This window comes from Microtus pennsylvanicus, chromosome 21 (genome assembly GCF_037038515.1).
Source record: "Microtus pennsylvanicus isolate mMicPen1 chromosome 21, mMicPen1.hap1, whole genome shotgun sequence".
Classification (NCBI taxonomy): domain Eukaryota; kingdom Metazoa; phylum Chordata; class Mammalia; order Rodentia; family Cricetidae; genus Microtus; species Microtus pennsylvanicus.
In genome coordinates this window covers 35,576,062-35,720,240 of record NC_134599.1, presented here as the reverse complement: position 1 = coordinate 35,720,240, position 144,179 = coordinate 35,576,062, and the positions used below count along the sequence as shown (strand labels likewise).

The window sequence follows — 144,179 nt, the reverse complement described above, 5'->3', positions numbered from 1 at the left end:
CCTGAGTGTGGGAAGGGTGTCACCCTACAAATTTAGCAAGGTGAACTGGGACCGTAGGAGCACAAGAGCATATTAAATCACACAGGGAAACCAGCCTGAGAACTTCTAGGACACACTGGGCTCAGGAAAGAGAGAGCAACTCCTTCACCTGGTGTTGGGTCCTGGAATCGTGCAATGAATGGAAGCTGACCACCAAAGTCCTACTAACCAGAAGCAACTTTGTTTGAAATCACCGTGGGTGGACAGACGGACTTCTAACTAGTTATGGCCACAGAAAATTATTTGGTTCTGTGACCCCATGAGGGGCTACAAGAATCTTTTTATACCAAAGGTGACGTGCAGGGCAGAGAGTACACATCAGGTTTGCAGCCTCTTGGGAATGCATGCCTAGGGTTTGGGGCTACATCTCCTAGGGAGTGCACCTTGGTGTCAGGACTTACAGCCTCTCATTACAGGGTGCTTTTTGTAGGAGGTGAGTTTCTGACCTGCCCCTTTCTGCAGCTGCTTCCCAAATTACCACACAGGAGGCCTATTTTAATTATAAATGTTTGGTGGGTAGCTCAGGTGTATTACTAACTAGCTCTTAAGCTTAAATTAACCCATAGTTCTTGTCTATGTTTAGCCATGTGACGTGGTACCTTTTCTCATCCTTCCTCCGCGACTGGCTGGGACTCCTGACTCACTCTTCCTCTTCCCAGAATTCCCCTAGTCTGCTTGCCTCAATCAGCTTCTCTGTTAATCAAAGGTAACAAAGCATATCCACAGTATGCGGAAGGGCATCAAGAGGACGTTAGCCTTAGAAGCGTCTGCCACGCCACAGCCTGTCACGTGACCACCCTCTGCGTGTATCGAGGGACTCCCTGCCGCTCCAGGGGCTTCAGTTCAGCTCAGGCCCCTCTGTTCATCTCTTCTGCAGCCACACTCAACTCTGCAGCTCCAGGCAGACCCGCGAGCAGCTGCAGCCTGGCTCTGGCAGCCGCATCTCCTGTGGAGCTCTAGCCTGGGCCACCGACACGCCGTGCATCTCCATCACTTTCTGTTTCCTAGTTTTGGCCTTGAAGGCCTCTTTGCTCTTAAACTTTTTACAGTTCTTCTCTGAACATATGTGGGCCGGGAGGTGGTGGCGCATGCCTGTAATCCCAGCATTTGGGAGGCAGAGGCAGGCTGATCTCGGAGTTCAAGACCAGTTTGGTCTACAAAGCGAGTTCCCTGTCTCGTAAAAACTAAATGAAACAACAAACCCATATGTAAGGCTGTTCCTGGACGTACACCTCCACTTCCACCCACCGCCACTGTGTGTGATTTGAGGGTTAATGTTAGTGACAAAGAGAGGAATAAAAGGATGTGTGTTTGCTTCAGTCTGACCATCAAGGCAAGTGTGACTACCTGGCGGATCGCTGCCAACGAAGCTACCAGACCTTTTGGATTTACAGTCAGCCAGAAAATTCTGACATTGTGGAAAGACACCAAGGATTTCTTGTTTCTGACACAGTGCAGTCACAACAAATGTTGGGTAAACGGGAGCTAGACAGTGCGCTCTCTCCGTGGCTCTCAACTGTCTTGCAATACTATTTGTCCTCACCATGGCCTGGTGTGGCCACACTGTGCGCACTCCCCTCCTCTCTCCTCTCAGTAGCACTGCACTTACCAGATCAACTGTCATTGTTTGGCGCTTGTGTTCCAGCAAAGGGATGATGTATAACTTAAAACTCATGATTTATTTATTCCTGGAACTTTCCGTTTAATATTTTCAGACTGTGATTGACACTGGATAGACGAAACCATGTGTGAGAAGGTACATCGTGACTGGAATGAAATCAAACCTGACAGGTCTATGCCTCTCTGTCGTACTGGTCATGAATGTACCTGGGAGTGAGAGCCATATGGGTCCAGGGCCACATTATTATTGACTTGTCTTTATCCATTTAGGCTGTCATAACAGAAGATTATGAACTAGATGGTGTGTAAACAATGGGGATTTCTCTCTCCTGATTCTGGATGGTGGGTGTCAGGTCCAAAGGGAACTCCATTTCTCCAAATTTCAAAAGGCAGAAGGGCCAAATGGCTGTCTGTGATGTCCATTAGCACACCAAAGCCTGTGCTGGCCTCCAGGCTCCTTGGTATCACAAGTACAAGTACTCTGGGCATCTGCACATACCGGAGGTAACAGACTTTAGCAAGAAGTGACGTAAACTGGGGGCTACCGGCATAGGACACGGTGCTAAGGAGGCTCAGGGCCATATCACGGGGAGTTCTGTGAGTCGCATTTGGTATTTGGATTTTATTCCTTTTTAAATTATTATTGTTTATGGTATAAATGGCAGGGGCAGGCTGAATGCCAGAGGACATTGTAAAGTTGTCTTTCAGCTTTTACCTTCAGATAAGTTTTAGGAAGGAACTCGGTAGGACTTGGCTGTGAGCACCTTCACCTGCTGGGCCATCTTGCTGGCCTCTGAAAAGACTCCTCTATTTTAGCTGTTCAAAAATAAATGTCCCATATTATTTATATTGTCATATATATATATATCATTATAGTAAGCAATTCATATAAATAGAACAATATATGTAGGTCATCATTAAAATTTTATAGGCATTTAATACTAGCTAATTTCAATTTAGAGAATTTCCTCTCTGAAAGCCAGTGCGTTTTAAACTCTGGTTTCAAATATTTTCTGCAGGCCCCTTAAAAAGTCAGCAGGCCCAAGGCATAGTGTCTGTAAAGAGCACACTGCCAACTGCGGCAGCTTTCCCAGAGCCATCTGGGGCAGCGAGGGAGGTGTCAGAGTTGGCGTGAGGCATCTCCAGAATGCCGTACAAGCCCTTGGTGGTCATCCTGTCACACTGCGGTGAGGAGACTGTGGTGCTGGGCTCAGCAGCTGATGTCCACCTGCCACCTGGTACTAAATATAGCACACAGAGGCCTCTCTGTGTGTAGCCTCAGAGTCGGCTTCATCGGCTAGAATTGCCACAGAGGAAAACTGTTAAGATGAATTGAAATTGGCTTCTCCCCACAAGTCCGGGGTGACCAGGTGCACAATTTAAACAATGTTGTTTTTTCCTGTCAGCAACAAAACAACACTGGTCTCAGTAACTGATAAACCCTTCATTGCTTTGCGTGCTGATGCAGGCTAGGCACACAGTACAACACTGGTCTCAGTAACTCCCGTACCAGCTCCTCAGAGAGTAAGGCCTCCCCTGGGAAGTCAACTAACTCTGTCCCATCAACTCATTGAGGCAGGACCAACCCCCCTCTCCCCGCGCCTAGGCTGAACAAGGTATCTCTCCATAGAGAACAGGCTCCACAAAGTCAGTTCATGCATTAGCGTTAGATGCTGGTCCCACTGCCAGTGACCCATATACTGCCCAAGTCACACCGTTGTCATCTGCATTCGGGGGGCCTAGGTCGGTTCTATACCAGTTCCCCAGTTGTCAGTCGAGCCAGTGACCTCCCCCTAGCTCGGGTCAACTGATTCTGTGGGGTTCCCCATCATGGTCTTGACCCCTTTGTTCATATTCTCACTCCTCCCTCACTCTGTGCTCTGGGAGTTCAGCCCAGTGGTTAGCTGTGGATCTCTGCATCTGCTTCCATCTGTTTATGGAAGAGGGTTGGAGCTTCTCTGGGGCTGTGGACTGTAGGCTGGTTGTCCATGACCAGGTATGTGTGTCTGGTATCCACTCATGAGTGAGTACATACTATATTTGTCTTTCTGGATCTGGGTTCCTCACTTCGTATAGCTTTTTCTAGTTTCACTCTTTTGCCTGCAAATTTCAAGATGTCACTGGTTTTTTTTTTTTTTTTTTTTTTTTTTTACCACTGAGTAGTACTCCATTGTGTAAATGTACCACTTTTTTTTTTCATTTTTTAATTGAGGGGTATTGAGGTTGTTTCCAGGTTCTGGCTATTATGAATAATGTTGCTATGAACATAGTTGAGCACATGTCCGTGCGGTGTGATTGTGCCTCCTTTGGGTATGTGCCCAAAACTGGTATTGTTGGGTCTTGAGGAAGATTGATTCTTAATTTTTTGGAAATTGCCATGCTGTTTTCCACAGTGACTGTACAATTTTGCATTCCCACCAGCAATGGAGAAGTGTTCCCCTTATTCCACATCTTCTCCAGCATAAACTGTCATCAGTGATTTGATTTTAGTCATTCTGATTAGTGTAAGATGGCATCTCAGAGCTGTTTTGATTTGCATTTCTCTGATGACTAAGGATGCTGAGCATTTCCTTGAGTATCTTTCAGCCATTTGAGATTCTTATGTTGAGAATTTTTTGTTTAGATCTGTATCTTGTTTTTTAATTGGATTATTTGGTAATTTGATGTCTAGTTTCTTGAGTTCTTTGTATATTTTAGAGATCAGTCCTCTGTCAGATTGGGGGAGGGGGTTGGTGAAGATCTTTTCCCATTCTGTAGGCTGACATTTTTTTAAATTTATTTATTTATTAAGGATTTCTGCCTCCTCCCCGCAACCGCCTCCCATTTCCCTCCCCCTCCAGTAGGCTGCCATTTTGACTTGTTGACTGTGTCCTTTACTTTACAGAAGCTTCTTATTTTCAGGAGGTCCCATTTATTGTTTCTCTCAGTGTCTGTGCTACTGGGGTTATATTTAGGAAGTGGTCTCCTGGGCCAATGCATTCAAGGATGCTTCCCACTTTCTTTTCTGTGAGGTTCAGTGTGGATAGATGGATAGATTTATCTTGAGGTCTTTGATCCATTTGGACTTGAGCTTTGTGCATGGCGATAGATAAGGATTTATTTTCATTCTTCTACATGTCGACATTCAGTTATGCCAGCACCATTTGTTGAATATACTTTCTTTTTTCCATTTTAAATTTTTAGCTTCTTTGTCAAAAATCAGGTGTTCATAGGTTTGTGGGATAGTATCAGGGTCTTCAATTCGATTCCATTGGTCCACCTGTCTTTTTTTTGTGTGTGTGTGAATACCGAGCTGTTTTCATTGCTGTAGCTATATAATAGAGCTTAAAGTCGGGGATGATAAAGTCTCCTGAAGTTCCTTTAATGTACAGCGTTGGCTATCCTGTGTTTTTGGTTTCTCCATATGAAATTGAGTATTGTTCTTTCAAGTCCGTGAAGAATTTTGTGGGATTTTGATGGGGACTGCACTGACCCTGTAGACTGCTTTTGGTTAGATTGACATTTTTACTATGTTAATCCAACAAATTGAGCATGGGAGATCTTTCCATTTTCTGATATCTTCTTCAGTTTTGTTCTTCAAAGACTTAAAATTCTTGTCATACAGGCCTTTCACTTGAGTGGTTAGAGTTAACCAGATAATTTATGTTTTTTTGGTTTTTTTTTTGTGAAAAGTGATGTTTCTCTGATTACCTTTTCAGCCCATTTATCATCTGTATATAGGAGAGCTACTGATTTTTTAAAGTTAATCTTGTACCCTGCCATATTACTGAAGGTGTTTATCAGCTATAGAAGTTCCCTGGTAGAAATTTTGGGGTCACTTATGTATACTATCATTTCATTAGCAAATTGCAAAAGTTTGATTTCTTCTTTTCCAATTTGTATCCCCTTGATCTCCTTTTGTTGCCCTATTGCTCTAGCTAGAATTTTGAGTACTATATTGTATAGATATGGAGAGAGTGGACAGCCTTGTCTTGTTCCTGATTTCAGTGGAATCACTTTAAGTTTCTCTCCATTTAGTTTGATGTTGTCTGTTGGTTTACTGTATATTGCCTTTATTATGCTTGAGAATGTCCATGCCCTCTCCAAGACCTTTATCATAAAGGGGTGTTGGATTTTGCTGAAGGCCTTTTCAGTATCTAATGTGGTGATCATGTGGCTTTTTTTCTTTCAGTCTGTTTATATGAGGGATTATATTGATGGATTTTCTGATGTTGACCCATCCCTGCATCTTTGGGATGAAGTCGACTTGATCATGGTGGATGATGGCTCTGATGCATTCTTGGATTTGGTTTGCCAGTATTTTATTGAGTATTTTTGCATCAATGTTCATGAGGGAGATTGGTTTGTAATTCTCTTTTTTAGTTGTGTCTTTGTGTGGTTTGGGTATCAGAGTAACTGTAGCCTTGTAAAAAGAGTTTGGCAGTTTTCCTTCTGCTTCGATTGTGTGGAACAATTTGAGAAGTATTGGTATTAGCTCTTTTTTGAAATTCTGGTAGAATTCTGCACTGAAACCATCGGCCCTGGGCTTTTTGTTATTTTTAGGAGGCTTTTGATGACTGTTTCTATTTCCTTATGGGTTATAGGTCTATTTAAATGGTTTATCTGGTCTTGGTTTAATTTTGGTATGTGATACTTATCCAGAAAATTGTTCATTTCCTTTAAATTTTCCAATTTTGTAAAGTACAGGTTTTTGAAGTATAACCTGATGATTCTTTGGATTTCCTCAGTGTCTCTTGTTATGTTCCCCCTTTTTATTTCTGATTTTGTTAATTTGGATATTGTCTCTCTGCCGTTTGGTTAGTTTGGATAAAGGTTTGTCAATTTTGATGATTTTTCTCAAAGAAACAACTCTTTGCCCCATTGACTCTTTATATTGTTTTCTTTGTTTCTATTTTATTGATTTCAGCCCTCAATTTGATTATTTACCACCACCTACTCCTTCTGGGTGAGTTTGCTTCTTTTTGTTCTAGAGCTTTCAGATGATGTGGGATTTCCCTCTATATGCTGTGATTACCATTAATGAATAAAGAAAACTGACTTGACCTGATAGGGTAGAACAGAGGTAGGTGGGGAAAATTAAACTAAATGCTGGGAGAAAGGGGGCAGAGTAAAGGGAAGCCATGGAGCTGTCGCCAGAGAGGAGACAGACACGCTGAAACTTTGCTGGTAAGCCACGACCTCATGGTGATGCACAGATTAATGGAGAAGGGTTAAATTAAGATGTAAGAGTTAGCTAATAAGAAGCTAGAGCTAATGGGCCAAGCAGTGATTTAAATAATATAGTTTCTGTGTGATTATTCTGGAGCTGAGCATCCAGGAACCAACAAGAGGCCTCTTACAACAAATTGGCACCAGGTGTTCTGTTAACTCACTAGTGTGGGGGTTTTCCAGCTTCTTTATGTGGGCATTCAGTGCTATGAACTTTCTTTTAACAATGCTTTCATTGTGTCCCATAAATTTTGGTATGTTGTGCCATCATTTTCATTGAATTTTAGGAAGTCTTTAATTTCTTTATTTCTTTCTTGACCCATTGGTGATTCAGGTGAACATTGTTCAGTTCCCATGTGTTTGTGGGCTTTCTGAAATTAATGTTGTTACTGAATTCTAACTTTAAGCTGTAGTGATCTGATAAAATACAGGGGGTTATTCCATTTTGTTTTTGGTGGTTTTTTTTTCCCAATCTGTTGAGGTTTGCTTTGTTACCAAGTGTGTGGTCAATTTTTGAGAAGGTTCCATGAGGTGCTGAAAAGAAGGTATATTCTTTTATGTTTGGATGAAATGTTCTACAGATGTCTGTTAAGTCCATTTGAGTCATAACATCTGTTAGTTCCCTTATTTCTCTGTTAATTTTTTGTCTGACAGACCTGTCCAGCGGTGAGAGTGGGGTGTTGAAGTCTCCCATTATTAGTGTGTGGGGTTTAATGTGTGATTTAAGCTTTAAAAGTGTTTCTTTTACATATGAAGGTGCCCTTGTATTTGGGGCATAGATGTTCAGAATTGAGATTTTTCTCTTATAGGACTTTTCCTGTGACGAATATGAAATGTTCTTCTTTGTCTCTTTTGATTGATTTTAATTTGAAGTCTGTTTTGTTAGACATTAGGATAGCTATACCAGCTTGTTTCTCAGGTCCATTTGATTGGAAAATTTTTTCCCAACATTTTACTCTGAGGTAATGTCTGTCTTTGAGGTTGAGTTGTGTTTCTTGTATACAGCAGAAGGATGAATTCCATTTTTTTTTGTTTTTTTTTTTTTGGTTTTTTAAGACAGGGTTTCTCTCTAGCTTTGGAGCTTGTCCTGGAACTAGCTCTTGTAGACCAAGTTGGCCTCAAATTCACAGAGATCCACCTGCCTCTGCCTCACAAATGCTGGGATTAAAGGCATGCACTACCACTGCCCAGCTCTATATTCGGTTTTTGTATCCAATATGTTACCCTGTGTCTTTTTATAGGTGAATTAAATCCATTTATATTAAGGGATATTAATGACCAGTGATTGCTAGTTCCTGTTATTTTTGTTTTTGTTCTTGTTGGTGAAATTGTGTGTGCATTTCCCTTCTTTGGAATTTATTGCTGTGAGATCATCTATTTTTTCCATTTTAGCTAACTTCCTTGGGTTGGAGTTTTCCTTCTAGTACTTTCTGTAGGACTGGATTAATGGATAGATGTTGTTTAAATCTGATTCTGTTTTCCCCGTCTGTGGTAATTGAAAGTTTTTCTGGATATAGCAGTTTGGGCTGGCATCCGTGGTCTCTTAATGTCTGCTTAACGCCTGTCCGGGACCTCTGGCTTTCATTATTTTCATTGAAAAGTTGGGAGTTGCTGTGGGACAATGGTCTTACCCTGTAAACATTTGTTTCTTGTACTTGTTTAATATAATGCTGATTGGCTGGTAGCCAGGCAGGAAGTATAGGCAGGGTGACCTTGCAGGAAGCAGAGACAGGGCAATGAGAACAGGAGAATTCTGGGAAAAAGATTCTGCAGTCTGCAGTCGTGGCCCAACTGCAGAGGAAGCAAGATGTGACTGCCTCACCGAAAAAGATACCAAGCCACATGGCTAAATCAGACAAGAATTATGGGCTAATATAAATTATAATAATTAGTAAATAAGAAGCCTGAGCTAATAGGCCAATCGGTTTATAACTAATGTAGACCTCTGTGTGATTTCTTTGGGATTTAACGACTGTGGGAACAGGGCAGGACAGAAACCTCAGACAATAGGGAATAATTCTAATAGGTCTGTATTTATATGTTACTTGGTCTTTTTCCTTTGTAGCTCTTAATATTCTTTCTTTATTCTGCATGTTTAGTGTTTTGATTATTATGTGGCAAGGGGACTTTTTTTTTTTTGGTCCAGTCTATTTGATGTTCTGTAAGCTTCTTGTACTTTCATAGGCCTGTCCTTCTTTAGGTTGGGAAAGTTTTATCCTCTGATTTTGTTGGCTATATTTTCTCTGACTTGAACTTCTCCTTCTTCTATCCCTATTATTCTTAGGTTTGCTCTTTTCATGGTGTCCCATACTTCCTGGATATTTTTGTGTTAAGCATTTGTTGGATTTCACATGTTCTTTAACTGTTGAATCTATTTGCCTCAGGAAGCTCAGAATCATGAGAAAGACACAGCGGCCGTGGTCTGAAGCCACCATCTTTTGAACTGACTTGCTCTGTAGCAGCAGATAGTGGAAAGGGATGCTTGTTTGGAAAGCCAGCGTCTAATACGGTTGAGGGCAAGAGTGAGGGATTGGGGGAAGAGAGAGGTATCAGCAAAGAGTTTGATGTACACGAGGACCTGAAAAATGCCCATGTGGCTCAAGTGCACAGCAATGGGGAGGGCGGTACAGGTGGAGAGGGTAGAATTGTAGGTTTTGAGGGACTCTAATGGAATGATAACAGACCACCCTGAAGGGTTTTAAGCAGAGGGAAGAGGTGAGCATCTCTGTCTGTCTGTCTGTTTCTCTCTCTCTCTCTCTCTCTCTCTCTCTCTCTCTCTCTCTCTCTCTGTGTTTGTGTGTGAGTGTTATACGTCTTTGGTGTCTTAGTCTTTGCTATGAAGAGACACCGTGACCATGGCAACTCTTATAAAGGAAAATATTTAATTGGGGCTGGCTTACAGTTTCAGAGGTTGAATCCATTATCATCATGGCAGCATGCAGGCAGACATGGTGCTGGAGAAGAAGTTGAGAGTTCTACATCCAAGGATCAGTAGGCAGCAAAAGGAGACTGTGTGCCACACTGGATGTAACTTGAGCATCTGAGACCTCAAAGCCTGCCCCCTAGTGACACACCTCCTTCAACAAAGCCACATCCATTCCAACAAGGCCACACCTCCTAATAGTCACTATGGACAAGCATCCAAACATGAGGTTTTGGGGTCTGTTCCTGTTCAAACCACCATGCCTGGCTCTTATGTGTAAGGAGAGATTCAGGCAGACTACAGGAAGGCAGAAAGAACAATTTAAGGTCACCCTGGAGGGGTGATGGTGGCTTGGCGGAAGACGGTTGATTGAGAAGGTGGTGAACAGCAGAGACATGTGGCGTCTGCACATTGGGAGGTAGGATACACAGAACTGGTGATGCGAGGAGTGAGAAATCAGTGCCAAAAATGACTCCCGGATCCCTGGCTTGACAACCGGGCGGAGGACGGTGCCATTTACTGCGATGGGGACGGCGTGGGAGGACGAGGTTTGGGTGAAGGGAGGCAGATCAAGAGTTCACTTCTACACACGTGGGGCTGGTGCTGTCAGTGAAGTCAAGCAGCGACGCGAGTAGGAGCTGAACATACAAGTTCACATTATAGCGACATGATCTGGGCTGGGAATATTCATTTGGAACTCATCTGCCTTAAGATGATATTTAAAGCCAAAGAAGAGATGAGGCTGCCTAGGGAGAGAGAGGAATGTGGAAAAACAAACCACTTTCAAAAATCCTGATATAAATAACAGTCTAGGAGCGGACACTGACAAACAGCTCGGCCCACAATCCAGTATTTTCCCACTGGAGCCCAGGGAAACGAGTTCAAGACACTTCTCTCTAACTCTTTGCATATTTAAGATAAAAATTAGTATCCTCCCAAGTTTCCTCCTCTGAGTACATCTTCCTGGTCCTCTCTTCCTTTCCCTGTAATGTAGCACAGAGTCCTGGTCTCCACATAAGCCAATCTCCTCTCAAAGGTCCTTTCTTTGAGTGTGACAATCCAGGAGATACTGGCCAACCCTTATTAGGAATGGGCAAACAGACACTAAACAAACACCAGGTCGGTATATCCGAGGATAGCTGAGCTCCGCGAGGGTGTTGCTAAGAGATTTCTAATTCAGTTTCCAGTCTGTGGGAAAGGGCTGCGGGCCTGAAAGGGCCCACAAACAATTACAGGAGCCCAGGAGCTCTGTTGCTCTCTGCTTGACAACCGCGGTGGTGGCTGAGATTGTTTTCCCGAGCAGAAATGAATAGCCTAAGACTTCAGCAAGTCACGGGTATCAGAGGGCAGCTCGCTTGCTTTCCTCCGAGGGCTGGAGATGGATTGTTTGGGAAAAGCTGAAACTTATAAGGCAGAGCCCAAAGTTCTCCATCTTTTGCTCATTTACACTGCAAACTTTTGCACCACAAGATGCCACAGCCAAATAAATCTGCAAGCATGGCTGCCGCTGCTCTCCTCAGAGTTCTGGCTGGAATAGGAGGCCTGAGTTTTCCCCCAGTGACGCTCAGCTTCACCAAATTAAGTGGTGATACAGCGTGTTCAGAAAATTAAGGCGCAGTAAACACATGCACACACACATACTAAATCCCCTGGAGATCCAGTATGAAAACACATGTCCAGGGCAGAGGATACGGCTTAGTGGTAGAGTGAGTGGATGTAGCATGACCAAGGTCCTGGTTCCATCCTCAGGACCACAAGACAAAAGGAAACAGAAACGAGAAAACTCCAATTAACAATCAACAGCTATAAACCCCTCCAAACTCAAGTATTCAATATCGCTTTTGCAAGACGAATCCCATCCTTAGCCCTCACAGCCAGGCTGAGGGCTTTATGAAGTCTTGCCCAGTCAGAGCCTTGATCCACATAGCCACACATAGGCTCATAATGTGTCCTCAGCATTATGGAGACCAAAGTCGGTTTGTGGGGTAGATGTCTCTCTTCAAAGAGGGGAGAGGATGGAAGGTCCCGTGCTCATCGGGGAGCATACCTGTCTCCACGAGGACCTGGACCTTGTCTCTTCTAACAAGGGAGTGTGCAAGCGACACGACCATAGAACAGTGATGCTACAAGTGTGCTTCTCCCAATCAGAAGCATCAGCACCGCCCCAGAACCTGTCACAGGTGCGCACTGTCAAGCCCACGATGGGAGTCCTGAGTCAGAAACTTGAGGTGGGACCCAGAGTGCTGTGTGGCCAAGCCCTTCTGAAGCCAAGCCTGAAGGGAATTTCACAAACTTAGCAGCTCCATTAGCGCTCTTTTTATCCTGTAATAAACTCTAACTTTTCGTTTTTATTTCTAAATTTTATGTGTGTGGGCAATTTGCCTGCATGTATGTCTGTGTACCACATATATGCCTGGTGATTACAGAGGCCAGAAGAGGGTGTTGGATCCCCCTAGACTTGGAGTTACAAATGTCTGTGAGTTGCTATGTGGATGCTGAGAATTGAACGCAGATCCTCTGAAAGAGCAGCTGGTAATCTTAACCACTGAGCCATCTCTCCAGCCCCCTCTAGTAAACTCTTCTCACACCCTTTCTCAGCTGCTTTTGTGTGGGATTGAGGGGAAACAATATTGTAAGGACAAAGCCAAGGGGAACCGTGCCAAGGGCTGTGAGTTCAGATCATACTGACCCAAGATATGGTCCCTGTCTTAGGGTTTCCATTGCTGCAAATAAACACCATGGCCAAAAATAAGCTGGGGAGGAAAGGGTTTATTTGGCTTACACTTCCATGTCACTGTTCATCACTGAAGGAAGTCAGGACAGGAACTCACACACCGTACGTCCCTGGAGACAGGAGTTGATGCAGAGGCCGGCCATGAAGCGGAGCTGCTTACTGTCTTCTTTTGCAGGACTTGCTCAGCCTATTTTCTTATAGAACCCAGGACCACCAGCCCAGGGATAGCACCACCCACCATGGGCTGGGCCCTCCCCCACTGATCACTAACTGAGAAAATGCCTTACAGCTGGGTCTTTTGAAGGCATTTCCTCAACTGAGGCTCCTTCCTCTCTGAGGACTCTAGCTTGTGTCGAGCTGACACACACAACCGTCAGTCCAGTCCCTTAACATTTGAGGAAAGAGCAGAAGCAGGAAGCTATCTCTGGAACACCTCAGGCCCCTCCCCAAAGCAAGCATTTGGAGGAATCTCTAGTCTTTTCTGGGAGAAGCTCACTTTGTGCCTGGGAGACAGGAGCATCTTGATCTCCACAGACACGGGACCAGAAAAGCTGGGAAGAGCAGATCTTCCTAAGCCGCCCCAGTTTGCCATCATCCCACCCTCTATCCTGCCAGACTTGTGCACTTTTGCCCACTCATCAAGCCTCAGGCTAAGAGCACACAGGAGTGTCTGCTGTGTTTGCTGGGTCGGCACTGCTGAAGGCTCCTGCGTGTCTAACCAAGACAGAAAATGAACTCCTATGTTTTCCCTGGATGATTATCTTACTAAATACGCCCCAGCCCCATTCTTAGGGATGGGTGAGGGAAAGAAGTCTTTCCCCTTATAAGGGCCTTTTAGAAAGAAGCCAGGGGCTCATCTACTCTGCAAGTCAGGCTTAGAGTAAACTTTCCTTCAGCTAACTTCTGGTAGTCACCCAGCCAGAAGTGTGAATATGTATGTGTGTATACACACCTGTGTGTGTGTTGTGCATTGGCAGGGAGAGGGGGAGCCTGGATGAGAAACATCTTGTTACGTCTCCACCAGCAGTGACCATCATCCCTCTCTGAAATCGTTGGCCATGATATCCAGGGTCTTAAACCAGGGTCTGCAATATCCTAGGATTGCAGAATGCAGGGTAACCCCTGCACTGCTGCCAGTATGCAGTGTTGCCTTGTCTGTACAACACCCCCATACTCTCACTCCGCCGCCCCAGATCCCAATTCCACGGCTGCTGCATTTAAATGGCCCTCTCCCACCAAGCCGTTCTGTACTGTACTGAGGAGACCCACGTACAGTTCCTGCCCTCTCTCTGGGGCAAGGCTTTGGGGGAAGGAAGACACAACTCTGTGGAGCTGAGAAAGGGAAAATTCTGGGCCAGGTTTTCTCTTGATGTACTGCTCCATCAACATGGTTTTCTTTCTGTAATACATTCTGCTTGTAAACTTTTGCAGGTATCTTTTTTTAAAAGTTTTTAATTTTATTTTAAGTTATAGAGGGAAGAAGGTGAAGAAGGACACTTAAAAGAAATCCCACACTAGCTCAGAATTGAGAAATAGATGGTTATTTATTTAGGGGTAGAATCCTCTGCTTGAATGGAGATCAGAAGGTGAAATTCTCAACAGGAACAGAGAGTCTGGAAAAGAGGCCAGACACGTGCTCTATATCAGCATATATAGTATAAGAGGCCACGCCCCAGTGGGTGGGTAAGTACTAGCTATAAGACTTCCTACAGCAGGGGGGAGCTTTAATTTGCAGCCAGAGCACTTGCGAGGACAGGCGGGACACCAGCACAGGGGGTCTTGGAGCGCTGCAGGGTCCCTGCGTGTTCCCCCCTTTCATCATCAACCTACTCAGGAACCGTGAAGCAGGACACCCATGGTTGAGCAGAGTCACCACTGGATGCCGGGGGCCTTTGTTTGGCCAGTAAGCATCCAGCTGTTGGCTGCTCTTGGCAATGCCTAGGCAGCCTGCTCACCAGATTCTTCCTATCTGTTCTTTGCAGAAAGAAGGCCATATCAGCCATTTGTGTGGCCTGAAGAGCCTGCAGCACCCCCAGGGCAAGAGAAGTCTCTAGAGATTCCGGAAAAGCAAGAGAGGAGGTGAGCAGCGTCAATGTTTTAGACGGGTCAGGGAGAGGAGGGATCAGTAAAGTCAGCAACAGAGCCACTGTGTGGCTCGTCAGCATATGTGCCATTTACTTTATGTAGTGGAAGGCTTGTGTTTTACACTTCATTAAATTTAGGTTCAAACTCTCTGGCACAGCTAGCCCTGCTGTGCCAGATGCCAGCCCTGTCGAGAGTCTCAAATGGACGAAAGTACCACTTAGTCCCCATGAAGGGACTAACATAGAAATATTTTGTCTTGTCCTGACCTATTCTTTTCTAAATTGCTCTTTCTTTAGATTATCTTAAATTTCAAGATGACATAAAAGGGCAAACAACCCACAAAGAAAATGAAGACTGGCTGCCAGGCAGGATCAATTTCCCACAAGACCTTGGCACCAGTCAGGGAAGCAAGCAAGCAGCTTGGACTGAACCGGGATCACTAGCTATGCATACCATCACTTCCTACCTCTCTGTTCCCTCCGACCTCAAGGCTGCCCACGACACCAGAGGAATGCCCTTGCATTTGACCACAGTGAAAACAAATTTCTTTCCTGCTTTATCAACAACACTTTTTTTGTTGTTGTTGTTTTTTGGTTTGGGTTTTTTTTTGGGGAGGCAAGCGGCCCAGCCTGGCCTGTTCCAGGAGTCGTACCTCTGTGGGAGGACTCCTGTGGCAGAATGACTGTGACAACCATGTCTTATGCTGGATGGAGCTGGACAGCTGCTTGCTTCTACCCCAGGGGAAGTGAGGGGCTTTGTTAACCTGAGGCACAGGTGAAGTTCCTGCTCCCTATGCTGGTTCCTGCATGGCAGGATGGCAGCTTCTGCCCCACGGTGAGACTGAGCTTTGGCTTATCTCACCACAGCACAGCTGTGCCACGGCTGTCAGCTTTGCCTGGCTCAAGGTCAAGGGCCTGGTCGTGGCTGGAATACAAGCTCAGATCTGAAGTTCTAGGGGAACGTGGTAGAAGCACATGGAGGCAAGGAGCCTTGGGTCTCTTGGGTATAGAGAAACCTCTAACCATCCCCAGTGTTGCTCTGCCTGCTTGCCACTGGATAGACAGAAAAGGATAACTAAGTGTGCAATAGAACAAAGCTACATGGGAAGTGGACGGATTCTTGAGGGGGCGAAGGGTTTCACTATGCAACTTTGAACTTAGCATATTTCTACTCCAGCCTCCTGAGCATGCTACGGCAGCATGTTAAAAAGTCAAGATATTACAAGCATTCTGTTCTGGAAGAAACAAATGATCCCCAAAATAGCTAACCAAGGGCAAGGCAAATTCCTCACAGGGAAAGCAAGCAGCCTTCAGCCTCTACAGACAGAGCTCACAGTTCTATGGCACAGCCTACAAAGGACCTCCAAAGCCAGCTTCCTCCACTGCAGCAAAAACAGGGGCCCAGAGCAGTCTCAGGTGAGAGAAAGGATGGAGTTGCACAGGACAGGCATGAGAAATCCCAGAGCTATAGGAGCCATACCAAATAGATCTAAAAGAGCAAGAAAAGACCAAACAAACTCCTGAATTTTTGATATCCCTTGAGATTGGTTCCAGATTTGGGGAGAGAAAGAGGATTATTGATGGAGGGGCCAGGATAGGGTAGTTGTGGGGGAAAATGTGATGGTTTCAAAGAAAATGGCTCCCAATGTTTTCCTTTGTAAGAGTTGCCATGGTCATAGTGTCTCTTCATAGCAATAGAAACCCTGACTAAGACAGACATTGGTACAAGGGACTGGGGTATCATTGTGATAGGCTAGACCATGTTTTTGTTTGGAGTAATACGGACTTTGGTACTTTGGGTTAAGAAAGCAGGGGAATGCTTTAAGCATTATGTAATGGGCCATACTAGTAGGAGCATAGAAAACATCATTGCTGAGTGTGATTTGATGAACTATGGAGATCAAGAGATTTCAGAGGAGAAGCATATTAATACATGGCCTAGAGATTGGTCTTGTGATATTTTGGTGAAGAATGTGGCTGCTTTTGGTCCTTGTCCAAAGAGTCTGCCTAAGGCCAAACTGAAGAGTTTGGGATTGATTCTGTTAGCAGAGAAAATATCAAAATAGCCAAGTATAGACTCTGTTGTGTGGTTATTAGTATTAACTCTAATGAATATTTATAATGAAAAGTAGCAAACTCAGAAATAAAAATACAAAATGTAAGAGAAAAGGGGCACCAGAAAGTGGACTAGAGCTAAATCCTGTGTCCAACAAGATAAATAGATTAAGAACTAGAATAAAGGGAGTGGTGACCTCAGGGCAAAATCCCACCAAGCTAAGTTTCTAACTTCAAAAAGGAGTGAAAGAAAAGCTTAGATCCAGATATGGTTATGTACACCTTTAATCCTAGCTCTTGGACTGGGTGGTGGTGGTGCACACCTTTAATCCCAGCACTCGGGAAGCAGAGGCAGGCAAATTTCTGTGAGTTTGAGGTCAGCCTGGTCTTCAAGAGCTAGTACCAGAACATGCTCCAAAGCTACAGAAAAACCCTGTGTCAAAAAACCAAAACAAAACAAAACAAAAATCCTAGCACTTGGAAGGCAGAGACTGGTGAATATCTGAGTTTGAGGCCAACTTGGTCTACAGAGCAAGTTTCAGAACAGCCAACCTTAGTCAATGAGGGAAACCAAGGGAAACAGAAAGCTGGTGAATATGTTATTGAAGGTTCCAGCCCCAGCATGCAGCAGAACTTGGCAGATTAGGCCACATGATTCTGGCTTTAAGGATATAAGAAAGGGGCAAAGGATTATTCTTCCTCGACTAAGGAAAGCTACTGAGGCCAGGTCATGTGTCAGGGGTGTCCCTGAACAAAGACTTAGAGAGAAAACTGTGTGAAGTTGTGAAGGAGAAGCCTAGATTGCCTTGCAGACCCCAAGATGTGTTGGAAATACCAAAGTCATAGGACCCTGTCAAGGAGAGAAACCTTGCTAGCAAGGAGTGGAACCAGCCCAAGAGAAAGAAGTGTGTTGCAGTGAGCAAAGCTGAAAGGCATTGGATATCTGAAGAGCGTTTTGATATCAGGCATGCAGATGCAGAGTTTGGAGTTCCCCCAGCTGGCTTTTGGTCTTGCTGTGGTCCAGTATTTCCTCACTATGTTTCAATCCCTATGTTTTGGAATAGTGATGTATATCCTGTGCCATTATGTGTTGGAAATATGTAATTTGATTTTTGATTTTAATTTTACAGGGGATTACAGTTAAAGGATTGTATTATTTCAGAAGACTTTTAACTTTTTCTAGGTGGAGACTGCTTGTTCCTTTCCCAGCTGCTCATACCCTAATAATCACACAAAAACTATATTAATTACAACACTGCTTGGCCAATAGCTTAGGTGTCTTTTTATCTAGCTCTTATATCTTAAATTACCCATTTTTATTATTTTGTATATCACCACAAGGCTGTGGCTTACTCAGTAAAGTTTTGGTGTCTGTCTCCTTTGGCAGCTACATGGCATCTTTTTTTTAACTCCATCTTCTTTTCTCCTCTATCTCTGCTTAATAAAATATATTCATAGCATACAAAGGGGAATCCCACATCACCTCCCCCTTTCTGTCTAAATAAAAAGGAAGGATTTAACTTTAACATAGCAAGATTACATACAACAAAACAGTTATCAAGCAAGAATTACAGTTATCATTTTTAGTCCATTTATATTTGGCAAATTAAGGAAAATATTTTATTATATATCTTATCTTTGTGAGTCTAAAGTTTTATATCTAATCTATCTTTTATAATTATAAGTATATTTTTTAACCCCATCAAAGACTTCAGAAGGATATAATATTATTGAAGTAAACAAAAGTGCATTGTAAGCAACTTCCAAAACTCTAGAGTTGACAGAGACATCTTGCTGCCTGGACAGTCACCCAAAGTTTTTTTAGTAACATTGGGGCATCCAGCTTCAGCCAACAACTCCATGGTGTCTGACAGACTTTTTCATGGAGCATGAAATTTCAAAGACAGTTCTGCCTATATTGGCAGTTTGTCAGTCACTTTTCTCTGTGTCCTATAGTATCTCTTACAGACTGTTTCATGAAGCAGGAACCCTGAAGGATTGTCTCACCTACTTTAGGCAACTTTAGCAGTCATTTTTCTGCAGGTCCTGCATGTTCAGTTCATACAGCATACCATTAAGCAGTCCATGCTAGAGCAGTTTCCTGCCCAAATGTCAAGCCTTGTCACACAAAGGCTAATTTTATAATGAGTTTCTTCAATGTGTGTCAACCTCTCTGAAGTAATTGGTGCTGTCAGAAGCAGACATGTTTCACTGTGAAGAAAAGTTCTAAGTTTTTAAAATACTTTAAATGACATATTTTATATGACTTTTAAATAAGTTTGAGACTTATAGGCCATGGAGACTTTTGAAGTTGGACTGAATGTATTTTTTCATTATGACAGGGCCATAAGCCTTGGGGACCAGGGAATACAATGTGGTGGTTTGAAAGAAAATTGCTCCCAAAGCACTATTAGAAGGTTGGAGTAGATATGGCCTTTGTTGCAGAAAGTATGTCACTGTGAAGGCAAGCTTTGAGGTCTTATATATGCTCAAGCCATGCTTAGTGTCTCAGACTACTTCCTGTTGCCTGAATGTCAAGATGTAGAACTTGAAGCTCCTTCTTCAGCACTATGTCTGCCTGCACACCACCATATTCTACCATAATGATAACAGATTGAACCTCTGAACTATAAGCTGGTTCCAATTAAGTGTTTTCCTTTATAAGAGATGCTGGGGTCATGGTGTCTCTCCATAGCAAAAGAAACCTTAATTAAGACAGCAAATATGAGCAAAATATAATATATATATATATGTACAAATGTCATAATGAAAACTATTTTGTATGCTAGATAGAAAATAATTCATTTTTATTACTTATTTATTCTTTGAGAATTTTACACAATATATTTTATCATATTCTTTCCCATCTTCCTCCCAGGTCCTCCAACACAAAATTTTATGTTCTTCTTCACTCTTAAAAAAAGAAAAGAAAAGAAGCCACTAAAAACATGGAATCTGATCTGTGTTGGCCAATTACTCTTGAGCATAGAGCCTGCTCTAGAGTGTGATTGATATACCCAGTATCACTCCATTAAAAAAAATTGATTTTTCCCTCTCCTGGAATTCATAATTTGCAAATAGCTTCTTGGCTAGGGGTGGGACTTTGTATTCAGTTCCCTTTCTTGGTGCTAGGATTTTGCCTGGCTTCAGCTCATGAAAGCCTTGTGCATGCTGTTGCCGTTCCTGTGAATTCAAACATGCATGTGTCACATTGTTTCTGGAAAATTCTGCTTATTTAAAACTCACCTCCAGCCGGGCCGTGGTGGTGCATGCCTTTAATCCCAGCACTAAGGAGGCAGAGGCAGGCGGATCTCTGTGAGTTCAAGGCCAGCCTGGTCTACAAGAGCTAGTGCCAGGACAGGCTTCAAAGCTACAGAGAAACCCTGTCTCAAAAAAATAAATAAATAAAAATAAATAAAAAAATAAATAAAAAAATAAATAAATAAAACTCACCTCCCACTCCTGACTCTTATAATCTTTCTACCTCCTCTTCTGCATGGATTCCTGAGCTGGGGGAAAGGGTATGATAAAGACACTCCTTTTAGGGTCAAGCACTCAGAAATCTCCCACTCTCTGTACATTGTCTACTTGTGGGTCTCTGTGTTAACTGCTGTCTACTGCAAGAAGAAGCTTCTCTGTTGAGGGTTGAGGGAAGCGCTGAGCTATGGGTAAAGCACTGTGTGTAATGGATTAATTAAAAAATACTGCAGGTTCCCAAGGAGCTGCAGTGAGCCATGAGACCATGCCACAGGTCCCCAAGCCAGGGCAGGCAGCGGGCCCCAGAGCAGCCAGTCCCAGGCAGGGACAGCATAGTTCCCACACCACAGGTCTCTGAAGGTGGCTGGTCCCAGAGGGTAGGTGAGAGACAGGCAGATAAGCACACCATGCAGAGTGAGGTTGGATATTCATTTAGTGGGTCATGGAGGGGAAAGGGGAGAAGGAGAAGAGCATAGAAGGGCACAGAGAGAAAGAGAGAGAGAGAGAGAGAGAGAGAGAGAGAGAGAGAGAGAGAGAAACAAGGGGGAAGGGGAGAAGTGGGTAGAATGGAGCAAGGCAGAAGCTGCCTCTTCAGGGGAGAGACAGAAAAGGAAGAAACTCAGGCTGCAAGCAAGAAGGAAGATCTGCCTGCCTTAGTGGAAGGGGAAGGGGGTGGGCATGGCTTGTCTCTTAAAGAGACAGGACAGACAATTACATTCCCATCTTTTTTTTTTCAATAATAAAAAGGTGGGAGGCTAGGCATCACAGGTTAAGGGAATTGGAGTGGTAGATTCTCAAGACTTCTTCCTGCTTATTTGTGGGCATTGTCTTTGGGGGGGAACCCACCCTAGAAGGCTGGGTGCTGGTCACATCTTGGCATAACTGGTTTGTTTGTTCCTCTCCAGTGTTTGTGGTATGGAAATGTCTTGGGTCTCTTATGCCTGTTTAAGGTATTGGCAGAACAGGACAAAGTTAAGGAAAACAAACCAGGGAATTGAGGGGGGTATATCTGACCTGTTTAAGGTGGATCCTTCAATTTGGCTTCCTGGAACTCATAAGAATTCTTTGGGTTTGTGAAAACATAAGTTTTAAACATCAGCAGAATGACTGTGACAGATATTCTTTACTAAATGAAAAGTATTTTTAAAACTATGGAAGGCAGTGTAAGAGAAATATTTGATAACTTGTATTTGTCCTCACACCTTTATAACTTGTAGGTCTTGTATTTGTAATTTATTGAAATTTGTTTGAGATTGTCCTTTTAAACTGACAAAACCTCTCAGCTATCAAGCTGCATCAGAGATCTTTCAGAAGGATAAAATTTACTTGAGTTATTGATTAAAAATGACAGAGAACTTACTTGGCACCTAGAGCTACTCCTCAGGGTCCTCCATGGTCACTGAATGTCATATTTGTCTTTTGCTGTTTAGTGCAGGGCCTGCCAGGCTCCAGAAGATCCTGTGGGCTAAGAAATCTGTAGGAAGACAAGCCTACCTTGATCTGGGCAGCTAGGCTGTCAATTCCAGCAATTCTGTCCACTATCTGGAGATCTTCAGTTTAGATAAAAGGCAGTTTTTTTCCCCCCAGTGGTCAGCGCTTGGCAGTTGAAGTGAATTGCAGATGAATATTGTTCTGGGCCCATTTGTCTTCTGTCTTCTTTGGAGGAAGTAGAGTGCTGCTGCTAGGAGCCAACCTGTCTCTTTTTGTTATGAAAAGTTTTCTAATAATTAAATGCTTAAATGGCATATTCCCCAGACCTCTGAGCAGTAGAGGGCTGTTTATTGGGTGTAACTACAGTATAGAATCTGCCTGGAGAGCTGGGTCTGAGCTTGACTGTACTGGTTCTTAACAGGTAAAATTTACACTTGTAAAAAGAAAGAAAGAAGAAAAAACTGCTTGTAATAGGTTAACAGCAGAACTGACAGTAGTAGAGAACAGCTTAAAATATTTTAAATGAGGGTTGGATTAAATATAAAGTATTTTTGTAAGAGACTTAAAAGTACATGACAGTATAAAACATGAGACTTACTGTTTTGTAGTCTGAAATGAGATGCAATGAACAGACAATTATAACACTTAACAGTAAACATAAGTGCATTTAAATTACATGTATGAACATATACACACACAGTGAACAGGAATTGGGTGAAGTGGATGCTCTTGGTGGGGCCTACCAAAGGCATGCCACTGCACAAAACACACATGCAACAGAGTCAGCAAGAGGAATTTAGAGATAAAAACATAAGTAAATTGGGGGACTAGGCAGGGTATACCTCAGTAAAGATGGCAAGACTTGGTCACGTGACCTGGCTCTCAGTTAGTATGGCAGCGAAGCCAACTGACCTCAGTCAAAATGGCAGCAGTCACATGTTGTATAAAAAAGCCACTCTGTTAAGATGGCAGTGAAGCCACCTGACCTCAAATAAGATGGTCGTAAGGTCACCTGACCTCAGTCAAAATCGTAGTGGTCACATGTTGTATGGAAGAGCCACCATTTTTTAGCTGCAGGGATTTTAAGTTTAACAATAAGAGTAACATAGAGGCGTGATCCACCCTGTGGCTGAGCCATCATGCCACAAGCCATGGCAGGGAGCAAAAGGCTGGAATTGAAAACAGCCACCTCGTGGATCCGACCAATCTTGTTGGCAGCAGTAGCGGTGGCAGGGACAGTTTGAGGAAACTCTTTCCATTTGCCTGTGTGCTGACAGTAGTTAGACAGCTCCCATAAAATTGGAGCCAGCAGGATACTGGCAGAGTGAGGGTAGGAGCTGAAGAAGTAGGGCATTTAGGCTGGGGTTTTAGGGCCTCTAAAAGGCATCCAGCCCAGGGGGTATGGACATCGGTGGCTTGCTACTCATAGCTGAAACTATGAAAACAGTGATACCACAGGGCCTAAAATGGGGTGTCTCCCCCTATAGGCGGGGTGTAAATTGGCATGAACACTGCAGGACCCAGAGGGAGAGGGCATCTCCTGACCCCAGGTTGGGTGCTATTTCCTGACTGAATCCAGTCAGGTCAACTCAAAAGCCAGAGAGACCAGAGACTACTCCAAGTGGCATTTACCAAACAAAAACAAAAACAAAAATAATCAACACAGCTGGGGGAGGGGGGGAAAGAAAAGAAAAAGAAAAAAGAAAAAGAAAAACTGAGGGACCCTGGGCCCCTAGTCAAATGCACCACATAGTGTGTTAAGTGTTAGCATAGGAGGACTGACCCCGTGCCATCCAAACACAATTTTAGTTAAGGGAATCAATCCAGAGATAAATGTCAGTGAAGGGTGCAACCGTCCATGGTTGGGGGCTGTCCCCCTGTTTCTAGGAATACCAGAAAATTGCCAGGAGTCAATTCCTTGGGTTTGGAGAAATCGTTAAGCTGACCAGAATGGGAAAAACTTACCAATTGAAGAGGGTGTGTGTGTTGAAATCACACTCAGGCATATGGAACATGTGGTTGTTGTGGAAAAAATACCCAGTTCCAGATCTCGACCCTGGGGGAGGGGTTCGGGGTCGAAGAGCCACCAGATTCTCATGGCACCAATGTAATGGATTAATTTAAAATGCTGTAGGTTCCTGAGTGTCTGCAGTGGGCCATGAGACCTTACGGCAGGTCCCCGAGCCAGGGCAGGCAGTGGGCCCCAGAGCAGCCAGTCCCAGGCAGGGACAGCACAGTTTCCACACTGCAGGTCTCTGAAGGTAGCTCATCCCAGGCAGCGGGTAAGGGACAGACAGATAGGCACGCCATGCAGAGTGAGGTTGGATATTATTTAGTGGGTTATGGAGGGGAAAGAGGAGAAGGAGAAGAACAGAGAGGGGCACAGAGAGAAAGAAAGAGAGAGAGGAGAGAAAAAGAGAGAGAAGTGGGAGAGAGAAACAGAAGGGGGAAGGGGAGAAGTGGAGAGAATGGAGCGAGACAGAAGTTGCCTTTTCAAGGGAGATATGGAAAAGGAAGAGACTCAGGCTGCAAGCAGGAAGGAAGATCTGCCTGCCTCAGTGGACGGGGGAGTGGGCATGGCTTGTCTCTTAAAGAGACAGGACAGACAATTCCACTATGTCATTATGATTTTAGTGCTATATTCATTTAGCAGAATAAGAGTAATGGGTTTTCTTCTAGGACCTGTATAGTGTCAGATTCTTGACCTCACTACCAATACAGTGTGGGTTCCAGCTCATGGAGTGGGCCTTAAATGCAATCAAAAAGTGCTTAATTGCCAGGCAGTGGTGGTGCACTCCTTTAATTCTAGCACTTAGGAGGCAGAGGCAAGCAGATCTCTGTGATTTTTGAGGCCAGCCTGGTCTCCAGAACAAGTTCCAGGCCAGTCAAAGACAGCTAAGGCTAGAGAAACCCTGTCTTAAAAAACCAAAAACCAACCAACCAAACAAAAAATGTTTGGTCACTCCCCCGCATCCACGACACAGTTGCAGCAGTGGCCATAGCTTTCAGGCAGGCCATTACAGCAGCTTACCACAGGGCTTGTAGCTGGGTGAGATAGATGCATTCTCTTGTCCTCTAGTAGCATGTGTGGCACCTTCTAGCACTACGGATGCTACCTAGGAGGGGTGAGTACCAGCTAGATTTCTCCATGTTCCATATGGATGCCATTAGGATGTGGTATCTTCAGCAACAGGGTTTCCTGTCCAGTTATGGGGGTAACCAACAGCATTGGCAACAATCTGTAGTGTTTGCGGGGGATGTGTAATACAAACGGCTTTTCAGAGGTCTTTAGTGTTGATTATCCTCTCTTTATGAAAAAGAGAGGAGACCCTAGGACCAGAAGCTACTGCAGTGTGTTCCTGCTGCCACAGAGTTTGGAAGGCTATAGGTGGGTGACTTTCAGACCAACATAAAAACAAAAAAAGAAAGAGAGAAAGAAAGAAAGAAAGAGAGGAAGAAAGAAAGAAAGAATCCAATGACAACAGAAAGGAAAAAAGAAAAGAAGGAAAGAGGGAAGGAGCGGAGGGAGAGGAGAGGATAGGAGGAAGAGAGAAACAAACAATGACAGAACAGAGATGTGAGTCTCAGCGGAAAGTGCTGCTGTCTACACTGGGCTAACACCGTCCCTCTGGGGACCCGGTGAACCTGGCACTGCCCCCACCAGTCACATCAAGAGCTCCATAAGTCATACACAAGCCGGGTCTAGATCCTATCACAACACTAGAGAAGTAGCCTCCCGTGTGGGCTAGGGGTCACCTTGAAAATGAACCGAGAACAAAGTGAGGCTTGGACCGAGCTGGCCACTGTGAATCTAGAAACAGAAGCCGTTCTGTCTCCTACGGTCACGCCAGCCTCAGGCTCACACAGAGGTAGTCTGTGGAAGCTCCAGAGGGGAGGGCTCTCTACCTGCTATCGGAACCAGGTGGCACCGATCTGGTCTGCAGTGGAACACCTGATGGCTTAATGACAAGGGATGACAAAATGCTCACACCCACTGATACAGCAAGAGGAAAAAGTCTCGCATTCAGAGCGCCTAGCGCCAGTCTCCTAGGGAGGTCGTGCCACTAGGTCAGAGTCTCTGGGGCTGACTCATGTCTCAGCCTCCCTGCCTCGGGCCTTGGCAGTCACAGCCCCTCCTGCTCGAGACAGGACTGCTTAATCCTTTATGTATTTATTCCCTGTTCCTCTCCTCACCCCAGCCTATGACTAATGGGTTCCTATCACCCCAGGGCATGCTGGGTAGGCACCACTAACACTGCAATTATCTGGATCATTCACGATCAAGTCAGTGTCTCCACCACCACCCCCGGCATCAGCTTGGTTCTGAAATCCACCCCCTTCTGCATTAACCCGATATTCTAGACACTTAATCTATGCAGTGAGTACCAGTTTTGGAGTGAATCCTTGGTACCCAGTTCCCTGTGGCTGTGAGGCCAGCTCTGGGCTAGTCATGATTCCAGGGAAGTGGCTCTGCTGCCATCTTCTCAGCATCAGAGCATAGTCATTTCATAGCTAACAGGATGGAAGAGGTGAATTCCTCTGGGGAGACCAGAAACACTGATGTTTTTTACAGCACAAAAATTTCTGGGCCACAGAGATGGCCTGCTGTAGGACCACTCCAGAGGAGAGCAATGCTAAAGAGCACCCTACTCTTCCGACTGCGACCCTCTGCTCCAGCCCACCCCTCCCTCTATCCCTAGTTCAGGCTGAGCAGTGGTAGGGCCAGACAGAAGTGCCCCCACATCCAGTTCCTGTGGTTCCCTTCATCTCCCTGTGCTTCCAGACCCAACTGCCACCCAGGCGCTAGAGTCACCCAGCCTTTTTTGTCATAGCGTTCAGATCCCTCATCAGCTACGTGTGTCCCTTCTTCCGACTCAGTTCCCAGGATGCTGCAGCTCTGGGGCCCTCCTCCACAGCCTTCCTGCCAGTGTGCAGCTCCCCTGGACTCTAGGACACTCTAGGGATTTAGCAGGCTGTGGATTTGTCCTTTTGTTTGGGGAAAACCTCCAAAAGAAGCTTCCTTATCCTCTGAGGTCCTGTCTTCATGGAGGGTGTTGGGTAACCACAGGATGCTAGGTGACCAACAGTCACATCCCACACTGGAGACTCACTCAGGCTGTGCTCACAGATGTTTGCTTCTGGAACCTCACAATCCGGGCTCTACAGAGCACGCAAGCACACTTCTAATGTGTGTGAGTGCTCACATCAGACAGGCCATCTGGGACATTCCCTGCACACTAGGCTGACCCACACTGTGTTAGGACCACCAGGCAGTGAACCAGGCCTAACGGTGTCACCCAGAAGGGTGGAAACACTGAAATAGATGTTTCTTTTGAGACAGAGTCTCACTCTGTAGATCAGGTTGGCTTTGAATTTGCAGTCTTCCGGCTTCCGCCTGCAGCATGCTGAGGTTATGAGAACCAGCCAATGTAGTTGGCCAAAACTGTGACTTTTGACAGAAACCCTTAGAGCTAATTAGAAGCCTGGTTCTGTTTTTCTTCCATCGGCAAGAAAACAGGCAGCTGTGGACAAGTGACACTGCCAGGGGTGGACACCTGAGAGGACAGGGACCAGCCTGTGGGCTCCTGCCATCTCGCACTTGAAAAGGCCTGGTCATCCTGCTGCCTGCCACCACCTGCCCTGAAAGCACGGGCATCTCCCTACAGGTGGTGAAGAAGCAGTGTTGCCAAGGACTCTGTCCCCAGAAGTGCTTATTGGGGTGGGGGGGCAGCAGAGGAGGGGACTATGGCCTGTAGCAGCTACTGGCAATCCAGGGTAACTGGGTCAACACTCCACAGAACTTACAAGTCAAGTAACGCATCCTAGCCTGGGATTTTTGCTAAGTGCAGGCATCAGAGGTGGAGAAGCAGGTGTGCTCATGCCTCCACTCTCTCCCTCATTGCCAACTGTCACCAAGACTTAGCTTCAAACCTGCCCCCGATGGGTCTCTTCCTCCATCTTTCCAGCCTCTCTCTGACCCTCCTCCACCTGCACCCAATCCTCATTCCTGCATTAAATTTCTTCTCCAGAGGCCCAGAGATGCCTAGTCATCAAAAGCACCGGCTGCTCTTCCAGAAGACCCAGGTTCAATTCCCGAGCACCCTATGGTGTCTCACAACCGTCTATAATTGCAGTCCCAGGGGACCCAATGTCCTCTGTGGGCCTCAGATATACGTTGGGGAAATACCCACAGCCAAGTAAAGATAAAAGGAAACCATTGAAAAACAACAACAACAAAGACTAACATAACCCTTGACTATTTAAAATAGAGTATGTGAATGAGACAGACAAGTGACTAATTACCAAATGGTGGAATGGGGAACGTATATGGTAGAAGGCAAGCGTACAGACAGAGGAACTGGCTTGGTCTAATGGAGTTGCGAAGACCACTCAGAGGAGCTTGCCATGCATCCGGGAAGTTTACTGTGGAGAAAATGAGAGCAAAGGGGCTAACTCTACTGTGCAACACAGAGGTTGGCCAACGTCTGCTGGGTTGGGGTTGTGGTAGAGTGCTTGCTTAGCATTTGCAAGACATGGGATTCCTTGCCCAGGACAATGAGCAAATAGGTAGGTAGATGATAGATAGATAGACAGATAGACAGATAATAGAGATAGATAGATAGAGTGATAGAGAGATAGAACTAATATGAAATTGTCAAATGAACAGAAATTCTCTCTCACCTTTCATCATCTGTCTTTTTCTTTTCAGTGCTGAGGATCAAGTCCAGGGCTGTAAAAAAGTACTCTACCCCTGAACCAGATCCTCAGCCCTTAGGTTTTTGGGGTAGGGTCTCACTATGTAGACCAGGTTGGCTTGAGATTCACAACCCCTCTCCTCAGCTTCCTAAATGCTGGGGTTACAGTGCAGTTCACTTTACCCACCCAGGTCAAGTCTTGATAATTTTCTTTGCTCCTTGTTTTCCTAGCGCTAAGCAAGCACTTTATCACCGAGCCACATCCCCAGCTGTTTTCCTTCTGTTTCTCTGTTGCTCTAGCTCAGTGGTGGCCTCTTATCTGCAAACTCAATCTCTGGAGATTTTAGCCTTTCAATTGCTCTCCAGACACCGTGTCTAGATAGCCGACTGTCAAGAAATGTACCCACAGAGACAGAAAACAAACGTGGGAAAAATACTGTGTGTCCATTCATACGAGAAGATTTGGGTATTGTTCATACCATGCTTGAAGTCTCCCTGTGCATGAAAACGTATTAAAAATAGAAAACCAGATTTAACAAAGACAGAATCCAATATAGGCTGCGTTGAACTCACTTGTCTGACACCTCAAAAGTCCAACGTTCATTGAAACTCAGAGCCAGAAGTTTCTGTCTTAGCTCCACACTCCACTGTGTTTGTGTTTAAATTTAAACTTTCTTAATTTGGGGGAAAGGTATGATCACAGGTCAGAGGACAACCTCTGGTCACCTTCCACCTTGTTTATCCCCTTCTGCCCTTGCTGCCTGGTAAGGTCCCAAGGATTCTCCTAGACAGCTGGGACTATGCACACTTTCACCACGTCCAGCTCTGGGGACGTGGAGTCTGGGGATTTGAACTCAGGTCCTCAAGCTTGTACAGTGAGTGTTCTACCCACTGAGCTACTGCCCCAGCTCCATGGCTATATTCGACAACATGAGGTGGGTGATGCTACACAGAGATTTATAATATAAATATCTTTTCATAATTAGGGGTATATCAGCATTTTAATACCCATGCTCCTTTACCGGCAGTGGGCGTCCCATAACTTAAGGAATCCCATGACTAGAGGTACCATGTCAAATCCAAACACTTTGCTTCTGGAACCTTCTACACTTTTAACTCAAGAGGGGAGGGTCCTTCTGGGGAGGTGGGAGGTGGTTTGTGGGCTTTTAAAAAGGAAAGAAATGAGACGTGACAGGTTTGAGCTAACAGAGAAGAGTCCCTCACCTCACACACTATCGGAATTTCAATGGAGCCTGCATTGCATGCAGCAATGAATGCCCACTGAGGCTGACAGAGTTTCCAGAACCTGCCTGAGCCACTGAAAATCGAGAGGAGATAAAAATAGAACCAAAACTGAGCCCTGAGACTTTTCTCAATTTACAGACACAAAGACGGCCCCAGGAGGACCTGACTCCTCCTCCGCGCTCCCATCCACACTGTGTCCTGCTGTCTAAAAGTCTCCGGGGCTTGCGTTTTCTGAAAGGTTCCCATCTGAAAGGAAGCAGAGTGGAGAGCTCTGGGGCTTGAGTCAAGGACAATGGCTGCTGTGTGACCTTGGGTCAAGTCCTTAACGGCTCTGAGTGGATCCAGCCTCATCACAGACTTCCGGGATGGAATGGTGCCTGGAGCAGAGGAGAGGGAGTGAACAAACGGGCTATCGCTGTTGTTGAATCTGTTTCTCTGATGAGCCAGCAATGGAAGATGGGGTTTTGTTGTTTGCTTGCTTTTAGGGGAGAACACAGACTTACTGTGCAGTGAGGAAGGAGCGGGCTGAGCAGCAAGTACCAGGATATCCACTGCTTGTAACTGTGGCTTAGCTTTTGAGAGGCTTGCTATGTAGCGCACACTGGGTGTGAACTCTCAGCAATCCTCCTGCCTCAGCTATACCTGGCTGGAAGCTGGTGGGTTTGTTGTTGTTGTTAATTTTTACTTTTAGAGCTTTTAAAAAAATGCGTGCGTGTATGAGCGCATGAACAAGATGTGTGCACAGTCGTGTGTGTTGTGCACAGTCGTGTGTGTTGTGCACAGTCGTGTGTGTTGTGCACCATGTGTGCACAGTCGTGTGTGTTGTGCACAGTCGTGTGTGTTGTGCACAGTCGTGTGTGTTGTGCATGCATGTGTGTTGTGCACAGTCGTGTGTGTTGTGCACAGTCGTGTGTGTTGTGCACAGTTGTGTGTGTTGTGCACCATGTGTGCACAGTCGTGTGTGTTGTGCAGTCGTGTGTGTTGTGCACAGTCGTGTGTGTTGTGCACAGTCGTGTGTGTTGTGCACCATGTGTGCAGTCGGGTGTGTTGTGCACAGTCGTGTGTGTTGTGCACCATGTGTGCACAGTCGTGTGTGTTGTGCACAGTCGTGTGTGTTGTGCACAGTCGTGTGTGTTGTGCACAGTCGTGTGTGTTGTGCACAGTCGTGTGTGTTGTGCACGCATGTGTGTTGTGCACAGTCGTGTGTGTTGTGCACAGTTGTGTGTGTTGTGCACCATGTGTGCACAGTCGTGTGTGTTGTGCACAGTCGTGTGTGTTGTGCACAGTCGTGTGTGTTGTGCACCATGTGTGCACAGTCGTGTGTGTTGTGCACAGTCGTGTGTGTTGTGCACCATGTGTGCACAGTCGTGTGTGTTGTGCACAGTCGTGTGTGTTGTGCACCATGTGTGCACAGTCGTGTGTGTTGTGCACGCATGTGTGTTGTGCACAGTCGTGTGTGTTGTGCACAGTCGTGTGTGTTGTGCACAGTCGTGTGTGTTGTGCACAGTCGTGTGTGTTGTGCACAGTCATGTGTGTTGTGCACAGTCGTGTGTGTTGTGCATGCATGTGTGTTGTGCACAGTCGTGTGTGTTGTGCACAGTCGTGTGTGTTGTGCACAGTCGTGTGTGTTGTGCACCATGTGTGCACAGTCGTGTGTGTTGTGCAGTCGTGTGTGTTGTGCACAGTCGTGTGTGTTGTGCACAGTCGTGTGTGTTGTGCACCATGTGTGCACAGTCGGGTGTGTTGTGCACAGTCGTGTGTGTTGTGCACCATGTGTGCACAGTCGTGTGTGTTGTGCACAGTCGTGTGTGTTGTGCACGCATGTGTGTTGTGCACAGTCGTGTGTGTTGTGCACAGTCGTGTGTGTTGTGCACGCATGTGTGTTGTGCACAGTCGTGTGTGTTGTGCACAGTTGTGTGTGTTGTGCACCATGTGTGCACAGTCGTGTGTGTTGTGCACAGTCGTGTGTGTTGTGCACAGTCGTGTGTGTTGTGCACCATGTGTGCACAGTCGTGTGTGTTGTGCACAGTCGTGTGTGTTGTGCACCATGTGTGCACAGTCGTGTGTGTTGTGCACAGTCGTGTGTGTTGTGCACCATGTGTGCACAGTCGTGTGTGTTGTGCACGCATGTGTGTTGTGCACAGTCGTGTGTGTTGTGCACAGTCGTGTGTGTTGTGCACAGTCGTGTGTGTTGTGCACAGTCGTGTGTGTTGTGCACAGTCGTGTGTGTTGTGCACCATGTGTGCACAGTCGTGTGTGTTGTGCACAGTCGTGTGTGTTGTGCACCATGTGTGCACAGTCGTGTGTGTTGTGCACGCATGTGTGTTGTGCACAGTCGTGTTTGTTGTGCACAGTCGTGTGTGTTGTGCACCATGTGTGCACAGTCGTGTGTGTTGTGCACAGTCGTGTGTGTTGTGCACAGTCGTGTGTGTTGTGCACAGTCATGTGTGTTGTGCACCATGTGTGCACAGTCGTGTGTGTTGTGCACAGTCGTGTGTGTTGTGCACAGTCGTGTGTGTTGTGCACGCATGTGTGTTGTGCACAGTCGTGTGTGTTGTGCACAGTCGTGTGTGTTGTGCACAGTCGTGTGTGTTGTGCACAGTCGTGTGTGTTGTGCACAGTCGTGTGTGTTGTGCACAGTCGTGTGTGTTGTGCACAGTCATGTGTGTTGTGCACCATGTGTGCACAGTCGTGTGTGTTGTGCACAGTCATGTGTGTTGTGCACCATGTGTGCACAGTCGTGTGTGTTGTGCACAGTCATGTGTGTTGTGCACCATGTGTGCACAGTCGTGTGTGTTGTGCACAGTCATGTGTGTTGTGCACCATGTGTGCACAGTCGTGTGTGTTGTGCACAGTCATGTGTGTTGTGCACCATGTGTGCACAGTCGTGTGTGTTGTGCACAGTCGTGTGTGTTGTGCACAGTAGTGTGTGTTGTGCACAGTCGTGTGTGTTGTGCACGCATGTGTACAAGGAGGACATCGGTCACCCTGCTACATCCCTTTCCGCATTATTCACATGACACAGGGTCTCTCGCTGAACCTAGAGCTAGGCTTGTGGCAGCTAGTCCTGGTGATCCTCCTGTCTCTGTGCTCCCTTCACAAGCCCTGGTCCACCGGTCACAGGCTACCTCAGTCACACCAGTCTTTCCTTGGGTGCTGGAATCTGGATCCATTTCCTCCTGCTAGCACAGCCACCTACCGAGCCAACTCCCCAGCCGGATGTGGAGAAGTTGGTGGTATAGGTGCACACAGCTGTGAGCAGAGTCCACAAGCATGGCACCTTTAGCACAGGCTGCGGATGTGCTGGAATGGTATGCAGGTGCCTTACACCCCTAGCCCACAGTCTTCACAGCGACACCTTCCCAAGGCCTGGCAGGGGCACAGATGATGAAAGACCCCCATGCCCATGTACTATGTTAAACTTTGCTGAAATTTAGCTGGGCCCCTCAGCTCAGGTGATGCTAAAACTGGATATCTATGGGTTGCAGACTAGGCTAAGGAGAGAGACAGAGTGCTATATCTAGCTTTGTGGTTTTTCAGGACTAAAGAGAAGGGATACTCCACCCCCCCCAAGATATCCTATCTAAACTGTCAACTGGCTGCAGGGTGTTTTATCTGTCTTTATGGTTTTTCGGGGAAATTCGTGAGTAGACATGGGGCCATTCCCAGGATGAGCTAAGCCCACCAATTTGAGAGCCAATGAAATGCTTGTGCTATACTGCCCTCTTATGTAATCATTTTTCCCTATAAATATGGCTGTTTGAATTTGCCCGGGGTGTGTGCAGTTGGCATAAGGTACTGTTACACCCTCAGGCGCCTGTGTAATCAATAAAGACACCTCTTGCTGATTGCCTGTTGGCCTGAATTATTGAGTCTGGGGGATTTCTCCTACCGCCCTTGAAAACGAGGGGTTTTCAATCCTGCAGTTAAGTGAAGTTTGACTGAACTTCATTGGCATACTGGGCCTTACAGGGGACCCAGGAAAGACCTACTTTCCACCCATCCCTGACCCCATTATCTGGCATCTTCCCAAGATCCCAGGCATGTGGTCATACATGGAGGCAGAACTTGCCTCAGTGCACTGAAACCTTTCCAAGGGCACAGTCACCTATACATCTCCAGAACTGATTTACTTTCTTGCTGTAATCAAACACCATTTATCAAGACAACTTAGAAAAGAAGGTGTTTAATCGGGCTTACAGTTCTAGAGTGTTAGCTTCCGTGACAGCGCCTGAAGGCACGGCAGCAGGAACAGCTAAGAGCTCTCATCTGGAACCTCTCTGAGAGGCAGAGCACACTGGAACGGCACGAGTCTGAAGTCTCAAAGCCCCCCTCTAGCAAAGGCCATACTTCCTAATTCTCTCCAAACAGCCGCCAGCTGGAAACCAAGTATCAGATCCCTGAGAGTTGTGAGAGCATCTCATTCAAGCTACCACACTGGCCACAGACTAGGGGAGCTCAAACCCTGTGAGTGCTCTCTCAGTAGATGCTGGGAGCAAAGCTGCTGACCTCAGTTACCAGGTGCCAACACAAAGCACCACAGGCTGAGAGGCAGGAGGCCATAAGGGTACCATCTGGCGACCCTAGAAGCTGGAGGTCTGACACAGAGTACCAGAGAAGCGGCACATCACTTAAAAGCCCCAGGCAAGTCCTTTTCTCTCTCCAGTGCTGAAGACCGAGCATCCCTGAACCTCGGCCTTCTTCATCCATTAGATGCATCAATCCTATTTTGAGCCTCTATTTGTCACATGGCCTGGGTGACTCCATCCTCTTTGGGTAAGGACACTGTCATAGTGAGCAAATGACCTTCCTACTCCAGAATAACCTCATTTGAGTTGGTTGCATCTATAACTATTCTATTTCCAAATAAGGTCATGTCAGAGGTCCTAAAGGCTAGGGATTTCAGCAGCTGCACCCTTAGCAGCCTGCAGGTCCTTCTGAGACAGCTGTTCTCTAAAGTGCCAGGGGACCAGAGCAGCACCAATCATCTTCACAGCAGGGACATGATCCAGAGGAAGCCTAACCCAGCCCATGTCTGCAACCCCTGCCAGGCCCCTCAGAAGTGGAGGATGAAAAAACAACAGACCAGACACACATAAACTAGAAAGTGATGTTAAAGCCCCCTGTCCCCCCCCCCCCATTTTTTTTCCTTTTTTGAGATAGGGTTTCTTTGTGTAACAGCTTCAACTGTCCTGTAACTCACTCTGTAGACAAGGCTGGGCTTGAACCCACAGAGATCCACCTGCCTCTGTCTGTTGTGGTGCTAGCGGTAGGCTGCGTTCCTGCCGCCCCAGCTCCCAGCTGCCTGGCTAGCTTATACCCCGAAATAAATACACGGAAACTGTATTCTTTTAAACACTGCTTAGCCCATTAGCTCTAGCCTCTTACTGGCTAATTCTCACATCTTGATTTCCCATTTCTAATAATCTGTGTAGCACCACAAAGTGGTAGCTTACCAGAAAAGATCTTAACCTGCATCTGTGTCGGGTAGGAGAATCATGGCGACTGCCTGACTCGGCTTCTTTCTCCCAGCATTCTGTTCTGTCTACTCCGCCTACCTAATTTTCTGTCCTAATAAAGGGCCAAGGCAGTCTCTTTATTTAACCAATGAAATTAACACAAAACAGAAGACTCTCCCTCATCATTTCCCCTTTTCTGTTTAAACAAAAAAGAAGTCTTTCATTTTAACATAGTAAAATTACATATAACAAAACAGTTATCAAGCAAGAATTACAGTTACAATATTTATATCTATTTTATCTTTTATCATAACTGAGGAAAACTATAACTATCTATCCATTCTTCAACTCCATCAAAGACTCCAGAAGGATATAATATTACCTAAGCAAACAAGAAATGCAAAACTCTAGAAATGACAGAGACATCTTGCTGCCTGGACAGTCACCCAAAGTTCCTCTGTACCGTCGGGGCATCCATCTTCAGCCTTCAGGCCCATAGTATCCAGCAGACTCTTCCATGAAGCAGGCAATTTCAAAGACAGTTCAGTCACTTTCTGCTGTGTCCTGCAGAATGTCTCACAGACTCTTTCATGAGTCAGGAACCCCAAAGGTTCATCTCACCTTTAGGCAAGTTCAGCAGTCCTCTCTCTGCGGGTTCTCTGTGTCCAGTTTATGCAACAGTCCAGGCAAGAGCAGTTTCTTGCCCAAATGGCTATCCAACTCCATAAGGATCCTCTTTGATGCCCATCTTCCTCTTGAAGTAGATTGGTGCTGCCAGGAGCAGACGTGTCTCATTGTCATGAAAAGCCCTAAGCTATTAAAACATTCAAAATGCCATATTCTGCAGTCTTTGAAAGATATGAAGAATGCCTATCTAATTGAAATATATCTCTATGTATCTAGAAAATCTAACTAACATGACTACAAGCTTGACTATTATCGATGATTATCTATTAACCTGTATTTCTTAATTATATATTACATTTTTAAATGAACTACACAATCATAATACCTCAATCAAGATCAGAAATATACATATAACAAGATTGACCTTAAATTAGTATCAGTAAACCAAGATTCTTATCAATCCAAATTATATCTGTCTCCCAAGTGCTGGGATTAAAGGTATGTGCCACCACTGTCTGTCCCCCATTGCCCGTTTTTAACACATTGCAAAGTTTTAACTGAGCAAACCTCAGGGCCTGAATGAACTGGCTACGGGATGTGAGGCGCGTGGCAGCTGGACAGTGACCGTGCGGTGCGGGAGGGAGGACAGCTCAGTGACAAGGAGAACAGTTAGTTTAACTCACCCAGAGGCTCCACTTTCTCCTTTCCTCTTTTTATAAAAGACAACTTTTTGAATAGAAATGATTAACAGGTACTGATTGTACGAGTTCATGCGGTACCGTTTGGAATTACAATACACACACAGAGCTGGAGTCACACAGAGAAGTCAGGTAAGTAGCATTTCCATCTCATCTCCTTAGGGTGACTTCATGTTTGCTAGGGAAAGTGGAGATGGATGGGAAGACAGAGGAGGGTGGGTACCAAACACAGAAGGAAGTCGCCATGAAGGCCACAGCACCTGTAGAGGGTCCGTGACTTCCAAGCTGTGTTCCTCTACGGAGCCTGGTGCTCCCAGGCACGCAGGAAAGTGTCTCCTCCCAGAGTTCCTCGCCTTCTTAGCTCAAACCCTCCTTGTTGTTTACTTGAGCTGGGCAGTTTGCCAGCTGTGAGGCAGTTCAGGTCCTGGCCTTGCTATCACCCCAGTGCACACCCACCACAGAGGCCAAAGGGAAGACCCTGGTGTGGCCTGGTGAAGAACGCCCGACGAGGTCTTTGCAAAGTCTTCCGTCTACGGCTCTCCTGCAAGGACTTTGGAGGTGTTTGGTAGGACCCCGCTGCTGGATATGACCTCACTTGGCTCCTTGCTCATGGACATCCCATCTCAACAATGTCTTTCTGCCCTGAACACCCCATCATGAATGCCAGGCAGTGGCTGGAATGAGGTTATGAGAGAGGCAGGCGTGATTCTGGAATGAAGGGCTTAAAGATAGGATTTAGAGACTAAGAAGAGGGTAGTATAAAGGGGAAGGGAGCATTCCTGCATGGTGTCAGTGAGAGCAGGTGGCACTGGTGATGTGTTGGGGGAGGCGCTTGCTCGTTTCCCAGCCACCCAGACTCCCGAAATAATCACACAGAAACTATATTGTTTAAATCACTGCTTGGCCAATCACTTAAGTGTATTGCAAGCTAGTACTTACATCTAGAATTAACCATTTCCACTATTTTACCACAAGGGCTTGTGACCTACCAGCCAGGTTCCAGCTGGCAGCTCACGTCTTTCCCCTCTGGTGGCTACATGGCATCTCACTGACTCTGTCTCCTCTGTCCTCCTCTCTCTGCTTGGAACCCCCACCTTGCCCTATTCTGCTGAGCCACTGGCCAAAATAAATTTATTCATTAACCAAATAAAAGCAACACAGACAGAAGGATTTCCCACACCATTTCCCTTTTTCTGTTTAAATAAAAAGGAAGATTTTTTAACTTTAGCATAGTAAAATTACATATAACAAGACAGGTATCAAGCAAAAATTACAGTTACAACATTTATATCTACTTTGTCTTTTCTCATAACTAAGAAAAACTATAACAATCTATTCTTCAACTCCATCAAAGACCACAGAAGGATATAGTATTACCTCAGTTAACAGGAAGTGCATTGTAAGCAACTTTCAAAACTCTAGACTTAGCCGGGCGGTGGTGGCCTTTAATCCCAGCACTTGGGAGGCAGAGGCAAGTGGATCTCTGGGAGTTTGAGGCCAGCCTGGTCTACAAGAGCTAGTTCTGGGACAGGAACCAAAAGCTACAGAGAAACCCTGTCTCGAAAAACCAAAAAAAAAAAATCTGCCAAAACTCTAGACTTGACAGTCAAGTCTTGCTCCCCGGACAGTCACCCAAAGTTCTTCTTTAATGTTGGAACATCCATGTTCAGCCTATAGAGCCATAGTATCTAGCAGACTTTTCCATGAATCATGAAATTTAAAGATTTCTTATGCCTTTTAATGGCAAAATCCATCAGTTGCTTTCTTCTGTGTCCTGCAGAATGTCTGGCAGACTCTTTCATGAAGCAGGAACTCCAAAGGATTGTCTCACCTTTGTTAGGTAACTTCAGCAGTCATTTTTCCGTGGCCTGCATGTTCATACAGCATAACATCAAGCAGTCCAGGAAAGAGCAGATTTTTTGCTCATATGGCTAACTCCATAAGGAGTCTCTTTGATGTCCATCTTTCTCTTGAAGAATTGGTGCTGCCAGGAGCAGATGTGTCTCACTGTCATGAAAAGTCCTAAGTTCTTAAAACATTTTAAATGCCATATTCTGTAGGCTTTGAAAGGTTTGAAGATGACCTATCTAATTAAAACATATCTCTGTATATCTAGAAAACCTAACTAACATGACCACAAGCTTGACTATTATAGACGACTATTAACCTATAGTGATGGATCCCCTTTAGTAGCTTCCATCCTCCCATCAAGGATGAGGCCTTTTGCAGAGCAAGGTGCAGAAAGCATGTGGACTAGAGGAAGGAGAGGCAGCATCCTGAGGAGAGGCAGGTGGGCACTGTCTCAGATGTGTAGAACAGGATTGAGGGAACGCTAGAGATGATAACTGAAAGAAAAAGCAAATTCATGTGGTCCACCTGCTAGGTCTCCAGCATCGGCCATGTGGTCCACCTGCTAGATCTCCAGTACTGGCCATGTGGTCCACCTGCTAGATCTCCAGTACTGGCCATGTGGTCCACCTGCTAGATCTCCAGTACTGGCCATGTGGTCCACCTGCTAGGTCTCCAGTACCGGCCATGTGGTCCACCTGCTAGATCTCCAGTACTGGCCATGTGGTCCACCTGCTAGGTCTCCAGCATCGGCCATGTGGTCCACCTGCTAGATCTCCAGTACTGGTCATGTGGTCCACCTGCTAGATCTCCAGTACTGGCCATGTGGTCCACCTGCTAGGTCTCCAGTACTGGCCATGTGGTCCACCTGCTAGATCTCCAGTACTGGCCATGTGATCCACCTGCTAGGTCTCCAGCATTGGCCATAGGAGTACAGAAGACAGGGTCAGTGAGAGGTAAGGTAGTTCAGAGCATTTGCACCCAAGTTAGGACAAAAATGGGCCATAGACTCTAAGCTGGACTGAGGGGACAGTCAACGTACTGTGAACTGTGCCTTCAGCCACACATCCAGAGACTGCCAAGGACAGGTAACCGGATCCAAGTACAAATAAGGTGACCTTACCCTCAGCTGGGCACTGGCAAGTGCACTCTAGGGTGGGGAGGTTGCAGTTTGAAGCTGGGCACGATGTGTCATGACATTTCATAGATTTATTTTACAAGTAATTTGGAGCTAATAAAAAATAACTGAAGTTTGGGGATTATTTTCTCTTTACAGGGCATGCTGAAGGCTATCTCTGTTACTTTATCTTACTTCCATCTGGTTAAGCTTCCTCATGTGAGAAGGTGATGGTTGGCATTTGGCCTAGTGTGCAAAATCAGTCTTGTAGCTTGTATGTCGAACCCAGCATGAAGAAGACCTCAAGGAAAACCTTAGGGGTTTTCACTACATGAATGACATTTCAAGGGGCTGTTCTCACAGCAGAAGCCTGTTGGGACCACCCAGGTCCATATTCACAACTGTCTCTTTCTTTCCCAAGTGCTATGACTATGCAGCTGACGGAGGTTTTCTGGCCTCTCTGTGTTGGATGGCCACTCCCAGACCATGTCCTAAGATTCCCTGCCCCTGCATTGCATATGTTTCCCTGGGCCGCAGCCTGAGCACTGAGGGGCCTGTCTCTTGCTGTCTTGGTCAGTGTTCTATTGCTGTAAAAAGACACCATGATCAAGGCAACTCTTACAAAAGAAAGTATTTAATGGGGACTTGCTTACAGTTTCCAGGGTTACCATCATGGCAGGGAGCATGGTAGGAAGCAGGCAGACATGGTGCTGAAGAAGTAGCTGAGAGTTTTACATCTGATCCTAAGGCAGTAGCGAGAGGGGGGGGGGGAATACCAGGTCTAGTATTAGTTTTTGAAACCTCAAAGTCCATCACCAGTGACACACTTCCTCCAACAAGGCCACCCTTCCTGACACTTCCAAACAGTTCATCAAATATATGAGCTTATAAGAACTATTCTCAATCAAACCACCATATTTGCCTTCAACCCAGGGCCTAGCCATAGTGATGGTAAACACACAAGCTAGAGGGTGAACTGGGGCCTTTAATGATAAAGGGCACAACTACTGACCAAGCAGAAACACTTCCTTTGTGCCTTAGGTCACTCAGCTGGCTGGGAACAGATTCTGTGCCCTGGTGCTTACTTGGGTACAGCAGGAAAGGAAAAAGAAACTCTACTTCAGTGACACTGAATGGGAGCTATCTGCTGGTTCATGGGCACTCTGGAACAAGGGTGATCTTTTGTGGACATCCTGTACTGAGTCAAGGGATGGAACCTTTGTGTTCCCAGTCTCTGGTCCTTCACAGAAGCAGGCTGCTGCTGCAAGGGAAACAACATGGGGGAGACAGCTACCTTTACCTATTGGATAGTCAAGCAATAGTCTCATTCAATGTTTCTTCATACTACTGCATGGAGGAAACTGAGGCAGGATAGCAGGTCCTATAACAGTCTGCACTGTCCCTTTAAGAGACAAGCCATGCCCACTCCCCCATCTGCCAAGGCAGGCTAATCTTCAGCTTCAAGCCTGAGTCCCTTCCTTACCATCTCTCTAGAAGATGCATCTTCTGTCTCTCACTTCTCCCCACTTTTCCCCTTTCTCCCTCTCTGTCTCTGTCTCTGTCTTTCTCTGTCTCTCTCTCTGCTCTTCTCCACTTCTCCCCTTTCCCCTCTTGGTCTCTCTCTCTCTGTCTCTTCTTCTCCCTTTCTCCCCTTTTCCTTCCATAACCCGCTAAATAAATATCCAACCTCACTCTACATGGTGTGCCTATCCAACTGTCTCTTACCTGCCACATAGCTCCCTGCCCAGGACCAGCCGCCTTTGGAGACCTGTGGCATGGTCTCATGGTGTGCCTATCCGACTGCCCCGTCAAGGTCTCTCACCCACCACACAGCTCCCTGTCTGAGACTTGCTGTCCCTTGTGGCCCACTGCAGCCACTTGGGGAACTGAGCCATCTCTGCCTGGGACTGGTTGCTCTCAGGACCTGCATCCCACTGCCTGCCACCACTTAGGGGACCTGCAGCATTTTACTTTTACCATCACATTGGAGCTATAACTTAGATAGGCTCTCCACATTTCCTATGACCCACAGGTGGGCTGACTGAGGATATGTGGAGCCCTGGGCTTGGGAACCAGGTTTCCTTACAACAGTTCTCCATTCTGTCTGCCTGAGCGTGACTTCTGTGCACACCACCAGCTTCAGTTGGAAATTTCCCCATTCTGGTCAGCTTAACCATTTCTCCAAACCTGAGGGATTGACCACAGAGCACCTGGAAATCTTCTGGTGTTCCTGGAAATAGGAGGGGGGAGAGAATGCCTCCAACCACAGCCTTAATGGCTACGGTTGAGCCCTTCACTGACATTCAACTCTGGATTGCTTCCTTAGCTGAAATTGTGTTTGGATGACCTGGGGTCAGTCCTCCTGCACTGGCACTGTATATGCTGTGCAGCACATTCAACTGAGGGTACAGGGCCCCTCTAATTTTTCTTCCTCTTTTTCTTTTCTCTTCTTTTCTTTTTCTTCCAGCCAAGAAAGGCCACTTGGAGCAGCCTCTGGCCTCTCTGGCTTCTGAGTTGCCCTGATTGGATCCAGCCAGGCTTTAGCACCCCACCTGTAGGCAGAGGATGATCTCCTACAAGTCCTGCAGTGTTCTTCACTGATTCACACCCTTCCTATAGAGGGGAGATGTCTTCCTACAGGCCTTGTGGTATCGCCATTTCACTGGTTTTTACGGTTTCAGCTATGGGTAGCATGCCATCCATATCTGTTAATCCAGCATCCCCCCGGGACGGATGCCTTTTAGAGGCCCTAAAACCCCAGCCTAAATGCCCTACTTCTTCAGCTCCTACCCTCACTCTGCCGGTGTCCCTCTGGTTCCACTTTTACAGGAGCTTTCTAACTACTGTCGGTGCACAGGCAAATGGAAAGAGTTTCCTCAAACTGTCCCTGCCACTGCTACTGCTGCCAACAAGATTGGTCGGATCCACAAGGTGGCTGTTTTCAATTCCAGCCTTTTGCCCCCTGTGGCGCCTTGTGGCATGGTGGCTCAGCCGCAGGTTGGATCACACCTCTAGGTCTCTCCTATTAGTAAACTTAAAATCCCTGCAGCTCAAAAATTGTGGCTTCTCCATGCAACATGTACCACTGCCATTTTGACTGAGGTCAGGTGACCTTACCACCATCTTAATTAAGGTCAGGTGACTTCACCACCATCTTAACTAAGAGCCAGGTCAGGTGACCAAGTTCTGCCATCTTTACTGAGTTTGCCCTGTCTGGTTCCTGAGTGCTGACTCTGTTGCATGTGTGTTTTGTGAAGTGGCATGCCTTTGGTAGAGCCCACCAAGAGCATCCACTTCAGCCAATTCCTGCTCACTCTATGTGTGTGTACATACATGTAACTTAAATGCACCTATGTTTACTGTTAAATGTTATAATTACCTGTTCATTGTATCTCATTCCAGACTACAAAGCAATAAGTTTCATGTTTTGTCTCTTATAACAATATGATATATTTAATCCAACCTGATTTAAAATATATTAAGATGTTCGCTACTATTGTCAGTTCTGCTGTTAATCTTCTATTGCAAACAGTTTTTTTTCTTTCTGTCTTTTTACAAGTGTAAATCTTACCTGTTAAGAGCCAGTACAGTCAAGCTCAGACCCAGCTCTCCAGGCAGATTCTATACTGTAGTTACACCTGATAAACAACCCTAAACTGCTCAGAGGTCTGGGGAATATGGCATTTAAATATTATTATTAGTTGGCTCCTAGCAGCAGCACTCTATTTCCTCCAAAGAAGACAGAAGACAAATGGGCCCAAAACAATGTCCATCCGCAATTTGCTTCAACTGCCAAGTGCTGACCCCCAGGAAAAACTGCCTTTCATCTAAACTGAAGATCTTCAGACAGTGGACAGAATTGCTGGAATTGACAGCCTACCTACTCAAGTTAAGGTAGGCTTGTCTTCCTACAGATTTCTTAGCCCACAGAATCTTTTGGAGTCTGGCAGGGCCTGTGCTAAACAGTAAAAGGCAAATACAACCTTCAGCAACCATAGAGGACCCCAAGGAGGGGCTCTAGGTGCCAACCAAGTAAGTTCTCTGTCATTTTTTAATCAATAACTCAAGTAAAATTTTATCCTTCTGAAAGATCTCTGATGCAGCTTGACAGCTGAGAGGTTTTGTCAGTTTAAAAGGACAACCTCACCAAACAAATTTTAGTAAAATACAAATACAAACAAGACTTGCAAGTTATAAAGGTGTGAGGACAAATACAAGTTATCAAATTTCTCTCTCACACTGCCTTCCATAGTCTTAAAAATACTTTTCATTGTGCAAAAATATCTGTCACAGTCATTCTGACATAAATGTGCTACTGCTTATACAATGTGTATATCTAAAACTTCTGTTTTCACAAACCCAAAGAATTCTTGTGAGCTCCAGGGAGCTGAATTGAAGAATTTACCTTAAACAGTTCCCTGGTCCTAAATTTTTTTAAACTTAACTTTGTCTTCTGTTCTGCCAAAACCTTAAACAGATGTAAGAGACACCAGATATTTCCATACCACAAACACTGGACAGGAGGAAAGAGACCAGCTACACCAAGATGTGACCAGCACCCAGCTTTCTCAGGTTCTCCCCCAAGACGATACCAACAGATAAGCAGGAAATAGTCTTGAGAATCCGCCGCCCCAATTCCTTGAACCTGTTGTGCCTAAACTCCCACCTTTTTATTATAAAAAAAAAAAAGAGATGGGAATGTAATGGTCTCCTCTGTCCCTTTAAGGACAATCCATGCCCACTCCCTCCCCTGTCTGCCAAGGAAGCTGTTCTTCAGCTTCTAGCCTGAGTCCCTTCCTTTCCATCTCTCTTGATGAGGCAGCTCCTGTCTCTCCCTTCTCCCCACTTCTCCCCTTCCCCCTCTCAGTTTCTCTCTCTCTCTCTGCCTCTCTCTCTCTCTGCTCTTCTCCACTTCCCCCCTTTCCCCTCCATAATCCACTAAATAAATATCCAACCTTGTTCTGCATGGTGTAACTTTCCATCTGTCTCTCACCTGCCATGCGGCTCTCGGCCGCCTTTGGTCTCGTGATGTGCCCATCCATCTGTCTCTCCTCATGGGACTTGCTGCCCCATCTAGGTCTCTCAACCACCACATGGTTCCCTGCCTGGGACTTGCTGCCCCTCATGGCGCACTGCAGCCATTTGGGGAACTGTATCATCCCTGCCTGGGACTGGCTGCTCTCGGGACCTGTAGCCTACTGCCTATAGCCACTTTGGGGATCTGGAGCATGGTCTCATGACCTGCTCCCTGCCACCACTTTGGGGGCTGGCAGGGTTGCTGCCACTGTGCCCCTGGGGAAACCGGCAGCATTTTACTTTTACCATTACAGACTGCCTCCCATGAGAAAGGGAGGGAGTCAAGCAAGAAGTTCTAAACAATCTACACTCCCTGAAATTGGGAAGTAATCAACTTGGTTCTGTAGAGGGTCTGGTGATACCCACTCAAGATTTGTCATGGCTCTCCCTCACACAGAGAAATGTTGATGCTCTATAACCCTTTACTTCCTGCCAGGCCTGTCTGTCACAGCAGTCCAGCCCACCCCCATCTGATAATGCTCTCCACTGGTTTCTAGGGTATCTTAGTTAGGGTTTCTATTGCTGTGATAAACACCATAAACATAAGTAATTCAGGGAGGGAAGGGTTGATTTCAGCTTCTAATTCTCAGGTCATACTCCATTGCTGAAGAGAGTCAGGGCAGGAACTCAAACAGGGCAGGAACCTGGTGGCAGGAACTGGTGTACAGGTCATGGAGGGGTTCTGCTAATGGCTTGCTCCTCATGGCTTGCTCAGTCTTCTTCCTTATAACTTGCTCAGGGATAGCAATCAACTGGATACATCAATCAATGACTAGCTGTGTCAATATGACAGAAGAAAAACTGTCAAGGACCGGCCTTACCAAAATACTTCTTATCAGGATAGAAGAGTGGAAATTAAATAAATATAAGTAAAGACTGTGAAGACACATAAAAAACAAGACAGAAAACATAGAAAGTATTGGGAGTGCATTCCAGTGACTGAAATCCTGAAAATCCTCCCCAACCCCTGCATTTATTTTTCCACAGCTTTTATACTAAATATAACTGGGGTTGAAGGTAACAGAAGACTTTATTAATGTGATACAAAGGAGAGCTCACACAGTCAATGATTTTATCACTCTGAGACATCCAATCATTAGCATCCTGTTGTCTAGGTAGAAGGTGCTCTAGGTCACTTTAGGCTGAAGACCGCCCTTCCCCCAAGTGACCTCATAGTTACAAAAGAAGGAGCAGAAGTACATTTGCATATCCTGACCACCTGTCAGGATGATGTGGCCTATCTTAATTTCAAAAGTACCAAGAATTCACCTCTAGAGTTGGGACTTGCAACTATGCTTGCCAATCCCCAAAGTCTTTGACTGTCAGACAAGGTGGAAATGGACCTGAATTTTTTTCTAGCCTCCACAAAAAACTACTCAGACATGGGGTGTCTTAATTAGGGTTCCTATTGTTGTAAAGAGATACCATGACCATGATAACTCATATAAAAGAAAACATTTAGTTGGGGTTGCCTTATAGTTTTAGAAGTTTAGTCCATATTATCATGGTGGGACATGGTGGCATGCAGGCAGACATGGTGCTGGGGCTGAGAGTCCTATATCTTGATTGGCAGACAACAGACAGTGAACTGAGACACTTGCACATGGCTTGAGCATATACGAGACCTCAAAGCCTGACCCCAAAGTGACACGCTTCCTCCAACAAGGCCATACCTACTTCCAACAAAGCCATATCTCTTAATAGTGCTGAAAGACCTCCGGAGTTGGGAGACTCCCACTCAAGACTCGGGATAACACGATTCCCCAGAAACTCACGAGAGACCGTCCTTGCTGCAATCACATGAGATTTATTGACAGGACAGGAACCAGTGACTGGGGCCAAAACTTATTTCCCATGTAGGGGTAGAGAGTTTGACCCTGAGTAGCTGGGAGAAGGGGTATTTATGGGAAGAAACCACAACCCAGTAATCCAAAGTGGGTAGGGAGGGCGTCATTGGAAAATTCCAAAAATGCCAGTGATCATTGAAAAATTCTGAAAATACCAGTGATAATCACAAGGGGGTAACTCTCAAGATTATTCTCAAGGTTATAATCTAACTTTATCTTCAGCTAGTTCCTGAGAGTCACTGAACCGGCTAACCTAGATTATTGGCTCTTCTCTTCCTGCTAGATTTTTGGCTCTATTTTTCCTGCTAGAGGGGTCTGGATTTATCCGGGTCTTTCAGTGCCACTCCCTATGAGCTTATGGGAACAAGTTACATTCAAATTGTTGGGAACTAGTCTTAGCTAAGACCAAGCATTCATAATTAATAATAAGTCTTCGTATCATTATTTGGAGACTGGTGATTCAAAGATAGTTCAACAAGAAAGCTTGCTACAGTTCCCAGTCCAAGAGTATCACCATCACCCGGGAAACTATTTTTATTGCAAATGTCATCCCTCCTCCAAGACCTACTGAGTCAGAATTTAAGGGGTGGTTCTGAGTATGGTTTAGTTTTTAGCAAGCCTTCTGATGACAGTCAAGATGCAGATGCACTGCACTGGGCTCCCTTCCCTCTCCACTCAGAACATCTGTTATGCAAAGTGCTCAGGAGCCCCATACACAGGTGGAGAATGGCTATTTTGCAAGAGAGTCTGAGGGTGCCTGCAGGAGCTATTGTGGAAAGCCATTGTCAGGTCCAAAGAAAACTCCACTCCCCCAAATTCTGGTGCCCTTTGCCCTCTACCAAAGGAGCCATCTTCTTATCACTGACAGAAAGGGCAAATGGCTCTCGGTGATGTCTCTTAGGACACCAAAGTGTATGCTGGCCTCTCGGTTCCCTCAGTAGCTCTTCCCACCTGCCCCCTTATTCTAAACCTCTGTCCTCAGCTTCTCATTCTTATAACTGTAATTTCAGACATGCTCCTGTCAATTCCACAGACATAAGGATTTGCCTGTAGGAATGAGACATCCAGCCTCATCCTCCCAAGCTGAGTCTTTTGAGCTGGGAAGATACATAGACCTTTAGTCCAGATCTTTTGAGGTGGGAAAATCCACCTTTAATGTGGGCCACACCTTCTGCTGTATAAAGGTCATGGAAGAAGGAAGTTGCCGCTCTTTGCCTGCTGGCTCTCACTCACTGGCAAATCCATCCCTACTGATATCAGAGCCTGCTTCTTCAGGATTCTTGTCTACACTGAAGACCAGCTGAGACATCCAGCCTCATGAACTGAACAACTCCTGGATTTTTGGACCATTGGCAGAAACACATCTTTACAGTGTAAGAAACAATCCATAACACATAGGCTCATATGTTTGAATGCTTGGTCATTAGGGAGTGGCACCAATTGACAGAAGTTAGGAAATGTGGCTTTGTTGGAGTAGGTGTGGCTGTGGAGAAAGTGTGTCACTGTTAGTAGGTTTTAGAATCTCAAAAGTCCAAGCCAAACCCAGTGTCTCTCTCTTCCTGCTGCCTGCAGACCCAGATGTAGAACTCTCAGCTCCTTCTCCAGCACCAGGTCTACTTGCATGCTGCCATGATGATAATGGACTAAACCTCTGAAACTGTAAGACAGCCCCAATTAAATGCTTTTCTTTATAAGAGCTGATGTGGTCACGACATCTCTCCACAGCAATAGAACACTGACTAAGACAGGAACAGAAAGGCGATGGAATGTGGTGGTGATGGAGATGAGGAAGAGATAGTGTGTGAGTGATGGAAATGTTCTGTAACTGTGGGTCAGTTTGCTAAAAAAAACCACCAAACTGAGGTCGGTCATAATGTACATGCCTATAATCCAGTGCTCAGAATAGGCAGGAGACCTCTATAAGTACAAGATCTACCTGGGCTGTATATGTAGTTCCAGGCCAGTCGATGCTTTAGAACTTAAACCCAAAAGCAAACATAATAAAAACATTTAATCATATGCATGTATGTGTGTGTGTGTGTGCATATGTAGTCTTGGTATTGAACTTCAGTCCTTATATATGCTAGGTGTCTTAGGGTTTCTGTTGCTGCAATGAAACACCATGACCAAAAAGCAAGTTGGGGAGAAAAGGGTTTCTTTGGCTTATACTTTAGCATTGCTGTTCATCACTGAAGGAAGTCAGAGTAGTGGTGCGGGAAGTCCTTTTGCATATATGTTGCTTTTATTGGTTAATGAATCAAGAAACTGATTTGGCCTGTGATAGGGCAGAGTGGAGCTAGGCGGGAAAACTAAACAGAATCCTGGGAGAAAGTGGGCAGAGTCAGAGAGAAGCTGTGTAGCCACCAGAGGAGAAAGACATGAGCCACAAGCCAGAATCTTGCCAGCAGGCCATGAGCTTCGTGGCAACATATAAAATAATAGAAATGGGTTAATTTAAGATGTAAGAGATAGCTAGATATACACTTAAGCTATTGGCCAAACATTATTGCAAATAATACAGTTTCTGCGTAATTATTTTGGGCTTGAGTGGCTAAAAACAAAACAACAGCCTCCAGCAACAGAGCAGGAACTCAAACAAGGAAGGAACCTGGAGGCAGGAGCTGATGCAGAGATCATGGAGGGATGCTGCTTACTGGCTTGCTCCCCATAATTTGCTCAGTCTGCTTTCTTATAGAACCCAGGACCACCAGCCTAGGGATGGCACCACCCACAATAGGCTGGGCCCTCCCCCACCAGTCAGTAACTCAAAAAGTGCCCTACACCCTGATCTGATGGAGGCATTCTCTCAATCGAGGTTCCCTCCCTTCAGATGACTGTAGCTTGTATCAGGTTGGCATAAACTAGCTAGCACACTAGGTAAGTGTCCTTTCACAGAGCAATATCCCCAATCCTGTCATTGTGCTTTATTCTGAGACAGGGTCTCCTTAAACTGCCTAGCCTTGAACTTCCTGATGGTGCCTCCATCTTCTTAGTGGCTGGGATTACCCTTAGATGGGTCAATTGGATGGCGTGTAAGGTAGATTTCCATAAAGCTCCGCAAAAGTGCTTAATCAGAGAAAGACAGGGCAGAGGGCGGTGAGCGGCATTCCCAGTCACCCTACCTCTTCTGTGTGGGAAGCACCCAATCAAGGGTGCCCTGGAAGTAGCTCGGGATGACTGAGCCAAAGAGAGCTAAATGAAGACAGCTCTATTTTCCCAGCAAGGAAGACGCTAAGAGTCCAGAGAGGATGCGGGTTTGTTCAGGTCTCCCTCACATGAGTGCTAAGCAGGCTTCTGGATGCCCTGCAGCCCACGGCTGGAGCTCTGGCGGCTGCTTGAGCTGTTACAAGCAACATGAGGTCCCCCAATCGCCTGGCAGTGATAATACCTTCTATTTATACCAAACACCTCTCCTCCCAGGAGAGTGCTGTGTTTCCCCAACATTGAGTCAGTAAGCCATACAGACTGAATTGAATTAAAATCCAGAGCAACCACACACAGTACGCCAACCCTTCCCCTGCCTGCCCGGTCTCTTTGCAGCACGGGGAAGACAGCAACACGGAGGACTTCCACATGCCTGCCCCATACCTGCTCCAGAGGTCAAGGCGGACTGCGCTACCTTCTGAGCTGAGAGAAATACAGCATAAACAAAGTGACCTTCAAGTGTGCCATCATCCCTTTGCCATATACTTATCCAATCGAGATTATTAAACCTCAAAGGTAAGGCCTGCTAAAGATAATTGTCAGGTACAATAGAGAATCACATTGAGGGCAACTTTGGAGTGTGTGTGTGTGTGTGTGTGTGTGTGTGTGTGTGTGAGAGAGAGAGAGAGAGAGAGAGAGAGAGAGAGAGAGAGAGAGAGAGAGAATGTGTGTGTGTGTGTGTGTGTGTGTGTGAGAGAGAGAGAGAGAATGTGTGTGTGTGTGTGTGTGTGTGTGTGTGTGTGAGAGAGAGAGAGAGAGAGAGAGAGAGAGAGAGAGAGAGAGAGTCTGTGTGAGAGAGAGAGTGCTCACACACGCTGCTGAGAATTGAACCAAGTGTCTCATGTATGCTAGGCAAGGTCTGCTATGGAGCTCCGGCTACAACTCCTGTCTTTTCTAATTTTATGTACCACAGAGACAGCTGGCTATTCTATCCATGCAGAAGGGAACACATGGGCATTACCAGGGGACTCATCATGGGAGGATTCCCTCTGGCTCACTGGAAGAATGAGAAGGAAGGAGCAACTGGGCTCTGCCAGCCCTATATTTTTAGTAGAGAATAGATTAACCTTGGCCTATCCGTAGCCATGTCCTGAGGAACAGATTGTAGTCCTGGTCGCACTGGGTTGAATAATAGATATACCCAAATGCACACCTGACCCCCTCACACAGGGTGTGTATTTGGGTATATCTATTAATGTACCCAGGGCAGGATGCTTGGGGGTCAAGACAGTGCCAAGCACAAGATGCCTTGAATTCATCAATAAAGACTGCATCCCTTTTATGGATGTGGTCATGGTGTATCCCCCTTTTACTATCTTCCAGGGTGCTGTATCCTCTGCCCTGACTGGAGAAATGCAGACGGTTTCAGTAAAGACAGCCCAAAGGTGCCCCCGTGACAGGACATAAAAACCTCAGAGGCTGCAACCCTTACAAGCTTTCTTTGGAAGTCCTAAACTCAGGGTTGAAAACACTTAGGGCCCGTTCAGTTACCCGCCCACCTTGGCCATCACCACATCCCGACTAAAATCATCGTCTGTACACAACAGGAACACAGCTGACCCAGCCTTCCCCACTCAAAGCCTTGTCCACTGTTCTTCATTACCAAGTCCCACTTGCTGGCACCCATAGTAAAAGCGATGCCTGGGTCGGTAGCCATGTAACCATGGCTCCTGAAGGGGACATCAGAGGCTGGGACACGGAATACCAGGAATTATGAGCTCTAAGGCAACTAAACTGGCTCTTTAAAAATTATGACATGAATGCTCTCAAATGACAGGCTGTCCCTGCTTCCACAGAAAGTACATTTTAGCCTCTATCACGTCATACTTATAATCCAGGTTAGGACTGGGAATATAGCTTCGTGGTAGAGGGCTAGCATGCACAAAACTCTGGGTTCAATCCTTACTGCCGGCAAAGTAAATGAATTATATAGATGTATACATGCATATAATACATATATGGACTGAATATGTGGCTCAGCTGTAGAGTGCCTGCGCCATGTGGCAGCAAGCGAAATTCAACTCGAGAGATTAGATTAAAACCCATCCTAAAAACCACTGTTCCAAAGTTGTCATTTGCACGTCTTGGATTTATAAATGTTGAGCAATAATAAAAGCAATTATTACAAAAAAACCTTACTCTGTTATAGCTGTTTTGCATATTAAATATCTGTTGCAAAATTGAGTGAACATTTGATTGGAAGACTAGAGAGGGAGCTGCATTTCTCCAGAGGACGTGGAGCCACAGAGCGCAGGCTCTATGACAGCGCTGGGGAGAAAGGGAGGAAGGGAGGAAGGGCACCTGGGTGCTGCTGCCAGCCCTGTAAGGCCCCTGAGCGGGTGTGCATGGGGGGCGGGGTCTCAATGCTTCCTGGCTGAGCCCTGAGACAGGAAGCTCCAGCGTTGCTAAGGGTCTCAGCCTCACTCACTCAGAAGCAGCTGTTTCATCTCCTGCTGTAGCCACTGCTTGCCCTCTACACACAGGTTTGACTGAGGGAGAAGTTCTAGGGGCCTCCCCGCGCCCACCCCGGTGGTCAGCTGATGGAAACACCATGCTGGGAGAGCAGCTGGGAAAGGGGCCAGCACGGTGGTCTGCCTTCTGTGTGTCTCCATCCAGCGGACTAGCCTGTGCCTTCAGGAAGATTGGGCGAGAGGCAGGGCTTGAGAGCGAGGCAGAATGAAGATCCAGGTCACAAGCCTGTGGAGACCCAGGGACAGAAGGGACTTGCTTGGGGTCACACGCTGGTGACGTGGAGTTCAAAGGTCCAAGGTCCCCAGGCAGTTAGTGTCTTGGTTCCCTCAGCTACAGTAGCACACTATCTTAAAGAGGGTGGTTAGCGAACCACAGACGTTTCTCCTCCCTGTTCTGCAGATTAGAAGGTCTCGGATCAATGAGCTGGCAAACTCCATGTCTGGTGAGGGCTCTCTGTCTAGTAGAGGATGCGTCCTTCACAGGTCCTCACACGGTGGGAGAGCCAGGAGGCTCTCTTAAGACCTCTTTTCTAAGGACATGCAGAGGGGATGGACACTCATGATCTAATGATGTCCCAAAGCAACGCCCCTCACCCCCATATTATCATCTTGGGGGTGATATAGGAAGAATGGCAGCCCTCGATTTTTGTGCGTCAGACTCCAGCACCTTTATCAACAGCCCCACACGTGATGACGCCGAATGGCTGGTACCTTGTTCATCTCAGACCCAAGAGCCTGGGTCTACGGGGCGACTGCCCCATAGCCTCAATCCGACCTTGACTTCACCTCAATCATCCAATGACGTCTTAGGGAGGCTGTGGAGAAGGCCACTGAAAGACAGACACTGCGTACTGCCTCTCCCGGGAACTGAAGAGGGAGACTGTCCTGGGACCTGGCTCTCCAGCAGTGGCCCTGTCTCAGTCAGGGCTTCAATTACTGTGGTGAAACACTGTGACCAAAAGCAAGTTCGGAGAGGAAAGGGTTAACTCAGCCAGCTTACACTTCCCTATCACTGAAGGAAGGGAGGACAGGCACACAGGGCAGGCAGGAACCTGGAGGCAGAAACTGATGCAGAGGCCATGGAGGGGTGCTGCTTACTGGCTTGCTCAGCCTGCTTTCTTACAGAACCTAGGACCAACCGCCAGCCCAGGGATGGCCCTGCCCACAATGAGGTAGGCCGTCCCCTATCAATCACTAAATAAGAAAAAATGCTCCACAGGTTTGCCTGTAGGCATTTTCTCAGCTAAGGCTTCCTCCTCTCGGATAACTCTAACTTGTGGCAGGCTCCTATGAAAGTTAGCTGGCACACTGATGCTGAACTGCACCATGGTGGGCACTAGCCTAGGGAAATTTCAAATTAATGAGGGATGTTTTACTGGAGGCCCTGGGGACAAAAAAAAAAGAAAAAGAAAAAAAAGACACAACTGTGGCATGAAGCAGATACCAAATGGGGCAATAAAAAAGGGATTTGTGCTCAGCCACTGTGGAAAAGAGCCTGGCAGTTCTTCAAAAACACTAAATATAGGATTACTGTGTGATCCACTAATGCTGCTCCTGGGCAGATACTAGAAAGAACTGAAAGCAGGTATCCGAGCAAATACACATGAATGTTTGTAGCAGTGTTGTAAACAATACCCCAGAGAAACTGGGATCTATAGCTCAAGAAACTGGGATCTATAGCCTCCCATGCACAAGGTCCTGAGGTTGGTGCCCAGCACACAAACACAAATAAACACACAGATAAGTAGAAACTGGACATCTTTCAACAACAAAGTACTTGCCTAGCACGCACAAGGCTTGGGTTTACTGCCAAGCATCGTAGACAGATACATAATGAGGAACTGGGATAGCTCCATGGTAGAGCCTTTACCCAGCACACGCAATGATCCTCGGGCTCAATGACCACCACCACCAAAATAAAACCCAAAAGGAAGCCAGGTGTGGTGGCTCATATCTGCATCCCAGGCCCTTAGGGAGCACAAGGCCTGTCTGGTCCATAGAGTGAGCTCTAGGCCAACCAGGGCTACATAATGAGGGAAAAAGAAAAATCCACAAGGCATAAACACCCCGATTGTCAGTGGTGAATAGGTATTGTGGTATGTCCACACAATGGAATATTATTCGACTGTGTAAAGGGATGAAGTACTAAGCTATGCCGTTACAACCTGATGAACATACTAAAGTATCATGGTAAGCAGCAGAGGCCAATGATAAAGCATCACCCTTCAGACGGGCAAGCGAGACAAGGGCCTTCTGTTTCTTTGTTTATATTTTTGAGACAGGGTTTGATGTACCCAGGCCAGCCTTGAACTCCTAGTCCTTCTGCATCCGTGCCCCCAGTCTATGGTCACAAGCATTCTCCCATCGTGTTTGTTTTAAAGAAGTTTTTCAGTTCATTTTCCTGGCTAATAAAATGCCCAAGGCTGGAGGGGAGCAAGACATTTGCATTTATTTTAGAAGTTCTTCCTTCACGGAGGAGCTGGGGAAGAAACCACAGAGAATGAGAAAAACCTTGATTCTGGATTTTGAGGTAGCTTCTAAGACTTTCCAATTCCCCCCACCAGCCCCCCCCCCACTCCCACCCCACCCTAGCCCTCACCCACACTCCCAGCCCACGCCAGGCCCCAACCCCACCCCAGCTCCCAGTGTGTTTCTGCCTGTACATGAAGTCAACCTTGAGTGTGACTCCCAGGAGCCCTCGGCCCTGTGGTCACTTTGAGACGGGACTGATGAGGCTGTGCAGACGGGCCAGTGAGTTGAACGGATACACCTGTCTCCACCCCAGTCACTGGGATGAGAACGCTTCTGCTAGTAGAGCTGGGAACTGAACTCAGGTCATCAAGTTCATGCAGTGGGCACTTTGCGACTGATTGGGCTGTCTTCCAGTCCCCCAGTCCTCTCTCAAACTGCCCAGAGTGCAGGAACATCATACCCGGGGACACCCAATGCACCTTTTGTTCTGGCTTTAGCTGGATTTTCCCTGACTGTCAAAGTGCCTCAAAGTGGTTTTTCTCACCTTTCTGGAGATGGCGCTTCAGTTCATGCATTGCTAATGAAATTTGAGGTAAGGCAGGACCATAATCTCCCCCACTTGGGTGATGGAGGCAAGAGGACCGTCAGTTCAACGCTGGCTGGGACACTTGAGACCCTGTCTCAAGAAAAGAAAACAACTGATTTGTTGTTTTGGATCAACAATCAATGGGGTTATTTTTCCTTCCTTCCTTCCTTCCTTCCTTCCTTCCTTCCTTCCTTCCTTCCTTCCTTCCTTCCTTCCCTCCCTCCCTCCCTCCCTCCCTCCCTCCCTCCCTCCCTCCCTCCCTCTTCCTCCCTTCCTTCCTTCCTTCCTTCCTTCCTTCCTTCCTTCCTTTCTTTCTTTCTTTCTTTCTTCCTTCCTTTCTTTCTCTTTCTGCTGTTGCCGTTTTCCTGCTCAGGTAGAAACTCTGAAGGTAGAAGCTCTCTAGATGGCGGTGTGTCATCTAAGCCATTCACTCCACAGTGCTAGAGACAGAACAAGGCCTGAGGGCTGAAGAACAGAGAGCAGGTAGGAGAGAGGTCAGTGTTAGGATGGCGCTTCAACTAGGACAAAACAGCTCTTCAGAGCCCTTCACACGTAGGCTGCCCTTTCAGCTTCTTCATCTCCCCGAAAAATATTTTTCTTCCACTCTAATTGCCTGTATTCCCACCCCCTTTCCCCTGTGGAGAAGGTGAGGACTGGTAGCTCATTGACTGAAGCACTGGAGACAGAACCTAAAGCCTCAAGCAGGATAGTCCAGCATCCAAGCACCAAGCTCACCCTGATTGTCTTTATCTTCTTCGCACAGAGACTCACTAAGCCTTACCTTGAACTCACGCTGAAGCCTAGGTAGATCTTGAACTTTCCATTCTCCTACCTCAGTCTTCCAAGTAGTTGGGGTCTTGGACCTGTGCCACCAGGCACAGGTGAAAAGGACTATTAAGTCTCAACCTACTTGGCATTCTTTGTATTCCTTATTTTATGTGGCTCATGTGTGTGTGTACACGCGTGTTTGTGTATGAGTGTGCATGTGTGTCTTGTGAGTGTGTCTGCGAATGCAAGTCTCAAAAAAAAAAACTTGTGTGGGGAATAAACAGCTCACAAGTCTCAGAAGTCCCTGAAATTTACAAGATACTTAAGACTTCCCCCCATCAACGTTACACAAGCAGTTAAGGGCTGATGAAGAGACTCTCCAATCTGCAAAGGTACCTTTCTCCCTTGTTAATCCTCCCAGTGTTCCTTCATTTTAGAACTTGGTTCAATGGTAAGAAAGTTCTTCTCATTCCCACATAAGCATCAGGCTACTCCACACTTCTTTCCCTACAAGGAAGAAAGCATAGGATCTTCCTTCTCATGCTTGTTAGAATCAGTGATTTTCTTTCATTCCTTTTTCCTATTTAAAGATTTACTTTTATTATTGTTTAATTATGTGTGTATGAAGTGAGGACTTGTACATGTAAGAGCAGGTGCCTGCTGAGTTGGGAGAAGGGAGTCAAAATCCTCAGAGCTGGACTTACAGGCAATTTGTGAACCACCTGTCTTATGTGCTGGGAACACAGCCCAGGTCCTCTGCAAGACCAGTGTGTACTCTGAGCCATCTCCCCAGAATCTCCTCCCATTTCTACTTATTTGCCTGTTCATTTATTTACCCTTCTATGTAGCCCAGAATGTCTTTGAACTTGTGATCTTCTTGTCACCTCCTAAGCTCTGTGGTCGGTCATGAGCATTTGCCACCATGCTCAGCTCAGTGTAATTCTGTTACAATGATAAAAACACTTCTACTAGCACCATGCCAGATCCGACCATGCTGAAACTGGGGAAGATTTGGCACCCTGGCTCCTGGAAGTCTGCTGCTTTCTTATTGTGTAGTGATGTCCTCTGAGTTGAAACATTCCATCCTGAAGGAAGTTTCCTTAAGACTTGAGTGGGACTTAGAGGTGGTAGTGCATGCCTTTAATCCCGGCACCAGAAGGCAGAGAGAGGCAGGCAGATCTCTCGGAGGCCAGTCTGGTTCACAAACCTAGTTCCAGGACAGCTAAGGCTACACAAAGAAACACTATCTTAAAAAAAAAAAAAAAACTTGCATGGGAAGTAAACAACTCACAAGTCTCAGAAGTCCCTGAAATTTACAAGATGGGCTGATAGGAGACTCTCCAATCTACAAAGGTACCTACAAGTTTTGTGGAGAGCACCATGGTTCCAGCTTCTGTGAGTCATTAGCCATGCTAGAGTGGGTATATAGCTTCCGTGAGCCATGCTAGAGTGGGTATATAGCTTCCGTGAGCCACCCTATGGTGGGTATATAGCTACTGTGAGCCACCCTATGGTGGGTATACGGCTTCTGTGAGCCACGCTATGGCGGGTATACGGCTTCTGTGAGCCACGCTATGGCGGGTATACAGCTTCTGTGAGCCACGCTATGGTGGGTATATGGCTTCTGTGAGCCACCCTATGGTGGGTATACGGCTTCTGTGAGCCACGCTATGGCGGGTATACGGCTTCTGTGAGCCACACTACAGTGGATATACTGCTTCCATGAGCCACGTTAGAGTGGGTAAACAGTGAGGAAGCAGCCTTGGAGTCATGCATGCTCCTATAAACAACCCTAATAAATTTGCTGGTTTACTAGGTTTGACTTAGATGGTGTCATTCCTTTGATCTGTTGTTGGCTCCCTGTCTAGTATGAGTAAACATGTCCCATCCTCCCAGGACTGTTGTCATAAAACACTTTTCCATAAAAATCTCCAACGACTGCATGATCGCAGTCTCTGAATCCAGTCTTAGGTATGTTGATGCATGACTTCTCCCTCCTCTTTAGCTAGCAAGTAAAATCCCCTGCCTGATCAGAGAACTCTTTGGTTATTTGCTGAATTAACAAATACCAAAACACATTGGGAGGAAAAGAATGTGCAACTCTGGGAACACACTTTCTAAATCTATTTTCAGTCTCCCTGGATTATGGAAATCATAAATAAATGGGAGCCTGTCATGTGACCCTTCTTCTCATTGTTGAAATACCCACACAGGCTGGTTACTAGTTGAGTGTTGGTTCACAGCAGGTCAAATCCATTCTGGGAGAAAGACCGCCAGCAGCAAAATCATCCAGCCTGGGAGTCAAAGGTATTTCTTTTGCTGTGTTCCGACACAGTCTTCCAGGGGAAACGAGGGAGGAAGGGGCAGTGGAGATGCTCTGCGTATTGGGTGAACTGAGACTGTTTCTAGGGCATGGCAGCAAGTGCAGGGGGTAAGGGGTGTGAGGAAAGAAGCAGACAAAGCTAAGGTAGGTTAGGTCTAAAAGAACAGACCCTAGGGGCTCCTAGGAGGAGGCAGAATTACCCTTCTGGACTTGAGGGAGCCAAGCAAGGGGCACAGGTCAAACAAAAGTTAGAAGGGAAAGAAGCCTGTGCTCTGTGCCGGGCACTGTGCTTTCCAGGGTTCTAACTCATTACAGATGGTGTTAATTATAATTATTGGACAGGAAGGGGCATGGGAAGGACACAATGTAGGTGGAATTCCAGGCAAGGATGCTTAGGCACACAGAGAAGTCAGAGGCACCGACCTCCAGCATGTTTTCAAACTCCTCCAGCAATGGTTTCCGGGGACAGAACTGTACCGCTGGGTGGTCCTGCCTCCTGCATCTGAGCCCAGGAGACTCCCATTGAATACAGTCTCCAGCTTGGCACACTCTGCTTTTCAGCCTCTTTAGAATGGAAAGATAAGAGAGCGGAGTGGCTGGCTCTGGCTCTGGAGAGACTGACTGGATTTAACTCTTAGGTATGAAGCCCCTCCCCTAAAGTCTCTCCCACTTGCAAGAATATAGAGAAGTCAGGGGTGGGGTGGAGCCCAAGCAAGCCCACCTTGAGGATAACATTGGAAAAGAAAAGGGAAGGCTGGGTAAGGAGACAGAGAGCCAGAAACATGTGGAGGAGTTACCTGAGGATCCAAAACTCCACCTCAGACTCATTTAACCCAGAGCTTTGAATATCCAGATGTACAGTTGGTAAAAGTGGTTATGCGGCTATGGGCCAAATAAAGACCCTGTTCTCCACTGTAAAAGAAGCATACGGGTTTTCATAATTCTGTTCCTCCATTCTGCCCACATTCTGGGAAGCATGACTGAGAAAGAAGAAATGGTGAGAAAAGCACATTTCTGGAATTTCCCTTGATATTTTGTGTAAAGCTATTTTACTTGTATTTTCACAAATAAAGCTTGCATAAGATCAGAGTGCAGAGCTAAGCCACTAGAGGCAGTGTTGGCACACACCTTTAATCCCAATATTCAGGAGTCACACACCCAGCACTAGGGAGGTAGAGACTAGAAGGAATCTGACTGAGCAGAGAGAGGAATATAAGGCAGAAGACGGGAGCTCAGTGCAGACTGAGACCCTTTGGGTCTGAGGATTTGGTAGAGGTAAAAGTTCTCTCTAGTGGCTGGCTCCTTCTCTGATCTTTCAGCATTTACCCTCCAACACCCCTATATCTGACTCCAGGTTTTTATTAGTCAGACCAATTAGATCCGCACAACAATTTTTTTCTCAGATTTAAGAGTACACTCTCCTCTAGGGGCTGAGGATGTAGCCCAGGGTCAGAGCACACGCTTACCGTACACAAGACCTTGCATCCAGTCTGTAACAATAAGGAAAATGAAAGTCACAGGTCTCATTAAGTAACCCTGGATGGCCTGGAAATCTCTATTTAATCCAGGTTGACCTCAGACTCACAGAGATCCACCTGCCTCTGCTTCTGAATGCTGAAATTAATGCATGGACCACTATGCCCAAAAAAAGAAAGTGTGTGTGTGTGTGTGTGTCAATGTGGTTGTGTGCAGGCAGAGGTCAGAGGTCATCTCTTGGGAGTCACATCTCTGCACTGTGGGTTTGTGTAGCAGGTGCTTTTTATGTGTTGAGCTGTTTCACTGGCCCCAAATAGGGCATTTTAATCGGGCCCATTAACACTCAAATAAAATGATCATTCTTTTGCTGAAAAATATGAATCTGAATGACAATTAGCAGTCTGATTAAGAAGGGCAGGGTAGGTGGCTCACCCATTAGAATCACTTGCTTGCCACATGAGCCTGACTACCTGAGTCCATCCTATGGTGGAGAAACTAATTCCCAACAGAGGTCCTTTGGCTGCATTAAATACACAGACAACAGTAATAATAATAATAGCATTTCATACACATACAACAGTAATAATAATAAATAGAATTGCATACACAACAATAACAATAATAGCATTGCACGCACATACAACAACAATAATATTAATAATAACATTGCACGCATACAGCAGTAATAATAGTAATGGCATTGCACACACATACAGCAGTAATTATACTAGCATTGCATACACATCAATAGTAATAATAATTTTCAAATGCCAAACCCAAATATTTGCAGCTATTTTAGTAGAAAGGAAAGAGGTAAAAGGACAGAGAGAAAGGAAGAGCTGAGAATCTCACAAGATCTCTGCAGCCAGGCTTTCTTTGGATCACCAGCTCCCAAATAATGACACAGAGACTTCTAAGTAATCACGAAAGCTTGGCCTTAACTTAGGCTTGTTCCCAACTAGCTCTTAAAACTCAAATTAATCCATTTATATTAATCTACGTTCTGCCACATGGCTCGTTGCTGCTCCTCGGTGCTGTACGTCCGACTTCCTCCGTGTCTGGCCGCTGAATCCCCTGCCTCTCAGATTCTTCCCAGACTTCCTATCTCTGCCCAGAAGTCCCACCTAGCCTCTTCTGCCTAACTATTGGCCATTCAACTTTTTATTAAACCAATCAGAAGTTGTCTTAGGCAGCTGAGGTAAAAAGCAAGACATTGCCACACAGTGTGATCAAATACCCCACAACAAATCTGCCAGTGAGACGCAGCTAGAGCTCATATGGGAGGAACTGTACAAAGGAGTAAGTTCTGATAAACATGGAGAAGGTGGGGAAGTAAGGAAGCTAGGGAAGCTCCGTGCTCCCTGGCCACTCCAGAGGCCTTAAACCGTGCCCAGTGTTCAGTGGATAAGCAGCAAATCATTTGGATAGAGCTTTCCCAAGTACATTTGAAGAGCCTAGGTTAAACAAAAAGGTAAGTCTAACGTAGTGCAGAAAATATCTTCTAGGTTTAATTCAATGACGTTCATGTGTGTGTGGACAGATTTGGTTGAGGGCCATATTAGTTACCTTTCTTGTTTGATTAGAAACATGAGCAAATTACTTAAAAGAGGAAAGGGTTATTTTTAACCTATAGTTTCAGAGGCTTTGGCCTCACATACTTAGACAATGAGGCGGTGGGGACACATGACAATGGAGGCTTGTTGGGGAGCTGAACAAGTTGAACACAGTTGGGAAGAGAGAGAGGATCAAAGTTCCCTAAAGCCCACCTGTTGACCCATTGGCTCACTTCCTCCAGCTTGCCCCTCCCCTGCAAAGGGTGCCAGCAGCTTGTAGCCAAGATGGGGGACATCTCATGTTCAAGAAAAGCCGTGCTGAGAGCTGATAGAAAGTTGCACAGGGAGGGAGCCAGAAGAGACAACAGAATAATGGAGATGACTGAGAGCAGACACAGAATTTGGAGTAATTTGTATTTCTTATTTTTGCTTTCCTGAACTTCTAATCATTCAAAGTTAGCGCTTCGTTAAAGGAATTGTTATAGTCTTTTTTTTTTTTAATATAGGGTTTTACTCTGTGGTCCCCGCTGGCCTGGATCTCACGATGTGGCCTAAATCACCCTCAAGCTCTTCCTGCTTCACCCTCCCACATACCGTGATTAGGGGTTTGAGTGTAACAGTAGCAACCTGACTGCCTTTAGCTACTTCTATTTTTTTTTCAACCCTGGGGATTAAACCTAGGGCCTTGCACATGCTAGGCAGCTGTCAAACAACTGAGCAGCGTTCTCAGGCCGTGTGGTCTTAAAAAGTAATGTCAAAATCTACTTGAGACAAAATAAAATCAATACATGTTTCATGTCCTTACTTATGGATAGGATTTTAAATAAAATAAGTAGCTGGACACAGTGGTGCACACCTTTGATCCCAGCACTCAGGAAGCAGAGGCAGGCAGATCTCTGTGAGTTGGAGCCCAGCCTGGTCTATGAAGTGAGTTCCAGGACAGCTAGGGCTATTACACAGAGAAACCCTGTCTTGAAAAACCGAAAAAGAAGAAGAAAAAGGGGGGGGAGGGGTTAAAGCAAGCATTTAAAAGCCATTTCTCAATGGAAATACTGACTCCTATGGACTTGTTTGGACAGGGAATCCCTAGCTGTCTGGATGGAAGACTGAGATAAACTGGCCCTCAGTGCCTTTAAGGCTCTTCTCTACCCTGAGATTCTTGTCTGCAGGGACATTGGCAGGTCCACTTATACACAGATACCATGGCGACATAAAAATAAGATGGCACATTCTTCCCACAGACAGACGTGGAAACCAAAGCTCTCGGCAGGGTTTTAGGAGCAGAGCCCCTGACTCCACACAGGGTACTCCTCATTCATCTGGCTTCCTGCCTGCAGGTGTAGCTGACCTCGCTATGTGGGAATGCATGTGGAGACTCTGAAAATCTGACCTCAATTGGTTTCATCCAGCACAAGTCCACCAATATGAGCTACCTGATTCTCATTCCTGGAGGGGGTTTTACAGAGTGAGTTGCTGCACTCACTGAAGTCCTAAAGTTGCCGTGAGAGCCCGGCCAATGGGGCCACAAAGCAGCGAGCCGGTCCCTCCAGCACAGTCATCTGCTCATCACAGATTCCTGAACTCCGTGTGCTTTTTCCTGCTTCCACAGTTGCACCTAGGACAATCCTTTCGGTTGGGGTGTTCCTTTCCCTCCAGTCACAATCTTATCCACCCTGAGGCCCGCCCCACAGCCCCCCTGCCATCTCTAACTGCCTCTACTGCAGCCCTCACCACAGGCTCTCTGCTCCATCCTCCATGACCAGCAGCACAGAGACAGCTCTGAGCCATATGTGCTGAGACACAGTTCTCAATCTTCATACATGTGTGCTGTCCCCAGCCAGGCTCTGAGAAGAGCAGAGCTTGTTAGGAACATGCAAACAGCCAGGGTTCCATGCTCTGTGTACACTACCTAGTATGCTGCTTTGTATCATCTGGTGCATTCTCAATAAATATCTACTTATTAGTTATTTTAAAAACACCAGGAAGAGGCTAGGGGTTATCTGAGTGGTAGAGTTCCTGCATAGCATGTGCAAGTCCCTGGGTTTCATCACACAGACACACACACACACACACACACACACACAAATAAATAAATAAATAAAATAAAGAAGCTTATCAAGGAATCACTGGACAATGAAGAAATTCCTTAAGTTATTTTTGTTCTTAAAACTCTGAGTCTATCCAACTATATGCAATTAATAAGAGAGTCATTTAATACCCAAAGATACAAATTGGAAGTAAAAGAATAGAAAATCTATTCCTTGAGGGCTGAGGTACAGTACAGGAGCAGAGCACTTGCCAAGCATGTGTGGAGTCTGGGTTCAATCCCAATACGGGGAGGGGATGTGGTCCATGCAACTCAGTGTAGAGCATGTACTTAGCATGTGCGCAGCTAGTGCAATTCCTCGTACTGGAGGAATAAAAAGCAATTCTTTCTTAAAGATGTGTGTGTGTGTGTGTGTGTGTGTGTGTGTGTGTGCATGCATGTGTGTGCGTGCATGTGTGTGCTCGTGTGGCAGGCTGGTGAGCTGCCTGGTGTGGGTGCTGGAACTGAACTCTGTTCCTCTGAAAGAGCAGTAAGCACTTTTAACCACTGAGCTATCTTTCCACGCCCCCACAAGACATCCTTTAAAAACCAGTGACTAAAAGAGAGCTGGGTAGCTATGCTATTCTTAGACAAACTAGACTTTGAGAGAGAGAGAGAGGAAGAGAGAGAGAGAGAGAGAGAGAGAGAGAGAGAGAGAGAGAGAGGAAAAGAGAGAGAGAAAGGAAGATTGCATATTAATAAAAGTGTAAATTCATCAAGAAACCCTAACTCTCCTAAAACATAAACACCAAATAATAGTGCCCCATAATGCATGACAATAAACACTGACAAATTTAGAGGGAAAATTGCAGTTTTAAAACAACAGTTGGGGACTTGGATGCCCCACATCCAGCAGTCAAAAGCACACAGCTAGACTGGCAGGTAGACTGGTAATCAACAGTGGCACCTTCCACATGAGGTTTACTCAGCCTAAGAACCCTCCCTTTTAAGTGACAATTGTAAGTCAGTGCAGGAGCAAGACAGCGTAAGGGCTATGTGGTTGCCTGTGACCTTGCGTCCTTTGTGACACTGTGTATCTATTGCTGATCAGATACTGCTTCCCATGAAGATCCACACTGGGTATCAAGGATGTACTCTTCTCTGGTCATAAACTGAGGCTTCACCTTGTCTTCAGATGACAAGTGACTCCAGGAGGTCAGAGCTACGGTACACCCATCATCAACTATATCCCATGACATCCACTCACTTAGCCCTTGTGTGAGCCCCAGGCTTCGGCCAGCTTTCTCTTTCCTCAGAACAAATTCTTCTCTGTTAAATAGTTCCTAGCCCATAGTCGTCCGTCCCTTCCATGCCCTTCTGCCCACAGTCTGTCCCTTCCATGCCCTTCTCTTTAACAAGTCTCCCTGGCCACACATTGGATCAGCTAATTGTCTCTGCCACCCCACCCATTGGCTTACCCCTCCACCATTCTGTGGGACTGGCAAGAAGGAACATTGGCCAAATCTCTGAGGAAAATACAGTCCTAATTTCAAGGCAATGTAGGAAAGACCTTTGAACAGCCAAGAAGGAAACATAAGCAACCTTTCACAGACTAGAGACAACCAACTTCCTCCAGTTTTTAAAAATAAATTTTATTATAAAAAAACCTTTCCAAATAAAGCATGACACACCCAAATTAGCCATAGCCAAAGTCTACGGAGCTTAATGAACTCAGACACAGTTAAAATTGGCATCGAAACAGAAGCTGTGAAGCTTCACATGAAATTTTACACTTTCAGTACTGAATATATTTTATGCATGTATCCACAACCAAATCAAAAAATTCATGACAGAATTAGAACTAGAAAAACAATTAGCTCCATATTCTTTCATCACTTGTGCCCATTACCCAAATGCACTCCTTCCTTTTCCACTTCCATTTCACACCAATTCTTCTAAGCTTCTTCCTCAAAACAGAAAGTGAAGAAATTCATTCTATGATGTCAGTATCATCTTTATACCAAAACTAAGTAAAGACAAATAAAAACAACAACAATTTCTTTGATGACCATAGATGCAAATTTTTTAACAAAATACTTCAAACCAAACACAGGAACAGATTAAGGAAAGCTTACATTGTGACCAATTGGGCTTTGTCCCAGAAAGTCAAGGTTGGTTCAATAAGTATAAATCAATGTATGTACTACACCACATAAACAAACTCAAGGACAGAAACAATGTAATTATTTTAATTGACACTGAAAAAGCATTTGACAAAGTTCAACATGCTTTTGTGATAAAAAAAAAAAAAAGCTCCAAAGATTTTAGGAGTGGATGAAACACACTTCAAAATGGTAAAGGTTCTGTCCAGCAAACCTTTACCAACATTGTATTAAATGGAGACAAACTGAGAGCATTTCCTCTACAATCAGGAATAAGGTAAGGTATCCACCCTACTCTCTTTATTCAGTATAATGTTCAAAATCTTAGCTACAGCAGTCAGACGAGAAAGACATAGAAGGGGTAATAGGAAGAGAAAACATCAAACTAGCCCTGCTTCCAGAAGGCATGATTCTCTCCTCTTTATTGAGTCTACTATAAAACCCTTGGGCCTAATAAGCATAGTGAAGTTGTGGGAGAGAGAAAAATCAATATATATAAAACATTAGCCTTCATTTATACTAACAATCTACTCTCTGGTAAGTAAATTGGAAATAATATTTCATCCAAGTTAATTCCCTCAAAATCAAATATTTAGGAATATTTCTAACCAAAGAGGTGACGGTCTCTGCAATGAAAGATATTGAAAAAGAAAATCACAGAAGGTACTAAAAGATGGGAAAATATTCCATGTTCCTGAATATTTCTGAATATTAATTCACAGAATTAATACTGTGAAAATGTTTATGCTGCCAAGTTAATATACAGAATTAATGCAATAGCTATCAAATTATCATGTCATATTTTACAGGTCTAGGGAAAAAAAAGTATTTATATAGAACCAGAAAAGACCACAAGTAGTTGAAGCAATCCTAAGGACTAAGAACCATACTGGAGTTACAACACCAGACCTCAAACTATACTATGACGCTGAAGTGATGAAGGCGTGAACTCCAGTGTCAACAGATGGTAATGAAGACAGAAAGTGTCCGTGAAGCAAGGCAATGGCCCCAGAACGGGAGGAAGTTTACCAGCTGCACTTCAGAGAGGGGCAGACATCCAGAACTGGTAAAGAACTGCAGATAATAATGTTTGAGCAGTTCTGAGGAGAGCAAAAAGGTCTGGAGGCACCCAGCACATTTTAAATCTGCTGCTTGGAATGCAGTATTCTAACAAGATTTTGCCAACACAGATTAATTTTTAAAAGAAAGCATTTTCTGGAACAAATTTCTTTGTTCAAACTAAATTTTATAATCATTTTTCTCTTTACCACAGCTAATCTGGCTCGAATTCTCCACGTTTTTGTTGGTTTTGAGAGAGAATCGTGTATAGCCCAAGCTGGCTGCAAACTCATCATGTATTTTGAACATCTGATCCTTGCCTCTGTTGGGGTTATAGACATGTGCCATCACAGGGTGTTATGGGGTGTCTCGACTGAACCCAGGAGGCAAGCTCTCAATCAACTGAGCTACACCAGCCCCCTCTACACTGCTTAGTTTATTTTTTAATAATCATCTTTCATTGGGTATGGATGTGTACATCTTTAATCCCAGCACCCAGGAGATAGAGGCAGGTGAATCTCTGTGAGTTGCCGACCAGCCTGGTCTACGGAGTGAAGGAGTGAAGGAAGGAAGGAAGGAAGGAAGGAAGGAAGGAAGGAAGGAAGGAAGGGAGGGAGGGAGGGAGGGAGGGAGGGAGGGCAGGAGGGAAGGAGGGAAGGAGGGAAGGAGGGAAGGAGGGAGGGAGGGATTATTTTCCTGTGGGGGGTGTTTTTGTTTGTAACATATTCTCACTATGCAGCTAACCGTTCTGAAATTCATAACCACACCGCTTCACCCTCCGCATGCTGTGATTACAAAAATGGGTCACCGTGCCTGGTTCTACTATTTTTTTAAATAACAACTTGTCAAATCAATTACACTTCTGCTTCTTACACAGCTTTATTGAGCTTTAGTTCACATAACTTGTAATTCCAAGATTTCCAATACACAACTGGATGCTTTTGAGTCTCTTGATAAAATCATACATCATCACCACAATCGACTTTAGAATATTTCCACTGCCTTCATACAGAAACTTAACCATCCATTCCTTCTCATCCACCCTTGTTGTAGGGTTTCTATCGCTGTGAAGAGGCACCATGACCACAGCAACTCTTATAAAGGAAAACATTTAACTGGGGCTGGCTTATAGTTTCGGGGGTTTAGTTCATTATCTTTATGGTGAGAAGCATGGAGGTGTGTAAGCAAATATGGTAGATGCTGGAGAAGGAGCTGAGAGTTCTATATACAGAGCAGCAGGCAGCAGAAAGACAATTCCACACTGGGCCTGGTTTGAGCATCTGAGACCTCAGGTCAGCCCCTAGCTCCTCCAACAACATTACACCTACTTCAACAAGGCCACACCTCCTAATAGTGCCGCTCCCTATGAGCCTATGGGGCAATTTTCTTCAAACCACCACAATCCTTAACTCCAAAGTGACCACCAAGCTGCTTCTGTCTTTGTGGATTTACTCATGTATGGACATTTTTATAAAACTAGAATTCATAATATATGGTCTTTTGTGATACTTTTTTTTCCTTGTAAATACAATTCTTTCAAGACTGTTATATGTTATTGCCCATGTCAGTGTTCCACCCCACTAACTGCTGGGCGTTCTGTTGCATAGACATACTATGCTTTATTTTTTCACATATTAGCTGGCCTAACAGTTCCCACTGCTACTGCTATGACTGTCAGCGTTTCTGTATGTGGTAGATACAAAATTCTGTGTCTCTTAGCTGTATGAAGACACCAGTTGAGTTTGAATCCGGCTTCACCCAGTTTTCCTGGTTAACACTCCAGCATTGTGTTTCCCCTTATAAAAGACAGAAAGGAAGGAAGAAAATAGGAAGTAGAAGAAGGAAGAGAAGTTGTGTCCATCCGTTTGTCCTGTCTGAAGTTCCTGAGTACATGACAGATACAAGAAGGTTGGGGTTGAAATGACAGCATCAAAGTAATTGGGTCAGAATCTCCTATGAAGGGAAAGCTTTATGAGAAGAAGGAAATCTGGGTTGGCAAGGCAGCTCATGGGCCATGCTGGAGGGGAGCTTGGTCCTAAACCTGATGACCTGAATTCACTCTTCAGAGCCAACGTGGTAGAAGGAGAGCACCAACTCCCATACATGATGTGTGTGCGCACACAGTCACATCAAATCAGAAAAGAAAATCTAAGCTGACTCGACATTTGACAAGCTGAAGAAGAGGGGCCCACAGCGTAAGCATGGTCTGGTGAACGGATTGGAAACAGCTGGCTCAAAGAGTAAGAGGCAGTAGGCAAAACGAGGATGAGACACTCCCACCCCTAATTCTGGGGATCACATAATTAAAGGCACAGAACCACAAACTCAAAGACTTAAACACCAATTTTGTATAATGTTAGGAAGTCATTGAGAGTGAGGTTTAGAGGCATCAGTCCCATGACTAGACTGAATGGGCAGGATGACTGCAGTAGGATGGACCTATATGGGGAAATTTTGCCACAGCAAGCCCTATCTCTAGGGCTGTTGGGACAGTTCTGGGCTGAGTAAAATCACTGAAGATAGCCAGCTGGGCAAAAGCCACATCCATCACGGGGCTGGTTCCCTAAAGGACCCACATCTATGAGCAGGGAACACATTATTTTTCTATTACATCAGATTTGTCACTCAGTGTTGAAACTGATGCCAAGAGTTCTCTGCTAATCAAGCTAGAATCACAGGTTGGAGGACAGGGTGGGCCCTCTGCCAGCTAGGCAAGGAGTTGGACCTAGAGGCACAGGACATTGAAGTCAAACATGCCATCCCTGCTCTGGGAATCCAGGCAAAGCCGGGAGAGGCCTGGCAGTGCCTTTCAGCTGTGTCTGGAGCTTCCATAGACATCTCCTGAAATCACACCTGTCAAGGCTCTTTCCAGCTGACCAGGCAAGTGGAGTTCAGTCCCAGAGGTTGCTGTCTGCAGCGGCTGGCTGGGGCAACAGTCAGCTGGGGTGACTCCTGCAGGAATCTGAGGGGAGACAAAAGCTTGGGAAGAGAACAGTTGGCAATAACAGCAGTTCGCGGTGGTGATGGTTGGCGATTGGGTAAAGCTCCCACTGTGCTCCACAGTGAATCAGAGTGCTCAGGGCTCTCAGTGGATAAGCAGTTTCCTTCTTAAACCGCAAGTAGCTATCCAAGCCTGGAGGCGGCGGTGGAGTGGATTTCTCCCCATCTGTCCACATCAACGAGCTTGGGGTCCTCTACCCATACACTGGAGCAGTGTCTCTAAGATACAAGCCTCCATTACCCCTGGCTAGTCATAACCCACATCCCAAGACAGGTGCCACTCAGCATTCCACACCTCTCCAGCCCCCAGTGCCAGCTTGTGCCTCTACACTGGGTGGGGAATCCCAGCTTCACGGCTGCTCAGTGAGGGGTCCACCTTAAGTACTTAAGCTTCAAGGACCACTTTGAGGAGATCTTAGCTTGGCGTTTTCCTATGGTGAAAGCTAGCGAGCCTGGCCCTGGGCTGGGAGCAAGACAGAGGCAGCTCAGTGTTTTGCCAGAGTTCTCGCAGACACCTGGAGTGTCTAAGAAGTCACCATCAGTATTTTTCTTCACTGTTATCTATATCGTATCGTTATCAGGATCCCATTGGCGGCCAAAGAAAGAGGGAAGGGGATTAAAAAAAAAGAGACTGGCTACCCAGAGAGGGCAGTATTATCTGTCTATATCAAGAGCGTTCTTTGCTGCACAACTTTATGACCTCAACCAGACTGGGTTCTGCCGGGCAGGGAAGGACTGGCGACTGTGTGCACCACTCACTATCTTTCCCCTCCGATGTAGGGCGGAGGAGGCTTCCCTAGGGCGTTCCAAAGCACACCGTTTCTCCTAGCGAGTTTCTTCTACCCTCCTCTCCTTCCACCGTACCCGCGGTATATCCAGACTCTCGTCCCTCGGGAGGGTGAGCTAGGGTAGCAGAGAAGCTCCAGCAGTGTCAGGCCTATGATCCTCCGGCTCTGGTGGCCCCAAGTCCCCCACCTGCGCGTGACTCCTCCTCCCGTCTCAATTCCGCAGCGTCTGCACCCTGGCGACACGCTGTTTCGGCCACCGCACCTGCGTCAGGGTGGAGTAGGGGACAATCTGGAGGTAGAAGGGGAAACAGGGAGGGTCTGGAGAGCACCACGGTATCGGATGAGCAACCTCTCCCGGGGTGGCGGAGCCCCCGCAGCCTAGAGCCTCCCACCCGAGTCTGCGGCACTGATGCGCTGTCCGCGGTGCTGACGCCGGCCGGCTGCTCGGTCGGGAGGAGGAGCAGACGCCCTGGTTCCCTTGGTGCCCGGAGTCTGTCCTCGGTTCCCAAACCGTGTCTTTTACCCGAGAGGACTTCTCCGGAGTCCGGGCGCTGCGGTTGGATTCAGGAACAAAAGAGCGAGCAAAGGGAACTTAAACTTCGGGCTGGAGCCCGAGAATCGGAAGTCGGGTTTGACTCTCGATAGCCCCCGCAGCCCCTGAGACCTCAAAGCGCCAAGTTGAGCAAAGTTTCCCAGTGGCTTGAGGAAGGAAGAGATTCCGGAGCTCAAGCTCAGGGAAGGAAGGACGCGGTTGTCTAGCGCGCTGACAGCCAGCACCGCAGTGGGACACCTGCTCTGGTGGGACGCGCTGGTGCCGCCAGAACGACCCGGAGGCGTCGCAGCAGCCCAACTCTCCACCCCTTCCTCCCTTCCCTACTCACCCCTCCCCAACACCCCGCCCCGTGCTCCGGTGACTCCGCCTTTCCGTGCCGGATAGCTCTTCGGTGGTAGCAAGGAAGGGAAAGGACCGCTTTCCCGGAGGACTCGGCTCGGCTCTGAGGCTCCCAACCCGACACCGCCAGCTCAGTCCCAGCGGTGGAACAGGATCGCCTGCCAGGCTGCGCCTAGGCGCCACCGAGCCCCAGCAACCTCATGGGACGCTCCAGAGGACTCTCTCTGTGCCCTGCCACCGTGTTCCAATCCTAGGCGTCCAGACTCCACAGCTCAACCTGTCCGCAACCCCAAGGCCTGTCCGGAGAGGAGTATGCGGCCCGGGGCCCCGTGGACTCCGGCCACCGGGCGGCACTGGCCTAGCTTCGGAGTCCGGAGCCCGAGGGCAGCAAGTGACGATCCGCGGGTGGCTGTAAGGCGTCGGGGAGCGGAGAGAAGCGCTCCAACCCGGGTGCCCGCTGGGCCACACGACCGACGGTGTGTGGCCTGAACGCCCGGCAGGAGGCGGAGGCTCCCTGCCGTCCCGGTTCCAGGGAGGCTGCAGAGGGGCTCCGCGGCGGCCCCAGACCTCTGGCCACCATCCTCACGCTCCTGCTCCTACGGCGGGGATGTCACGGCCCCGGCTCCGAGCGCCGCCCCAGCCCCGGGGTTGAGCTGCGGACCATGTCCTCCCGCAGCCCCCGGCCCCCGCCCCGCCGCTGCCGCCGCCGCCTGCCGCGCCCCTCCTGCTGCTGCTGCTGCTGCCGCCGCTCGCACCTCAACGAGGACACCGGGCGCTTCGTGCTGCTGGCCGCGCTCATCGGCCTCTACCTGGTGGCGGGCGCCACCGTCTTCTCGGCGCTCGAGAGCCCGGGCGAGGCGGAGGCGCGGGCGCGCTGGGGCGCCACGCTGCGCAACTTCAGCGCGGCGCACGGCGTGGCAGAGCCGGAACTGCGCGCCTTCCTCCGGCACTACGAGGCCGCACTGGCCGCCGGGGTCCGTGCCGACGCCCTGCGCCCGCGCTGGGACTTCCCCGGAGCCTTCTACTTCGTGGGCACCGTGGTGTCGACCATAGGTGAGCGGCGCGTCCCGCGCGTCTTTCCTCTGCGCGCTTGTCACTCGCTGTCCTCTCCATCGATCTGAGGATGGGCCCTCTCTGATACCCTTTGCTTACTTTTGTCTCGCTCTGCATCCCCTGGGTCTCCTACTTTTCTCCCTGCATTAGGAGCGAAAGGTGGCCCAAACGACCCATCTCTAGCTGTCATCAGTGTGTCGGCTAGGTGCCAAGCACTCTGAGCCCTCCTTGTCCAGGCTCTGTCCCTTGGTTTTGTGCTCTGTAAGAGGGTTTGTGAGAGAGAGCGTGTGTCAAGGGTTGCTATTGCCTACCCCATCCAGGCCTCACTATCCTCAGCAGGTGATTATAAAAGCCATTTCTTCGTCCATTCCTAGCGTTTTTATTTCCTCCTCACATTCTCTTCTCCTGACCACACTGCCCCACCCCCTCACAGTAAAGTCCGTTATTCCCAAGCTAGTCCTTCCCCTGAGCTGTTTTACACCATTCACCTTGGTTGTCCCCTCCCCACACCCCTAACTTCTCCGAGTTCTTGACCTCTTGTCTTTGTTCCCCTCTTCGCAAACAAGAGTGGTGTCGAAGGACAGCCATGGGATAGTCGCCTTTACGTTATGCTTTGGGTAGAAACAGCTCACGTTTGCTTAACCTTGGGGGAAATGTGCAGATTCTTGAGACCCCAGCCCTCCTTTTCAGCTAGATTGAAGTCGCCTGGCGCTCCTTCTGGAGAGACAATTTCCAGCCACCTCTGTGTCTACCCCCTCCCACCTACTCCTCTTCTCAGGCGTTTGGAAGCATAGGAAACAGCCACCTTCCCCCATTTATTTAGCTAAACAGAGAGCAGAAGAAACATTCTTTGACAAGACTTGGTTGTGTCTCACTCCCTCGTTTTTGTGTCTCGGGTAAGAGAAGCACTTGCTGGTCACACCAGTCATCCGAAGACATTCTCTTCTGCTGTTGCAATTGGGGAGGAAGGGGCTGCACTTTCAGGGAAAAGATGTGAGGAACTTTATAAACACCCTTTCCTCGTGCCAGTTCAGAGTGTGGGGCATGGACTCCTGCCTACTGCTGCCTTGGAGGCCGGGAGAGAGGTAGCAGGTTTGTTCAGGATGTGCACAGAGGCAAAGGTCTCTCTGCATCTCTCTCCCTGTGTGTATGTACATCCATGAAAGCACTCCCTTGCCTCCAATCGTTTTTCCCCCATGTCATGCTTGATTTGATTATTTTAAATAGAAAAGGCAAATATGGACTGAGTCCAAAGTCTACACAGATTAGATAAAAATACCCTTTAAAAATATATCATGTTGTTATGGTGATTGAAGATATAAAATGACCCCCCTCAAAATCCCCTTTTAAGAGCTGCATCGAGTTGCTATAGCAACTTGAGGGTTTTTTTTTAAGTGCTTTAAAAGTACTAAAGATGCTTAATCTTGGAGGATGACATCATGTATTTATAGTTCATTGTTGACATGAACTCTTCTCGTAAACACTCCCCGTTGTTTCTTCTACATATAGGTACACCTATACCACAGTATCGTTCTCCCAGTGACATGTTCTAGCTTCCTGATGGAACTGCAAGATAAGCGGAAGGTGTTGCCAGCTTCTCTTCCCCTACAGTCTGTGAATCTATCCAAAGAGATTATTTCTGTGACCTGTGCTCACTCTGGGTCTCTCATGTGCATCATTGTCCTTCAGGCTTCGGGGGCTTCCCCTCTTGTTTGGAAATTGTTTCATGCCTCAGTCTTTAATCCACCATCAGGATTGGGTAGGCAGGCAATGTGGACAGGCTACACCAAAGCTTGTGGCTGTGTTAGCAAGAACCTAGCAAGCTGCTTCCCAAATCTGCAGGCCAACACTAGTACCAGACTGTGGATGGCTCAGGATTGAACTGGCCCTCTGCGGGGACATCAAAACTGCCATATGTGTAGTGTCTACCAGCTGCCTGCCTGCTGCGACTCTTGGGGATAGTGGTTTAAATTGGTCCTCTTAATGTCAGCCAGTAAGTTCTGCTGAGTCCCCAGCCAGCGTGATTATTCTTTCAGCCTTCTCTGTGAAAGATGTACTTGATTGAGATTTCAGGGCAGACCTACATATGGCAGCTAAGTTTCTGCTTATATATGTCCTTCCCTTTAAATGTCCAGTTGTTATTATTACTGATGTAGTTGTGGATGCAACCACACAGGGAACCAAAGCTCAGTCATAGATGGATAGTTGGGGTCCTCTAGTCTGCCCCTCATCTGGGAAGAGGAAGACTATCGTGTTCTGGGTTTTACTCGATCAACGAATACCACAGGGTGTGTGATTCATGCAACAGTGTGGGATTCAGGGATCCAACTCTATACCCCGCCTAATGAAATGAGGACTTTCGGTATTTATCTGGCTCAGATAAATGATCTGTCTAGCTTTAGTATAGACCACCCTTCACTCATGTCATAACTATGAAGTGTTGTGTGTGTCAGGCCCAGTGCTATGGTTTGAAAGGTTAACCTTTGTTCTGCATGTTCTATAAGCATGCTTCACTGTGAGCAGCTGAGATACATCATATGTTAGCCACCCTCACTACAGATGACCAGAAAGAAGAGACCTTTGGTCAAGCCTGTATAGTATTAGGAGATTTATACAAGGTCACATGGTTAATGAAGGATTCACCTCAATCCAGAGCTGAATTTGTGTGGTGTGTTTTACAGTAATTTCATACACAGAGCAGTGGGAATATCCTTATTGGAAACTGAAATACTAATAATGTGTATCTTCTTGTATGTGTGTCTGTCTGTCTGTCTGTATACATGCATAAATCTGACACTGAGATAGGAACTAATTTGCTAGTCAGGCCAGCAACTGATTAAGTATAGAAAAAGCTCAAAGGGGTCACACAGATATTCCAGGCAGATGAGTTAGAAGTTGCTGTAGGCCATAGATAGGCAAAAGCCAATACAAACTACAGAAAATCAGAGATGGGCCCTAGCAAGCAGGAGACAGTCTGGAGAAGTGTGGTCCAAGGTCTCTCGCTCCTAAGAGCACATATCAGGGGAAGCAGCAAAAAGGACAGGGATTGGCCGTCAGTAGTAAGCAGTGTAGAGGAAGGTTCAGGTTGGCCACTCGCATTCAAGGTCAGAAGGAACATCACAGAGAGGGAATATTTCTCCTAACATTTGGCTTGAACAGGGCTCCATATCCTGAGCTGGGCATCTTGCAACTGTGTAAGCACACACGTGTTCACACAGCACAGACCCCGTGGGGAAATGCGCCTGTGATTATTCAGCTGTAGTTGAAAGTCTGAGGAGCTCAAGCAAGATGTTTAACAAGTCCACTTTCTACTCTAGATTATTCACAGATTGCTCACACAGATCTGAAAACCTGGGTAATTACTGCTTCTCCCATTCACTCTCGGTGACATATTTCCTGCAGGGTGGGGGATTAAGTTTAGTTTAATATGAACATGTTGGTGTCTACAGTCCTCCACTTAATGAACACCCAAAGCAACAGCATTCAAGGCGGATGCCAGCGTGGCCTTTGATACACGGCTACCTGCATCATCTGGGATCTGCAGTTCTCACTCGTCTAGGTCCTGGCTGTGTTCTTAACAGCAGCACTCTGGCTTGGAGAAGCTCAGAACAGTCTAAGGAGTATTAATCCTTCCTCTCGCATCTTAAAGGCTGCTTTATTGGTTTGCTTTGAAAAGATTAAAAGGAAGCTTTCCCTTGGGGCTTTCATTATGCGTCTGCCGTCAGATTTACACATCCAGGAGAACATATTTAAAAGTCTCTCTCAAATGGCAGCTTGGTCGAAACAGAAATATTTTTGCTTCCTTTTATTAGGTTTCCTGGCAGAGATTTTTAGCTGTAAAGCTAAAATCATGCCGGTAGAGACGATATGGGGTAGGTACGAGAGCTGTCGCTTTCGGCTCTGCATGATTTAGCTCAGTGCTTTCAGAACTAGGCACACTTGATTATTTGGTCACAAGGCTAATAACAAGTCCTAACTCCACTTGCAACCCCCCCCCTTTAAAAAACAAAATCAGGGGTTTTTTAAATGTTTTTTTTTTCTGCAGAGTAAACTAAGGCATTATAAGACCAAATGTCACTACCACGATTCATATGGGTTTCTTCTAGCGTGTATGTAGTAGAACCAGAGGTGGGGTTGACACCTGGAGTGAAGGGGGGGGCTGTTGCCACTCATTTCCTTCTCTCGTTAACTGCCTGTGTTGGGAAGTGATGCTGTGACCGTTTTAAAGGATACTTGGGAGACATACATTGCGTGTGACATCCATCTGGAGATGAATAGGAAATGCATTCCTATTCTCTGTGCCCCCGCCCCACGCACCCACACCTCATAGCTGACCCAGACCACAGTAAACAGTGATCGTTCAGGTGATTCAGACAGAAGTCTCCCATACGATAACCCTGCTCCAACACAGCTCTTCTCACGTCTGCGGGTCCCTGCAGGAAAGAAAACAGAGGATCTAACTGATATGGAGCACTCTTTCCCTTGGTTGTGTCATCAAGGTCAAGCCCATGTTTCCACATGGCCTGCACATGTGGCTTTTAATAGGCGCATAATATTCTTTGTAGTTGATGCTTCCTTGCTGCAGGCTAGCTGGGTGGCTCCCTGCCTGGGCTATTTCGAGTACTGCCACAGTGAGCATCTTGATGCATATGGCCTGTTCCTTCTGTTGAGCATCTCCTCGGGGTGAGTCTCCAGCAGGAAAAGTGCTGAGTCAGTGGGCACCGCTAGTGAAGCTGCTGAGTCAGTGGGTGTTGCTGTCTTCACAGCTTCTGGCCAGCCCTCTTAGAGGGAGGAATTGTTGGCTCTTCCCTAAGGTGAGTCTCTGCTTCTACAAAGCCTCACAGAGGTCGCACAGCCATCCACTAACTGTTCCATGGTTGCAGGCCACGTAGATACTTGGTTTTCTCTAGGATAGCGCTGCATTAGGCTGATAGCATCTTCAGCCTCCACTGCCGCCTCCTACGGGAGCACTGGTTGCGAGAAGGACGAGGAGAAACAGATGGGGACAGCTGCAGGTCATCAAAGACTAAGAGAAGAGGAACATCTGGGTCTCAGGCAGCTGATGGGGAGCATTCTTCCACTCAGCGTTGACACTGCCCAAGGGCCCCAGTCGAATGGAGCAAAAATGCCCTTCAAGTTTTATAGCTGCAAGTACCATGAAGATCTTCTAGAGCTTTCTCCAAGCATTTAGAAGAACATTTTGTCAACAAAAGCCATTCAGAGCCATGATAGACAGACTGTAGCAGAACTGTGCTGACTAGAGCTCAAGGCAAGATCCCCAGCTGTTGCATTACCCTCAGATGCCAGCTACTATTTGACCTCACTCTCACTCAATCACTCACTCACTCCCTCTCTCTCCTCTCTCCTTAAGACAGTCCTGCTATGTAGCCCAGGCTGCCTGCAACTTACTATATGGCCAAGGCTGGCTTAGAACTCATTTCTCAAGTTCTAGATTCTGGTAAGCCACAGCCTCGTGGTGATACACAGACAATAGAAATTGGATCATTTAAGATGCAAGAGCTAGCTAAAAATATGCCTGAGCTATCAGCTAAGCAGTGTTGTAATTAATATAGTTTGTAATTAATATAGTTTTCGTGTGGTTATTCGGGTCTGTGCGACTGGGAAATGAATGTGCAGACTCTGACTACAAATGGCACCCCATGTGGGCAACTTCATCCACATAGAACTGAGAAAGCTTGGGAAGGAATTCTAGACACAAAAGAACAGAGTTAAGCATGGCTTCTTGGTAGCAGCTTTTTCTGGAGTGGGCTCTGTTTGCTAAAGGAAAGCACAGTTTCCAATTATAAACTTCCTCTAAAGGACAGTGGCTGTGGCAAGGAGGTTTTGAACCCTGACTTTAAGTGCCACTTTCCTGGGCTTAGACAGAACTAAACTGACTCATCAGTGGGTCATTGATGACATGAATACCTGGGCCCTAGAATGACTGGCTCCATTTGCTTCCCCTGGGTCTCAGAGGGCTCACACTGGGGTGACTGTGGTAGGAAACCCAGTGCCTTACAGTGTAAAGTTTTACAATCCCTTGTCTTCAGGACAGATGTTGTAGACTAGAAAGACAGGGTCCTCCATGCAGTCTCTCTTGTTGTACAGGACAGAGGAATCACCCAGTGTTTCCTAGCTCTGCAGTTTCTGCTAGGAGATCTAGGGTAGAACCTTGGGGGGTCCACATACCTCACAACCTCCTCACTGTGCCTAGACTTTCTGGGCCTCAGACAACACTGGAGGCAGGGATCAGAGAAGCAGTGCAATCAGGGTCAGCGGCTGTGTGGCTTTGGGCTGGGCATATCACAAAACAAGGGAGTACCAGGAATCACTTGAGTCCCTTCCTCTGATGCTGTCACACCTGTGAGGACTGTTCCCTTAGCCTCAGTATGGGCTGGGGCCACGCTAGCTGTACCAGCTGCAGCCGCCTGCCTAGGGCCCAGTTCGGTTCTGTCACTTCCAAACTGTGGAGTACTGGATCAGGAACCGCTACTACAACTCCTTGGCTCAGTTAGGTCTCTGGAAAGTGAAGATAACAATGCCTCCTAAGCTGGGCATGTTGTCCACACCTGCAGTTCTAGCGTTCAGAAGGTGGAAGCAAGAGTATTGCCATAAGTTTGGTCCCAGTATGGGCCTACATAATGAGTTCAAGGCCAGTCTGAGCTGTGTAGTCAGACCCTGTTCCAAACACATAAAGTATCTGTGAATTGAGCTCAGTGGTAGATCATGTAATTGCTTAGCATAGCAACAACCAAATGTACATCACATCAAAACAAACAAATAATAATAGAACTAAGAGCAATCAGGGTTCCCTGACCTGTGGGAAGTTCAAGGACCACCCACCTCCATCCAGGTCTAATAAGGTGAGCATCCAAACTACCTAGGCTCCCCCAAAGCCAGTACATGCAGTAGGATCAAAAACCCATTGCCATTGTTCTTGAGTTCTCAGTAGTCCTCATTGTCCACTATGTTCAGCAAGTCTGGTTTTATCCCATGCTTTTTCAGACCCAGGCCCTGATTGCTCTTCAGGCTGTTAAGGGAGGGGGACTTGATCAGGGGAGGGGCAGGGAAATGGGAGGCAGTGGTGGGGAGGAGGCAGAAATCTTTAATAAATAAATAAATTTAAAAAAAAATAAAAAAATAAGAAGCATGAAGCTGGGAATGGCGACTCATGCGCACTAGTAATCCCAGAGTTGGGGAGGTGTAGATAGGTGGATGCCTGGGGCTTGCTGCCCAGTAAGTCTACCCTACTTGGCAAGTTCCAGGCCAGCCAAAGACTCCCTTAAGGAGGGAGGAGGAAGGTTGAAACTAGAGAGATGGTTTAGCAGTTAAGCGCACTTGTTGCTCTTGCCGAAGACCTGGGGTTGATTCCCAGTGCCCACAAGACAGCTTACAACCATCTCAAACTTTATTTCCAGAGGATCCAATGCTCTCTTCTGGCCTCTATAGGTACTGCATACAAGTGGTACACATATATGTACAGGAAAAACACTCATACACACAATAAATACATCAATAAATCTTTATACACACATATGTTGATGGTCTCTACACACACTATTACTATTGCTGTGCTAAAACACCATGATCACAGCAAGTTGGGAGGAAAGGGTTATTGGGCTTACACTTCCACATCACAGTTCATCTTCAGGAAGTCAACACAGGAACTCAAGCAGGACAGGAAACTGGAGGCAGCACTGATGCAGAGGCCATGCAGGGGAGCTGCTCACCGCTTGCTCCACATACTTTGCTCAGCCTGCTTTCTTATAGAACCCAGAATCAGCAGCCTGGGGTGGCCTCACCCACACTGGGGTGAGCCCTCCCATATCAATCACTAATTGAGGAAATTCCCTACAGGCTTGCCTGCAGCCTGATCTTATGGAGACATTTTCTCAATTGAGTCTGCCTCCTCTCCAAAGACTCTAGCTTGTGCCGAGTTAACATAAAACCGTTCAGTACAACTGACCCCTTATCAACTTGACACAGAGACACATCACTGTTAAATCATAACCCTTCCTTTCTTATTCATCCCCAAGATCACATACTAATAAAGACATCACAATATAAAATATTTTACAAACTTGCAAGTCTCATAGGCTTTAAAAATTCAAACAATTAAAGGCTGGAGAGATAATTCAGTAGTTAAGAGCACTGGAATCTCTTCCAGAGGACTGGGTTCAGTTCCCAGCACCCACATGGCAGCCCACAACTGTTTGTAACTCCAGTTCCAGGGAGTCACATAGTTACCGTCACATAGACATACATGCAGGAAAAAAAAAATCAATGCACATGAAAATAATAAACTTTTTTACAAAAGTTAGCAATTAAAAATTAGGTCTCTTTAAAATATCCAGTCTCTTTTAAAATCCAAAGTCTTTTAACATTTAATGTCTTTCAACTGTATGCTCCTAGAAAAATGAAAGATGAAAGTTAAATACTTTCTTATTTCAAGAGGGAAGAACCAGGGGCTGGAGAGATGGCTCAGTGGTTAAGAGCACTGACTGCTCTTCCAGAGGACCCGGGTTCAATTCCCAGCACCCACATGGCAGCTCACAACTGTCTGAAAATGCAGTTCCATGAGATCTGACACCTTCACACCAATGTACATAAAATAAAGTTAAGTAAATCATTAAAAAGAAAAAATTTAAAAAAAAAAAAAAAAAAAAAAAAAAGAGGGAAGAACCAGGGCACAGTCAATTCTATCAAAGCAAAGCCAAACTCCAACTGTGTAAATAACCGAATGTCCAGTGTGTAGGGTCCACTCCCATCTTCTAAGCTCCTCCAGCTCTGCCCTTTGCAGCACACAGCTTGTCTCCTAGGCTCCCCTGCTGCCGTCCTCAGTCATCATCCCATGGTATTAGCATCTCCACAATGCTTCACTTTCGCTGATAGCCTCTCTTCATGATGCCAAAGCTCGGCTCCTCTGTATTACCCCTCTGTATTCTCCTGATCTTAACTGCCACTGAGACTGGACCTTCACCAATGGTCTCTCCCGGCCTCTCAGTACAAGACCTCAGCTCTTTTCCATGACTGTCTTAGTTAGGGTTTCTATTGCCGTGAAGAGACACCATGAGCCCAGCAACTCTTATCAAGGAAAACATTTAATTGGGGCTGGCTTACAGTTTCAGAGTTTCAATCCGTAATCATCATGGCAGCATGCAGGCAGACACGGTGCTGGAGAAGGAGCTGAGAGTTCTACATCTTCATACATAGGCAATAGAAGTAACAGTGTCTCACCTCCTCCAACAAGGCCACACCTCCAAATAGTGCCACTCCCTTTGAGCCTGTGGGGGCCAAATTACATTCAAACTAGCACAATGACCCATTTATGCCTTTAGAACCAGTATACCACCTACATGATTCTTATACTACTAAGTCCAGCTGCCAGTGTGAGAGACAATCTTAGCCACCTCTGAAACACAGTTTCTGTGTGCTGGCCTGAGGAAATACTTCCCAGACTTCACCTCAGTGATGCTGGTCTCCTCCTTCTTGAGACAGGACCCTGGCTGTGTAGCCCTGGCTGTACTAGAACTTGCTCTCTAAGCCAGACTAATCTCAAACTCACCTGCCTCTGCCTTCCCAGTGTGGTGATTTTTTTTTTTTTTTGTGATCTAACAAATAAAGCTTGCCTGAAGATCAGAGTGTGGAGCTAGCCACTAGTTAGCCAGGCAGCAGTGGCACACACCTTTAATCCCAGCACAAGGGAGACAAGAAGGGATATGGCTGAGTGGAGAGAGGAATATAAGGCGGGAAGAGACCGGAGCTCAAGCATTCAGTCTGAGGAGTCATGGAGACAGGATCTTGTCCCCTTCAGCTGAGGATTTGATAGGGGTAAATGAGGATTCGGTAGAGGTAAAAAGTCTCTCTAGTGACTGTCTCCTTTACTTCTCTGATCTTTCAGCATTTACACCAATATCTGACTCTGGGTTTTTATTATTAAGACTAGTTAGAATTCACACTACACCCCAGTTCTGGGATTAAAGGCTTCAGCCACCGCTGTCGAGCATTGGTCTCTTCTTAATCACAGCCAATTTCTCAGCTTCAGCTAACTAGGGTCAATTGTCCCAGTAACACAAACGTTTCCCTTCATTGGTGCTGGTCTCTTGCTACTCCTGGCTGACACTTCAGCCTCGCCTGACCAGAACCACAGATTCTGAGTTCAGATATGCAAAGACCCTGGGAGAGTCTCTAATGACTCTCAGACTTCTCTCTGGAACTCCACAGGCCAGGCCTCCATCCTCTGCATTTCTCTCAACATTCTCGTCTTCCAAGCTCCCACACAACCACTCACCAAGGTTTGAATACTCAGTGGCTTTGCCAGCCCCAAATCCCAAAGTCCTTCCATGGTTCTCTCAAAAACACATGGTAAAGTCTGTCACAGCAATGCCCTGCCGCGGTACCGGTTTCTGTCTTAGAGAGGGCTACTGTTGCTGGGCTAAAACACCATGATCACAGCAAGTTGGGAGGAAAAGGTTATTGGGCTTACACTTCCACATCACAGTTCATCTTCAGGAAGTCAACACAGGAACTCAAGCAGGACAGGAAACTGGAGGCAGCATTAATGCAGAGGCCATGCAGGGGAGCTGCTCACCGCTTGCTCCACATACTTTGCTCAGCCTGCTTTCTTATAGAACCCAGAATCAGCAGCCTGGGGTGGCCTCACCCACACTGGGGTGAGCCCTCCCATATCAATCACTAATTTAAGGAAATTCCCCACAGGTTTGCCTGCAGCCTGATCTTATAGAGCCATCTAATTAAGGTTCCCTCCTCTCAGATGACTCCAGTTTGTGCCAAGTTGACATAAAAGTAGCCAGGACACATCTCAAAATTAGGAAGAAGTGGTTCTTGCTCCCAAACTGCTGTGAAGGTTGAAGGGGCTCATCCTGTGTGCGCCCTGGTGAGGCCACAGCCACACAGCTGCTCACCAGAGTTGGCCATGCCTTGTTGGTGAGTCCTGGGCTACCCTTGTGGTTCCCCCAGCCTCGCCACCGGTGCAGGGCCCACTGGATCTCTGCCACATCTCTAGAGTGGCATCTGCCACTCAGCGATGGCCTTTGTCTAGGGCACGCTATAATCCCGTGCTGTTACATTGTGGTGTTTTGATTTGTTTTGCATTTGAGGCAAGATCTCCTGTAGCTTAGGCTGGCCTTGAACTTGCTACATAGTTGAGGATGACATTGAATACCTGATCTTTCTGCATCTACCTTCCAAGTATCAGGATTACATGCCTGGCTGAGAAGGATACTCTTAATAAAGATTTTTTATTTGAGCTTTCTTTCTTTTTCTTTCTTTCTTTCTTTCTTTCTTTCTTTCTTTCTTTCTTTCCTCCTCTCTCTCTTTCTCTTTTTTCTTTTTTCTTTTTTTTTTTTTTTTGGTTTTTAAAGACAGGATTTCTCTGTATAACAGCCCTAGCTGAACTAGCTACACAGAACTATCTCTGTAGACCATGCTGGCCTCGAACTCCGAGGGATCCACCTGCCTCTGCCTCCCGAGTGCTGGGATTAAAGGCGTACACCACCACCTCCCTGTAGCACAATTAATAAAAACTCACAGAGATATATTGGGGTTCAACCAGAAAGTCAGAAAAGCAAAACAGCCAGCTACTGGTTCTTACCTCTGCCTCAGTCTGAGATGGCGATCCTGCCTCCAGGAATCTCAGAATGAGTCTGTGTGTGAGAGCTGTCTTCTCCCATTTTATGTTCCTCTCTAGGACTGGGATTAAAGGCGTGCACCACTACCACCCGGTTTCTATGGCAAACCAGTGTGGCTACTGAGATTAAAGGTATGTGTCACCACTGCCTGATCCATAAGGCTGACCAGGGTGGCTGTTTTACTCTCTGATCTTCAGACAAGCTTTATTTATGAAAATACAAATGAAATATCACTACACCTCCCGGCTGCTTACGTGTTTTTGGAGACAGGGTCTCATGTAGTCTAGGCTAACCCCGAACTTGCTATGTAGCTGAGAATGGCCCTGAATTCATGATCCTCCCCCTTTCATCTCCCAAGTGTGATCGCTAGGCAAGCACCCTACCAACTGAGCCACATCTTCAGGCCCCGTGTAATGCCTTAATCATCCATGATCTGCCAAAGGGCGAAGTGATTGAGCCCAGTGCTTTTCTGCCCCCCCAACCTCCACAGAGCCGTCAGTGCTCTTGTCCTCCCACCTTCCTGTTTCTCGGCAGTACTCAAGTCTTGGAAGAGGCTGTGGCACTGAAGGTAACAGAGAAAACTCTGGCCCAGGTGGGTCCTTCCCTGTCCTCTTGGATCTGGTATCATGACCACCGTATCAAGACCCCAGCAGCTCCTCTCTCCAGACCACTGAGTTCTGTGGTTGAAGGTAATGATCAAACCCTTATCATCTCCTTGTCTGACTCCCCTTCCCACTGTATGTCATCTGGTCAGTCTCTCACAGATGCCTTCATCTACGCTTTCCCAGAAGCCTCCCCAAATCCTTTGGACAGGGAAAAACAATTCTCACTTTGTAGATGCAGAGACAGGCTCAGGGAGGTTAAGTGACAATCGTCATGCAAGTCAGTCCTGACTGCCCGGGACCTTAACTGCTGCTCCCAGCTTATGCGCTACCACACGGGAAGACCCACAGCCCAGCCTCGGGTCTACCCACTGGTGGGAGATGGAAGAGGTGAGGAAGGAACTCTCAGGCAGGACTGAAGCACAGTTTAGGAACGCAAAGATCTGGCTGTGCTGTGTTAGCCTCCGGGGCTATGCTGAAGCAAGGCTGCCTGGTCACCATCCCACAGCCCACGCGGCTCTGAAAGGAGGCCACAAAACTGGCAGGCCTGGTGCGGTCTCCCGTTGGTTGATTCAAGGGAAAGTCTGCTCAAGGTCATAGCCTAAGGCAAATCCTGCCCAGCTGTTGAGCACTGTAGCAACTGTGTGTCTGTCTGTCCGTGCATCCTTTCTACAGCCTTACCGTTGTGCTACCCTTCCTCACTGCACCTCCAGCTCCTCCATCCACCCACACACCCCTCACAGCCAGCAGGAGCTCATGCTGTTTCCTCCACCTAAAAGGCCCTGCCCTATCTTCCCGTTTTCTACCCATTGAACTTGGTCTTCAAGGTATCTGGTATGAAGCACCTCTCACAGCCCCTCAGACATGTGCTAATCCCTCATCTATGCCGGTTTCCCCCACTCTCACGGAAGCTTGCGTCAGGGAGAATGGCTGTGTCCAAAGCAGACACGTGACCTAGCGGATTTTTGTGTGTGATTCTTTCTTCATGGCAGCAGCTTTGTCTTAGCAGTGCGGATCCCCACTGCACCTAGTAAAATGATCGTGACCAGACTGGCATCGACGTGCTGAGGTGACTGCCTAGAGACAGTGATACACAGTGATAGCTTCTACTGCTCTTGAGCGTGTCGGTACAAAGTACACAGTTAACCAACACGTGTTGAGTAAACGGAATGAGTGAATGAGTGAATGAATGAATGAAAACTTGGACTGCGGGGAAACCGCAAGCTGCGCTCCCCACCCGGGACCCTCCTTCCCCCAGTCCCACCCCCGTGGCTGGTGGAGCCGAACGTGTTTTTGGTACCTCTGTCTGGTCACTGGCTTCATCTCTCTGAAGATGGCAGGGGTGCATCTGGGCAGCCATCTCGGTCATCTGGCGCTACCCTGGCAGGCAATGCAGTTTTTGTAACTTTTGAGTCTGATGGGTCCTGTCCTGACCCTGCTTCGGGGTTTCCGGACATAAAGGTGCCTGATCACATCAGAATTGCCAGAGTGAAACCATTGCTAGTGAGACAGGATTGCGGCAGCACACAATCCTGCCCCGCCCTCCTCTGCTCTTGGTGGGGGACATTCAGTCCCGAACAAGACTATCTACGTCTGGGCCTTTTTCTCTCGTTGCCTTATAGTCCAGTCATGCCTTGGTCTTAGCTGTATCCTTCAGCCATGAGCGCCCCCTCTTTGTTCCCTCTCCAGTCCCTACATTGCCTGTGCCTTCACCAGCTCAGGACATACCTCATGGGTGGACACTGGCTCACAAATCTGATGGAAGTTTTTATCCGTAGGAAAATATAATTCCACAAACCCAGAAAAGCCACACCCACCCACACAGCCCAGCACCTCCACGATGCCTCCAGAAATACTCAAGGAAGCTTTTATTGGAATTGGGTGTCCCAGCTTTCTGGAAAGTTACAGTGGAGATCAACGCAAACCCTGAATCACAGCCTGTGTGCCTTCTCCCTTTTCCCTTCCAAATGGCCGAGATCTCTCTCCCCTCTGCCAACTGCTCCGAATTCGGAGTGCCTTCTGAAAGCCTGATTGGCTGCTCACCCCAGACCCTGCCAGAAATGCTGCAGAATTGTTCCTGCAGGAGGGAGAAGAAAACACATTGGCATTCACCACGGGGAGCAGCACTTTGGAGGCCTAGAGAGTTTAGATCCTAGGGTTCTCGTCTTCCTTAGAAAGCTGGGTGGCATGTTAGCCAAGCCTGCAGGAGACACAGCCACCCGTGCCCACATCGGTGCAGATGTGGTGGGACCTCAGGCCCAACCCTGCCAGCATGCTTGCCTTCAGCCCCTCACTTTCTCTTAGGTACACACTCACTATGACACCAGTGATGGGTCCCTGGAAGGTGAAGTGCCTGTAGCTCTGGCCTTTTCCTCATCCCACTAAAGCAAGCATGACACATGGTTTCAGATATAGTCTTGAAATGAATGGTTATTCGAACAAGTAGTTAAGATTCCCCTGTCTACCTGGGTGCTTGTTAAAGAAAAGGTAAAACATGGAGACCTTCACTTACAAGCAAATGACAAGCTGGGCAGAAGAATCCACTCAAGGTCCGCTCAAGGTCATCCTCGGCTTCACAATGAGTGTGAAGCTCACCTGGGGGACATGAGGACCTTTCTGAAGAAGAAGAAGAAGAAGAAGAAGAAGAAGAAGAAGAAGAAGAAGGAGGAGGAGGAGGAGGAGGAGGAGGAGGAGGAGGAGGAGGAGGAGGAGGAGGAGGAGGAGGAGGAGGAGAAAAAGAAGAAGAAAAGAAAAACAAAAAACCTTTAAAATAAAAGAAGGAAGAGGAGAAGGAAAGGAAGGGAGGAAGGACGGAGGAAGAAAAAAAAATGAATATAATAATTGACTTTGTCAAAGAAAACCCCACTATTTGAGTGCTCCATGATGGGCTGCTCCGAGTCAGCTGTTCCAGAATTAAAAATGGACAGAATTTGAAGCCAGCGGTTGCATACACCCTACTTCACTGCCCTGCAAGCCCCTAATGCCTGGGGAAGCCTCCGTCCCTTTGATCAAATTCACAGGCAATAAATATCTACAACCTACTAGGCCACTGAGAAAAGCATCCAACAGGTCGGACTGTTTGCAGGCCATGGAGCTGCCCAGCAGAGACTGGGCTGAGGCCTGACTGGGAGAACTGGCCTCGGGGCTCCTGGATGAGCGCTGTGTGGACAGTAGGTGTGTATTATTCATGCCTGCAGTTTAAGGATGAGGACTCCTCCATCAGGAGACAGCTCACTAAGGATGAGGACTCCTCCATCAGGAGACAGCTCACTAAGGATGAGGACTCCTCCATCAGGAGACAGCTCACTAAGGATGAGGACTCCTCCATCAGGAGACAGCTCACTAAGGATGAGGACTCCTCCATCAGGAGACAGCTCACTAAGGATGAGGACTCCTCCATCAGGAGACAGCTCACTCTGAGCCCGTGTGCAGAGTGCCAGTGGTGAGGGCCGGGGACTCCAGCCGTGGTTTTCGGTTGTGTTCTAGCACTGTGGTCCTATCATTTGCCCTCTGCTCCTTCACTGAATCTATTTCTACTCCTGGACAGTCACCCTGGACAACTCAGCCATGACCTTGACTCCTTGATGTCTCTAAAGCAAAACTTTTCTCCATTCACTCTGACAGGTTCTATCCACTCCCTTGCAATGACCAATCATTGCAAAGTAAGGAAAACAAAAATGAGATTTGGTGGGTACATACCTGTAATCCCAGCACTTGGAAAATAGCAGCAAGAGGATTAAGGTTCAAGATCAGCTTGACCTACATAGCAAGTTCCAGGCCAGCCAGGACTGACTGCATTGTAAGATTTGGTTTCAAAAACAACAAGACAAGCAAAAGCTATGTAAAAAGTCAGAATATTGGTTTCCACCTTTGCTTCTCTTTTCCTTAATAACATCACCCACACCATAGAGTTGTCCCAATTCTTTTTTTCCTAACCTTCCATGTCCAATCCATTATCAAATCTTGCCTGCTCAACCTGCAAAACCCATCACGATCCCCTCTTCTCGTCTACCTCTTCGTCAGCCTTGGTCCCCCACCCTCTGCATGGCTCCCACAGAACACTTCCAGGGTCCTAACCTTTTCTAGCTTCTAGTTTCTTCTCTGCTTCTTGACAGCCTGTTTTCCAAAACTAAAGACATTTTTCAAAAGGGCAGGAAGGGATCTGATGTAGCCCAGGGTAGCCAACAACTCACCATGTAGTCAAAGCTACCCTTGAACTCTTGATCCCCTATATTCACCTCCCAAGTGCTGTGATTACAGTTATGAGCCAACATGCCCAACTTAGGAAAGCTTTTTAAGAACATAAGTCAGGTCAATCCATTCTTTGGCTTGAAACCCTCCAATGAATTCCCGCTGCCCCAAATCACATTCTCCCCGATTTCCTGCAGGACCCTCGTGCTGCTTTCTCCTTGGCTCGGGTCACTGCAGTCGCCCTGGACATCTTCTTAAAACTCAAGACATTAGTTAGTGTTTACTTTCTTAATCCTTGGTGCACTGCCCCGTGAGTCACAGAGGGCTAACTTCTCAACTGTACTCACACCTCATTGTCTAGAGCGAAAATACCACCCGGCTCCCTAACTATAGACCCTTCTCCCTTGTTTACTGCCTGCCCTAAGAGCATGCATTCTTTTCAGGAATCCTAGTCACAGAAGAACAGCAACAAAAAAGAAAACGGATAAACGAAGAAATGAAATCCTAGTCACATTTCCCACCTACTTCCTGCATTTGAGAGCAAGGACCTCTTCCTCAGACCTCACTGCCTAGAGTTGGCAGAACAAATGAGTGAGCTTTCAGAGTTCTATGGGGTGTTGCTTCTGCTTTTATTTGACAGTTCTGTACATGTGTGTGTAGTTGGTTGGTTTTTATTTTTAACTCTTTGGTGGTCCACTACCGAGCTCCCAAATAAATAAATATGCCGAGTCTTATTCTTATGAATGCCTGCCCTTAGCTGGGCTTGTTTCTAGCCAGCTTTTCTAACTTAAACGAACCCGGTTCTCTTTTACATTTCACCTCTGGGCTTTTTGCCTTTCTTTATTCTATATATCTATCTTCCCTTCTTACTCTATGGCTGACTATGTGACTGGTGGCTGGCCCTGATGTCCTCCTCTCCTTCTCCTTTTCTGATTCCTCCTCTACTTGTTCATCTCTCAAGCCTAGATTTCTCCTATTTATTCTCTCTCCTGCCTTGCTATTGGTTGCTCAGCTCTCTATTAGACCAATCAGGTGTTTTAGACAGGCAAAGTAATACAACTTCACAGAGTTAGACAAATGTAACATAATAGAAAGCAACACACCAGGTGGTAGTGGCACATACCTTTAGTCCCAGCACTCAGAAGGCAGAGACAGGCAAATCTCTGTGAGTTCGAGGCCAGCCTGGTCTACAGGGGGAGTTCCAGGACAGGCTCCAAAGCTACAGAGAAACCCTGTCTCCACAAACAAAAACAACAACCAAAAAGAATGCAACATATCTTTGCACCATTAAACAAATATTCCACAGCATACACAAATGTAACACATCTTAAGCTGATATTCCACAGCACATTATGTGATATGTTTTGATCACCCACCCTCACTCACTCCTATTTCTCTTCTCTTCTTCTCCCCCTTCCACTGAACCCCTTGTCTTTGCAAGTGAACCACCTTCTTTCTCCTTGCATGTCTCCTTTTCTTTCCTTTTGAGAGAGGGTCTCGGGTATCCCAGACCAGCCTAGAACTCACTGGGTAACCAAGGGTGACCTTGACTCCCTACCTGTGCCCCCCAAAAGGCTGTGATGACAGGCCCTTGGTACTATATCCAGTTCCCATTTTGTCATCTTGTAAAACAGGAGTGGGAACAGCGCCGTGTCTCATGGTGGGTGGGAGATAATAGGAAACAATGAATGCTAATGCTTTGGCCTTTGAATTTAACGGACACTCTAGGATGGGGCTGTGCTCATATGAATACACAATGGGGCTGAGATCATACAGGGAGTAGCCAGATCGTGGCCAAGGAGCCTGATCCCAGGTCTTTTGCTTTCCACCATATCTGACAGGGTGAGCAGGCCTGAGAACAGTGAGGCCAAGGGCAGACCTCCTCAAGCATGACAGATGGCAACAACCTGCAATTGTCTTAATGGCAGACCTTGAAGGCCAGGCAGAACTGTGTGGGATTGAAGCAGGAGCCATTTTAAGTTCCCAGTGTTGTAGGGAAGCATCCTGGCCATGCAGTCAGGCAATCTAGTTAGCTTAAACCATCAGCATCTAGATTGCCTAGAAACAACCAAGTAATTGTGTAATCACTTGTCTCAGCTGTTTACCAACATTTAAGGCAGCCCACTGCCAGCTGTCCCCTCTCTCTATCAAGAGCCATGTGTCTCTAGCAGTTTTGCATTCTTTGAGTGGCATGTGCTTAGCTTGTATATTTAGTTCTGGCCCACTGTGTGATCCCACACTCTTTCAAAAAGGTTATCACTGTGAATTGTTTTGTGGGTTCTGAGTGGCTCATAGGGTTCTGTTGTATAGCTACAGCGTGAATGGGCAGTTAGTGGAATCAGCCAGATGGATTGTAGATGCTGTACACATCTTTCTCACAATGGCCTTGTGTGTGAGGGGGTGTGGGGCTTAACCAGGGTCAAGGGAGATCTCTCAGATAAATAAAACAGACTGAGGGAAGTGATATAGCAGCCCAGGAGGGAAGGAGCTGGAGGCTGGTGGAGCCTTTGGAAGTGCACAGAGAATTTCAATTCCCAACACCCAACTTGCAGCCCTAGCTCTAAGGGATCCAATGCCCCTGGCCAGCACAGGCACCTGTACACATGTTCACATGCACACCCACAGGCACCTGTACACGTGTTCACATGCCCACCCATAGGCACCTGTACACGTGTTCAGATGCCCACACACAGGCACCTGTACACATGTTCACATGCATACCCACAGGCACCTGTACACATGTGCACATGCACACCCACAGCCACCTGTACACATGTGCACATGCCCACCCACAGGCACCTGTACACGTGTTCAGATGCCAACCCACAGGCACCTGTACACATGTTCACATGCACACCCACAGACACCTGTACACGTGTGCACATGCCCACACACAGGCACCTGTACACATGTGCACATGCACACCCACAGGCACCTGTACACATGTGCACATGCCTACACACAGGCACCTGTACACATGTGCACATGCCCACCCACAGGCACCTGTACAAGTGTTCAGATGCCCACACACAGGCACCTGTACACATGTGCACATGCCCACACACAGGCACCTGTACACGTGTTCAGATGCCCACCCACAGGCACCTGTACACATGTGCACATGCCCACCCACAGGCACCTGTACACATGTGCACATGCCCACACACAGGCACCTGTACACATGTGCACATACCCACACACAGGCACCTGTACACATGTTCACATGCACACCCACAGGCACCTGTACACATGTGCACATGCATACCCACAGGTACCTGTACACATGTTCACATGCCCACACACAGGCACCTGTACACATGTGCACATGCCTACACACAGGCACCTGTACACGTGTTCACATGCCCACCCATAGGCACCTGTACACATGTGCACATGCCCACACACAGGCACCTGTACACATGTTCACATGCCCATCCACAGGCACCTGTACACATGTGCACATGCCCACACACAGGCACCTGTACACGTGTTCAGATGCCAACCCACAGGCACCTGTACACATGTTCACATGCACACCTACAGGCACCTGTACACGTGTTCAGATGCCCTCACACAGGCACCTGTACACGTGTTCACATGCCCACCCACAGGCACCTGTACACGTGTGCACATGCCCACACACAGGCACCTGTACACGTGTTCAGATGCCCACACACAGGCACCTGTACACATGTTCACATGCACACACACAGGCACCTGTACACATGTGCACATGCCTACCCACAGGCACCTGTACACATGTGCACATGCCCACACACAGGCACCTGTACACGTGTTCAGATGCCCACCCACAGGCACCTGTACACATGTGCACATGCCCACACACAGGCACCTGTACACATGTGCACATGCCCACACACAGGCACCTGTACACATGTGCACATGCCCACACACAGGCACCTGTACACATGTGCACATGCCCACACACAGGCACCTGTACACATGTGCACATGCCCACACACAGGCACCTGTACACGTGTTCAGATGCCCTCACACAGGCACCTGTACACGTGTTCACATGCCCACCCACAGGCATACACACACATACAGAGACAAGACAGAGAGAGTAAAATAAATCTCGGGGGTCAAAAAAAGACCACATATGAAGATCCATGGCAAGGGGCTAGCAGGATCTCTCCACAGTGCACCTGGAGAAGCCTCCAGAGGAAACTTCCTCCGCCAAAGTGGGCTGGTCAGAGCTGCCTCCCTCTCCCCAGGGTCTCAGGACAACAGCCTCCTATGTTTGCAGAGAAAGTCACTAGGACTGTGATGTAGCAGAAGCCAGCATGTAACGAAGACCTGAATTCATGGAGCCTTTGCCCTTAGACTCTCCTTTACCCGCATCTAAATCCCTGCTTTATTTCTCTTTTAATGTTTTTCCATAAAACTTCTGCTTTTATAGCCATTTACGGCTGAAGGGCATCCCAGATGCCTACTGCAAGCTGGTACTCTGGTGAATTCTATCAGCTCATGACCCTGTCCCATCCCAGGGCTAAGTGTGGAGGAGGGAGGGGATGCAGAGCCTGCTGGGAGAAGCCCACTCCATTGTTCCAGGACTCAGTTGTCATTAGACATCTGTGTGGCTCTGACGCCGCTTCCCCGTGGCTGGAGATGACATTCTGAGGTCTCCCATCCTCTGCACAGAGGTTAGAACTGCACCTTAAAGCGATAGGCTCCACCAAAACTGGCACCAAATGTTATTATGGGTTAAAGAGCTAGAAGTAGAGAGCTCAGAAAATCTTGTAGTTTGGATGCAGGGCGGGTGTTAAACTAATCGCCCATCTACATTTTCCACAACCATTATCAGACCTCGCGTTCCAATTCAGCACCCAGAAAACACGACCTGTTATCTATTTGCTCATCAAGTGTTCAGTGGATGTCCTCCGTGTGCACATTCTTAAATCCCTAGGGATATAGCAATAGGCATGGAGACAGAGCCCCCATTGAAACATTCCAGTCATGGAAGAGAGGCAACAGGCCACAAAGAGAAAACAGCGGATAATGGACTGGCTGTGTGGACCTGTTCACACTTGCTTACCTCACATGCATTAAAGCCCTAGGTCCAATCTCCAGCCTGCTCTGGCCTGACAGATGCTACATGCATGTGGCTCACAAACATACATGCAGGAAAAATACTTGTACACAAAATTTAAAAAGACAAGCTGGTTTGCTGTTTACAGAGGTGGGAAAGGGTGGATCAGGACAGATTGGGACTGAGGTACAAGTCTGGGATTTGCCAGCTGATAGACCATTTTAATATGGTCTGAAGAGGGATAATAGATAAAGCAAAATGGCTCAGTGCTGGACGGGTTGTCTCCAAGAGGAAGTCCTAGGGAGGTAGAAATATTCCCATGGCCAGGGAGTCATTTTATGTATACTTCCACTAAGTAATAGAAGAAATGCATATGGCCTCTGAAGTCCCTGAATTAATTTAGCCACACGTGTAAGAGCATCCTTCTTCATCATGAGTCCATTTGGAAGCAAAGAGCTCAAGTGTGCAGCAAACACATGAGGCTTTGCACAGGGCTGCATAAATATGTAACTGCAGGACCCGGGACTCCATGATCACCAGGACCCGGGACTCCATGATCACCAGGACCCAGGACTCCATGGTCACCAGGACCCGGGACTCCATGGTCACTAAGACCCGGGACTCCATGGTCACCAGGACCTGGGACTCCATGTTAGATCAGCAGGGCCTGGGACTCCAGCCCCATTTGCAGTTTTGTGTAAGCAGAGACTGCTCTTGCCTTTCCCCGCTGCCCAGACCCCAATAATCACCTACATGCCATCTCCTTGACTCTGCCTACTCTCTATCTCTGTTTGGACTTCGCGCCTGGCTTTACTCTGCTAAGCCATTGGCCAAAACAGCTTTATTCATCAACCAATCAAAGCAACACATATACAGAAGGACATCCCACATCAGTTTTGTGGGAGCCAACAGAGTGTAGGGAGCACACTCGCTTCCGAAGAATTTTCCCTAATAAAGCTGTCACTGTACCTGGATGATGGTGCTAAGCCGGCTCTTTCCCTAGGGAGCCCTTACAGGGTGCTACCTGTTGGCCTCATCCCTGAGTAAATTATTTGTCCAAAGAAAACAAGAATTGAATTGAAATTTAGCCAGGTATTTTTATTACAACCTCTGTCCTCCATCTCAGCCTCTGCCTTGAGCCAGTGGCTCTTGCTCTGCACCTGCCAGAACCAATGGTCGGCCTCAGAAGGTACTCGCACGGTGCAAAGCAGCTTGCGCACGCTGCTCATTTTACACCCTCATCTCCAACCTGTGACGGCAGGTACAGCGTGGATTATCCACAGACAAAGGAACGGAAACAAAGATAGGATGTGGGGGCTGCAGAGATGGCTCAGCCATTAGGAGCACTTGTTCTTGCGGGGGACCCAGGTTTGGTTCCCAGCACCCATACGACAGCTCACAACTCTCTATTATCCCGGCAGCGGGATACGAACGGTGGTCCCTGATAAACCTGGAAGAGAGGAATGGAAGGAACAAGAGACACGAGAAATGACGGCCAGACAGTGTTTCTGATTAAACCATCGTTTATTATATCCTCAGAAGTTGTTAAATAGCAAACGGGCAAGGGGGAGGGGAGATGTGTCAGGTCTGCTGGAATTCAGGTAAGTAAATACTGAGGGTCTGTGCTTGTTGACTAACAAAGGAAAATGCTAATTGTTTCTGAAGCCTGGTACCTGCAGGTCTCACTAGGAGATAAGATGCCAGGTTGATTTCCTAGGCCCTGCAGAGGGGATAGAGGTAAATATTTTACTGAACTTGTGAGCTTAAGAGGGCTGTAAACAAAATGCAGATCTCAAAATACAGGTCATTGCTTCCAGCACTCTATAACTCCAATTCTAGGGCATCCAATACCCTCTTTTGGCCTCTGAAGCTACCAGGCAAGTATACAGTGCATATACATATAAAATAAATAAATCTAAAAAAATTAAAGGTAGGTCACATGACTTTCTGAGAAGTCAGCTAGCAACAGATCTGAGAGATTAAACAGACGTGGCTGACTCCATGGCTACCCCCTCCCCACGACAAAGTTGATACTCTCTAAATGACAAATTTAGAGACATAAAACTACTTAGCAATGATTGAACCAAAGGACGACAACCAGTGTCCTGCCTTTTTTGATAGAGGCTCCCTGTTTGCTCCAGGGGAAACTGCAAGCCCCAGCCCTGCCAGATCTCAGTATAGCCACTACCCTGCTGGAACCTCAGTTCTAGCCGCGTATATGGAACTCCAAGTCTGTGAGGGTCCCTCTGAGGAAGCTGCCTGGTCACTTGGGCTTCATTCACCCTCCTTTCTGATATTTGACTTCTGCCTGTGATAGTAAATCCCCCACAACCTTGTTATCTTCTTACTCATGTATGGCTTCCCTTCCCACCCAGACTTGTCATTTTTAAAAACAATAAGTCATAGCTTGGCATGGTGGCTCATGCCTTTAATCCCAGCATTTGTAGGGCGGAGGCAGGCGGATCTCTGTGAGTTCGACGCCAGCTTGGTCTATATAGAGAGTTTCAAGCCAGACAGGTTACAGGGTTAGACCCTGTCTCAAAAAACAAACAAACAAAAACACAGAATGGCTAACAAGAGCGCGTAACTGCCTAGCCTGAAAACCTGTTTGATTCCCAGGTGGGAAGAGAACTCCCCAAAGTTGTTATCTGACCGTTCATTGCACACACATGTCCACAGACATATACACATAAGTAAATAAAATGTAATAACCTATTTTTAAAGGGACAAAAAGCCAAAAAGAAAAAGAAGAAAGGGTGGGAAATGCCCTATTTCTAGTACTATAAAAATCCTAGAGATTTACGTCTGAGTCTTCCCTCTTGATAAAAATGTGGGATATTGTTTTTCATGTATTTTTTAAAGTATTCTTTTTGCTAGATGCATAGTATTCCTTAGAGAGGGTTTACCATCGTTCATCATGAGTACATGTATCCCCTCCCTAAGGCCTATCTCATCGACATCCTCCCCACCCTCCTGCCCTCGTGAGGACTATGAGTAATTGGGTTGTCTGGGGGTTGGAAAGGGGGTGGGCTATGTTTGGTGCATGATATGTGTTAGCTCCAGAGGGGCCATTTAGAGGGCTGGAAAATTACAGAGTGCTCATACCCGGCCCCCGTCTGCCAACAAAGGGTACCTACAACAAATCCTGGGAAATTATAGCTTTTGCAGTCTGAGCTACTCAAACAGGAGAAAAGTACACGGGACCCATGTGTCTGGATAAGAACACTGGGACAATGGTGTGACTACCCTTGGGCCTGGGAGGAACCCAGTGAGGAAGAAAGGCTGCCCAGTTGCTGTCTCACACAACATCTCGGCGGTCCAGAACTCAGTGGCTGACGCAGCAGAAGGCAAACTCATCCAGGTCAAGATGATCCAAAGGTTTGCTGTGGGGACTCCTGCATGTGTGGAGGTGGGGGCGGGAGCACAGGGCAATTGAAGAGGTGAGAGCTGGCACACCTGTGTGTCTCAGTCATGGTGGAAGGCCAGGGGTACTCAGCACCCTGAGTCCAACAGGAAGATGTGCCAGTGGGTGCAGGGAGCTGGCGCAGCTGGAGCTTGAGGACCTGAGTGTGATCCCCAGGACCCATGGAAGGAAAGTGAGTGCAATGGAGTGCATTTGTGACCCCATTACTGGGGAAGCAGCAGCAGAGGCACCCCTGGGCTCACTGGCCAGCCAGTCTAGCCTAGTTGGCAAGACTTCAGTCCCAGCAAGAAACCCTATCTCAGAAAACAAGGTAGACAGTGATAAAGGAAGGCAGACCACTGAGGCTGACCTCTGGCCTCCATATACACATGCACATATGTACATACATGCACTCATCCACACATGAACATGTACAAACATAGACACACCCACGAAAAAGTGAGAGTGAGGGTATGTTTCTAGAATGTTGTTGGCTTTTCTCTGGGTGGGGTGGGATGGGGCAGGCCTGGGGCTTCAGCACATCTGGGAATACCTGCTCCTAGAACCTGTGTGGGTGAACCAGCAGCTTGGAGGGACCTCCGCCTTCCTGCCAGTCACAGAAACTGCTCTGAGAACTGAAGCCGGGTTGCCGAAGCTTCAGTTGGAAATGTTAAGTTCCCCTTCCGAACCTCAGACTCAGACACAACGGGGGCAAGGGGATGTCTTTCCGCATGCCCAGCTCCCAAGGGACCAGACCACAAGTAGTTCCAGGGTCTCGTGAATGTCCTGGTTCAACTTCTGTTTAAGGACGAACCAACAGAGCGGTTATGCCCTGTCACCCTCTGGAGTGTCCAGTCTTAGAGCAAAAGTCCCTGGCAGCTCAGCTGAGCTTTCCTCACTTCCAGATTTCTGCTCTTGAGGTCTCTAGGTGATAGAGAGGCTCGGCCACAGTGGAGTCCGTGATAGAGTTCTGACCCCACTCCACCAATCCCCTGTGCTGTCGCCTGAGCCTCAGACTGTGCATCTGAAGATAGGGTAACAGTATGGCCTACCTAGCTGGTGTGAGAAATGAAACACATGCATTTAAATGGTCTAAAACTGCAGAGGCCACTCGAGCTTCGGTGAAGTGTCACAGGCCAGTGACTGCAGGTTTAAAAAGGTACAGCTGTCACCTGCCCTTGCTGGGGACGGTTAGTGGTGGCTGTTATGAGTGCTACCTTCTAATGCCCTAGCCACTGATGGTTCTTTAGTTACAGATGCCTCAAGGGTTGGCGATGCCCGACAGTTAAGAGCTCAAAGACCCTGATTTAGTCCCTAGCACTCATGCCTTAACAGCCATCTCTAACTTCTGTTCAGGAGGATTCGCGCCCTCTTCTGGCTTCTGCAGGTACCCATACACATAAAAATAATTTTTTTTAAACTTCTACCTCATCCTTTAAATTCCTTTTAAAGGATTATAGTTTCATGCCTACCTGTGAACAGGCATAGCGGGTATTATGTTGCTTGTTTTGGGGATTGGGTCTCAGGCAGTTCAGGCTAACCCCAAACTTGCTTTATAGCCAAGGGTGATCTTAAACTTCTGGTCTTTCTCCTCTACCTCTCAATTGCCGGCATTATAACCCTGAGCTACCATGCCTGGTTTACACAGTGCTAGGAATTGAACCCAGGGCTTTGCGCTTGCAGGCGAGCTGGCTTTCTACTGTGCTCTTATTCATTTAGAAGTGAAAGTGTGTTTCATGCATTGGTGCAGAAACTTGGCAGCTTTGGCAATCTGCTCTTGCTTGTGACTCGCAGGCACTGGCTGTGCTGGAAGGCATCAGCAGCCTGGGGACTCACTAAGCATCGGTCTTTTTACCCATCACAGTGTGGCGGTGCTGCAACCCCTGTAGGCTCCTGACAGCCCATCCTGGCTGAAAGGCTACATAACAAGACATGGGCTTTAGAATCCACCTGCCCTCAGAGAAGCAAAGCAAAGGGTAGGGAGTGTAGTGGGCATTATGATCAACGTCTGTCTGTCATCTGAGCATTTAGGAGACGGAGGCAGGAGCATCAAGAGTTGAAGGCCAGCCTGGGATACATGAGACATGGTGTCAAAACAAAAGAAGCAAAGGCATTTTACAGTTAACCAAGATATAAAGAAATTAATTTGTTAGCTTTTTATTGCATTTTCTTATGTGTATGTGTGTATGTGCACACATGTACTATATACAGTATTTTCTTGTGTATGTGCACACACATGTACTACATACAGCATTTTTATGTATGTGTGTGTGCACACATGTACTACATACAGCATTTTTATGTATGTGTGTGTGCACACATGTACTACATACAGCATTTTTATGTATGTGTGTGTGCACACATGTACTACATACAGCATTTTTATGTATGTGTGTGTGCACACATGTACTACATACAGCATTTTTATGTATGTGTGTGTGCACACATGTACTATATACAGTATTTTCTTGTGTATGTGCACACACATGTATTACATACAGCATTTTTATGTATGTGTGTGTGCACACATGCACTATATACAGTATTTTCTTGTGTATGTGCACACATATGTACTACATACCGCATTTTTATGTATGTGTGTGTGCACACATGTACTATATACAGCATTTTTATGTATGTGTGTGTGCGCACACATGTACTATATACAGTATTTTCTTGTGTATGTGCACACACATGTATTACATACAGCATTTTTATGTATGTGTGTGTGCACACATGTACTATATACAGTATTTTTATGTATGTGTGTGTGCACACATGTACTATATACAGTATTTTCTTGTGCATGTGCACACACATGTATTACATACAGTATTTTTATGTATGTGTGTGTGCACACATGTACTATATACAGTATTTTCTTGTGTATGTGCACACACATGTATTACATACCGCATTTTTATGTATGTGTGTGTGCACACATGTACTATATACAGTATTTTCTTGTGTATGTGCACACATATGTACTACATACCGCATTTTTATGTATGTGTGTGTGCACACATGTACTATATACAATATTTTCTTGTGTATGTGCACACATATGTACTACATACAGCATTTTCTTGTGTGTAGGTGCACACACACGCTTACTACATATGTGTGTGGAGGTCAGAGAACCACTTCAGGAGTTCCTTCTCCACCATGTGGGTACTGGGAATTGAACTCGGGTCTTCGGACTTGGCAGCAAGCACTTTTACTCTCCGAGTCATCTTGCTCGCTCCGTTTACTGTTTTCTTGAGACAGGGTTTTCTTCTGTAGTCCAAGCAGGCCTCAGATTTAAAGCAGTCTTCCTGCCCTTGCCTCCTGGGCGCTAGAATTACAAGCATGTGCTGCCACACCACACAATTTTAAAAAAAAAATTTATTGTGTAAGCTCTTTTTAAAACATTTTATCACATTTACTTATTGTGTGTGTGTGTGTGTGTGTGTGTGTGTGTGTGTGTGTGTGTGTGTGTGTGTATGGGGGGGACTTAAGCCACAATGCATGTGTGGATCGGAGAACAATTTGCTGGGAGTTGGTTCTTTCCTTCCACTTTGTGGATCCTAGGGACTGAACTCACTTTATTAGGTTTGGTAGCAAGCACCTGTGCCTGCTAAGCCATCCTGCTGTGTGTGTGTGTACATATATGTACATGTACATATATGTGTATGTGCATATATGTGTATATATATGTACACATATATATATTAGTGTGTATATGCATGTGTGTACATATATATTAGTGTGCGTACACATATACATTAGTGTATATACATATATTAGCGTGTGTACATACATAAATGTATATATTAGTATGCATACATACACATAGTGTGTATATACATATGTGTGTACATACATACATCTGTATTAATCAGTGTGTGGATATACATATATATTAGCATGCATGCGCATACCTGCTGTGGTAGGCAAGGGGAAGTCAGAGGACAACTTTCAGGAGGACTCTTTCCACCATAGGTTCTGGGGACGGAATGCAGATTTGGAGGCGAGTACCTTTTTCTGTTGAGCCATCTTGCCTGCCCCTTACACTCATGTTTTTAAGAGCAAAAATTTTGTTGCCCTGTTTATTGAGCACCTACAAAGTGCTGACCTTTCTGATGACGCTGAAAGACAGCAGAGCTGGACCTGTTTCCAGCGGCATCTGTCCTTGAACAGAGCAGCCTCCATCAACCTCCAGGAGGTGGCCCGATGATGATGATGACCCATCTCACAGGGGAGGGCATTTCTCTGGGTGTAAACATTCCCCTGCAGTTGGTGGGATAAATATAAACACAGCCTCCTGATCAAGGCTCTGGAATGAAGCTTTGCTTCCTGGACTCCCTGCTGCCTCTGCTGCTGCGGGGAAACAGTGGCCAGGGTTGGCCAAGCGGGCTCCTGCAGCCAACCAAGCTGTCGGCCGATGTGGATCTGATTTTGTTCCATGACAGTGTGTGCAGGCACCTCACGGTACCATAGGCTAACACTGAGGTCAAGGGTTTGGTTTCTTCTTAAGCCTCTTTGCTTATAAGTGGTTCTGTCTGTATGTGTCTCCCCCGGCTGCTCTTCATTGTCTCTGCCTGTCTGTGTCTGTCTGTGCCTCCTACAGCTGCTCCTCATGGCTTTCTCTCACAGGATCAGATAAGAGCCTTCTTGTTGCCCTTGTTGGTCTCAAAGGAGCTGTCTACCAATATAACCACACTCAGAGCACTGGGACCCTGACATGTGAATTGGAGGGGAACACAGTTCAGCCTGATATGGGCTTCAGAAGCCACTGTGAGCATGCCACGGCTGCTCATCATTGGCTCCTGTAGACTGGAGGGAAAGAATGAGGCAGAAGGAGGATGAAAACGGTAAGAGAGGACCAAGTCTGAGACCCAGCTTGGAAAGGACCCCTCCCTGCTGCTCTGCTCTGAACCACCCATAGGTCACATTGGGCCAAAGGGAGGCTGGGGCTTCTCAAAAGGATCAAAATGAACAAGTGTCATAGGAACCAACACTTCAGGTACTGAGGAGGGAATCTCATGACTGTATAGGACATGGGAGCCATGCCTTCCTCTGGTTTTGCAGAAGTAGATGCCTCTATTGTTCCTTCATGAAGGCAGAAGAGCTAGCATTAAACCACAGAGACTGCGTTTCTGTAGTCTACAGTTTCTATTTTCTGATTACCCAGCTGTGTTAGTTTTATGTGATAAAATACCCTAACAAAAGCAGCTTTAAGAAAGGGCTTATTTTGGCTTACAATCCCAGGTTACCGTTCACTGTGGGAAAGTCAAGGCAAAAACTTGAAGCAATTAGACACACCCACATCTGTGAGCAGAAAAAAATTAACGCATGCATGCTTGCTTGTGCTTGGCCTCCTCTCAACACTTAAACAGCCCAGGATCCCTGGCCTAGGGAATAGTGCCTCCCACAGTGGGATGGGCAATCCCACATTAATTAACACAATCAAGACAATGCAGCACAGACAGGCCCTCGGGCCAACCTAATCCAGCCCATCTCTCGCCAAGCTGTCCTTTCCTGATGATTCTACACTGTGTCAACTTGACAGTCTAAACGAACCCCTCACACCCTCTGGACACAGAGACAGCACTCGGTGCTCAGAAGGGCTAGAGAGAGGGCTCAGCCGTTAGGTGTGGGTACGGTTCTGGTGGAGGAACCTGAGTTTGGTTCCCGCACACACCTCCGGATCTGACACGCTCTCCTGGTCTCTATAGGTACCTGCGCTTATACACATACTCTCTCAGAGACACACATATAAACACGTAATTTACAAATCATAAAAATAAATGTTTTGTTTTTTTTTTTTTAAAAAAAGAGATGGCATTTGGAATTCCCAGCAGTGGGACTCCTTGCCTATCGTCACTAGACTCTCCTGGAGACCGGACGTGTGGAGGTAGTGTCCCTCTCACCCCAGCCAGATACTAAGCCCCCCCCCCCCCCCCCCCCCCGCCATAGCAGTCTCACTCAAGGCTCTCACACAGGAGGCTCTTTATAACACTCGGAAAACCGACGACAGATGAGTGCATAGCTGAGCCCGGAAAATGGCGCCCCCCACCTGTTGTGTGTTCCGTAAGCCGGGGGTCTGCCGGCGTGGCCTGGTCCTCTCTACTTTGCTCTTTGCAGGAACCCAACCTCGATGATAGGCTGACAAGTCATATTTATTGATGTCTACTCTCTATCTGTGACGTACAGGGTCTATTTGCTGACCCCCCCCCCCCCCCACAAACCTGGCTCCGTCTGATAGACAAGGAAAGAGGCGTGGCTTGCTGAAGGTCCCTGTGAGGTGTGGTGGCTGACTGGAATCCCTGGCTCCAGGGCCTGTGGTTTAGCCACCCACCATGTCCCAGTATGTCGGCAATTTACTCTGCCTCCCTTAGGCAAAGTGGCACTTGTGGTGTCTGGGTGCCCTCAGACTCTCCGGGAACTGCTCCAGAGACCACCTTCGCTCATGCCCAGAGCCAGCTGCCAATCCTGAGAGAACTGTGAGGTTTCGGTCTTACTTTTTTTTTTTTAATTATTTGTTTATTATGTATACAATATTCTTCCTGCGTGTATGCCTGCAAGCCAGAAGAGGGCACCTCTTTACAGACCTCATTACAGATGGTTGTGAGCCACCACGTGGTTGCTGGGAATTGAACTCAGGACCTTTGGAAGAGCAGGCAATGCTCTTAACCACTGAGCCATCTCTCCAGCCCCCTCGGTCTTACTTTTTTGTTGTTTGCTTCTATTTCAGCTTTTAGTTTCATTTGGGTTGTTCTGCTTTGGTTTTGTGAGCTAGGGTTTCATGTCTCAGAGGATGGCTTTGAACACCTTTGAACCCGATTTTCTACCTCCTCGAGTGCTGCAATTGCCCACCAGCTTGTTTCTGTTTTTAACCTCCTACCGCCTTTAGGTTTTGAGTCTGTCCTCTCCTGTTTTGTGGCCTTATTTGGCTCCTTATCTCCTCCTGGCTACTGCCCTGTCTGGGTCTCCTCTTTTCCCTGCATGTATATGTCCACACGCATGTGCACAAGTGCAAGCGTGTGTGCACATGCACGCACAAGAGCGCACGCATGCGCGCACACACACACACACCACCTTGAAGCTGAATTCCCCACTCCACCCTCTGCAATCATCTTCAACACAGCAATTGTGACCCCCCCCCCCTTTAATCAAGATAAGCCTTGATTGAGAGCATTAACTGTTACAGCCTCCAATAGTTCTCTGCTATAATCAAAAGATCTAGACTCAAAAGGGAGGAGACAAATGCTCACTCACACTTGAGGAAGTTAAGAGTTTTGTGTGAGTGTTATTTCCTGTAGATCCAATTTCCTGTCTGCTCTGTGGGGACAACGGCATTGTCTTTACTTGATTACAGTGATAACTAAATCAGATAAAATAGACAATTTTCTCCACAGTGTCCAGAACTATTAAAAATGCGCCAGGTGTGGTGGTGCACGCCTTTAATCCCAGCACTTGGGAGGCAGAGGCAGGAGGATCTCTGTGAGTTTGAGGCCAGCCTGGTCTACAGAGTGAGTTCCAGGACAGGCAGGGCTGCATAGTGAGATCCTGTCAGAAAATTATAAAATAAAATAAATGCTGCTGATGGGCCTGGGACATAGTTAGTGTGTAGAAGAAGCCTGAGGAGTGTGACCCCAGGGCCTGTGTTAACCAGGCCTGTGCCTGTAATTCCAGCCTGGGGGTGGAGATAGGTGAGGAGGAGACCAGAGGATCCCTGGAGCTCACAGGCCAGGCCAGTTAGCCAAATCAGCTGACCCAGTTCCCAGTGTCTCAATACACAAGGAGGATGGCTCCTGAGGTAGGACACCTCAAGCTGACCTCCATCACAGAAACACACACACACACACACACACACACACACACACACACGGTCTTATTTCCTGTAAATACAGTTTCCTTGTCTGCCTATTCAAACCACCACAGCCTCCATCTCCTTCTACACAGAGGATAGTACCAACTCATGCCACAGACCCAGGGCAGGCATCCTGACTGCCGCAAGCCTCTTTGCATGGTACAGCTGGGCATACCTGACTGGGCATGCGTTTTGAAGCGACAGCAGTTGCATTCTCTCACCTGTGTGCTGTGTCTTCTCATCTACTGTACACAGCCAACAGGCCACCTTCTGTGCAGAGAGGAGGAGGTGCGGTCAGGTACGGAACACCTCAGTCAAAAAGACCTCAAGGAAAGACTTTGGGTGTCACAACTGCACCCTGGGCTCCTTCCACACCTGTTCCTCCCCCAAGCCTGTGTAATGACTCTGGGCTGCACATCAAAGGTACCAGTGGGGTGCCAGACCTGGGGTTCCACTCACTCTCTCTACACCAGTATTGGCCTCCCCTCTACCACAGCTGAGAGTAAAACCCACACTTAGAACCAGCCCAGCCTAGGTCCTCGGCTCAGCAGTGACAGTCCCACCCCTGCTGACCCCTGCCAGGCTCTGAGGGAGGCTCGGTGCTGAGCCATTCTGAGGTGCTATGGTAGTTGCTTTGATGGACATGTCAGCAGGTAGGCAGGGCGAGCACAGGATTCTCTGTGGACCCCGTTGGTACTTCTCTGGATGTCGCTTTGAAGCTGTGGGTCTCTGCCCATTGTCTCTTCTTATCTACCATAAACAGCCAACGGGCCACATTCTGTGCAAAGAGGTGGGGGTGCAGTCCGAACACCACAGCCAAAAAGGCCAAGACTGGCCTCTGTGCACCACCAAGTCATCCCTGAAGGCTTGGCAGCTAGCCTTTCGGAGCTCCGCCCCTCCCTAAGTGCCAGGTCTCTTCAAGGGGTCACAGAGGCCCTCAAGGCAGCCTGAGGCTACACAGGTGGGCAGGGAGTGCTTAGGTACTTAATGACCTGATTGAGCAGTGCTGAACTTTCCCCTGTGAGCAAGAACCACAGTATTCCTAAAAGTCCTGCCCCTCAGGGATGGAAGATTCGAGATACATTATGATGAAATGGACATTTATTGAGCATGTAAATTGGGTTTATTTAGAAGACCTGCTTTCTTACATTGGGTTTCTCTGGTCTCAGAGAGGTCACTGGAGCTCCACCATGGTGCTCCGAAGTGGGCTGTGCAGGGAGCAGGGTTGAGCAGGGCTGAGCAAGAGAGCGGGTCTTCTTCACATCCAGTTGCTGGCCACACTTCTACCTCAGCCAAGGCCTTGTCTGTCTCCTCACAAAGTCTTGGGCTGAGGTTAGGGTTCTGGTCTTTTGTTGGGGGCGGGGTTGAGGGGGGGTGGTGATCTCATCCTTGAAGGGGATTAGTCACCAGAGAGACAGGGATGGAGCTGGGGGCAGGATGGAGCCTGACTCTCTATGTAAATGAGTCATCTTCCCCGCCAGCTCCACGGGGCCTGCCTTTGACAGCTGCTCCCCAGGAGAGATTGTTAAACGGGAGCTACCCGGAGGCAAAAGTAGTTAGCCGGCTTTTAATAACTCATTTTGGTGAACGGTTTCTGGTGAGGAGAGAAGAGTTTAATCCCAGAGATGAGGCTAAGGCGCGGCGTGGGGGTTGACTCCAGCCCCAGCAGGAAAGCTGCGCCAGGGCTCAGCGCTCCGGGGAACTGCTTTTTGCTCACCGCCTACCAAAAGCACTGGCCTCGGGGAAAGGCTATGGCTCAGCAGGAAGGAACTTGCTGAGCGCGCGTGTACTTGGATTTCATCTTCATCATAGCATGCAAAAGGCCTTGGATTCCACCTTCACCACCAAGAGAGAAAAACACTGGTCTGCACCATAGGATTTTGTCCTGTTTTCCTAGATTTCCTGACCCCTCAATCTCCTCAGCCCTCAGTCTCCTGTAGCACGAATAATAAAAACCCAGAGACAGATATTAGGGTTCAAGCTGAAGATCAGAAAAGCAAAGCAGCCAACTGAAAAGTTTCTGCACCTCAATAGGCCTCTCCACCAACCCAAAAATCCGAATCAGACCAAGTCAAACTGAATTAGAAAAAGCCCAGGTTTAATAGATGCACATGCTCCCGGATAGCTTTCCAGACCCCTAGAAAGGAGTCAGGAAAGGAAGAATGGAAAACCACATACCCAGTGGGAGTATTCTTGAGGCTCTCTGGGGAGCAGTTATCTTTTGGCAGGCTTTCTCAGGGGTGGAGTCTGGACTGACCCAGGGGAGGAGGCTTGGGGTGGAACTTCCACCGGAACATTCCAGACTCTTTGGGTGTGTGGATGCCAAGGACAACCACTAGAGAAAACTTTCACCTCTATCAAATCTTCACACTGAAAGGGTGAGATCCTGTCTCCATGAATTCTTAGACTCCACAGTCCAGTGAATTCCTGTCTCACCCCCCCCCCCTCTTTTTTCCCCCCCTTTTTTTTCCAGACAGGGTTTCTCTGTAGCTTTGGAGCCTGTCCTGGAACTCGCTCTGTAGACCAGGCTGGTCTTGAACTCACAGAGATCCACCTGCCTCTGCCTCCTGAGTGCTGGGATTAAAGGCATGCGCCACCACCGCCCGGCTTTTTTCCCCTTTTTTCAAAATAGGGTTTCTCTGTGTAACAGTCCTAGCTGTCCTGGAACAAACTTTTGTTGACCAGGCTGGCCTTGAACTCACAGAGATCTGCCTGCCTCTGAAGTGCTGGGATTAAAGGCATGCACCACCACTGCCTGGCCTTCCCCTTTCTATTCCTCTCTCTGCTCAACTATATCGCTCCTGTCTCTACCTCCCCAGTCCTGGGATTAAAGGTGTGTAACTCCCAAACACTGAGATTAAAGGTGTGAGCCACCACCACCTGGATCTGTGGTTCCTGGATTGGTTTTGTGTAGCCCAGGGTAGCAGCCTTGAACTCACAGACGTCCACCTGCCCCTGGCTCCCAAAGTCCAGGGATTAAAGGTGTGAGCCACCACTCCTTGACCTCTAGTGGCTTAGCTTTGCATTCTGATCTTTAGGTAAGCTTTATTTACTGAAATACAAATAAAATACCACGAGAGTCTCCTGCCATTAAACAGAGAAAATCATCCCAGAGCCCCCCAAAGACAAGCCAGCCAGGCAGGATGATAGAGGGGTAGTTTTGCCACGTAGCTGACTGGTTCCTGCCTCTGTATCCAGAGTCACTGAGCATTGGAGTGAGATGGATACTCAGCCCTGCACCCACAGAGACCTAAGCTAAATACTCCTGCCTTTCGAATTAGCCCAACCACAAGCAGCAACAAACCCAGAAGAGAAGTTGTCAGTCTCAGCTTTTCCACCAACAGGCCCATATATCCAGCATCTATCAATCGTATCTATCTGTCTATCTATTGCAGGATATTTGAGCACACTGTGAATCCCAAGATTTTGTTATTTACTAGAAAAGCATGTTTCTAGTTGTGGTGTGTGTCAGCCCTAGCACATAGCCTTTAATCCAAGAGCTTTCTGCTTGAATATTGTAAACCAGATTAAGTAAAGTCAACCACGGGTCAAGAGGCCTAGCAAGCAACCAGTTGACAGGAAAAAAAAAACATAGCGTAAGAGGGAGTCAGGAGGACGGATAGAGAGATGCTCAGGAAGGAGATGGGAGGGACACAGTTTGAGGAGTCTCATTTGAGATGGCATAGGAAAAAGCCTTTCTGGGACGCTGGCTGAGGAGGAAGGCCAGCTGGGTGCTTTCTCTCCCTCTCTGAGCTAACAGGCTTTCACCCCAGCCTCTGACTCCCAAGTCTTTATTGGTAAAACTGAACGATTGAGATTTAATTAAAAACAACTATTATCTATCTACCATCTATCTATTTATCAATCTATCATCTCTCTATACTATATCATCTATATATCTATTATCTATCACCTATCTATTTATCATCTGTCTCTCAAAATTGACAAAGCTGGTGCTTACTTCTTGATGAACCCAGCAGGGAACCCAAAGCCAGAAGTGAAGCTGAGGCCAGTGAAGAGAAAGCAAATATGAAGCTAGCTGTGCTAAATGAGAAATTGCTCCCCACCCTTGAAAAGATCCCAATAGTAACAGTAAGCCAGGCACAGTGGTATGCATCACCACAGGGAAGTTGAGGCAGAAGGAGGCCTTTGGACTGTGTTAAAATCCAGCCTTTGCCACCTTTGAGGTAAAGACTTCTCCCACCACAACCCTCTTCCTTCCCTGCCTGTGCAAGCACCCCTATCAGGTTCCTACCCAGCCAGCTGGCCAACACAGCTTCAGACTCAGGACACTGTAGGTCCTCCTGGAATTCTCCCAACATTCCATCCAACAATTACGCAGGTACATGTGAGTTCCTGTAGCCTCAGCCAGTACCCAGCTAGGAAGAGAGATGCCTGTTTGTCCTCTGATATCTCTCTCTCTCCCCCCTTCCCACCTCTGGTTTTTTGACACAGGATTTCTCTGTGTAGCACTGACTGTCCTAGAACTCATTCTATAGACCAGATTGGTCTTGAATACAGAGATCCACTTGCCTCTGCCTCCTGAGTGCTGGAATTAAAGGTGTCCACTACCACCACCTAGCCTCTGACTGTTTTCTTGACAGCCTCCCACAGCCATGAGTGGCCTGTGGGTATGTGGAAGAACACTACACACAATGACTCTAATACCTTAAATGTATCTCCCACCAATATCCAAGTTAATTTCTGATGACAGAAGTCACAAAATAATCCCACACCAGTTCAGAATTATTAATAATAAAATGGCTATTTATTTCAGGGAAAAACGTATAGATCACTGTCCTAGATAACAGTCCTCTGCAAAAACAAGAACAGAGTCTAGCAGCCTGATGTGGGAACTGGAAGCAAGAGAGTGAGCACAGGCTTTACAGCTGCTTTTTACAGTATCAGAGACCACACCCAAGTGGGCTGGTATCTGAAGGGGTAGAATGTGCTCCCACAGCACCTCCCCCTTTTGTTTAAATAAGAGAGTTCCAAACCCAATTCAAAACTATATACACTAAGAACAGATATCAAGTATAATTAGAATTACAAGCATCATAAACAATATTAAGCAAGGAATGTATGCTAAATGTTTTAGTAAACATCCTATCCTAAGGAGCCTAAGTCTTGTATAGGAAATGGCTTGGCTAGATCGTAAGAGTACAATAATATGACTATCTAATCTTCAACCCCATCGAAGGCCTGAGAAGGGAGATAATATTACTTGAGCAGGCAGAAAGTACAATCAAGCAGCTTCCAAAGTGAGCAATATATGATGGAGACAATTAGCTACCTGAGCAATCACCCAAAGTCTCATTTTGCAACATTGAAGCAACCAACTTTGTAGTGTAACTGACAGACCGTTTATAGAGGCAAGAAAGTTTTCAGAACCATCTTACCATATCTTGGCAAGATTTGACAGTCTTTTTCTTTGTGTCCTGATCATCCATTTTGGATACCATGTTCTTTGTGAGTGGCTGAGGCATGGGCAGTTCCTTACCCAAAGGCCAATTGTGCTGAAAAGAAAACAAACTCTGAATGGAGTGTCTTTGGTGCTCAATATTCTCTCGGGAATAGATTGGTGCTGTCAGGAGCAATCATGTCTCATGCCAATAGAACCCTAATTTATTTAAATACCATGTTCTACAGATCCTTAAAGTGGTTGAAGATTACCTATCTAGACAGAATATAATCTCTGTATATCTAAAGAACCTAATTGATCTGACTGTATGTACAACAAACATGAACAACTACTGATCTATAATATTTTATACATGTCAGAATATTAAATAATCTGTAAACAAATGTGCAATAAATGAGGACAATGACCTCAAAATGTAAACAATCTATAAGTATCTTGATCAGAGGTAGAAGTAATAAATATTGCAATATGAAAATATATCCTATAGCTGGACGGTGGTGGCACACGCCTTTAATCCCAGCACTCGGGAAGCAGAGGTAGGCAGATCTTTGTGAGTTCAAGGCCAGCCTGGTCTACAAGAGCTAGTTCCAGGACAGGCTTGAAAGCTATGGAGAAACCCTGTCTCAAAAAACCAAATATATATATATATATATATATATATATATATATATATATATATATATATCCTAAAAGTTGTATCAATATACGAAATGTCCTAAACAGAGGTAGAAACATGAATATATACAATCTGAAAGAATAACTTTACATAGGTGTACAAATAATGTAAACAAAAATAACAAATATAATTTGAACTTGTATTAATATACAAAAACTATACCAATGTAATTATGCATAAATAATAGCTCACAAGTATTCACTCTATTACTCACTATTATTATCCCCCCCTTTTTTTTATTTTTTTTATTTTTTTTTTATTTATTTTTTATTTATTTATTAAGGATTTCTGCCTCCTCCCCGCAACCGCCTCCCATTTCCCTCCCCCTCCCCCGATCTAGTCACCCTCCCTAATCTGTTCGAAGAGCAATCAGGGTTCCCTGACCTGTGGGAAGCCCAAGGACTGCCCACCTCTATCCAGGTCTCCTAAGGTGAGCATCCAAACTGCCTAGGCTCCCCCAAAGCCAGTACGTGCAGTAGGATCAAAAACCCTCTGCGATTGTTCTTGAGTTCTCAGTATTCCTCATTGTCCTCTATATTCAGCCAGTCCGGATTTATCCCATCCTTTTTCAGACCCAGGCCAGCTGGCCTTGGTGAGTTCCCGATAGAACATCCCCATTGTCTCAGTGTGTGGGTGCACCCCTCGCGGTCCTGAGTTCCTTGGTTCCTTGCTCGTGCTCCGTCTCCTTCTGCTCCTGATTTGGACCTTGAGATTTCTGTCCCGTGCTCCTCTGTCTCTGTCTCCTTTCATCGCCTGATGAAGGTTAATATTTATGAGGATGCCTATGTGTTTGTCTTTGGGTTCACCTTCTTATTTAGCTTCTCTAGGAACATGCATTATAAGCCCAATGTCCTTTAGTTATGGCTAGAAACCAAATATGAGTGAGTACATCCCATGTTCCTCTTTTTGGGTCTGGCTTACCTCACTCAGGATAGTGTTTTCTATTTCCATCCATTTGTATGCAAAATTCAAGAAGTCCTTGTTTTTTACTGCTGAGTAATACTCTAATATGTATATATTCCATACTTTCTTCATCCATTCTTCCGTTGAAGGGCATCTAGGTTGTTTCCAGGTTCTGGCTATTACAAACAATGCTGCCATGAACATAGTTGAGCATATACTTTTGTTGTATGATAGGGCCTCTCTTGGGTATATTCCCAAGAGTGGTATTGCTGGATCCAGGGGTAGGTTGATTCCGAATTTCCTGAGAAACCGAAACACTGCTTTCCAGAGTGGTTGCACAAGTTTGCATTCCCACCAGCAATGGGTGAGTGTCCCCCTTTCTCCACAACCTCTCCAGCAAAGGCTATCATTGGTGTTTTTTATTTTAGCCATTCTGACAGGTGTAAGATGGTATCTTAAAGTTGTCTTGATTTGCATTTCCCTGATCGCTAGGGAAGTTGAGCATGACCTTAAGTGTCTTTTGGCCATTTGAAGTTCTTCTGTTGAGAATTCTCTGTTCAACTCAGTACCCCATTTTATAATTGGATTGATTAGCCTTTTACGGTCTAGTTTCTTGATTTCTTTATATATTTTGGAGATCAGACCTTTGTCAGTTGCGGGGTTGGTGAAAATCTTCTCCCAGTAAGTGGGTTGCCTTTTTGTCTTAGTGACAGTGTCCTTTGCTTTACAGAAGCTTCTCAGCCTCAGGAGGTCCCATTTATTCAATGATGCCCTTAGTGTCTGTGCTGCTGGGGTTATACACAGGAAGTGGTCTCCTGTGCCCATGTGTTGTAGAGTACTTCCCACTTCCTCTTCTATCAGGTTCAGTGTGTTCGGACTGATATTGAGGTCTTTAATCCATTTGGACTTGAGTTTTGTGCATGGTGATAGATATGGATCTATTTTCATTCTTTTACAGATTGACATCCAGTTTTGCCAGCACAATTTGTTGAAAATGCTGTCTTTTTTCCATTGTATACTTTTAGCTCCTTTATCGAAAATCAGGTGCTCATAGGTTTGTGGGTTAAAGTCAGAGTCTTCTATTCGATTCCATTGGTCTACTTCTCTGTTTTTATGCCAATACCATGCTGTTTTCAATACTGTAGCTCTATAATAGAGTTTGAAGTCAGGGATGGTAATGCCTCCAGACAATCCTTTATTGTATAAGATTGTTCTGGCTATCCTGGGTTTTTTGTTCCTCCATATAAAGTTGATTATTGTCTTCTCCAGATCTGTGAAGAATTTTGATGGGATTTTGATGGGGATTGCATTGAATCTATAGATTGCTTTTGGTAGAATTGCCATTTTTACTATGTTGATCCTCCCAATCCAAGAGCAAGGGAGGTCCTTCCATTTTTCGGTGTCTTCTTCAATTTCTTTCTTCAAAGACTTATAGTTCTTGTCGAACAGGTCTTTCACTTCCTTGGTCAGGGTTACCCCTAGATATTTTATGCTATTTGTGGCTATCGTGAAAGGTGATGCTTCTCTGATTTCCCTCTCTGTTTCCTTATCCTTAGTGTAAAGGAAGGCAACTGATTTTTTGGAGTTGATCTTGTATCCTGACACATTACTAAAGGTGTTTATCAGCTGTAGGAGTTCTTTGGTAGAATTTTTGGGATCACTTATGTATACTATCATATCATCCGCAAATAATGAAAGCTTAACTTCTTCCTTTCCAATACAAATCCCCTTGATCTCCTTATGTTGTCTTATTGCTATTGCTAGAACTTCAAGCACTATATTGAAGAGGTATGGAGAGAGTGGACAGCCTTGTCGTGTTCCTGATTTTAGTGGGATGGCTTTGAGTTTTTCTCCGTTCAATTTAATGTTAGCTGTTGGCTTGCTGTAAATAGCTTTTATTATATTTAGGTAGGATCCTTTTATCCCTATTCTCTCCAAGACCTTTATCATGAAGGGGTGTTGAACTTTGTCGAATGCTTTTTCAGCATCTAATGAAATGATCATATGATTTTTTTCTTTCAGTTTATTTATATGGTGGATTACATTGATAGATTTTCGTATGTTGAACCAGCCCTGCATCTCTGGGATGAAGCCTACTTGATCAAAATGGATAATTTTTCTAATGTGTTCTTGGATTCGGTTTGCCAGTATTTTGTTGAGGATTTTTGCGTCGATGTTCATGAGTGAGATTGGCCTGTAATTCTCCTTCCTGGTTGAGTCTTTGTGTGGTTTTGGTATCAAAGTAACTGTAGCTTCATAGAAGGAGTTTGGTAATGACCCTTCTGTTTCTATATTGTGGAATACATTAAGGAGTATAGGTATTAACTCTTCTTGGAAGTTCTGGTAGAATTCCGCATTGAAACCATCTGGTCCTGGGCTTTTTTTGGTAGGGAGGTTTTTGATAACCTCTTCTAATTCTTCGCGACTAACAGGTCTGTTTAGATTGTTCACCTGGTCCTGGTTTAACTTTGGTATATGGTATTTATCTAAAAAAGTGTCCATTTCTTTTATATTTTCCAGTTTTGTGCTATACAGGCTTTTGTAGTAAGATCTAATGATTCTCTGAATTTCCTCTGTGTCTGTGGTTATGTCCCCCTTTTCATTTCTGATCTTATTTATTTGTGTATTCTCTCTCTGTCGTTTAATTAGTTTGGATAGGGGTTTGTCGATCTTGTTGACTTTCTCCAAGAACCAGCTTTTTGTTTCATTGATTCTTTGGACTGTTTTCTGTGTTTCTATTTTGTTGATTTCGGCCCTCAGTTTTATTATTTCCAATCTTCTACTTCTCCTGGGCGCGTCTGCTTCTTTTTTTTCTAGAGCTTTCAGGTGTGTTGTTAAGTCCCCAATGTATGCATTTTCCGTTTTCTTTAAGTGGGCACTTAGTGCTATGAACTTTCCTCTTAGCACTGCTTTCATTGTGTCCCATAGGTTTGAGTATGTTGTCTCTTTATTTTCATTAAATTCAAGGAAGACTTTAATTTCTTTCTTAATTTCTTCCTTGACCCAGGTGTGGTTCAGTAGTTGACAGTTCAGTTTCCATGAGTTTGTCGGCTTTCTGTGGGTATCATTGTTGTTGCCTTCTAACTTTAATCCATGGTGATCAGATAGGACACAGGTGGACACTGATATTTTTTTGTATCTGTGGAGGTTTCCTTTGTTTCCAAGTATGTGGTCAATTTTTGAGAAGGTTCCATGAGCTGCAGAGAAGAAGGTATATTCTTTCCTATTTGGGTGGAATGTTCTATAGATGTCTGTTAAGTCCATTTGCTTCATTACCTCCAATAATTCTCTTAATTCTCTATTAGGTTTCTGTCTGATTGACCTGTCCCTTGTAGAGAGAGGTGTGTTGAAGTCTCCTACTACTAGTGTGTGTGGTTTGATGTCTGCTTTGAGTTCTAGTAATATTTCTTTTACATAAGTAGGTGCTTTTATATTGGGGGCGTAGATATTCAGAATTGAGACGTCATCCTGATGAATTGTTCCTGTTATGAGTATAAAGTGACCATCTCGGTCTCTTCTGATTGATTTTAGTTTGAAGTCAGTTTTGTTAGAAATTAATATGGCCACACCTGCTTTTTTCTTAGGACCATTTGCTTGAAACACCTTTTCCCAACCCTTTACTCTGAGTAGGTGCCTGTCTTTGTGGTTGAGATGTGTTTCTTGCAAACAGCAGAATGTTGGATCCTGTTTTCGTATCCAATCTTTTAGCCTGTGCCTTTTTATAGGTGAATTGAGCCCATTAATATTAAGTGATATTAATGACCAGTGGTTGTTTACTCCGGTTATTCTTATTGCTTTTGGTTGTAGAGATTGTGTGTCTCCCTTCTTTGAGATGTGCTGGTGAAGGGTCACTAGATGCCCGGGTTATTGTAGGCAGTGTTGGCAGTGTTGGATTCCTTGGGTTGTGATTTTCCTTCTATTACTTTCTGTAGGGCTGGATTTGTGGCTACGTATTGTTTAAATTTATTCTTATCCTGGAATGTCTTGATTTCTCCATTTATAGTGAACGAAAGCTTGGCTGGGTATAGTAGTCTGGGCTTGCATCCATGGTCTCTTAGCTTCTGCAGAACATCTATCCAGGACCTTCTGGCTTTCATAGTTTCCATAGAGAAGTCAGGTGTAAGTCTGATCGGTTTACCTTTATAAGTTACTTGCCCTTTTTCCTTTGCAGCTCTTAATATTCTTTCTTTAACCTGTATATTTTGTGTTTTGATTATTATATGGCGAGGAGATGTTTTTCTTTGATCCAGTCTGTTTGGTGTTCTGTATGCTTCTTGAATATTTAAGTGAATATCTTTCTTTAAGTTGGGAAAGTTTTCTTCCATAATTTTGTTGAATATATTTTCCGGGCCTTTGAGCTGTGACTCTTCTCCTTCATCTATACCTATTATTCTTAAGTTTGGTTTTTTTATTGTGTCCCATATTTCCTGAATGTTTTGTGTTGAGAATTTGTTGGTTTTGCTGTTTTCTTTGATCTGTTCATTTATTTTCTCTATGGTGTCTTCAGCATCTGAGATTCTTTCTTCTATCTCTTGTATTCTATTGATTATGCTTGTTTCTGTAGACTCTGCTCGTTGACCTAGATTTTCCATATCCGGCTGGTCCTCAGTTTGTATTTTCTTCCTTGCCTTCATTTCAGTTTTCAATTCTTGAACTGTTTCCATTACCTGTTTGATCGTTTTATCTTGGTTTCCCAGGGTATCATGTACATATTTACTCATTTCTTCAAACTTTTTGTTATACTTCTCATCCATTTCTATAAGGGCATTTTTTACATGTTGTTTAAGGGACTCTATTGCGTTCATAAAGTCAATTTTTTCCACTTCTTCTGTGTTAGATTGTTCAAATACTTCTGTTGTATGATCCTTGGGTTCTGGTGTTTTCATGTTGTTTTTCAGATTATTGGGTGAGTTCTTGCCCTGGCGTCTGCCCATCTCCTCCTATTAATCCTATCTAATAGGTCTTTTAAAAACCGGATCAGGTTTCCCTGCTGGCCCAGGGCTCCGCTTACAAAATGCCCTCGCTCTGTTTCCTGGTTTCTGCTGCAGGCCAAGAACCCTCTCACCCCTCCGAAGTGCCTTCCGGACAGGACCAGGCTCCCCGTTTGCCAGTGACCTGGCCAAACAAAGGCCTACCTCTTTGATTTGATTGTAGTAGGGCGATCTGTTCTCCTTATTGCCCGCCTGACTCTGCTGCTTGCGTCTGCTGCCGCGCTGGTCTCCCAAAGCCTCTTCCTGAATGCGGTGTCGCTCCGCCGCGTCTGGCCGCCGGCGCTCCGCCGCGTCTGGCCGCCGGCGCTCCGCCGCGTCTGGCCGCCGGCGCTCCGCCGCGTCTGGCCGCCGGCGCTCCGCCGCGTCTGGCCGCCGGCGCTCCGCCGCGTCTGGCCGCCGGCGCTCCGCCGCGTCTGGCCGCCGGCGCTCCGCCGCGTCTGGCCGCCGGCGCTCCGCCTCTGTGCGTCTGCCCCCCCCTTTTTTTTTAAACAAAAATAGTTTTCACTACAACCCTCTATCTAGTACAAGTAATAACAACCCCTAAACAGTGTTCCCAACCCTAAGGACAAACATTTTGGGGATGGGGACGTCGTTCATTGCTTCCCACTGTCATAGGAGTGATATTCTCTTAATGGGATCCTGCAAAAATATAGTTATGATTAAGTTTCAAAATTACAGTCTAGTATAGTTGCAAATAATTTCCCAGCAGTCAATAGGGTTTTTCCCCCAAAGTTCTTATTTGGAGTTCTGGCCAGAATGTCATGAGAAAGTGCATCATTCCAGCAGCTGGTACCCCAAAAAACAGTCTTATAGAAGCACTATCTGCATCACAATGTCATCTCAACCAGGTGGATTTGTTGCTATGGGGCCCCATCTTCTTCCTGGTATCTTTAAAGATTACTGCAAAAAGGATCTATAGGAAAATCTATTATCCATCGTTGAAAGCTTGAACATCATTCACATAAACATACATTCAGTGAAGAATAGGATATAGATAAAATAGAGATGGAGAAAGTAAAATTTTTCCTAAAGTCTTCCTTCTGTCCCATACGAGATGGTTCCTGATATGAGACAGAAACTCTAAATGTTCCTTTTAACAACACTCTTGGATTTAGAGAAGTACAGAGCCATTGTCCAACTCCAAAACCAGCTCTATATATTCATATATATATATATATATATATATATCACCTGTCCTTACAAGTCATATTCCTTTTTCATGACGATGAACTTTATTGGATAGTTATTTTTCATTCTGTCAGCATCCAAACAGCCAGGGTCTCTTGAATTTTTGAAGATGTGTATTTTCCTGGAAAGACAAGAGCAGAACCTTGCCCCAACCCTTATGAGGTTTTCTTACCACCTGTATGATTGTCACCATATGGATGAGCTGTCATTTCTCTTTTTCAAGAGGTTTCACCTTTTCAAAGCGAATCTTTATTAATTTTGATGGTATCCATAATTTTCTTCTCCTTTGGAAACAAGAGCAAAACCCTTTCCCCAGCTTAGCACATATCCTGGTTTCCATTGTGAGGTCAACACATCTTTGAAGTATACTGGTTGATTCAATTCCGAAGTTTTATACAATTATCCCATGCGTTCGGCTGCTGTTGTTCCTTTCTCATTAACGTTAAGAAAATTCAAGGTTAATAAAGCATTATGCAATCTATTTCTAGAAGCATTTTCCATCCATTTCTGTTTGTTCAGCATATCCTTTATATTACAATTTGACCTATGTAACTGCCTGACCTATAAGATTATTTGGTATACCTGTAATATGCTTTTATATTTTAATAAACAGAAAACATTTCATTTTCTTAGATACATATGCCAGACCACTGTTTGTCTTTATTTGTGCAGGAATGCCCATGATGGCCATAACTTCCGAGCTCAAGGCAGTTGCCCATTGAAAACCTGAGTATGTGTCTATGGTGTGGTGTACATATTTTAATTTATCAAATTCCATATAATGGAACACATCCATCTGCCAAATATCATTCCTCTGAGTACCCTTTGGGTTACTCACTGTAGGCAATGGTCTTTGCTTATAGAAAGAGCAAGTAGGACATCTCTTTATAATCTCCTTAGCTACTTACCATGTAATGGAAAACTCTTTCTTTAAACCTTTGCTATCGACATGATTTTTTTTATGAAATTCAGAGGCCTGCAACACACTTCCAATCAATAACTGATGAATTTTTGCATTACCTTGTGCTAGAGGACCTGGTAGACCCATATGGGATCAGATGTGTGTTATGTATATGGGACAAAGCCTATTCCTGATAATGTCTTGCACCTGAATGAATTATGAAGTCAATTTCATATCATCTGGTATAAATTCAGCAGTTTCAATATGCAAGGCAACGCTTTCTGCACATTGTGAATCAGTAACTATATTGAGAGGTTCTTTAAAATTCCTTAGTACCATAAGAATAGCATATAATTATGCCTTCTGGATAGAATTATAAGGGCTTTGTTCCACCTTAATTCTTCTGATTTGTAACCTGCCTTCCCTGATTTATTTGCATTGCTATAAAATGTATGGGCTCCAGTTATTGGTGCATCATGTACAACTTGAGAAGAATTCAAGAAGTTCTCTTTACAAGGTTACGTCTATTGCTTTTGGGATAATTGCTATTAATTTCTTCCAAAAAAAATTAGGACAAACTTTTCCAGGGTTCATTGTCTTCCCATAACTTTTTTATTTCTTCAGCAATAAAAAGCACTAGAATCTCTTCTGGGTCTATACCTGCTAATTGACAAAGTCTCAGCTTACTTTTTATAATTAATTCAGAGACCTTTTCCACATAAGTTTCTAATTTTTTTACTTGGTTTATGTGGTAAAAGAACTATTCTAAGATAATATCGTCCCTCTGCATTAAAATTCCTATAGGAGAAAATCTAGAAGGCACTATGACTAGAATACAATTAATATTTGGATTCACCCTATTCACATGTGCCTCCTATAATTTCTCCTCAACAATTGTCAATTCCTTTTCCACTTCAGCTGTTAATTCTCTGAGACTATTCAAGTCTTTATCACCACCTAAGGTTTTGTTTAAATGAATTATTAAATCAGGTGTTATCTCAACAGCCAGTCATAGACTGGAAATGTCTCCTAATAATCCTTGAAAGTCATTAAGAGTCTGCAATCAGTCTCTCCTAATTTGTGCCTTTTGAGTTCTAATTTTCTATAAACCTATTCTGTAACCCAGGTAATTGACAGAATCTCCTCTTTGAAAATTTCAGGAGCAATTTGTAATCCCCATTTAGGCAAAACTTTCTTTTCTTCTTCAAACATTCTTTCTAAAGTATCAGTATCTGAATCAGATAACAAAATGTCATCCATGTAATGGTAGATTATAGACTTAGGAAATTGCTTATGTATTATTTCCAGTGGCTGGCTGACAACGTATTGGCACAGGGTGGGGCTATTGAGCATTCCCTGTGGGAGGATGGTCCATTGATATCTCCTAGTAGGCTGAGAATTATTATAAGTAGACACTGTGAAGGCAAACTCTTCTCTATCCATTTTTGTAAAGGTATAGTGAAGAAACAATCCTTTAAATCAATAACTATGAGAGGCCATCCCTTTGGTAACAGAGAAGGCAGAAAAATTCCATATTGAAGAGAGTCCATAGGTTGAATAACCTTGCTGATAACTCTAAGATCTGTCACCATTCTCCATTTTCCAGATTTCTTTTTGACAACAAGTACAGGAGAATTCCAAGGGCTGCTAGATTCTTCAATGTGTCGAGCATCTATTTGCTCTCGTACCAGCTGTTCTAAAGCCTGCAACTTTTCCTCAGCTAGAGGCCACTTCTTAACCCATATTGGTTCACCATTTTAAAGGTAGAGCTGTTGGTACCTCTGAAGGTTTATCAATTGCTTTGTGTTCTTGTACAGCCCAAATGGCTGGTGTCTGTCGTCTATAATATCTTCTAATATTTTCCTCAGAAACATACGTTTTTTGGGCTGCAGAACATTAATCTGGGTATTCCATTGCTGCAATAGGTCATGACCCCACAAATTCACTGCAATATTAGCTATATATGGCCTTAGTCTTTCTTTCTGCCCTTCTAGCCCTATGCATTCAACCCATCTCGTGTTTTGTTTTACCTGAGATAGGGTTCTAATTCCTAGGACCTGAACATCTACCTCTTGAAGAGACCAATTCAGATGCCAAGATACTTACATGTCTAATAAGCCTTCAATAAAAATGCCATTTATACAAACTCTCAGCTTTGATCTTTGATCATTTATAGAAGTCTGCCAGAATATATGTTTCCTATGTCCTGCTGGAGTTTTTTACTCATCCTCCACATTTAACCCATCATTCAGACCAGTATTATTAACAGCAGGCATTAAATTTTTAAATTTTCCTGGAAAGACATGTCCTCCACAGTAATGGTGAATAATTAGACCATGTTCATCATGGGAGCCTGCAAGAGCCCCTGCCCATGGAGTTTCCCAATGTTATCAGGTTGCCTTGTCTATGTTTCATTGACCTACATTCATTGGTCCAATATCGGTCTTTGCTACACCTTCTATATATACTTTAAGGCTGAGTCCTCCTATTTCTGCCGTTCCCAGAGGAGACATTATTCCTAGGAATCCCTTGTCTACAATCCATTTTCAGATATCCCATTCTACCACAATTAAAATATTTGGTATTTTGATGTCTTACCATTGGAAATTGTTTCTCCTACCCAAGCTTCAGTACCATAGTCTCTACATTTATTGTATGCAAGACCCATTCATCCATGGGTGCTGATCTGATCTTTAAAGGCCCAAGGGTCCTTTTTGCATTCTATGTTGGCATTCTCATAAGCCAAAGATTCAATTATTATACATCTAGCTTCTGGGTCAGTTACCCCTATTTGTACAGCCCTAGTTAGTCTTTGTAAAAAGTAACTAAAAGGTTCTCTCTGACCCTATTTACCTCTAAGATATGATTCAGCTCTCTTTCATAGTTCCTGAATTCTCTCCCAAGCCTTTAAAGCTGATGTTCTACATAGGGACAAGGTGTGGTCATCATAAAGAGCTTGATCCTGAGGATCAGAGTAAAGTCCTTCACCTAGAATTTGATCTAAGGAAATATCAAGTCCTTTTGTTTTTTTCCCGTTGCTCTAAAAATCTAGCTTCTTCATTAAAAAGGCACCACCAAAGTAACTGCATTCTACTTTCTAGGACTGCTGAGATTAACTAAGCCCAGTCCTGTGACATTGCTTTGTTACTGGAAGCCCATGTTTTGGCCATTTCCCTAACAAAGGACGAATGTAATCCGTAAGCTACAATTTCTTGTTTAATTTCCTTTAGATCAGTCATACGTATGGGCTCCCATGAAGATTCTTTGACAACCTTAGGGTACTTGGGTCCATGTACTCTTTCTGATGTTATTACTGGAAAGGCAGGCAGAACTCTATCCCGGAGATTTTTATGTACTGATGAGGTTAAATTTTGCCTTTATACCTTTTGTCTCTGGTCATCAAATTCGATCTGTTCCTCAGTCTTTTCACATCTTCTTACCACTGCCTTTTGTAAAGTCTGGATCTCCTGTCCAGTGTTCTGCTGTAATGCCCTCATTGAGGATTCCAAAGTATGAAGTCTGTCTAGTAGAGATAATGTCTCACCCTTGGACATAATCTTCATAGCATGCATATTACCTTCCTGGAGAGACATTCTATCAGTCAATCTGTCATACCCCTTTGACAGAGTCCAATTAATACATTTGTACTCAAATAATGTTTCAACACCCACTGTCATTGATTGGGTTTTATGTGCCAAATTGGCTGTATCCTTCTTTAGCATGCTGAATCTTCCTTTAAATAAATTATTATCAGTCTGTGCCATTTCTAAAAGTACCTCAGTTGACTGAGTTTTGTTAGTTAAATTGTTTGTATCCTCCTTCAGATTTTTGACCTCTTTTTTGAGAAGCTTGGTATCAGTCTGTAAAGACTGTACCATTTCTAAAACACCTCATTCTTAGCCCCATTGTCAAACCATATTTTTAAGAAAAAGATACTGAGGACTAGACTGATCCCCAGAATCAAAAATAGTGATGTAGAAGGGACATCATATAAGTCTTGTAAAACCTCATGCATGGTGTAAGTAAAGAGACTATTGAAATCTTGGACAGTCAGGTTGTCTGACATATTGCCCTTTTAATTTAGAAACTTGTGATTTACATTTTGGATATTAAATCTTACCTGTGGTTTAATGAGCTGAATTAGGTACAATAACCATTACCTGCTCGTAGGTGTCACGGGCCACCTAAAAATTGAACCCAGCTGGGCCTATCGGTGTACCTGGCGTCATGTGACTGGTCTGAATCTGACTTTAGAGTGAAATGCTGTGAGATATGCTTAGATTAAAAATAGTTATTTAATAGAAATCACAGACTGAATGCACCACAGTGGGCTCTGATTGGTCAGCAGTCACAGGAGTACAGGGACAACAAGATAACAGAAGGCACCCAGGAAAGCCTGTATCTTAGCTGAGTTTCCATGCAGTGCGTGGCACCAGGGCAAGCACACGGGGACAGGAAGCCACTTGGAGGTGTGTAATGAAATAATAAGAAGAAACATGGCCAGTCTGTAGCAAGAAAAGCCACCGCTGAGTGAGAGTTCTATATCCGAATGAGCTGCTGGCTCCGTGCGCACAGGCTGTGGTTGAGGTGGGCTGAGCCGGGCATGCCCCAAGCCTGGCAGCATGCAGCAGAGCTGGAGTTTCTAAAAACCAAACAGTGGGCACCAGATGATGATGGAAGACACAAAATAATCCCACACCGGTCAGAATTATGAATAATAAAATGGCTATTTATTTCAGGGAAAAACTTACAGATCACTGTCCTAGATAACAGTCCTCTGCAAAAGCAAGAACAGAGTCTAGCAGCCTGACGTGGGAGCGGGAAGCAAGAGAGTGAGCACAGGCTTTACAGCTGCTTTTTACAGTATCAGAGACCACACCCAAATGGGCTGGTATCTTAAAGGCTATTGGCTGACGGGGCGGAATGTGCTCCCACAGCAAATTTCTAGCCTTTCAGATACCTGGGGGTGTGCAGGGAGTGGGAGTGGAGGTGTCCTAGTTGTCAAGCCTGTTTGCCTATTTAGTAAATCCAGTGTGTCTAGGTCTAGCCCGACATAGTGTTGCGCACCTGCAATCCCAGCAGTGTAGAGATAGAATAAGGGATCCATGGTTCAAGGTCAGCCTTGGTTATATAGTAAATCCGCAGCCATCCTGGACTACATGAGATCCTGCTGATCCTCCACACACACACACAAAAACAGAAAAGAGGAAGAATGAGGAATTACATGCCACCGGCTGTCCTCAGTATTGGGATGTTAGCTGGAAAATGGGAAGAATGGAAAGTCCAATTCAGCATTCTTGTGACTCGGATAAACATCAATTTTCCAGGCTTGGGATTTTTCACTTCTTTAGGAATTTAACAAAGGAATCCCTCCTCGAGAGGTTGTCCCTGCCTAAGCAGCCATCACTACAAACAAGTCCCAGTGCAGGCCAGGCTCTCGCTGTCCTCCTCCCTCACTAGTGCAGCGAGGGGCAGGTCAATATTCAGGTCCCTCAGGTGGGCATGGAGCTCAGTGGCAGAGGGCTTGCCAGCCTTGCTGCAGGCCTGGCTACAATTGCCAACGGTGACAAAGTAAAACAAAACATCCAGTTGTTTTCCTCTCAAACACTAATAAAATAGGCCTTAGGCTTTAATAGGCATGTTATAACAAAAGCAGATTAAATATCTTCCAGTTTCACACTCTAAAAATCAAGAGCTCTTTCTTATTGTGAGAAAACACACAAAATACACAGTTAAAAAGTTGGGTGTGAAGGTAGTGGGGACGCTTCTGAAGCTTGGTTCCCACAGGCATGGAAATGTGTGGTGGTCAGACAGCTCAGACTCCATGCACCAAGATAATCAAGACCTCGCTCCTCTTTCTCAAGCAACTCTAATGGGCACACTGTGGGGCAGCCAGGCCTCCTGTGGGAAGCCATTAACAAAACCTTTAAACCCCAGCTTTCCACAAATAGGTAGGCATGTTACCTCTCTTAATTATAAGGACTGAAAAGAGTAAGCAGCTGCCTGGGCCTAGGGCAGACCTTCCAGGACAAAACTCCAACCATAGACCAGCACCACAGGACCCAGCTGGGCCAAACTGACAGTGGTCCTGGGGAGAGAGAGAGGATCAGGATGAGCAAGGGTGACTGACAGTGGTCCTGGGGAGAGAGAGGATCAGGATGAGCAAGGGTGCTTGAAAATGGGCTGGGTTAAAATGGGCTCTGGAGACTGTTTTTACCAGACCATATTCCTTGATAGAGCAGCAGAACTTTTTTTTTAGGAACCTGCAGGTATCTGTAAGACAACTGGAACAGATTTACATCTTGATGCCACAGCACAAGGCTATGGCTTTAGGTTAAAAGGTGTGAACATTTTAGAAGACAATTAAAGGAAATTGGAAACTCTGAACCTCTGAAGATACATCTGAAACCTGTTAATTTTGGACTATGAAGCCTGTGGAAAAGACACATCTGTCTGTACTTTAGCAGGAAACTTAACAAATGAAGTAACGAGCTCCCAATACCCTAAGTCACCAAACGCCATCAGACCGATCTGAGAGGGGTAGGTAGGCGAGCAGTAGTGACCTGGCGTTTATTTTTTGCTGCACAGGTAATCCCAAGTCTCTCCATAGTCTTTGGCAAACACCAGTCTTAGAAGCAGTACTTGCCTTTGGCTGCTGAGTCCAGGAGGCCTGAAGATTTTCCTGTGGGGGTAGGGTTCAGTCTACCTGTCTTGGCAGGATGAGATGATCGATCCCCCCAGTCCAGGAAGCTGAGGTGGAAGGCAGCTTTGTGCTGCATGGGTTGGCTTTGCCATACCCAAAGGCAAGCCTCCAGACAGGTCTTCTTCAGCCATGCATCTTCTCGGAGGAGATACAGGATGCTGCAGGAGCTGGCATGTCTCTGTCATAAGAAGCTCTTTTTGTTAAGTGCCCTAATCTCAGATCTGTAAAGGCACTTGAGAATCAGGGTACCAATATCTGTTAGGTGTATCTAAATTAGACATATAAGTTAAATTTGGACATACAGTTTACCCAATCAGTTACAGCTTACCAATGCCAGTAAAGGCAAGAAGATTAGAAGGAATATTTTAGTAAGTTAAAGAATTTTGGAGGCAGAATGTCTCCTTGGTAGGTCCAGGGCATGTGGGTACTCTTACCAAAGATGGCACTGAGGTTTTTCACTTTGACTTCAACCAAAAATGTTGGCTATTCACATGTTAGTATTTTTTCCAGAGCTGTTATAATCTGGAGTTACAAATTTTATAGATTTTAAAACAAACACACAGACATAAAACAAGGATACTGTGGCCACATGATTTATACATATATATTAACAGACAAACAAACCTTTTCCCAGGAAACTGTGTCAGCTGACCAACTTTGAAATCCTGGCGTATAGGCTGCAGGAGCCAGGCAAGCACACAGACGGTCCCACTGAGGACCAGATCAGCAGGTGCTGAGAGGGAGAACAGAAATGTAAGGACAGAACACCTATGCAGCTCAGAGTGGGAGGACAGGGGAAAATCCCAGCGAGACAGGTCACATGCCAGGAATGCAGACAAACTGCAAACATCGAAGAGAAGTGGGGAGAGGGGTGGGGGAGGGGCAGCAGGAGCACAGCATCCAGAAACCATGGGCATATGGGGGGGAGGGGGGTTGTTTCACACCGGCAAAAACTTTAAGGTGTTAAGGGACGTAAGGTGTCGGCCCCAATTTAAAAAGGTTTTGTAAAAGGCAGCCCAATGGTGTTTGGAGATCAGGCCTCGAATTGTAAGTGGACTTTTTCAAGTCCATGCCAGGATTCACAGCCTAGAGCAATGTGTCCACTGTGGTAGACTTTGGGTCGGAAAAAAACAGAGGGGTGTGAGAAATACTTTAACAGGACGTCTCCTGATAAAAGAATCCCATAGGGACAAGGTGAGCCCTTGTCCTGGTCAGGTCGGGTGCCTGGCACAGCCCTGTCTTCAATAGGACAGCCTGAAAATCGTATGAGGCCCTGAACCTCTAAAGACAATGAGTGGAAATCAGAACTTACCTAGATGAAGCTGATCATAGCCTGGCGACCAAGAACAGGTGGGGGGGGGGGCGCGTACACATGGCCTTGGGCCAGTGAGAGAAACAGCCCCCCTTGGTGGGACCTCCAGATGAAAAGTTTCTGCGCCCCAATAAACCTCTCCCCCAACACAAGAATCCAAATCAGACCAAATCAAATTGAATCAGAAAAAGTCCATGTTTAATGGATATCAACACTCCGGGGTGGCCTTCCAAACCCCAGAGATGAGACTGGGAAGGAAGACCAGAAAACCAAGTGTTTGTTCGGGGGGGGGGGGCAATTTAAATACCCTGTGGGAATGGTCTTGAGCATCTCTGGGGAGGGGTCATCGTTTGGCGGGCTTTCTCAGGGGTGGAGTCTGGACTGAGGCAACTCCCAGGGAAGGGGCCTTGGGATAGAACTTCCACCCAAACATTCCAGACTCTTTGGGTGTCAGGGGGCTGGGGTGAAATTTCCACCCAAACACTGTCCTACCCACACCTGATTTAAATCAGCAGAAGTTGGTTGATTCCGCAGCATCTGTATTCGCCTGCCAAGTGCTCGCACCAGATAGAGACTACTTGCCCTAGCTGACCCTGACTCTTATCTCCACAGGTTTCGGCATGACCACCCCAGCCACAGTGGGTGGGAAGGCCTTCCTCATCGCATATGGACTGTTTGGCTGTGCGGGGACCATCCTGTTCTTCAACCTCTTTCTGGAGCGCATCATCTCTCTGCTGGCCTTCATCATGCGCGCCTGCCGAGAGCGCCAACTGCGCCGCAGCGGCCTGCTGCCCCCCACCTTCCGTCGAGGCTCCGCACTGTCGGAGGCCGACAGCCTGGCAGGCTGGAAGCCCTCGGTGTACCACGTGCTGCTCATCCTAGGCCTGTTCGCCGTGCTGCTCGCATGCTGCGCCTCGGCCATGTACACCAGCGTGGAGGGCTGGGACTACGTGGACTCGCTCTACTTCTGCTTCGTCACCTTCAGCACCATTGGCTTCGGGGACCTGGTGAGCAGCCAGCACGCCGCCTACCGGAACCAGGGGCTCTACCGCCTGGGCAACTTTCTCTTCATCCTGCTCGGCGTGTGCTGCATCTACTCACTCTTCAACGTCATCTCCATCCTCATCAAGCAGGTGCTCAACTGGATGCTGCGCAAGCTGAGCTGCCGCTGCTGCACGCGCTGCTGTCCGGTGCCCGGCGCGCCCCTGTCACGGCGCAATGCCATCACTCCGGGTTCCCGGCTGCGCCGCCGTCTGGCCGCGCTAGGTGCCGACCCCGCGACCCGCGACAGCGACGCCGAGGGCCGCCGCCTGTCGGGCGAGCTCATCTCCATGCGCGACCTCACAGCATCCAACAAGGTGTCGCTGGCGCTGCTGCAGAAGCAGCTGTCCGAGACGGCCAACGGCTACCCGCGCAGCGTGTGCGTCAACACACGCCAGAACGGCTTCTCGGGCGGCGTGGGCGCGCTGGGCATCATGAACAACCGGCTGGCAGAGACCAGCGCCTCCAGGTAGAGCGGCCGCCCGCCCCCAGCGCCGCGGACCCTGCTCGGGCTGCGCGCCGTAGGGCGGGTTTGCTTCAGTTCTTCTCTCCGAGATGGCGCTTTCTTAATCTTTATCCAATAAAAACGAAACAAAAAAAAAACCCACAAAAACAAAAAATGTTTTCTAAAGAAATACTATTTGGCCAGGCCTGACGTTATCAAGGGCAAGTTTAAGATGAGACTGTGATCTTTTGAGTCCCCTCTTGGAGAATCGTGGCCGCCAACAGATTTCTCTTCCTGGAAAAGAGAAAAAGTGGCACCCCAAATCTACCCCCCTCCCCGCGCCAGTGCATTCCTGGGCTTTGCAGACAGGCACCAAAGCCTTCCCCATGCGCATAAGCAGCTGGCAACCCCGAAGCATATGGTGCCGCCTTTCATGGCTCTGAATTACCTCCTCAGCCTTTAGAATCCTGGCCCGGCCTAGCAGCTTCCTTCTGGTCGTCAGAAGTGATATAGTCACAGTTTTGACAGGTGGGGGTAGGGAGCGCCATATGTTGCCTTCCCGTGTATATATATAGAACAGCCACTACACACCGGGAACGGTGTAGTATTATGCAATGAGAGGAAACAGCACCAACCAGCGGTCGGTGACATCTCCCCCCACACTTGGAAATTCCAAGTGGTGAGGGGCTTAGCTGGCCTTTTTCAGCCCGCAGCTAGTCCACTTCGTGAGTTCTTCCTGTATAAACTCAGAGGGACCTGTAGGGAGAGGCGCTCACTGATTGGGAGTCCTGCTCTGTGCTTCGGGGAGATCTCAGAAATGAGCCCCCGACCTTTTCAGTCACAAGCTTCACCGGCAGGGCCGCTTCCTGTTACTAATCAGGACTGGTTGTTTCGTCTCAGATAAGATTTTGTTATTGTTGTCTTCTTAACTATTGTTGGCCAGCTCAACTCTTTCCCCCTTTTAGAGAGCCTAGAGGTGCAGCGCACAGCCCCCATCCACCTCCTTTCCGATTCAGGGCTCTGCCCTCTACCCCCACGGGGGGGGGGGGGGGCGCTACAGCACCAGAAGCCAAAAGAGCCATATTGCAAATGCCAGGCCATTAAACTCCTGTGCCTACCACATAGTGTTTAGGGGCAGGCACAATGAGATCACATTCTGAGCCCTGAGCCCTGTGTGGTCTCCAAATAACCAGGTGGGTCTATTTTTCTCTGCATACTCTACACTGGAGGTGGAGGAGGCAGGAGGGATGGAGATACCAGAACCTACGGATGGGAGGGATGGTGGGATAAAAGTGATGTTCTGAAGAGTGGTCCTCAGGCTGAAGGACAGAACCTCCCAGACTCCTGCTCTGCAGAGGGAAGTCTAGACACCCAAGGCTTCATTGAAATGGCAGAATTTGAAAGCTGTGAAGGAACACACCTCTGCCTTTTTCTCATCTAAAGAAATGTCACCATTTAAGAAAAGTGTCCGTTCATGGCGTGACCTAATATACAACACTTCTGGTAGGAATTTTTGCAAGCGTTATCACCTGAATACTATCTGTCTCCCTGGCAGATGTGCCTAGAGTGTGTGTGCACATATGCACACACATACGCTCACACACACATAACATTAAAAACCATATTTGAATGCTGAACTCTTCTTTCCCCTTCCAGTTTCAGCTAGAAAGAAAAAAAAAAACCAGGCACGGGGGGTTTACTTTGGGTAATTTGTAGTCTTGGTTTGGGGTTGGTCTCTAAACACGGGCTTTATTCTGGTGTAAAAACCAGTGAGGTAGGGCTGGCAGGAGAGAGGCAGTCTTACTAAATCTTCAAGGGGGAGACCTCTCCAGAAGTCATACTTCCGGGATCTACTGTGTCTGTCCATCAGAACCAGCTCATAAGCTAACATCTGAAAAATGGCTTTGGTCCCAGCAAGTAACTACACACTCTTAAGAGACTTAAGTCTCCAGTATAGAGCTTCTGACAGGACCTGGACGTAAGGCACCAGGCTCATCCCTTTAAAAGAGAAACAGATTAAAAAGCATTCAATTAGAGATGTCACCTAGGCAACGGGAAATAACTTGGGGAGCTGAGCCATCCGGAGGGGGATGTAGAGATTCCCGTGGCAGAGGCATCTGGACCAGACAAAATAGCAGTTTGCCCATTGGGAGGGAGCTTGGCAGCAGCACAGTGGGACTTAGGCTCCGCCACCAAGTCATCATGTGATAAGACATCCAAACCACCCTTCTGACAAATGCATAGCACTGCACGGAATCCTGCCTCCTTGGGAGCAGGGGAACAACCAGGATCCTCCTCCAGGGGAGAGAACACTAAGCACTCCTTAGCAGCCTCTTCTGTCACCATGCTTCTGAGGCTCCCCTGAGTTGCCTATACCGCACAGCCTTAGCGGTTTTCAGTTCCTTTCCTATGCATCATTGGTTTTGGAAGAAAGCAATTGGCTACGGTTAGAGCAAAGCCTCTCAAGGAAGCATAGGCACGGTTGGAGGGGGCAGGGAAAGGAAGCCCCCTCTTTCCCTTCCCTCTCATGATGTCCCAGAGAAATGTCTGTCCTCCAAGTATCTCGGGATCCAGTGACACATGTACATTGTTGCCCCTGTCCCTCTGGGCCCCATCACACAACACCAGTCTCAGTCCCACTATGTGGTATGACATCCCATGATTCTCCTCTGCGCAGACCAAAGGATTCAGTGGCCCAGATGCCTGGGGGCTCCTGAAAAGCTGGGGCTTCCCAGGTCGGGGAACTTGATGGAGCAATAGAGTTATGTGGTATGACTTCTTATTTAAGAGAACTCGGAAAAGCAAGAATAGGCTCCCCTATCGTTTAGAAACAATGACATTGCTAAGGGCCCCTTTCCTAAGAAGGGCTCCATGTCCTTAGATGGCAACATCTCTTCCATGGTTCTCAACAATCTCACCAATGTTCTCAACTCCTGTGGGCTGCCGTTCACCTGCCTAACCTCAGGTCCACATTCACAGTGTCCTACTGGGTTGTGGGTTCCTGTAATGACACAGTAGGATTCCCATCATCTTTTGTCTTCTCCTTGTGGCCACACAGAACACAGAAGCCAGGGGCTGAGACCCAGGCCCTCTTAAAGTTGAGCAGATAAAGAAGCCACTGTCCATGTCATTGTTCACTAAAGCCACATAGTCCGCCCCTGTCTCTTCTGAATGAAGCCCAAGGTCCTGGTGGGATGGTCTAAGGGCTAGGCAGCCTCAAGCCTTCAGCCCTGGAGCAGCAACAGGGAGCCCTGGCCATTGCATGCCATGCACAGGTGTACCCATGCACAGCAGCCTTACAAACAGCCACTAGCCCTTTCCTCAAGGGGCCCTCCCAGGTGGGGCCAGTTGAAGAAGAAACCATTTCCCTGTTTAATTCTCTAGAGATCTCCTTGGGTGTTGTTCCTCTCCGTGTCAAGGAGTTTTGTGTACAGTGTGCATGTGTTTGTGTTATACAGAAGCCAGCATCCCATTCCAAGCCCACCTCTAAAGATAGCTGGTCACCAAGACTCCCAGCAGGCTCCTCTTCCTACAGGTTCTAGGGTGAGGGTACCTGGGCCCTTATTAACAGAGGAGATGTTTCTGGGGGACTGATACCAACAGCACTCCATCTTGTCTGCCACCATAGGGCCTGTGGGCCATCTGGGTCTATCTTAGTGTAACCTTTTACATTCTTAGGGAAAAAGAAAAGCACAAATCTCTATCAGTGTCTGGGAGGCCCTGCCACGTAGCAGCTCAGGGCACTTCAGCATCCAGAAGAGATGCTGGGCTTGTCTGTCTATCGCTAGGGTTGTTGGGTGACCCTGAAGGCTCCTCCTGTAGAGTGGGAAGGACCTTCTGAAGCCATTCCTGGCCCCACAGACATGTGGCCTAGATCTGGTGACCCTGGAGAAGCCCGGGCACCAGCAGGCATCCTGCCGTGTGACATCACCTAATGCAGAGCAAAGCCAGCCTCACTGTGCACTGAGGAGAAGCGATGGCCTTTCTGCACCAACCTGACCAGAGACCCCCCCGTCCCTCCTCCCAAAGAAGCTGGCCCTGGCTTTACAGCTCATTCCTTATGCTGCGTTCTCTGGGGAGGGGTTCCAGCATGCAGGCGAGCCTACAGCACTTGGAAACAACACTTTCTCCTCTGAGCAGCACTTTGCTGAGAGAACACTCAAGGGTAATTAAATTATTGATGAATAAAAAGCAGCCTGCCACCCTTTGTGCTGTTTGCTTTCTGTCTGGTTAGAGCTCCTCTTACTTCTCACACTGCCTGTACAGGCCCTTCCTCCTGACTTCCTGCTCACACTGCGTGTCCAGGCCCCTCCTCCTGACTTCCTGCTCACACTGCCTGCCCAGGCCCCTCCTCTGGACTTCCTGCTCACACTGCTTGCCCAGGCCCCCTCCTCCTTACTTCCTGCTCAAACTGCCTGCCCAGACCCCTCCTGACTTCCTGCTCACACTTTCTGTCTAGGCCTCTCCAGACATATGCCTGCCAAATCAGAGCTACCCCTGGCCCAGCCTGAGCTGAGGTTGGTAGAGTCAGGGAATGAACTGAACCTCAAGCATGCTCTCAAACCTGGTTGCACACTTGATCCTCCAAAGTATGTGTGAAAAAGTGCTGAAGCTAGGCCCTACCCAGGGAATGGAACTGCCATACCTAATTTTCAGGGGTCATACCTCATAAATGCTAGAGAGCAAATTGGACTCTGCTAGCAGAAGTTCAAAATAATAATTCTACTAGCTAACAACAGGTAAGAGGTTTATTTCCAGCACAGAGTCCCTCAGCGTCCGCGTCCCTGTCATATCTGCCTATTCCCACACCATCCCACGGACCAAGGCACTTACATTCCGGGCAAAGAAAAGGTCTAGACAGATGCCTCCCTTCAAGACCATGGCCCAGAGACAACACACGTCACTCATTCTCTATCAAACCAAACTTGTCATATGACCTAACATGGCTACAAGCGGATCTGAAACCCACTTTTCTTCAAGTTAGCCATGGACTGCTGGGGGGAGGGGGGACACTGTGCCTCTGCGGCAGGGTCTCTAAAAGCTCATGGCAAGGCCAAGTTTGTAGCTCTTTGTTATTGCTGGTGGGATTCAGACTCAGTGTCTGTCTTGTTATCGCTGGTGGGATTCAGACCCAGTGTCTGTCTTGTTATCGCTGGTGGGATTCAGACTCAGTGTCTGTCTTGTCACCATCTCTTCTCCCGGCAACTGTGCCCCTATCAACAAGGTTGTCTGGAAGGAAACTGCCAAGGGATTCTGGGAAACATAGTTTTTAGACTTCCAGCCTCTTTTTTGTAAGGCAAAAACTGTTTTGTAAAGCAAAAACAGTTTAGAGGCAATGTCTTAAAATTGGGGTTTCTATTGTCAAGAGACACCATAACCATGGCAACTCTTATAAAGGAAAATATTCAATTGGGCTGGCTTACAGTTCAGAGGTCTAGTCCATTAGTGTCATGGCAGGAAGCATGGTGGTGTGCAGGCAGATGTGGTGCTGGAGGAGCTGAGAGTTCTACATCTTGATCCTCAGGCAGCAGAAGGAGACACTGTATGCTGGGTGTAGCATGAGCATATATGAGACCTCAAAGACTGCCCCACAGTGACGCACTTCCTCCAACAAGGCCACGCCTCTTAATAGTGCCACTCCTTAAGGGTCATGCATTCAAACACATGAGTCTATGGGGTCAAATCTACTCAAACCACTGGAGGCAGCAGGTATAAATATATACCAAACACCATTTGGGTAGTTCACAAATTCCTGTAACTCTGGACCCATGGGATCCAATACCCTCAGAAGACTTCTGTGGGTGCCTGTGCACATGTACAAACATACACACAGAATGACACACACATACACATAAATGATAAAGATTTATGTGTATGTGTGGCTCACCACTCCCCTAGGACACCTTAGCCACCACTAGGCAAAGATGGTTTACATCCCAGTGTTTATTTGGTCAGCAGTTTCTATGGAGACAAGGTCTCACTGTGTTGTGTTACACAGTTTCTATGTAGACAAGGCCTCACTGTGTTACACAGGCTGTTACACAGTTTCTATGGAGACCAGGTCTCACTGTTACACAGGCTGTTACACTGTGTTACACAGTTTCTATGTAGACAAGGTCTCACTGTGTTACACAGGCTGTTACACAGTTTCTATGGAGACAAGGTCTCACTGTTACACAGGCTGTTACACTGTGTTACACAGTTTCTATGGAGACAAGGTCTCACTGTTACACTGGCTGTTACACTGTGTTACACAGTTTCTATGGAGACAAGGTCTCACTGTTACACTGGCTGTTACACTGTGTTACACAGTTTCTATGGAGACAAGGTCTCACTGTTACACTGGCTGTTACACTGTGTTACACAGTTTCTATGGAGACAAGGTCTCACTGTTACACAGGCTGCTGTAAGCGCTTGGACTTGGGGTACCTCAGCCTCCACAGGAACTACAGAGCCATCGTTCCCCTCATGCCCCGCTTCATTTTGAGGGGTTCATTCACAGAGCACTGTTGGTATCCAGATGGCAAGGGACCGTCAACACTTCTGACCTGGCTCTGCCTCTACATGACTGCAAGAGTGGACTAGAGTAGGGTTCTTTTCTCATGTCAGCAAAATAAGGGGCTGACCTTTGGTCTCTGTTACCCTAAAGCTCTGATGGCCAAGGGAAGAGGGGAGAAGTGCAAGGGATCTCAGGGGTTCTTGGCAAGAACCACACGTAGCAGCATCTACCGAGTGTCTGTCTAGCTTGAACAATTTATCCCATCTCTATCTCCATTGGCTGGGTACAGCAGGACCAGTCACTTGGATGCAAGCCCACTCTGAACAGAATAGCTCCCTGCTAGGGTGAAGCTTCATCATCCCACAGCCTAGAGAGTAGCACAAGCTCCAGGTTCTTGGTCTCTTCAGTTTCTGTACCCAGGGGTCACATAAAGCATTGTTCTCTGGACACATGCTATCCTCTAAGGCCCCACAAGCAACACACAGATACTTATGTTACATGGATTTAAATTCAAATTAAATTTCCAGTCTTGGACTGGCAAGACGTTCAGCAGGTAAAGGGACTGAAGTTTGATCCCTGGACTCCCTACAAGCTGTCCTTTGACCTCCACACACTCACTGTGGCATGCATTCTCCCACCTACCCTACACACAATAAATGTAATAAACTTTTTCCAAATGCCCAATCTTCAGTTGCAGTAGACATGTGTGGTCAATAGCTACATGTCACTCACAACCACCAGGTGATGGTTAAACTTCATTGTCCGTTTGCGATCTGGAATCTCCTAGGAGACACACCTCTGGGCACGTCTGTAGACGATGAACAAATGTGGGTGGTATCATCCCACGGACTGGAGTCCTGGGGAGAATAAAAACGAGAAAACAAATGAGCAGTCACCTTTCCCTTGCTTCCCAGCATGACTGCAATGTGACCAGTGACTGTCACTCTGACCAGTACAACTAGGGCCACTGACTCCTATTAACAGGACTTCCCCACTAGGAGGGTGGCACCCACACACCGTAGCCAAAATACACTTTCTCCCTTGAGCAGCTTTGTCAGGCACCATGTGCGACAGTGCCAGCTCCTGGTCAGCACAGGCTAGTGTGTCTGTCCTTCCAGAGGCTCTGTCACAGACGGATCGCTAAGATCAGAAGCCTGAACTCAGGGGCAACCTCGGGGCAGAGGAGCTGACGTAGATGTCTTCCTCCAACCCTCACATCCTACTGTGGCCCCCTCTACCTGCAAATGGCTTCTTCTCCCTTGTCCCCAGGAGGGTCCCAGGCAGTGTTCATCATATGCATCCGTACATTCACAACCATACCCCACAGCCAGAGTATCTGGTCACCCATCAATTTACATGAGTATAAATCCATAGTCTAGGGACATGACTGTCTATAATGGGAGCGTCCTCCCACCACAGCTGCCAAGACTGTGGGGCATGTATGCTTACAAACATGCCAGCATTGGCCATAGTACCCACACACATACACACACTCCATACAGCTACATAAAAGCCTAGGTCTAGGTGTCATTGAAAGACACTAAGCAGAACTTTATGCCCCTTCAATTCAGTCACTCACTGTGGAGTGCAGTGGCATGTTGTAGGAGCTGCAGTCTGTGTTCCTGCTACCCCAGCTCCTGGTCACCTGGCTAGCTTATGCCCCGAAATAACAACACACAAACTGTATTCTTTTAAACACTGCTTGGCCCATTATATCTAGCCTCTTCTCGGCTAACTCTTTTTTTTTTATTGAGAAAAGGAGAAAAAAAAAACAAGTTTCCACCTCCTCCCAGCCTCCCATTTCCCTCCCCCTCCCCCCACTCCTTTCCCCCTCCCTCTCCAGTCCAAAGAGCAGTCAGGGTTTTCTGCCCTGTGGTAAGTCCTAGGTCCTCCCCCCTCCGTCCATATCTAGGAAGGTGAACATCCAAACTGGCTAGGCTCCCACAAAGCCAGCACATTACGTAGGATCAAAACCCCGTGCCATTGTCCTTTGCGTCTCATCAGCCCTCATTGTTCGCCATGTTCAGAGAGTCCAGTTTTATCCCATGCTTTTTCAGTCACAGTCCAGCTGGCCTTGGTGAGCTCAATGGATCAGCTCCACTGTCTCAGTGGGTGGGTGCACCCCTCGTGGTCCCGAATTCTTTGCTCATGTTCTCCCTCCTTCTGCTCCTCATTGGGACCTTGGGAGCTCATCGGCTAACTCTTACACCTGGACCAGCCCATTTCTAATAATGTGTGTAGCACCCCAAGGTGCGCTTACTGGGAAGATTCTAGCCTACGTCCATCTTGGGTCGGAGCTTCATCGCGTCTGCCCAGAGAGGAGAGCTATCGAGTCTGAGCTCACTTCCTCTTCCTCCCAGCATTCTGGTCTGTTTACTCCACCCACCTATGTTCTAACCTATGAGGGCCAAGCAGTTTCTTTATTTTTTAACCAATGATCTTCCTCCATCAGTGGTAGAGAGGAACCCATAAAGATCCATTTGCATAATTGCAGGTGGAGGTAAATTAATATTGGCAAGGATCAGGTCATCCCATCATTCTCCAGCCTGCTGGAGAAACACCTCTCCTATGTGCATTCGAAGATCCAATGCAAGCATTCTGAGCCTGGGACTCTGTGGGCCCTTCCCAAGCCAACTCCCTAGGATGGGAGAGGCAGCCTTGGTCCTTCATCTTAAGGATGCACTCAATGACCAAACATCCACTTCAAAGGCCAAGGTCCTTATATCTCAGGTCAATATACCTCAGCACCAGGACAAATATACTTCCTGGCCAACTTGGGCCTGTCACAGAAACAAAGGAGCCTCCCAAAGAGGGAAAAAAGATGGGGTCGTACTCAGCCATCTCCCAGAGAAGGCACATGCAAGTGTAATGTCAAGTCGAGGAAGCCACGAGTCCACCTTTGTTTTGATAACAGAAATCTATTTCCTCCACAATATGACGTAAAGCAGCAATGTTTGGGGAGGGAGGAGACACTGCAGGTTTAAGCTATAACATAGTGAGTGTTTTCATTCACACTGATTCAGACCAGAGTCCCACTACATTTCTGAAATCAGGATTTTTCTGTATAACCCTGGACATCCTGGAACTCTGCTGGCCTCAAACTCAGAGATTCACCTGCCTCTGCCTTCCAAGTGCTGAGATTAAAGGCATGCACCACCATTGCCCAGCAACCAGTTTTAATATCTTGAGATGAGAACACAATCCTATCCAACTCTTTCTGTGTGGGGACTGTCTGCAGTGAACTTTATAAAGTGCCAAACAGTGTCCAGCACAGACAATGAGTACCACTTCCTTTCTTCCTTTCCTTGTGGATCCACAGTCCTTTCCTGTACCAAGCCTGATTATTCAGAACTAGTCACCCATTCACTCATCTATCCACCCACTGATGAAGGAGTAAGTCACAAACAATCCCACACCAATTTGGAATTATGATTAATGGGATGGTTATTTATTTAAGGGGGAAAAACTTACAGACCACCGTCCCAGACAACAGCTCTTAGTGCAATCAGGAAGGGAGCCTAATCGCAGGAAGCGGAGCCAGAAGCCAGAGAGTGAGCAGAGGAAAGTGGCCGCTTTTTTAGAGAGAGAGACCATGCCCCAATTGGCTGAAGGAGCGGAAGGAGCTCCTGCAACACCTCCCCCTTTTGTTTAAGTAAGAGAGTTCTAAACCTACTATGAAATTATATACAATAAGTACATATATCCTATTCTAACTAGCTTAAGTCTTGTGTAATAAATAAGTTGGCCAAGTCACGAGAGGAAAGTAACTACAATTATATAGTCTTTAACCCCATCAAAGATCTGACAAGGGAAATAATGTTACTTGGGTAATTAGGAAGTTACAACAACTTCCAAAACATGCATCAAATCACAGAGACAACTAGCTACCTGGGCAATCACCCAAAGTCATGTTTGCAGCATTGAAGCAACCAACTTTGGCTAAGGCCTAACATAACTGACATACCATTTTCAAAGGCAAGCAACTTTTCAAAACTATCTTACCCTGTCTTGGCAGGATATGACAGTCCTGTTTTATCCATTTATGAATACTCTGTATCTCTGTCAGTGGTTGAGGTATGGGCATTTCTTTGCCCAAAAGCCAGTTCTGCCAAAAAGAAAGGCTCCAGGTGGAGTGTCTTTGGTGCTCAACATTCTTTTGGGAATAGATCGGTGTTGCCAGGAGCAATTGTGACTCACTACCATGAAACTGACTTAGATTAAGGGCCATTCTCTACAGCTCTTTGAAGAGGTTGAAGATTATCTATCTATACTGAATATAATCTCTATGTATCTAAAGAACCTGATTAGTCTAATTATAAATGACAAACTTAGATGACTATTGATCTATATAATTCTCAATACCTATCTAACTTAAAGACTAAGACAATAAACAACTGTGCAATAAATGAGGACAATATGACCTCCAAATATAAACAATGTACAAATATACAGTGCAATATGGTAAATATATATCAATACATAAACAATATATAAGTATCTTAATCAGAGGTAGAAATGTACACTGCAATATGGTAAATATATACTATATATATTAATACAATATATATCAATATGTAAAAAATGTTTTAAACAGAGGTAGAAACATGCATGCATACAATAGTCAATATAATTTAACTTTGTATCAATATACAAGAATCAATACCAATATATTTGTCTAAAAACAGTAACTCACAACTACAAATCTATTATCCCATCATCCAATTATCCCCTTTTTTTTCGCAAAAGATCCCTGAGCTTATAAAATTCCTCCCCTAACCCCCCAACCCTCAACCGTATACTAATTATAATCAACCCTTAAATGATGTCCCTAAACCCAAAGACAAACTTTGGGAGAGGGGACGTCGTCCTCTAGAATTACTTCTAGCTGTCATGGGGGTGACATTCTTTCTGGGGGAACCTGTGAAAGTACAATGATGATTAAATTTCAAGATCAATGTCTTTTAAAATTGCAAATAGTCTTTGAGTATTATGTGCAGGTCTGGCCAGAATGTTGTACAGGATGTGCACCATTTCAGCTAACCGTCTTGTGCAGCTAGTAACCAAAACAGGTCTTGTAGTAGCACTATCATATCAGGACATCATATCAACCAGGCAGAGTTGTTGTTATGGGCTCCATCTTCTTCCTGGAAACTTCAAATGTCACTGTAGGAAAAACTCATTGTTCATTGTGAAAAACTTAAACATTAATCATATAGACATATATAGACATACATATATTCAATGAAAGGCATGATAGATATATTCAATGAAAGGTATGATAGATATGAAGAAAAGCAAAGATGTTTTAAAAACTCATGTTTCTTTCTATCCCATATCATGGCTCTTGACATGAGACAGAAACTCCAGAAAGTCTGGGTTTTTCTCTTAACAACAGGCTTGGAATTAGAGAGGGGCTGAGCCAGAGTCCAACTCCAAAACCAGCTCTATAAATTTAGAAATATGATTTAGTATATTTTACTTACGGAACCTCTTCAGTTTTCTTGATAGTCCCTATTGGGCAGTTATTTTTCCATCTGTCAGTATTCAAACATCCAGGGTCCCAAGAATTTTTCAAAGATGAATGTTTCCTGTGGAGATAAGAACAGAACCCTGCCCCCATTCTGCATGTTTTTCTTACCACCTGTATGAATATCATCATTGTGAATGAGCTGTCATTTCACCTTTCCAAGAGGTTTCCCCTCTTCAAATCGAACCTTTATTAATTTTGATGGTATCCACAATTTTTGTTCTCCTGTGGAACAAGAACAAAACCCCTTTTCCCATGTAGCACATCTCCTGGCTTCCATTGAGAGGTCAGCACATCTTTGAAATAAATCAATTGATTTAGTTCAGCAGACTTTTCCAGTATCCAATGCCGCTGTTGCTCCTTTTTCATCAGTATTAAGAAATTTCAAGGTTAATAAAGAAGTATGCAATCTATTTCTGGGGGTATTTTCCATCCTTGTTTGTTCAGCATATCCTTTATAGTATGATTTGATCTTTCTATAATTGCCTGACCTGTAGGATTATTTGGTATACCTGTAATGTGTTTTATATTATAATAATGAAAAAAGCGTTTCATTTTCTTAGATACATATGCTGGACCATTGTCTGTCTTTATTTGTGCAGGTATACCCATGATGGCCATAACTTCCAATAAATGTGTGATTACTGAATCAGCCTTTTCTGAGCTCAGGGCAGTAGCCCATTGAAAACCTGAATATGTGTCTATGGTGTGGTGTACATATTTTAATTTACTAAATTCCATAAACTGAAACACATCCATCTGACAGATTTCATTCCTTTGAGTACCCTTTGGGTTACTCCCTGCAGGCAATGGTGTTTGATTATAGAAAGAACAAGTAGGACATCTCTTTATAATGTCCTTAGCTTGTTGCCATGTAATGGAAAATTCTTTCTTTAGGCCTTTACTATTGACATGATGCTTTTTAAGAAATTCTGAGGTCTGCAACATGCTTCCAATCAATAATTGATCAATCTCAGTGTCACCTTGTGCTAGAGGATCAGGCAGACCTGTATGGGACCGGATGTGTGTTATGTACATCGGACAAAGCCTATTCCTGATTATGTCTTATACCTGGATAAACAATGAAGTCAACTCTGTATCATCTGGTATAAATTCAGTGGTTTCAATATGCAAGATAACTCTTTCTGCATATTGTGAATCTGTAACTGCATTAAGAGGTTCTTTAAATCCCTTAGCACCATAAGAATGGCATATAATTCTGCCTTCTGGACAGAATTATAAGGGCTTTGTTCCACCTTACTCAATTCATCCGACTTGTAACCTGCTTTCCCTGATTTATTTGCATCAGTATAAAACATACGGGCTCCAGTTATTGGAGCATTATGTACAATTCTAGGAAGAATCCAAAAAGTTCTCTTTATGAGGTTAAGTCTATCACTTTTGGGATAGTTGCTATTAATTTCTCCCAAAAAATTAGCACAAGCTCTTTGCCATGGTTCATTGTCTTCCCATAACTTTTTTATTTCCTCAGTAGTAAAAGGCACTATAATTTCTGCTGGGTCTATACCTGATAGTTGACAAAGTCTCAGCTTACTTTTTATAATTAATTCAGAGACTTTTTCCACATAAGTTTTTAATTTTTTACTTGGTTTATTAGGTATAAATATCCACTCTAAAATAATATCTTCCCTCTGCATTAAAATCCCTGTAGGAGAAATTCTGGAAGGCAATATGACTAGGATGCAGCTAAGATTTGGGTTCACCCTATCCACATGTGCCTCCTGTAATTTTTCCTCAATCATTGTCAGTTCCTTTTCTGCTTCAGCTGTCAGTTTTCTGGGACTATTCAAACTTTTATCACCATCTAAGGTTTTGTTTAAATGAACTATTAGATCAGGTGTTATCCCAATGGCTGTCCGTAGACTGGAAATGTCTCCTAACAATCTTTGGAAGTCATTAATAGTCCGTAACTGGTGCTTTTTGCATCCTAATTTTCTCTAACCATATTCTGTAACCTAGATAATTAATAAAATCTCCTTTTTTAATTTTTTCAGGGGGAATTTGTAATCCCCATTTAGGCAAGACTTTCTTTACTTCTTCAAACATCCTTTCTAAAGTATCTTTATTTGAATCAGATAACAAATGTCATCCATGTAATGATAAATTATGGACTTGGGTAATTGCTTATGAATTATTTCCAATGGCTTGCTTACAAAATATTGGCACAATGTAGAACTATTGAGCATACCCTGTGGGAGGACAGTCCATTGATATCTCCTAGTAGGCTGAGAATTATTATAAGTAGACACTGTGAAGGCAAATTTTTCTCTATCCTTTTCTTGTAATGGTATAGTGAAAAACAATCTTTCAAATCAATAACTATTACCATTTTTTTGGTAATAGAGAAGGCAAAGGAATTCCAGATTGTAGTGGGCCCATAGGTTGAATTACCTTGTTGACAGCTCTTAGATCTGTCACCATTCTCCATTTACCAGATTTCTTTTTTACAACAAACACAGGAGAATTCCAAGGGCTGGTTGATTCTTCAATATAGTGAGAATCTAGTTGCTCTTGTACCAGCTGTTCCAAAGCCTGTAATTTATCTTCAGCTACAGGTCACTGTTTGATCCATATTGGCTTCTCAGTTAGCCATTTTAAAGGTAGGGCTGTTGGTACCTCTAAAGGTTTGCTATTTGCTGTATGTTCTTGTACAGCCTGAATGGCTGGTGACCTTTTTCCATAATACCTCATCATATCTTTCCCAGAATTATGAGTTCCTAGAATGACAGGAATGTTAATCTGGGTATTCCATTGCTATAGCAGGTCACGGCCCCATAAATTTATTGCAATATTGGCCTTTGTCTTCCTATTTGCCCTTCAGGCCCTATGCATTCAACCCATTTTGTGCTTTGTTTTACATGAGATAGGGTTCCAATTCCCAGGAACTGAACATCTACCTCTTGAAGAGGCCAATTCGGATGCCAAGATTCTGGAGTAATGATACTTACATCCGCACCTGTGTCTAATAAGCCTTCAATAAAAATGCTATTTATATAGACTCTTAGCTTTGGTCTTTGATCATTAATAGAAGTCTGCCAAAATATAGGTTTACTCTGTCCTAGATTTTCGACTCATCCTCCACATGTAATTCATCATTTAGACCAGTATTACTATTTACAGCAGAAATTGAAGCCTTTAATTTTCTTGGTGAGGCACATTCTCCACTGTGACTGGGAATGACCGGGCCACTTCTGGCTTGGGGGCCTGCGAGAGGTTCCTCAAGGGGTTTCCCAATGGTATTGGGTTGCCTTGTCTGTCGGTTGTTGACCTGCATTCGTTGGACCAATGTCGGCCTTTACTGCATCTCCTACATATACCTGAAGGCTGAGGTCTCCTATTTTTGTCATTCCCAGAGGAGATATTATTCCTAGAAATTCTGTGCCTGCAATCCCTTTTCAGATGTTCTAATTTACCACAATTAAAACATCTGGCAGTTTCATGTCTCCTCATTGATTTGGAAATCACTTCTCCTACCCAAGATTCATCATTATAGCCAAACGTCCCAACATTCATCGTATGCTGAATCCATTCATCCATAGGTGCTGATCTAGGCTTTAAAGGCCCAATTATCTTTTTGCAATCTATGTTTGTATTCTCAAAAGCTAGAGATTCAAAAAATAGTCATCTAGCTTCTGGGTCTGTTACCCCTATGTCCAGAGCCTTAATTAATCTTTGCAAAAAGTCAATAAAGGGTTCTCTCTGTCCCTGCCTAATCCTGGTATATGATTCAACCCTTTTCCCTGGATCTTGTATTCTATTCCAAGCATTTAAGGCTGCCT

The 144,179-nt window shown here is 46.0% G+C and overlaps 1 protein-coding gene across 1 annotated transcript; it reads left to right on the top strand.

The window, feature by feature from the left end:
- Positions 1–67,144: 67,144 nt before the first annotated feature.
- Kcnk12 (potassium two pore domain channel subfamily K member 12) lies at positions 67,145–132,560 on the top strand. Its single transcript, XM_075955061.1, has 2 exons — positions 67,145–72,016; positions 127,480–132,560. The coding sequence occupies exons 1-2, from the start codon at positions 71,626–71,628 to the stop codon at positions 128,379–128,381; spliced, it is 1,293 nt and encodes a 430-aa protein (XP_075811176.1). The 5' UTR covers positions 67,145–71,625; the 3' UTR covers positions 128,382–132,560.
- The last annotated feature ends 11,619 nt before the right edge of the window (positions 132,561–144,179 follow it).

Excerpts from the sequence above, each read along its gene's own strand:
- Kcnk12 (XM_075955061.1), top strand. The coding sequence starts at position 71,626 with ATGTCCTCCCGCAGCCCCCGGCCCCCGCCCCGCCGCTGCCGCCGCCGC. Across the intron at positions 72,017-127,479 it reads CACCGTGGTGTCGACCATAG|GTTTCGGCATGACCACCCCA; the intron begins GTGAGCGGCGCG and ends TTATCTCCACAG.